Source organism: Camelus dromedarius, chromosome 14, assembly GCF_036321535.1.
Source record: "Camelus dromedarius isolate mCamDro1 chromosome 14, mCamDro1.pat, whole genome shotgun sequence".
NCBI classification, from domain to species: domain Eukaryota; kingdom Metazoa; phylum Chordata; class Mammalia; order Artiodactyla; family Camelidae; genus Camelus; species Camelus dromedarius.
In genome coordinates, this window is record NC_087449.1 from 22,355,236 (window position 1) to 22,477,131 (window position 121,896).

General features: G+C 37.4%; 1 protein-coding gene and 1 pseudogene across 2 annotated transcripts; one reads left to right on the forward strand and one right to left on the reverse strand.

The window, feature by feature from the left end:
* The first annotated feature begins 16,522 nt into the window (after positions 1-16,522).
* LOC105107138 (ferritin light chain-like) lies at positions 16,523-17,353 on the forward strand (annotated as a pseudogene).
* A 13,460-nt stretch (positions 17,354-30,813) lies between these two features.
* On the reverse strand, positions 30,814-121,473 carry LEPR (leptin receptor). Of its 2 annotated transcripts, XR_004140837.2 has the most exons (20): positions 121,014-121,473; positions 96,973-97,048; positions 92,405-92,734; positions 90,335-90,458; positions 79,665-79,873; positions 75,488-75,633; positions 73,529-73,673; positions 60,333-60,623; positions 60,057-60,174; positions 57,608-57,807; positions 55,323-55,471; positions 54,142-54,301; positions 53,940-54,022; positions 50,461-50,677; positions 48,666-48,848; positions 47,184-47,279; positions 45,860-45,962; positions 44,878-44,953; positions 38,075-38,155; positions 33,289-35,185 (listed from the first exon to the last, which is right to left on the reverse strand). XR_004140837.2 is itself a non-coding variant. In XM_031465319.2 (19 exons), exons 2-19 carry the CDS (start codon positions 97,010-97,012, stop codon positions 31,324-31,326), a joined length of 3,486 nt encoding a protein of 1,161 aa, XP_031321179.2. In that variant the 5' UTR covers positions 97,013-97,048; positions 121,014-121,473; the 3' UTR covers positions 30,814-31,323. The 2 variants fall into 2 exon arrangements, 1 of the variants encoding a protein (XP_031321179.2); XM_031465319.2 differs by lacking the exons at positions 33,289-35,185; positions 38,075-38,155 and adding an exon at positions 30,814-32,139.
* Between the last annotated feature and the right edge of the window lie 423 nt (positions 121,474-121,896).

Below are 121,896 nucleotides of genomic sequence, written 5' to 3' on the forward strand. Positions count from 1 at the left end.
CACAAGCCCAAATGAAGCACAGAGATATTTTAAAGTACTGGGGGAAAGAAACGACAACAATAACAAACAAACAAAAAGCATTAGTCTCGACTATTTCCCAGACCAAATCACCTTTTAAAAAGTGAAGGCAAAACAGTTTCTCAGAGCAATAAAAGCTGAGATACTTTTTCACCAACACATGTAGACTAGTAGAAATATGGAGTTCTGATAAAAGGAATATGACAGCAGATGGAAAGTTGTCCCTACAAAAAGACGTTAAGAGTAACAAAAAAGGTAAATAATAATGCTTTCTCCACGGACTGCCACCTACAGCAGGACCTCAGGCTTGTCACCTCTTCAGCCCTAGGACTTAACACAATGACTATTGAGTGACCAACAAAACAAACAAAGTTAAAATAGAAATTTGGATACTCTGTATGAACCTTTATTTGGAATTGTAGAACAGAAGACCATGCAACCCCCATTCCTTATCTCAGAACTAAAGAAAGCAAAATTGACATCACTTTGAAAGAGTTTTAATCAAATCTTAATGTAAGACTTTGCATTTTCACTATATCCTTTTCAGTAAAAATTTACACCCATGTTCCATGCACAGCTCAGAGGAGAACTACAGGGAAGCAATGGAACTCTGGAACTGAAAAAACAGCCTAGTGACTAGCCCGAGTCCTTGTGGGACAAACCCCCAGGGTGCTGGCCTCTGCCACTTGGAGGGGACCAGGCCCACCAGCTGTTGTCACTGTAGTTTACTGGGGTAGTACTATGCCATTTCTGAACCTGTTGTGGCCAGAGTGTTCTTTCTGTAGCGGGTTTTTATATCTCACCCAGTGTATATGTTGTGCCATTGTTGTTGGCAGTGGGAAAAGGGCAGGATGGTGGGGAAGGATGGGACGCAGACATGGAGAGAAGGAAGGTGGCCACTGGGGAGCCCAGGAGAGAGGCCCGGGACAGATCCCTCTCTCACCCTCAGAAGAGACCAATCCTGTGGTTTCAATAGCAAACAAACACTTTATTTCCTCTTCTCATTTTCATGAGAAGAGACTGAAAGCTGCTGTTTATGCAAGGGGCTGCCCTGGTCAGTTGTTTTCAGTGTTTTGGTCCTTATGCCTTTCACAGATCTGATTGAGATGGTGGATCTCTTCCTTATTAGTTTTGTAGTCTTAGACACGTACCATAATTTAGTTGAGACTTGTTTTCATTATCTGTAAATTGAGAGTTCCAGCACCTCCTTAGCATTGTGCAAAGCCCTCAAAACTGCCCTTAGCACACAGAACTATTCAGTAAATGTCAATTGCTTTGTGAATTTCTGTGCTCCCATGCTGCAGTAATTTACATCAGAGGTAATCTTTGTATCAGTTGAAAGACATTTGTTAAAGAGCACTTTGTCCCCTGCTTGTTATTGCTATCTCACAGAGCATCTAGAGGTTGTAAAGACAAGGTAGCATTCAAAATAAAAATGGACAATACAGAAGGTAATTTTAGCACATAAGTGGATTATGTGACTTAAACAGCAGCTTTGCAGCAACGTGAATATTTTAAATCAGTTATCGAGCTTCCTGGGAAACCTGCAGAGTGTTTTGCACTTTATCTTGAAGGCACCAAAATAAAGCTAAGAAGTATCACTGCAAGTCTTTCCACGCACGTGACATAAATGTCTAACCATTGCTGCTTCACTAAAGACCTAGTATTTACAGGGATTTAAGATTTCTGCCTGGGGAGAGGGGGAGGGTATAGCTCAGTGTTAGAGTGTGTGCTTAGCGTGCACGAGGTTCTGGGTTCAATCCCCAGTACCCCCATTAAAATAAACAAACAAACAAACCTAATTACCCCTTCCAAAAAAGAAAAAAACAAACAAAAAATAGTAAATTAAAAAAAAGTTCTTCCTATCAATAGCTGATGAGAGAAGTACATTTTTTAGGCATAATAAACAGCATCAATGTCCTGCAGCTGTAATGGAACAAGTTAAAACTGAGGTTGTTAAGGTGGACCCCAACTTGATACCAGTGGTATCCTTATAAAAAGGGGGAATTTAGGGACAGACACCTCTACAGGGAGAGCACCCTGGGAGCATGAAGACAGCCATCTACAAGCGAAGAAGAGAGGCCTAGAACAGATAATTTTCTCCCAGCTTTCACAAGGAACCAACCCTGCCAACACTTGACTTTGGACTTGCAGCTTCTAGAACTGTGAGCCAATGAATTTCTGTTTTTTAAGATATTCAGTTTATAGTATTTTGTTATGGCAGCCCTAGCAAACTAATAAAACCCTTATTTTTAAAATACCATAATTTTCATTTTGTTTTAATTTATCATAAACAAAAGGCTAATCTAATATCTAAAGAAGTTATAGAAACTGATAAAAGACTAACAGTTCAACCAAAAGTGAGAAACAGATGTGAACAGTTCATAGAAAAGGAAATACAAATGGTTCCTAAGAGAATGGAACAGTATGCAATCTGACTCATAGTACAACTACACTGAGAAATCACTTTTCATTCAGCTTAGGAAAATAACAAAATAGCAAAATGTGTAGCACACAATTACTGATATTTTATTTATTTATTTATTTTAACATTTTTTATTGATTTATAATCATTTTACAATGTTGTGTCAAATTCCAGTGTAGAGCACAATTTTTCAGTTATACATGAACATACATATATTCCTTGTCACATTTTTTTCTCCGTGAGCTACCAGAAGATCTTGTGTATATTCCCCTGTGCTATACAGTATAATCTTGTTTATCTATTCTACAATTTTGAAATCCCGTCTATCCATTCCCACCCCCCGACAGCTTGGCAACCAAAGGTTTCTATTCTGTCTATGAGTCTGTTTCTATTTTGTCTTTATGCTTTGGGTTTTTTTTTTTTTTTTTTTTTTTTTTACATTCCACATATGAGCGATGTCATATGGTATTTTTCTTTCTCCTTCTGGCTTACTTCACTTAGAATGACATTCTCCAGGAGCATCCATGCTGCTGCAAACGGCATTATGTTGTCGGTTTTTATGGCTGAGTAGTATTCCATTGTATAAATATACCACATCTTCTTTATCTGGTCATCTGTTGATGGACATTTAGGCTGTCTCCATGTCTTGGCTATTGTAAATAGTGCTGCTATGAACATTGGGGTGCAGGTGTCATTTTGAAGCAGGGTTCCTTCTGGATACATGCCCAGGAGTGGGATTCCTGGGTCATATGGTAAGTCTATTCCTAGTGTTCTGAGGAATCTCCATCCTGTTTTCCACAGTGGCTGCACCAAACTGCATTCCCACCAGCAGTGTAGGACGGTTCCCCTTTCTCCACAGCCTCTCCAGAATTTGTCATTTGTGGATTTTTGAATGATGGCCATTCTGACTGGTGTGAGGTGGTACCTCATTGTAGTTTTGATTTGCATTTCTCTGCTAATTAGTGATATTGAGCATTTTCTCGTGTGCTTATTGATCATTTGTATGTCTTCCTTGGAGAATTGCTTGTTTAGATCTTCTGCCCATTTTTGGATTGGGTTGTTTGGTTGTTTCTTATTAAGTTGTATGAGCTGCTTATATGTTCTGGAGATCAAGCCTTTGTCGGTTTCATTTGCAAAAATTTTCTCCCATTCCGTAGGTTGTCTTTTTGTTTTACTTATGGTTTCCTTTGCTGTGCAGAAGCTTGTAAGTTTCATTAGGTCCCATTTGTTTGTTCTTGCTTTTATTTCTATTGCTGTGTAGACTGCCCTAGGAGAGCATTTTTGAGATGTATGTGAGATAATGTTTTACCTATATTTTCTTCTAGGAGGTTTATTGTATCTTGTCTTATGTTTAAGTCTTTGATCCATTTTGAGTTTATTGTTGTGTATGGTGTAAGGGAGTGTTCCAGCTTCATTGCTTTACATGCTGCTGTCCAGTTTTCCCAACACCATTTGCTGAAGAGACTGTCTTTATTCCGTTGTATATTCTTGCCTCCTTTGTCGAAGATTAGTTGACCAAAAGTTTGTGGGTTCATTTCTGGGCTCTCTGTTCTGTTCCATTGGTCCATATGTCTGTTCTTGTACCAGTACCATGCTGTCTTGATGACTGGAGCTCCCTAGTATTGTCTGAAGTCTGGGAGAGTTATTCCTCCAGACTCTTTCTTTCTCTTCAGTAATGCTTTGGTAATTCTAGGTCTTTGATGGTTCCATATAAATTTTATGATTTGTCCTAGTTCTGTGAAATATGTCCTGGGTAATTTGATAGGGATTGCATTAAATCTGTAGATTGCCTTGGGCAGTGTGACCATTTTAACAATATTGATTCTTCCAATCCAGGAGCATGGGCTATCTTTCCATTTTTTAAAGTCTTCCTTAATTTCCTTCATCAGTGGTTTATAGTTCTCTGTGTATAATTCTTTCACCTCCTTGGTTAGATTTATTCCCAGATATTTTATTACTTTGGGTGCTATTTTAAAGGGGATTGTTTCTTTACTTTCTTTTTTGTTGATTCATCGTTAGTGTAAAGAAATGCAGCTGATTTTTGAACGTTAATCTTGTAACCTGCTACCTTGCTGAATTCTTCGATCAGCTCTAGTAGTTTTTGTGTGGACCTTTTAGGGTTTTCTATATATAGTATCATGTCATCGGCATATAGTGACACTTTTACCTCTTCTTTTCCAATTTGCATCCCTTTTATTTCTCTCTCTTGCCTGATTGCTGTGGCTAGGACTTCCAGGACTATGTTGAATAGGAGTGGTGATAGTGGGCAGCCTTGTCTTGTCCCAGATTTTAGTGGGAAGCTTTTGAGTTTTCCACCGTTGAGTACTATGCTGGGTGTAGGTTTGTCATATATAGCTTTTATTATGTTGAGATATGTTCCCTCTGTACCCACTTTGGTGAGAGTTTTTATCAATGGGTGTTGGATTTTATCAAATGTTTTTCTGCGTCTATTGAGATGATCATGTGGCTTTTGTCCTTTCTCTTGTTGATGTGATGTATTACATTGGTTGATTTGTGTATGTTGAACCAGCCTTGTGTCCCTGGGATGAACCCCACTTGGTCATGATGTATACTCTTTTTTATGTGTTGTTGGATTCTGTTTGCTGATATTTTGGTGAGGATTTTGGCATCTATGTTCATCAGTGATATTGGTCTATAATTCTCTTTTTTGGTAGTGTCTTTGCCTGATTTTGGTATCAGGGTGATGGTGGCTTCATAGAATGAAGAGTTTGAGAAGGACTGGTATGAGTTCTTCTTCGTATGTTTGGTAGATTTCCCGGTGAAGCCGTCCTGTCCTGGACTTTTATTTGTAGGGAGGTTTTTTATTGCTAATTCGATTTCATTTCTAGTGATTGGTTTGTTCAAGTGGTCAGTTTCTTCTTGATTCAGTCTTGGTGGACTGTATGTTTCCAGAAACTTGTCCATCTTCTCTAGTTTATCCAGTTTGTTTCCATATAGTTTTTCATAATATTCTTGTATGCTATTCTGTATTTCTATTTTATTTGTTGTAATTTCTCCATTTTCCTTTCTTATTTTCTTAATCTGTGCTCTTTCGTTTTTCTTCTTTGTGAGTTTGGCCAGAGGTTTTTTGATTTTATTTACTTTTTCAAAAAACCAGCTTTTGGTTTGATTAATTTTTTCTATGGTTTTTTAAATCTCTATTTTATTTATTTTCTCCCTGATCTTTATAATTTCCTTCCTTCTGCTGCCTTTTGGGTTTTTTGTTCTTCTTTTTCTAGTTCTTTTAGATGGTGGGTTAAATTGTTTATTTGAGATTGTTCTTTTTTGAGGAAGGCCTGCATCACTATAAGCTTCCCTCTTAGCACTGCCTTTGCTGTGTCCCATAAATGTTGTGTGGTTGTGCTTTCATTTTCATTTGCCTCAAGGTATTTTTTAATTTCAGCTTTGATTTCCTCATTGACCCATTTTTTTTTAAATAACATATTGTTTAATCTCCATGCTTTCCTTTTTTTCTCCTTTGTTTCTCTGTTGTTGATTTCTAGTTTCATGACATTGTGGTCGTAAAGATGCTTGAGATAATTTCTTATCTTCTTAAAATTGTTCAGGCTTCTTTTGTGCCCAAGTACATGATCAATCCTAGAAAATGTTCCATGTGCACTCGAAAAGAATGTATATCCTATTTTGGGGGGGTGTGATGCTCTGAAAATATCCACCAAACCTAATTTTTCTATTGTATTATTTAGTTTCTCTGTTGCCTTATTTATTTTCTGTCTGGAAGAGCTGTCTAGTGATGTTAATGCGGTGTTAAAATCTCCAACTATAATTGTATTCCCATCAATATCCCCCTTTATCTCTGTTAGTAATTGTTCTATGTACTTAGGTGCTCCCATTGCATTTGGTGAGTACACAAATGACAGGTGAGCAAAGTGATAGGAAATTTGGCATGGCAACACCTTCAACATTTTCATTCAACTTAAATTATTTTTGTTGTTTTTTTAAACTCCTTATTGTGGAGTTTTTCAAACATTCACAAAAACAGAGAGTATAGTATAATGAAACCTCAGGTATCCATCAACCAGCTTCAACCAACATCAGTATTTAGCCATTGTTATTACCCCCCACAATGTACACACACACACACACACACACACACACACACCACACACTATGTTTTTTTCCTTTGGCTGGATTATATTAAGGCAAATCCCAGATATTGCATCATTTGACTATAAATACCTCACTATATATGACTTTAACATCAGCACAATACCATTATATCAAATACAGTTTTTTCAAATCTTCAACGTCATGTAATTCCCAACCTGTTTGATTTTTCCTAATAATCTAAAAATTTTTTTTTATAATTGAAAGTCCACATGTTGAATTTTATTAATATGTTCCTTAGATTTTTTTTAATATGTAGAAGTTCTTCCTCCTTTGTTTTCATACCGTGTCTCTGTGGAAGAAAACAAGGCATTTGTTTTGTAGACTTGCCCACATTCTGGATTTGACTGATTGCAATTTCATGTGTTACTTGACATCTTCCTCTGTGCTCTGTAATTCTTGGTTATTTGCGGTTAAATCTAAAGCAGAAAAGTCAGCAAACTGTAGGCCAAAGCTATGGGTCAGCTGCTTGTTTTTGTAAATAACTTTTTTGGGGAACATAGCCATTCTCGTCTGTGACTGCTGTATCAGTAGAGTTAAACAGTTATGACAGAGACCGTATTGGCTGCAAAGCCAAAAATATTTACTATCTGGCCCTTTAGGAAAATGTTTGCCAATTCCTGCTCTAGAGGTTGGAATAAATTCAATGAATTCTCTGACTTCTAAACACAGTCCTTCCTCGTCTCCTACTGTGTAGGAGCAATACTAACACCTTACAATAATCGGGATCTGCCATGTCAACCAACAGAGTAATTCCTTTATTTACTGGGTGGGTTACATGCGGGGCGAGCCCAAAGCGGCCATGTGGCAGTCACAGCTTCCAATTCAGAAAACTGTGCCGAGCCACACGTCAGAAGGGGCATCGCCCACTCCCACGGGCGTCAGGACCTCTCACACAGCAGAACTTAAGGTTGCGAGATCAAAAGGCGCCAGACTCTACTTGAGTCACTGGAAGTAACAATGTCAGACTCAGTTCCATCTATGGCCTCCTGGGTCCATCTGTTCAAGCTCTTGAGGGCACAGCACCACATTAGCCACAGGTTTGTCTGGCTCCTCCTGGGTGACGGCGTATCACTTGTGAACGGTGCTATCCCAGGGTTAGTTAAGCCCTCAAAACCCTGTTGCAGTACTGTTGGGACGTCAGCTTCCTGGTGTCAGAGTAAATAGCATGACTCAGGAATTGTGTGCCTGTTGGCCCATTGTTGCACTTTCTTTTCAGTAATTTCTTCCCGTATCTGAAGCACTACCCTGTCAGATATTATGTCAGATATCATTTCAATGGGTCATGATTTCCACAAGCCCTCAGATGGCAGTGCTGACAGAGACACCACAGGCAACAAAGCCAAATGTGCCCTTACAACTGCTGTAAGGACACAGTGCTCCCTACTCCGTATTAGAAGGTATCCCATGTGAAGGCTTCACCAGGCAGATGGCTGGCCAGGGCCAGGGCAGTCACACAGAGTCCCATGTTCAGAAGGGCCCATACTTGGTTTGATGTTCTGCTGTTGCTGCCTTGACATTCTTAATAATTTCTAAACGTGAGACCCTACATTTTCATTTTTGTACTTGGCCTTGCAAATTATGTCGCCGGTTCTATGGCTGGTCTTAGAAGTCCATACAGTTGGCCCCAAGAATATCATCTATCCCTGAAAAAAAAATGGCCCAAATGTGCACGGTCCCATTGCACACACACTAATGTGGCTGAGGAGAGAAGCTGGCTTGACAGCCACAGGAGGAGTCATTCCAGCCTCCGGCTTGTCCCACGTCTCCTGGGAGTTAACACCCGCTCGGAAACCGGTCTGCCTCCTCGTCAGCACAGGGCCCTTACGCTTCTCCCGCGTGGTCTTTGCAGGAGCTACCAGCAATTCACCAAAGAGTTTCTAGTGACTTTGAAACTCAATAGGGAAGAGGTCAAATTTGTCCCCTGTGTTGCCAGAAAGCACAGTGACCTCTATTGACCTCCTCCCTGGAGACCAGTCACGTGCCTTCCGAGAGGGAGCCATGCCTAGTTTCAGACTCCTATTATTCCTTCCCTCAGAGCCATGGGTACAAGGTTGCCTGACATTTACGTAAGTGAGACTAGCCATCCACCCAAGTGACCCTTCCCAAAGCAGTATCCGCTCGTGAGGACGCCTTCCATCTACGACTCCAGGCATGTTAGAACTGGAAGCCTTTAAATGACAAGTTTTTTTTTTTTTTTTTTTTTGGCCTAAAAAAAAAAAGAGCCCTCACTTGGATGCGCTCCATTACCAGATGCCTTATGAGGGAATGATCAACTGGTTTAGGCACTTTGTACTTTATTCTAACAGTCAAATTGGAACGTAAGGATTTTAAGTAGAAGAAAAACTCTGATTAGATTTTTATTGGGGAAAAAATATTACTCTAAGTGCAACATGGAAGTTGAATTTTAACATAGTACAATTAGAAGCTGAGATACCTGTAGGAAGGTTATTGCAAGTTCTGGTAGGACTCACTAGAGCAGTGACAGAGATGATGGAAATAAATAAACTGAGTGAAGAGATTTAATCTATAAGACTTATCTGCACATAGGACAGGAGGGAGAAGCAGGGATCAAAATAGACACCCAGGTTCTCGGCTTGGAAAACTGGACAAACTCTAGTCACTCACACTAGGAGCACAGAAGGAGTCAAGGGCTGGTGGGAGAAAGGGTTGTGGATCATTTCAGTTGGGGATGCTTGGGTTTAATGCAGAACAGGCCGGCTTTCTAGCCATATTCTGGATTGAAACCGGCTCTCCCCCCATCACATTCCAGGCTGTCAAATGCTAATCAGAGAAGCAGTCAAAGAGACGTGTCCAGAGGGATAGATGGGTCTATAAACCAAGGAGAAACATCTGGGCTGGAGACCAGAATCTATGCCCCATCAAAAGACAGATAGCAACTAAGGTTATGGGAACAGACGAGCTATTCCAGGGAAAGGAGTAGATGGAAGAAATAAAAGGGCTATTCTCATAGCCCTAAAAACACCAGGATAAAGAAAGAAGAGTCTTCTTCAAAGACTGAAGAAGAGTGGTCAGAGAGCTGGGGGCTGAGGCAGGGGCGACCAGGATAGTACAACATTACAGAAGCCAAGATGATGTGATGTTTAAAGGAAAGAGAAATTATCAACAGAGCCAAATGCTGCCAAAGATGAAATAAAATAAGATCTGCAGTGAGGAGTCAGTTTCCCGCCTAAATGCCTTCAAAGATTCTCCTTTCCCTACAGAGACATAGTCATGAACAGGACCCAGCTGTTGGGGTCTGCTCGTGCTCAGGACACGAGAAGGTTTTTAAAGAGAGAGCACTTAGTACCAGGAGCTGGTCGGGTGAGTCCTGCAAGGCTGAAAGTGCAAAAGGGGAAACGGGCAATAATCCAGAGACTAGGGACTGTGGGGAGCAAACCACAGCTCCTTGGAATGGGGAACCTAAGGGAAAGTTGGTATTTCCAGAACTGGAGAGCTTGGAGAAGGAGCTCTGAGTGCCTGGAATTCAGACTTCTTGGAGGAAGCTCTGGAAAACTGGTACTCAGACCACTGAGGATGGAGAATCCACCAGAGGCTTGGGTTAATTATCAAAGAATTTTAAGGTCTATCTGGTGAAGGATCAGTGGGGTTGGTTCACTAATTGTCAAGAGGGTCACCACTCAGCTGCTATTGTCACTCGTGGGGCGTGGAAAAGCTGGAGCCAATTGCCCGCGACTCGTGAGAAACATGGACAGCGGGAAAAGTCAGCTTCCTCTTTCGCTCACTCTCCAACTCTTTCCAGTGCCTCCTGTTGGCAAAACCTAACAGGTGAGCAGCTGTTGTTCTAAACTGTTTGTAGTCATTCTAAACCTGCCATGTGTTCACGCAATTCCATGCATCTGGGTGGCTGTTGTCTCTGCCTGAAGGGCCCACTGATTCCCCAGCCCCTTTACCACCCCAAGTTGGCTGGCTAACCCCCATTCCTTATCTGTCCCCAGCCCAACACTCTCCTGCCTGGGCTCCCCGAGAGCCTTGGGCATCCCTCTGGAGCACTTCTTACACTGCCGGCTATATCTCTAACAAGACTTGGAGCTGCCGGTGGGCGTGCACTGTGTCTCACTCACGTCAGTAGCCCCAGCATCAGTTGCAGTGCCTGGAACATAACAGTCAAATTTGGCTGCTAAGTTCCAAGGAAGGAAGTAGGAGAGGACAAGCCTGGGATTGGACTGTGGAGGGACTTAGATGCCCAGCTTTGGAATTCATATTTCGTTTGGTCACTGCTAGGTACCTTGTGAATGCTTTTTGGTCACATAGTGAAACTGACCCTAGCCTTAGTCAGATGGCCTGGACAAGAGCGACTGGGAGTGTGAAGCCTCTGAGGAAGTTGGTGCTGTGGGTGAGCAGGGGAAACGGGATGGGGCAGGAGAACCACAGTGGGAAGCAGAGGCGATACAGACATCCGGGAGATGGGACTTCAGGACCGAAACCTTGTTTAGATGGGAGAGGAGGCAAAAGTAACACTAGGATTTTATGCTTAGGCTTCTGGAAGGGTGACGGCCCTGTTTTCAGAAAGGAGAGGTGGGGAAGAAAGAGTTTCTTGAGAGGAAGGAGAAGCTAAGTTTGATTTCACTCATGTGGTGTTTCAGTTGCTAATGGGGAGAGCCTAGATTTTAGCTCCTCTTGGCCCATGTTAAACTGTATACATTAATAAGCCTTAAACTTTGACATTCACAAACATCTGCAGGGTCCAAAAGTAAAGTCCTTGTGGTCCCCTCCCTCTCTCCCTTGACTTAATCCTGAATGAACAATGTCTGTCTCTCACCACTTGCTTGTAATCATTTCGCCAAGGCAGTGGAAAGAGGGGTCATGGTGAGGAAGGGACAGTTACCTGAGCAGGGAGGGCTGGGGACAGAGGAGGTGGCAGCAGATCGTGGGTGAGGCAGGAATGAAAACAAGTGGGGATGCAAGGCCGGTGCCAGGTCTCTGGACTCCAGAGCCAGCAGCGTGCCATCCAGGTCAAGCTAGCGGAGGCCTAAGAGAAGCAAAATCACTGTCCACCATCTTCAAACTGCCACTGAGCGAGCCCCAGTTGTGAAACAGAGCCACCCTGTCTTTTCTGCTTCCCCATCTCCTCCCTGGGAGACCCGCCTCCAACCAACCCACAACAAAAAAGCCCCAGGCACCCAGGTCTCTGGTTAAGAAACATTCTTGTTTTTTTAAGTTAAAAACTGTTACCTCAGTAATAAATGTTCATTGCAGGGAAAAAAAATGAGAAAATACAGTCAGGGAGAATAATAATTTCATCGCCCTCAGATGAGTACTGTTGGTATTTGGTCTTTTATCCGAAATTTTACATTTTTGTATATGTGCGAATCTATGCATTCACATATTGTTTCTTAATGTTTCTCCCAGATTTTAGGTGGGAAAAATAATGGGCAGTCTTCTAAAGTCACTAATGGATGTTGTTCAGTCCTACTGCACCACTTGGAGTCTGAATCCCCTGCTGACCTCAACAACCCACGTGGCTGAAGCCCTGGCATAACCAGGTCAGCCTCCGGCCGACTCGGTAGTGCTTCACGCACCTCAGATGAGGGCGCTCTCTCTTGCATAAGTCCGTGGGCGGATTTTTTTTAGCCAAGGCAGTCCTAAATGTCAACAAGAAGGCGCCACATGCTTGGGACTATCTCAGTGTGCTCCAAAGGGGAGGGGTGCTGGGCCCAAGCATTTCTTTGTGGGAGTGGGGAATGGGGGGGAGGCATTCTGGTGAAGAGAGAAGAAGGAAGAACTCTCATTTGGAAAATGCCCATTACACGCCAGTTAAGCACTGCTGGGTGAACCATCCATCACCCTTGTATCAAAAGTTCAGGGGACCCAGGGGAGAAGCCTCTGCCTGCATCCTGTTTGAAGGTGGGGATGTCAGGCTTTTGGGAGTGGTTCTTCACTCAGAACTTTTCAGAGATGCCTGAAAAATAGAGGCAAGTCAAGGGTCTCAAAACTAGCTCCTTGAGAACAACTGCAGGTGACGCTGCGGTCACTCTCTAGGGCTGGGCAGGTACAGGTGGCAGAGCCAGGACCATCTGAAGCTTCCGCCTGCCTTCCCAAAGATGACCAGCAGGTGGTAGCAGAGCACAGTGCAAATCAGGACCTGGGAAAGACAAGTTGGAACCCTCATACTTTTTTTGATTGATTGATCCTTTTTTTTTTTTTTCTTTTCCACTTCATGGATAACTTAATGAGTCCCACCTCAGGGGGCTAGCCCATGATTGTCTCCTAACCCTTTGGAGATTTGGAGTCTAGGGATCGTATGTCCTCACTCACCACCATTCTGGTTTTCACACTCCCAAGTTAGAACACCTTTCCCATGAGAAGCGCACTATTTGACAAGCTGGCTTCCATCTTTGTGCACCTTCAGGCCCGGACGCCTTTTCTTACTTGAACACTTACTAGTTCTGAATTGTTGGAAAAGTTACCAAGCCCCCTTTTTCTAGTGAGGATATTAACCATTATGATGAGGATTAAAATCAGCACCCAGCTTGAAATGTGGTAAGGAGCCCAGTGATGCTGAGATTGTGATTAGGCTTCTAGTAATTCAATGTGTATTTATTTGGGGAAAAAATGACAGCTGTACTTTGTTTCACGCACTGTTCTAGGCATTAGGGATATAGAGTGGAAAACAGAATTCCACGCCCTCCTGAAGCTTATAAGCTTATATTTTAGTGAAATGTACAGGCAACAAAAAGTGAGTAAAATAAATATTAATATACCTTTAGTTAGTGGTTTTATTTAAAAAAGAAAAAGAATGACTTGGGAAGTCTCTTTGTCTCGGATGGTGTCTCTGAGGTGAGGAAATCAGCTTGAGCAGAGACCTGCCTGCAGTGGGGCAATGACCCATGCACATGTTGAAGTGTTTCAAGTTGAGAGGTACTAAGCGAAATTGTCAGTGTTCTGACAGTCTGACTCTAAAATGTTTTTATCCAGGTTAATTTATCTGACCTCTTGACAAGGATTTTGGTAGGCCTTCCTTATTTGTGGGTTTTTTTTTTTCTTTTAAAGCTTCCTTCCCTTTTTAGGAAGAGCAAAAAATCCTAGTGCATCTTAACAGTTATCTATTCTGCCATGTTGGAAGAACTTCTTTTTATTTCTACAAAGACACTTAACTTTCTTTACTAAAAATCTCTCTGCCTTTCCTTGCCCACACCCCCCTCTTGTCCACACTCCTCTTTGCCCCAGGAGGCTGATCTGTGTGGACTAAGGCCTCTAAGTCGTCTCCCTCTGGTTGGGTTGGGCTCGGTGGAACTCTGGGAGGAAACTGGAGGAAGGTGAGAAGAGAGATGGTGAGGTGGTTATTCTGGGGCTCTGCCCTTGACTGGAGCTGCAAGGCCTCCAGCTTTCTGTGTCCCTCAACCAAACTGCTCCTCGCTGCTCCTCTCAAGGTAGCTGACTCTCTCTCATTATGTTCTCGGGTGGTGCTCCATCCTCTCATCTTTTGGGACCTAGGAGTGGTAACACTTTGGCTATGACTTTCTTGACATCCTTTTGAAAAGGGAGCCCAAAATCTTAGCCAAATAAGTGGGTTGGAACAGATCTAGCATGGACAACCTGTTGGGTCATCTCGTGTCACCCCTGGTGAAGAGAGGGTCCTCTGGACCTCTGAGGTCCTTCTGTGCTTAAAACAGCCTGGCAGCTTTACGTTCCCTATCAAGTTAGTAAGTGTGACACCACAGAAGAAGGAAGAGTGTTCCTCGGTTAAAGGTCTGAGGGTGAGCCCAGTCATGGTCTGGAAACTGAGAAATAGCTGAGGATTATTAGAGAAACCCACCACTTGAGTTCATTGATTTCAAGGGAGAGGTTGTGAACTTGTGGCAAGGTTCAAGGCTTACACTGTAGTGCCTATATTAATAAAAATTTTGCAAAGCAATCCTTTAATTTACAGAGAAATTTCTCCTTGTGAGTTAGTCAGCATTTGTATTATTATTTAATAAGTCGGTTTACCCACATACTTACTAATTGGTTTGCTGAAGAACACATCTTGCACGTCACTCTTTCCTTTCAGGTTCCATTTCTTTCTTACAGTATCATTATCTCTTTTGGTAAAGGTCTGTCAGCGGTAAAGTCTAGGTGCCCTGTTCCTTTCTCTCATGACTTTACAAATATTACTCTATTCTGGTTCCCACCCTTACTTTTGAGAAATCTACTTAGAGTTTAATTGTTCCTCTTTTGTCATTTTTTTCCTCTGATTTCTTTTAGTACCTTTTCTTTGTATTCGTAGTTTAGAAGTTTTATCATCTGTCTGGGAATGGATTTAGTTTTATTCACGATTTGGTTTGTGATTTCCTGGGTTTTAAGATTCACATTTTAAAAATTATTTTATTTTATTTTAGTTTTTTGTGGGGGAGGTAATTAGGCCTATTTAATTTTAGAGGAGACCCTGGGGATTGAACCCAGGTCCTTGTGCATGCTAAGCATGCGCTCTACCACTTGAACTACACCTTCCCCCTCATATTTTTTTAAAATTAATTCTGAGTCATTGTTTGTCAGACAACTCTTTGAATAGTACCTTCCTTTCATTCTCTTCACTATCTCTTCCTAGAGTCCCCATCAGACACCTTTTCTCTTCACCTCCGTGTATTTTAACCTCTCTTTCACATATTCTTTTCCTTTGCCTTTAGGGGCAGCATTCCTGGTAAATTGATGAGCTTTATCTTCTAGTTCACTAAATCTCTTTGTCTTTATTCTGCTGCTGAGTTTCCCATTACTTTTAAATTGGAATGACTATTGTTTTATTTTCTAGAAGTTACATTTTGCCCTTTTTAAAATCCACATGTCTGGTTAGCAATGATGATTTTCTATGCCACTTTCAGTTCTTTGCTTTGTCTCTATAGTTATTGTCAACGCACTGGTTTTAAACTTCTCATGTATCTAATCTGTTTTTCATTGGATCTGATGACTTATTCCCATAGCTCATGGTTTACTCTTTTGATTGTGAGCTTCTCCTTAGTGAAAGGTTATCTGCGGGAATCAAGGTAGCTCAGCTGAAGGCATGAACTTGTGGAGAGATTTAGCAATTGTTCCTTCTAAGCACCTCATTGGCAGTCATGTTTATAATCTCAATGACTATATATTTTACTTCTATAAGTTATATTTGTGTCTTTTTCAGATCTGTCTGATCTTTGTTAATATCTCTTTTGATCGTATTTTTCATTCCTTTTTCAATTAAATTACTCTTATTTATGTTAAGGTCTATCTGATAATTCCAATTTCTTACATTCTTGAGGGGTCTGATTTTGATGTTTTTCTTCTCTTTCCTGTTTATGGAACATTGCAACCTCATGTATTTCATAGTTATGGACTCTGAGTTCGTGTTTGGCTGATTTAAAGCTGTGTAATCCTGTGCAGTCTGGGCTGGAGACGTGTCCCTCTGGAGTAGTTTTGAATTTGCTTTTGGCAAAAGCTATAAGGATATTATACCACAGGACCACATTTATGGTTTCCCAAACTTGTGCCAAGACAAGACTCTGGTTATGAATTCTCAGGGAGGAGTCTCTCCTCCTCAGATCCCAGGACAAAATGGATAAGGTTGCTGCTGTTTCTTCTTGCAAACAGCAATATTTTATCTGGTATTTTCACTGGGAGTCGAGCCCTTCAAGGAATCTGATCTTAGTTCTAAATCCACGTCTCCCAAACGCCCAAGATCTCGTTTGCCCCTAGTATGCTCCTAAAACACAAGTTCCTGTGTCAGACCAGCAAACAGTGCAGAGAATCAGCAACAGATGTTCAGGTGCTTATAGCTCTAGTTTTCAGTTCCCTCTTGTTTTAAGCCCATGAAGATATGCCTTCATTTTTGTAGGATTATCTGAGCATTTAAAAATAGATTTACCATAATTAATGAGCATTTCTAGTTTTTTTAATAAGAAAAAATGTCAACTTATTTAACCCACCATATCACCGGAAGAGGAGTCCTCCTTCTGTATTATTTAGAATATAACTCTATTGCAGTGCATTCGGCGGTCCCGTGGATCTGTCTTTTGCAACAGTGTTTGGACGGAACAGACCCAGGGACGCCCCTTGCTCCAGCCTCCGACCACCCTTCAACCTTCTTTTCAGTCGCAACCTTCAGAACCAGCCACTCTGCTATCCTCAGCCTCTGGGACCAGCCAACACCATTTTGTAGCTTAACTCCTTATTACCGATCAACCATGAGCTCCCAGATTCGTCAGAATTATTCCAGCGAGGTGGAGGCCTCCGTCAGCCACCTGCTCAACATGCTTCTGCGGGCCTCCTACACTTACCTCTCTCTCTGGGCTTCTATTTCGACCGCGATGATGTGGCTCTGGAGGGCATGGGCCACTTTTTTTTCACAAATTGGCCAAGGAGAAGCCGGAGGGTGCGGAGCGTCTCTTGAAAAAGCAAAATCAGGGCGGTGGCCACGCCCTCTTCCAGGACATGCAGGGGCCCTCTCGAGATGAGTGGGGTAAAATCCAGTACGCCAAGGAAGCTGCTATTGTCCTGGAGAAGAACCTGAACCAGGCCCTTTTGGATCTGCATGCCCTGGGTTCTGCCCGCCCAGACCCACACCTCTGTGACTTCCGGGACAGCCACTTCCTGGATGAGGCGGTGAAACTCATCAAGAAGATGGCGACCACCTGACTAACCTCCGCAGGCGCTCTGGTCCCCACACTGGGCTGGGCAGGTATCTCTTCGAAAGGCTCTCCCTCAAGCACGACTAGAAGCCTCTGCAACCCAGCGGCTTTTACCAAGCCCCTCTGGTGTCAGGGCTCCTGCCTGAAGCCTCTCTGCAGTCACCAGGCAGCTTTTTAACCATCCTGGAACCCTCTCCCAAGCCTTGGACCAAATGAAACAATAAAGCTTTTTGCAACCAAAAAAAAAAAAAAAAAAAAAAAGGGTATAACTCTAATATTAACTGTATAAGCAATGGCTCTTTGAACATAGCATCTTATCACCGCCAACAAAGCATGGATCTTCTAAATGAAGTTCTGGCTCTTCAGACTTATTCTGGCCACAATCTTAAAAGACTATCGTTTTGAAACAGATTTTATTTGGAAAATCAAAGCTGAAGAGCGACTTCTTTGTCTGGGCTGTTTATACCTTCCCCATTCCCTGGACTAATGACCTTCAGTCCATGGCTTAGTTTTAATAGGAACGTGGCTGTGGATGGAATAAAGAAGTCAGGAAGTGACTGGGAAGAAAAGGTCCATCGGGCAACAGTCCACAATATACTGGCTAATAAGGCTGTCTTTTCCAGCATTTCCTTTTTAAAGTATGTTTCTCTTTCTTTCCACATTTTATTGTGAAAATTTCAAATACAGAGAAAAGTTAAAAGAATGATATAATGAACACCTGCAAGTCTACCACCTAGATTCAATATTGTTTATATTTTTCTACATTTTTAAATAATATGTATGCATAGGAGATTATATATGTATATATGTATGTGTGTATCTATATAATCATTTGAAAGTAAATTGTAGGCTTTTTGATACTTCGTCTCTAAAACAAAGAATGAAGACATTTTTCTACATAACCTAAAACTTTAAACGATAATTCCCAAATATCATTTAATCTTCAGTCCATTTGTGAATGTCCAAGTGCGTATTATAGCTTTGCCCCCACCGTTAACAGTTTTAGATAAAGAGGACACCTTTGGTTGATACTGGATGTTTTTAGCATGGCAAAGCTTTGGAAGAAGGGAATGGTTGTGTCACTGTTTGACTACAGAAGCCCTTGACAAAGAAAGACAATCTAAATTCTACATTTCCCAATATTCTGAGAGTATGGAAGTTGCAAGAGGCATTTTATCAAACTTAATGTTTCAGATCTAATATAAATCTCCCAAACTCAACAAATTTTTATACACTATAATCTTTCCTACTTGGAATTTTATTTGGTTACAACTGTGTGTAAGCTTTTTAATTTTTCAGAATTGATATTATTACATAAAATGTACTTTCCATTTAGGCTCCCCAAAACTGCCAGTGATAGCCACCTTAGGACTGAGGGCCTGGGCGCCGGGTCCGCCTCTTTGTTTCCCAGCCGTGATTCACGAGTACCCACCCAGCCAGCCAGCTCCTGGGGAATCCACACTGTGGTACCAGTGAGTTGGTCCTGAAAACTCATGCACACCCTGGCTATAATAAAGCAGACAACACAAATGCAGAAAAACTCCATCTTGGCCTGATTCAAATCAAGCCATTCAAAGGTAACTTTTAGTTCCAGCCAAAATTTTGCCATTGCTATAAAGCCAAATGGCTTCATTTTTCATTTGGTAATTTCCCTGGCGTATGCCTGTCAGTGGTTAAGATGCTAGTCTTTAACTGGTTAAGATTGCAAAAGTAATGATCATAATACATTAGGTGTTTTAAACAGGGTGAACATTATGTGGCTGCAAAGGGTTTTTATTTCAGAAAACTAATTTCCTTATATGCAATGTTTTAGAATCATATCTTTTTTCTAGGTTTAAGTGTGTATATTTCTGACAGAGTTAGGGTGATATGACTGACCTGCCTCTCTTACACGTCCAAGTACTACTTGGCATGAATCTCTGCCTTCCAGGCCTGGCTTTTCTCTCTAAATACGTCTCTCTTCTGCTATGCTATACTCCCACAGCCATAACACCCCTCTTAATCCCCTTACTCTCCAGCGGACTTGGCCTACACATCTGGCGGAGCTGTTGAATCCAACTGTAAATCTTGGCTGGGAGCAGTCTCTCAGTCTTCGTGGCCAGAGCACGCAGGGAGGTAGCCTTGTGTATCAGACAGTGCTGGGTGTGTCTTGCTGAAGTTACTGACAGAGGACTTGAGGGAGTTCAAGGCAATCAATTTGCTATAAGGACCCTAGTGGGGCAGTTGCCCTGGAGAAAATAACGAACATTTCTCCCTTCAAGTGCCCTCTACTGCAGATTGACCACCTCCTGGCTCAGAAAGAATAGCCGCCTCCTGTGTACCTCTCATCCACTTCACCAAGATTGCATTTCCTTTCAGCATTTTCCTATTTAAATGACCTCACTTGTTAGATACAGTCATCCTTTCCTCTGATGTTTTGATGATATGAAGTGTAAAAGATGTGAGTGCTATATGTAGGTGGTACAGAGAGGTTTAAAGTGACCTCAAAGTGACCTTCTACCTGAAGCTCCCTCCCATTCCTACCCCAAGGAAGAGACAGCAGGTAATTATTTCGACACTGGTACCCTATGACTGTATCAGTGAGGGGCACATGACTAAGGGCGCCATGCGTCCCAGCATAAAGGACTGCATTCTAGGAGTGCTGGAAATGAGTGAAACCAAACTATCTTCCTCTGTTACTCAGGCTGTGGACTACAGAATACAGCTTGAATCTATACATATTCAGAAAAAGAGATGCCTGAAAGGCACCTGCCTGGGAGTTGGTACAGAGATCACAAAATCAGCATCCTCTGGCGCTGCCTCGGTCGCTGGCAGACTTCCGGTTCCAGCGCCCGCTCCCGTCTTCGTGGGAAGTGGTTGGCCGGGCAGGTTGGGTGCTCGTGGATTATCACTGCGAAATAAAAGGGGCAGACTTAGAGCCTGCGTCCTCAGTTCTAACGTAACTAAGAATGTAATTTTCCAAAATTAAATCTGAAGTATTCCCATTCATTTTGTGAAATAACACCAGTTCTGCAAAGAAGAGAGATTTTACGCTCAGGAGGAGCCAACTAAAGCAGTAAGTAGGAAAGATTCTTGCACTTAAAAACTTCTTGAGATTGGGAGATTTACCTGAGGTCTGAAATGGTAAGACTGATAAAGTGATTCTTTTGCAGCTCCATTATTCCTAGAATATTGGGAGACAACATACAACACCTTAAAGTAACCAGATGGGGTCCAAGACTGAATAAAGTATTACATAAACAGAAGGTATGGATTCTGCTTTAGACAGGAGGATAGACTAGAGATTCTCAAACAGACATCCCACTGAAAAACATCTAATGCTGGACAAAAAGTTAATGGAAATCTGCAATGAAATCTTCGAGGTAAAAACATTGATCAGGGAGTTAAAATCTGAAAGGTAAGAAAATCAAAATTCAGGTACTAAATTTAGCAAATAAAAATATAGAGCGCTCAGTTCAATTTGAATTTTAGGTGAAAAAATTATTTCCTGGGACATGCTTGTACTAAAAAATTATCCATCGTTTATCCTAAATTCAAATATAGCCCAGGTGACCTGTATTTATCTGACAACCCTGTCCCAGGACCAAATGATTAATTCTTATGTGCCACTGGGCTGAGATTTCATATTTGCGAACAATGAGGACTAAACCTGAGAGCTTCACACAAAGCTAGAACCCTCTTTCTGTCCAAGGGAACCAACATGGAAAAATGTCTCTCTCTCCTACATCTCTGCATAGAGAAAAAAAATATATATCCCTAATAAGTCCAAAGGACTTAAACTATCAGGTATCAAGATTTATGGTAAAGCTACAGTCATTAAACAATATGGGCATCGGTGCAAGGGCAGACAAAGGGAATAATGGAACAGAATAGTGTCCAGAGACAGGCCCACACATAATATGTTTAGGACAAAGTGACACTATAATTCAGTGAGAGAAACCATAGTCTTATCAATAAGTGGCCCTGGATCAATCGTATCAAGGGAAGAAAGTAGATATTGTGGTAGACAGAATAATAAGATGGTCTCCCAGGCTTCCTCCCCCCTTGTATACATGCCTTTGTAAAGTTCCTTCCCCCTGAGTGCTGGCAGGACCTGTAACTTAGTGTTAATCAATAGAATATGGCAAAGGTGAAGGGATTTTTTTTTAGAGGTAATCAAGTTCTCTAATTGGTGGACTTTAAGTAAATCAAAAGTCAGATTATCCTGGGTGGGCCTCACCTAATCAAGAAAGCCCTTTACAATAGGACCTAGGGGTGAGCAACTCAAAAAAGCAAAACATCCCCTTCTCCCTTGCTGACTTTGAAGGAAAAAATGGCCATGAATTCAACAGCTGCAAGGAAATAAATGCAGCTATTGTCGGAGCTTGGAAGAGGACCTCCAACCTCAGATGAGATCCTTGCCCAGTTTACACCTTGATTGCAACTTTGTGGGACCCTGAGTGGAGGATCCTGCTAAACCATTTCAGGACTGCTGCCCCATGGAAACCATGAGATAATGTGTTGTCTTAAGCTACTATATTTATGGTGATTTGTACACAACAAAAAGAAACGAATACAGAGACCCTTAACTCATACCATACAAAACACAAAGAAACGAAACTAACTCTAAGTGGATTGTGAGAATAAGCAGAATATATCGCTACTTCTGGGTGGGTTAAAAGTTCTAGAACAGAACTCAAAGAATGGTAACTATTTAGAAAAATGACAAATCATACTATATTACAAATAGGTTTGCAAATTCACGTGACAAAGGATTAATATCCGTAATATATGAAGACACTCTACAAATCAATTGAAAAAAAATCAAACAACTAAATAGAAAAAGTAGGCAAAAGACTTAATCAAGTACTTTTAGAAACATATAAGAAAGGATGCTTAATCTAATTTCTCATCAGAAAAATACAAAACATTGGTCCATCATACTGTTATACATTCACCCCGATGCCTGAAATAGACAGGCAATTGCCATCATCTAGCGAGACATCATGGATGCCTGGACCAGAATGACGGTAGAGGGAGTTGAAAAGTGTGGATGGGTTTGGGAGATGCTCGGGAGATAGAAGCAGTAGGATGTGGTAATGAATTGGGTGTGATGAGTAAGAGATGATGGAATCCAATTCCCTGGCCAACTGCCAAACCTTTAATGTTCAAAGGCCCTGTAGCAGAGAGCTTGGACGTCTGGCCACCATGGGGATTTAAGAGACGTCTGGTGCAGTTCCACTAAAAAGTATTATCCACTGCAGATTCAAAAAATCTCCCTGAAAGCCTTCCCGTAAAGTCACAGTGCCTTGAAATATCAGGCTTTGAGGCTGTAGACAAAATATTTATTAAAGAGATTTTCATAAAGATAGGCCATCAACATTCATTTGATGTCTTGTTTTACATGTTATATATATTTTGCTTTAAAACATATACATATAAACCTCTCTCTTTCCACATATACACACACAAGCACACGTAAACCCACACACATATCCCACTGTGTTGTCAACATAGTCTGTGTAAAATTGGAAGCAGTTTCACCTGTCAATAGCGCTACCTTCATGTACATCAGGCTGTTGATGGTTCCCATCAGTTTTGTCCACATGAAACTCCTTTCCCAGAGGTTTAACTCCTTACCGTGGCTGCAGCACATTTGGTGCATGTGGTTAGACTTCAAAGCCTGTTAAGTGCAGCTGCCGGAAAGCTCTTGAAATTAAAATCAGCACAACAGAAGAACCCAGGGCGTTATGTCAAAAAGCAAAAATACAACTGGGAGTGAAAAATACCACCTGGGTCAGCATCTATTTTGCCTTTACAGTAATATTGGTAAAGAAACACAGTTTTAGAAATTTGGAATTGAAAAACACTTCTGAAATTAAGCAAAGCAAGCTTCCCATTTACAGTTAAGGAAATTGAAGCCCAGAGGCCAAAAGGATCCCGTAAGATCACAAAATAAGGTGAAGACAAAAACAGATTGCAAATCTAGTCTGTGTAGGAATTCTCCAAACAGACCCCTTTGTCACCATGGAAAGACTTCCCAGAAGACTTTCAGGGAAGTTTTTCTGGGGCACTTCAGCCAAAGAACCTCTAGTAGAATTCAATGCAACTATCTTTTTGCATTGAGTCCTATTTTGTGAGAAAAATTCTTCTTTTATCAAATGTCCTAAGATTTTCAAGGAGTTCAGTCAGTTTGGCTGGAACTTCTCGTGTAGGTTAAGTTTTCATCTGTATCTTATTTCAGGGTCAATAGCTGCTCATTTGTCCTCAGGTCACTGCTTGAGGCATGGTGTGCTGCTGTCAGGAATTCCTAACTGTGTGAGTGGCACCCATTATTTCTAAAAGAAGAAAATATATGTACAAAATATTCTTCTGTCTTTTGGGATTAAGGACGCGTGTCATCTTGAAGACCGTGAGTTTCCTTCAACCTGAGAATTGGTCTTTCTTTCTTCAGTGGGGCTGGTTCTGCCAGCTCTCTGATACCAGACAGAGAATAACCATCCATCCTGTTTCTGTTAATCGGTCAGGAGGCGTTGCTACTTCTGTGATCACAGTCACCCCACTCCCAAGTCAATTTCTTTTTCTCTATATCAACTGAGATGTTTTCAGCACTGAGTGGAATACCAATTAAAATGGCTTAAACCAGAGATGGGGGGAAAACTCTCCTCTCCGAGGCGTTCAGAAGCAGGCAGCTGCAGGACCGGTTCAGTGGCTGCATACTGTGTCGAAGGGCCAGTCTGTTTCCATTTTCCCCTCTGACTACTCAGCATGTTGGCTTGGTTTTTGGTCTTTGTGGTTCTAATACTGTCATCTCTTGTTCTAGTTAACTCTCTTTTGGATGGGGCCTGTGTCCTTGTGTCAGTGGTTTATCAATGACTGTGTATTCCTAGGAACTTTAAGGTCTTCTGGGTCTAGGCTGAAGGCAGATTTCCCCAGGGACTGTTTGCATTTGCTTCTGTGATGTACCTTGAAGGCTCAATTAATCTGTGACTCTTAAAGCTAAATATTCTGCTTATGTTTTTTTTAAGTCCACACAAGTAGTATGAATTCTGGGTCCAAATTCATGTGAATGAAAAATCTGAGGACAGAAATCTGAGGGGCTGGAAACTCGAGGTAGGAATTCTCAGAGCAGCTTTTTTTTTTTTCCTTTTATTTTTTTCAACTCAGTCCTGAGCAGTGGCTGAGACAAGAACATAAGCCCCACCATTTTTCTCTGCTGAGCACAGTTTCAACCTGTTCACTTCTGAGTGAACCTTAACTTATGACAAGGTCTCCCCACTCTTTTTCTCCCTATATGTTGTCCTCTCAGAATTAGGTTCCAGGTCATGGAGATCATTGGCTCCAACGTTAGCGCACTCCTCTGGAATTCCCTTACTTGCCTTCAGTGTAACCATACATGAAAATGATTTTTTAATCTAGCATTTTTTTAAGCTATGCTATTTTGAGAGAGATTTCTCTGAACATCTAGTTTACCATATGGATGACTAGTTAGAACTTTTATGTTACTTTTGAGAAGCAGATACACATATAGAAATGATATTATTTTCTACTAGACAGTTGTTTCCAGGCGATACAATAAGAGAATTTAAAGCAATAGCTTATTGTCCTTTAAAATGTCCCATGATTTCTAGACGTTCTACACCTGAACAAATACGAAAGCCACTAAGATAAAAGAGCTATAAGCAACAGTAACAATTATTGTCAGCAAGTCTAGTCCTTTACAGGAGGAGCATATACTTTGTGGTTGAAACTGAGACACTTATAAGATTGAAAGAGGTCATATATGTGCATAAAGGGGACGAGGTCAGACAGAGTGTGGTGGATAATCACCCTATTTATATCCCTACATCTAAAGCATAAGTTTAGAGCACCTACCCCATTTTTATTTTCTAGTATCAAAGGTGAATTCTGGGAAGAATTTAAGATTACAGATATGAATTGTTTGTCTTATTATTTAGGAAAATAAAAGTATTATTTTCCTCCCAAAGTTTTAAAGTTGACAGATAATCTTGGGCAACTAAATACTGTAATGATGACATTTTCCAATATTTTTATCTTAGCTCCAAATGAAATACCAAAAGAATTTTTTATAGAAATTTAGTTGAACTACAACTGGTCTAGAAAGAATATCAATGAGGTATAATGAGCAGGGTTGAGGAATCTAGTCTTTCAGATATTAAAAGATTGAGTAGCTGGTAATAATAAGCAGTACTGGAGGAAAATAGATTGAAAAATCAATAAAAAAGAATAGAGAGCCCAGAAATACAGGTGTACTTGAGAATTAGTAAGAGATAAATGTGAAATTTTGTGTGAGTGAAAAGTAAAGGTTTTTTCCTCAGAAACAAATTGTGTTGGGACAACTGATTAGCCACTTGGAAAACATAAAAGCTAGATCATTATTCCACTTCTTATACCAAAATTAATTTCAAATAAATTAAAAATGTCAATCCCCAAATAACAGCGTAAATACAAGAAAAATTATTAGTTAAGTATTAGAAATTGGAATACTTTTCTAAGTGTGATGCAAAACCCAGAAGGAATGAAGGAAAAGTTGAAAAATGTAATAATGTAAGAAAGAAAAATGCCTGAATGGCATTAATACTCTAAAGTCAAAATATAAATAAAAAACTGCAATAAATATTCCAAAATATGAGAAAAAAGTAAAAAAATTTATAAAAAAATAGAATTATTGCATAGTCTTAGTAGCCACAGCAGACACTTCTTATCTATAAAAAAGAATCAAAAGAACAAGAACTAATTGGGAAGGTTTGACTACAAACTGTTCATAGAAATGACATAATTAGTGACCTCAGAGACAGATCAAGGGAACTCTAATTTGAAAAGACACATGCACCCAAATGTTCATAGCAACACTGTTTACAATAGCCAAGACATGGAAACAACCTAAATGTCCATCAATAGATGATTGCATAAAGAAATTGTGGTATGTGTATATGTGTCTGTGTGTGTGTGTGTGTGTATATATATATATATAAAATGGACTACTCTGCCATTTGCAGCAACATGGATGGACATATATGAAAAAGAATTACAAGAAAGCAATAAAATTATAATAAAGCAACAGAAAATTAAGCAATGAATTTGAAGGTAGAGAAAAACAAATGGCTTATAAACATGAGAATAGCTCAACCTCATTCATCAAGTTAAAATTAAAATACCAAAAAGACACTTCAGACAATTTCATTTGATTTCTTACACTTGTAACCAAGAGTCCTGACTAGCAGATTTGCAAAAGTACACCAAGACACAAAGACACAAAGACACAATTATGTATGAGAATGCTCACTTCAGTACTGTCCATAATAACAAAAATTAGAAACCACCTAAATGTTCACCAGTGGTGAACTGTTTACATAAATCATTGTACTTTGATATAATAGAATATTAATAAGCAACCATTAAAATAACGAAGTAGGTATGTCTGAGTTTATATGGAAATATCACCAAGATACATTAAGGGAAAAGGGTAATTTTATAATGGCAAGTAGAATACAATCCCAACTATATAAAATTTTAAAAGGTATGTAGTATAATAACAATTTATTTTGGGGATTAGGAACTAAAGGTTGGGAGTGGAGGGAGACATTTTTGTTTTATATTTCCCTGTACTGTTTGACTTTTTGTGTGTGATTGTTTTATTTACATTTTAAAATTAATCAAGAAAAAAATTTAAAAAGTAAAATTAAGCAAGAAATGAACATATCTGAACACTAGCCCAAATGTTAGCCCCAAAACTCACATTGCTAGAAACCTAAATGACAAAATAAATATTCACAAATTACTGTAAAGCAAGATTTAAGAAACTAAAGAATCAAAATAAGAGCTCTTGATGTTTAAAATGAGTGCTTTTTCACCGCAAGTGGCTGTAATGCCAGCAAGAATTTGGTGTGGGGTGACGTACTTAGAACACAGACAGAGTAACAGTGAGGAGAGATACTTGGATCTAAAATGTTTTCATATCCTTCCAAAGGCAAGGTATTATGTTTGTAAGAATTTTAAAAACGCAAATACTAACATGGGTAAAAATACTCTATTAACTGTTTACATAAACTACAAGGATTACTTATTTATATTTTCAAATCTTTGCTGAAAGTAGTAATCACACGATAAAGTACTCCTAAAATAACTTAAATTCATAATAATTCTATTTGGATCTTCCATTTCTCATATTTGATCTCATATCAATTCCAACGTTGCTTTTGATTCATAACAATAAGAAATTCAGTCATAATTTACACTTCTTTCCTTACGACGTTAGGAACATAAAGGAGAAGTAGGATAAATAAATTTTATAGAAGAATTAGGGATGCATATCTCAGCACTGTGTTTGTAACATTTATTAACATACCAATTGTGACTAAAGAGGAAGTGTTAACTGCATGCCAAATACTTAATGACAAGTTTTAAAGGTACAACATCTACAATATAGGTATTTGACTACAAAATTAAATATCTTCCATATTATTTCTCAGTTTCAGGCTTTTTGAATGAACATGTTATTTAAAATTTCCCATCAAAGATCCTCACAAAATTGAATTTAATGCTGTACATTTTAAGCATAATTAATTTTGAGAAATAGACATCAGTAGCTTTTTACAATAAATACTGATTGATAAACTTCGTATAAAAATAATTCATTCCATATTAAAACCCATAGAAACCATTTCTTGATGCTCATACAAAGACATGTCACAGTATTTCGGTTCTAATACAGTCTTTCCTGTTCTAAGCTGCTCACCCAGCGTCTGGCTTACCTAGTTTCATTTTATGAACAATTCTTCACATTTTTGGGGTAACTATGTTTAAAATTTGTTCTCAAAGGCAGCTTAATTTAATCATCATAGAGTGGACAGTTGTTAAATTTTGTGTTTTGAAATTTGAGATATGTGTTTTCTCAATAATAAATACTTTAGAAGAGTTTGTTAACTATCAAAATGACCCTCGAAAGAGGAAACATAGAACACATTTCTTTTAAAAACTGCAGGAAATAATTTGGAGAGAAGCGTTTTTTGTTTGTTTTTTTTCATCCCCGTCTAGGTGACATGCAGTTGCAGTATGTCCTGATGCCTTTGGCGTGTTGTCCACGCCCACGCGAGCCCCGTGGGCACCACTCTTACAGCCTTATCCTTATACTGTGCCAGCCAAAGTAGCTTTGGAATCTGGTATCAGACTGTGGAGGAAGTTTATCTTCCCTCAGCTTTTGCACGGTTAAAACGGATATTCCTAAAGGAATATCACCATATGTTTGATATTTGGAAAGATGGAGTTGGTTTTATTGGAAAGGGATGAGAGGAGGTAGAGGAAAGTCATGCTTAGGGTCATAAAACCTTATTCTTGGTGCAGGATCACTCACTGGTTTGGGAATTTCATCTGTTTCTTTCCTCTTGTTAATATGCAGGTCATCTCTAAATGGGAACATAGGGCGGCAATAGGAGGCCCCTTTTTTTTTTTACTGGTAAGTGCACCTCGATTTTTCTCTTCTTCTCTGTTCTTGGGATATTAACTTAGGAAATCTATAATCTCATTAACCGTGATAAATGGCATTATCATCAAACAATCTGTTTAAATTTGAAGCCATAGCTCAAATGATTAATTTTTGAGTTTCTCTTCATGAAGTTTAGATTTAGAGCAACTGATTAGCAACTGGTGTTGCAATGTAAGGCCTTTAAACAAAATACTCAAAACTCCAGATTTATCCTAAGTTTAGAAGTCCAAACTTGTATTTCAGCTCCTCTCTCCTTTAAAAACCTTTTTTACAGAATCTGGGCAAAGAAATGGAGCATATCTGACCATAGTGAAGTATAAAACATTCTAAACTCTAACCTAAATAGCAGATAACTTTCTTAATGACCCAGTAATATATAGTAACTTAAAGAGTGAAATGAACTTTTGAAAGTGAAAATCATAGCCCTAGCACACTGACAATAAACATACTTTAAATCTATATATATACCAACAGGCCAAACTGGACCACTTCAGCCCTCTCTATGAAGGGAAGTCCCTGGGAATTTCAATTTCTGAAACGTTTTTGTTTGTTTTGGGAACTGAATCTGCACCAGAATGGTATCAATGACCTCACATTAATGTGCCGTCACTAAATTCCTTTAACTCAGACATGCAACATGAGAGTGGTCCTGGGACTTTTGAATTCATTACAGCATGTACATAGTGTGGCAAAACCCTGGGCTGACTGGAACATTTATCAGTTTCTTTTCTTTGTTGTTCTGGGTCCCAGACCTCAGGAGAATGGGAGAATGTTGTCCCAGAGGACTTGCTCAGTGTTTCATCTCTGTAATTATATGCAGAATGGGGCAAAATGTAATTTTCTGTCTATGTATTTTCAATGAGCAGTATTAAAAATAATGGTCAGTTTTACCAAAATGTCCATACATGTGATGACTCATTCCATTTCTGAACCTATAAACCACTTAAAAATCATTCAAAAATTGTTTTCTCTGTAGAACTAATTATTCAATGGGTTGATATGGGCCTTCTTACCTTTCTCTTGTAAGAGGGTCATCCAGTTGAGTATGTGAGATCCTGAGATGTCTCAACAGGACTTATGGTAAGAAACAGCTTTACTGATTTCTCATTGGCAAATGATCATAAAATGTGGAGAAATATCTGAGATCTTTGTCACTGTTTAGAGCCACTCATGTCATAAGGCTACAACTGGAATACAGATGGGGTGTAGGATCTTATTTATGGTAATAGTAAATCAGCAGAAGCCTCTCTCAGTCTATGTATGAAACTAGTGATGTTTAACAACTCACAGGAATATTTTTCAGGACAATAATATTTTGATCATACTGGTAATCTTGAAATGCTTACTGATTGCCATTGAACAACTCTCTCTGAAGTTTTCTTAGTTTGTTGTTCAATATGCAATCGTTGGATTTTCTTGCCATACTAAGAACTGAACTGAAATAAACAATGAAGTCTTTAAAGGCAAAGACATCTATGTAATTGTCACTTAATTTTCATCTAGCACTATATTTCTACTTAATACATTTTACTTGATTACAAGTCAGGTTTTTTAATGGATGTGAGTATAAGGTATAGGTTAAAAACACAATCACTTAAGCATTAAAAAGATCTGGATTTAAATCTGGATTCCACTGACTTTGTGACCTTGGGCAAATCAATCTAATTTTAAAAAAGAATATAATAGAAGTATATGTCTCATACAATTATTTCAATAATTAATTGAGCTAAACTGTGGGAAATATTAGCACAGTGGTTGGTTATAGATAGAATGTTCAGTAAGTGAGAAAAAAATAGTGTCCATGAAAGTGGGGGTGGGGAAGACAGTGACTCCAGAGTGGAGCACAGTGACAGCTGGCAACCTCACTGTATCAGAGATTGAGCATTTCAGCGTGTTTTATATTGAAGCATTAATGCAGACATTACATTTCCATAAGGGCTTGTGTCGTCATCAAAATACTTGTTTTGGGTATTGTCATTCCAATGGGTGGTTTCATTCTGTGGGACGGATCTTAGATTTGATACATAAAGATTGGTTTCTTGTATATCTTCACAAGGATATCCCCTAGTGGAGCGCCTGCCACAGAGTAAGTGCTCCAAAGAGGTCTGTTAAATTGAAACATCTCCAAATCACAGTCTCGTAGCACAAAACACAGATACGTCACATTGTTTAAGAATGCACAAAGATGCCTATTAGGTATAACTGTGTGTCGGGGCGTGTGTAAATTAGTGCAAAACAAAGACAACTCAAGGTAGAACCACCACACCCTTGGAAATACAGGTGTATTTATTTCACAAGTGTTAGTTTGAAGGCTTCTTTCAGATGTGGGTGCAATTCAGATGACGAGCTCTCTTACACGGGTTAAATGTTCAAAAAGATAGTATTGCTGGGCTTACCCGGAGCTGGACGCAAGCCATGGGAGACCTTCCCACTGTAACTGTTCACAGAAGCATTAGCAGAGTCGGTCTACATCACTAGACTCTTCAAGGTTTTCTCACATTGTTTTGTTTACTTCACTGAGTGAAGCCACACAGATACCATTACTTTTGGAACAATCATTCTCAAATTTGACTGTTTCCTTTTCTGCCCCCTATCCAACACTGTAGTGGAATATATTACCCTCCATATGACTCATTACATCACAAATCTGAGATGTTTCTGGAATGAAATTAGACAGTTAGGTCACACATCTTGTTTTCCATTATTTTCTGAGTCTGAGTGGAACAAGTCTGGAATTGAGGCATGTAAGACACAAAACTCTTCTGACCAGAAGTTCCTAAGCTGAAGTTATTTTCTACAAGGTGTGAGCAACTGTCCTGGAGGATCCTGACGTCCGTGAATAAACAGTGGGCCGGGAATGGGTACAGCCCTCTCGACTCATCCGTCAAAAACACACCACTCTGTCTCTTTTTGACTGAGGTGACCCCTAAGTAGTAGACAGACCTTTCGTCATTATTTTCCTCAGGGAAATTTCCCTCGAGTTTCAGAAGTTCATTCAGTCCCTCTGAGAATGGAAGGTGTGGTGAGATTACATTGGGATGCTGATCTGATAATATAAAAAATGCCTCCCATGAACTATTAGAGAACGAATCTTTCGGCAGAGAGTCGTTGCTAGGAAGGCACTTGCTGACTGAGCTACTTACGAGCCCTTGCTCCTCCTCCGTCTCACTGGACTTGGGGTTGCTGAGCACGGTGGCGTATTTCACCGAGGGCTGTCCCCTGCTGCCGTCCTCCCAGGTTATCTCCGCGCTCGTGGACTCAGAGAGGTGAGCGCCGCTGCGCTGGTCGCTGACACAGAGAGAACCCCTCTCGAGATCCCGAGTCGTCAAAAGTAGAGAGACTGTGGTTGCTGGCACCATCCCATCTTTGCTTTTCCATGATGTATCCACGCTGATATCTTCTGAGATGGTTTCAGGCTCCAAAAGAAGAGGACCCAATGTCACTGATTCTGTATGCTTGATAAAAAGATGCTCAAATGTTTCTGGCTAAAAGAAAAGACACATTTTAACGCTCAATAGCATTAAATTTTTTTTTTTTTTTTGGCTTCATGATGACATCATTGAAGAAGTGGAAGTGTGAAAGGTTATTACCAATGGACATACGTCAACCACAAATTAACTGGTTTTGGACTGAAACAGACCAAAAATCATAAGGGAGAGGCAGGGTAAACAGCGTTTACATGTGGGACGAGCTAGATTTAAGTTTGAGTCCTTCTATTTTTATGACCAGGGACAAGTAAATTCACCTCTTTGCCCTTCAGTTTCTTCATCTGTAAAATTGTGTTCAATATTTACTGCATGGTATTGTGGCAAGGAATAAACTGGACAGTGTCGGAAAGTGCTTAGCTCTCAGTAAAGATTGGTTATTGTAATCAGAAAGTGCCATCTTCAGGAGAATTCCTAATATTGTATAGCAAATTACATTTCTACAAACTGAAAATTTAGATCTCAAATTAAAAGAGTAAATTGATATAAAATTGAGTGAGCAAAACAACTTGTCCAGAGATAGTTAAAACAGCTACTCCATGACATAAAATATAACAGGAAGTAAGCTATATGTGACTGACTGTTAAGAACTTACCTGCCTTACATCAGACTGAGAAGCTGTTTAAGACTATCAGAAAATACCAACTAAGAATACCTGTTTTTTTAAAACAATGAAGGGGAGTGAGATGATCAGACTTTTAAATTACTATTCCTTATAAATAACTCCATATAAAAATACAAACTATAGGACATATGGAATGAAGACAAAGACACAAAACAAATGCACATCATAATTTTTATAAGAATAGTGGTTACATCACAACAAAAAATCCTGCCAAGCAGCTACAAAGCAAAAATCTGTGCAAAAAGCTCAGCTCATACAATGTAAACATATTGAAAAAATAAATGCAAAATAAAGAATACTGTGGACACATCACATTGAAAAATTAACACAACTAAAATGAAGTGCTATAGAAAATGTGTTCCATTAGTGTATTTTACATTAATTAAACTTTTGAATTTTACAATTCTTAAACTAGTAGAATTGAATTCAGATTTATTGCCTGAAACAACAATATAACCAACTATTCTTCATAAAGGCAAATATATTCCATATAAAAACACAATTCATTTAATATAGTTTTGAACTTTTAAATGAAATCTAGTGGTGATTATAACCATAAAGGAATAAGTATAACAGACACTAAATATAATAATGGAATAGACATACAGATGTTAAAATGCTGCATAATGACAGATCCTGTATTAATACAAGCTTTTCTGTTATCCTACAAACATAACACGTGAGAGAAAACTGTTCCTGTGCCTATTTTCTTTCTGACAGAAACCTATAATTAGATTTATAATTTCCTGAAACTATTTTCTTGCTTATTTTGTTTTCTCTTAAGGTTTTGTTTTTTTTTTTACCATAAATGTATTGAATTTCTTATAGTTTAAATGAAACTAAGAAATTAAGCTCTCCAAATAAAGGAATTGCATGGTATCAACATGAAAACAAAAAATACACACAAACAGCCCACAGCATGCAGCCAAACTCACAAATCTTCCAATGACACGTCTGGCATATTTCATGCCCTCTCAAACTTCATAGTTGGCAATTAATTATTGACACTAAATAATTTACATGTCCTCAAATACAACTGATGAAATTTCACTAATAATGAAAAAGAAATCACATGTCCATCTAGTATTAAAGTATATTTTATCAGTGGGTCACAAAAAGTATGTTAATTAAAAAATCATTTCAATCATTATATATATCTAATTTTTCAAGATTTTAGAACAGTCTGGGAGTACATTAAATATGTATTCAGCTGGCAAGAATTAAAGAATAGCCTTTCATATTTTCACACTTAGATTTCACATTCCAATGACATCTATTACAAGTCAACAAAGGGGGAAAAGGACACGTTCTTTCTGATCTTTACGGTCTTTTTTAACATTAAAAATCAAACTAGGAATGAAATTTAAATGTACGTAATCCATATGTAGCCTAAATTTTAATATTATTTGGGTTCGTCAAATAGAGGCTTTGGTTTATTCTGAATGTGAGCAACACAGCACACAAGGCAACTTCAGAGAAATAGCAGGTAGCCTTTTTTTTTCAGGGAGAAAAGCCCTGAGTTTGCCATGAACAATTTCTAAAAGCTCCAGACAGTCTCCCTTTTTGCATCACTGCCCACTTCCCTGCCTGCCAGAAGCTTTGGGTGGTTCAGTGTAAATAAATTACATTTAGTCAAGAATCTCACAAGGAGGCTGAATTGGAGGCTGATGTGTTTTCTGATCTGGTCACTCTGACCAGGTCATCCTGATATGAACTGTAACTTCTACTGGCCTTTGACCAGCACAAATGGTAACTTCTGGCTTTCTCTGAGCTGAAATGGAAGTTAGGACTTAAGTCATTTTCAAGGCTACTGAAAATGAAAATTCCCATATTGACCAAGGTTAGATATACATAAAAGCCACAAGACATTCAAAAGAACACCCAAATGGGTCAGTTTACAGGCTGATCTATAGAATATAAAATGGAAAAATTTGGACATAAAATTTAATACTTTTACTGCATTCTATATTCAGAGCCATTGTATTTGCAAAGCTACGTGTCAGAAGTTGCCATTTTCACCTGATGACAGCATGTCTACTGTATATTTGATGATATCTAATAGATATGTGGTAAGAGCGGTAGTCAATTTTTTAATGTTTTATGACCAAATGACAAATCTAAAAAGTCAGATATCACAAATATGACTTTATAAAGTTTAGATGACCCAAAAAGTAATCATACATAAAGACTGAATTGGACTAAGACCTATATAGCTTGATCCCAAATTTAACCATCTAGCATAAGTTCTAAATCAACATAATCCACCATATTTTAGTTCTCAACAGTTCAACCAAATTTTTTTTAGATTGTCTCCCCTTCTTCAAAATGTAAAACTCTTCTAATATGCTACAGGATGTTGGGAAGTTGGTACATTGGGTTCATCGTAGTGACCATGCTTAGGCTTCAAAGAATATCCATTCTCTGTTTAGATAAAAATAAAACAAAATGAGAAACCAAAATAAAAATCACTCAGAAAGCAAAAGATAAAAGATTTCAAAAACAAGTTCTGTCAGGCATGGGTTCTGGATTATAAATTCTTGTGTTACATTACAGTAAGTGCATCTTTTAGGGAAAAGAGAAAATTTTGAACTAAGGTGGCCTCTTCCATTTTCTTAATGCATGCCTTAATATCACACTGTACAGACAGTCTTAAATATCTTAGAAAAGGAAAAACTACAGAGAAATAACAGAATAAGTAGAAGGAGAGAACAAAGAGCTGGAAAAGTAAAAAGGAAGTGGAGGAACAACAGCAATATTATAGAGTTTGGAGCAAGGAAGTGTAAAAGTAGTACTCTGAAAACAAAAATCTAAAAATCAAAAGAAAGAAGAGCTGAAACAGTGAAGAACAGAATCACAGAATCATTATCGCAATTATTTTTTAATCTAGAAAAAATCTAAGAAATCATCTGGTCCACGCCTCTCCCCTTTTTATAGACAAAGCAATTGAGGCTTAAAGTTGTACTGCTAATTATAGCAGAGGGAGGACTCTGACTTTTTTCTAGGCCAATAATCTTTCTATAACACAGTGGAAGATGAAAAGATATTTCTAACACAAGCAGGCAGGAGAACATGTTCTTTGTTTTGCTTTTTCTCCTTCTTGTGATAGATTTGAGCTGATTAATCCATCTTCTCTTCTGGTCCCTAATAACCCAAGGGCACATATATAGACATTAAGAAGAACAAGAAATTAGAGAAAACTGAAGCCTTATTTAGGGGAGTAGAATATACACTTCTAAGCCCAGCCATGTGCACTTCTCAATAGACCTCCTGACTCGAAGCTGCACCAGCTCTTCCAATATTCTGCGAGGCTGCTGTAGCAGTTTCAGGAACGCTCTGCCTCAGATCCATGAAGATGGTGTTCTGGGAGTTTGTGGGCTGATGAGCTTCTCTGGAGAACTAGAGCAGGCTGAGGAACCCAGGATAGGCTTTGAATCATAAGAAAAAATCCATTTGGTTCCAGATTTAACACTCCTAAAGGAGGTTGTTAAGTGGAGGATGTGCTTGTGGAAACTGACATAAATATAGACAAAGGAGGAGCAGGTTAGACCCCCACCCCCACCCCACTATAGATGGTTAGGATTTAGAAGAAGAAAATAATAGATTAGGCAAAAATGCTGAATAAAGAGGTTAAAAAAAAAACAAAACACCAAATTGGCTACAGTCATTTGAACACTGAAATTTGAATCAGAAGAAAAGCAAAGCTATTGAGTCACTGCAATACATCTTCCTACAAGAATTCAACCTTTGTTTAGAAGTTTTATTTTTATCCTATTAAGTATGTTTTTAAAGATTCTGATTTTTAAAGTATCAAGAGAAATGGTAGAGAGGAGTGTTCCGGTTCAGGATGGCAGACTGAGCATAAAGGCTTCTCTCTCGTCTCTGTAGAGACTCTGTCAGAATGAAAGCACATGAATAAATCAAATATATACCACAACCCAGGAGATAAGCAAAGAAGGTTAACAGGGGATGAGATTTTAAATTCATTTCTAAAAGACAGAAAACAACTGGAAGAGTGTAGACCCAAGGAGATGAGCAAAGGGAGCTGCAGACCAGAGCATCTCCAGAGTGAGCTGGAGCCGGAGAGAAAGACAGCCTGTCCCGCTGCGCACACCGGAGATGGGGCGTGAAGAACGGCCGGTAAAAACCCAGGAAGACGTGAGACCTCAGGCTGAACGCCCGGAACTCTGCCACGGCATGCGCTCTTCTACCCTCTGCTGCACACAGAAGACCCTTCGTATTAGAACTACTCTCCACACCCTAACTCAGGTTTTGTTCTCAAAAGGAAGGAAATTTCTGGGGAGAAATCTAGCATTGGTGGGGTACTGGTGTCTGTCTATGAGTATATCCTTCCTTATCTAGCCAGAGCCCCCTCTACCCACCCAGAGCAACGATCCCTGCCTACATGCACTGGGCTCCGAGTCAGCCTGTCAACTGTTTCATTCTTAAACATGAAAGAAAAACAAAGGATTACCAGATATTGGGGGAAAGTGAGATAAAAAAAGAAAGGCCAAGATAAACAGGAGGAAAACATGATCCTAGCAGAAATAGAGAACTCAGGGAACATAAGAAAAGGGAATTTTTAAAACAAGAAATGATCCTCTAATTGGTATTTCTAGTAAGGTTTAAGAAAATATTGCACACGTAAAACCAGAGCAGAATATTCTAAAAAAGAATACTTGGAAATTCACAAATGTAGTATGTATGTATATATTAAACGTAGTAACATATATAAAATAGATAAACAACAAGTTTATACTGTATAGTACAAAAAAAACTATATTCAATATCTTGTAGTAACTTAGGGTGAAAAAGAATATGAAAATGAATATATTTGTGTTCATATATGACAAGCATTGTGCTGTACACCAGGAAATGACACAAAACTGTAAACTGACTATACTTCAATTAAAAAAACTAAATGTAGTAGCAAATAAAAGTTCAACAGAAGCACTGAAAGAACAGGGTATATAGCAAGGTCTCAAATGTAAAACAAAAAGACAAAGAAACGGAACATATTAGAGAAGAGATAAGAAATATGGAAGATCTGTGCAGAGGGTCTAACATTCATCAGATACAGATTTTAGAAAGAGCACCAAAGAAACAAGAGGAGAGGAAATTATCAAAGAATATAATTTCTTATTATTAACAGGAAACATGGAATTGAGAGTGTCTTCAAATGAGGGCCAACTTAAATGAAAAAGGATCTCCTTGGATCTATCACTAAAATTTTAGAGCATCAAAAATGGGGAGAATATTTTAGAAACGAGAAAGCTACAACTAACCAATAAGGAGTAAAAATCAGAATGGTACCTGACTTCTCAGAAGCGACAACGGATGCCAGATGACAACGCCGGAATTGTTTCAAAGTTTTACTGGAAAGTCCTGTTCAGCCTAGAAATTGATATTCCACCAAACTTTCAATCAAGGAAGACACAGTAAAAAGAATTTCAGGCATGCAGAGGCTCTGATTTATCACACAGCATTTCCTAACAGGTCACATAAGAGTGCAGTTAATCAAGAAAGAAGAAGAAAAATCTAGAAATCAGTATTCACTAGACACTAGTTAAGGGAAAATTCATAGTGATGACTTTCAGCAATTTTAGAAGAAGACCTAACCCAGAATGCAGTAGAACAGAGGGTTTCCTGGACAGAGAGTCCTGGGAACAGGTCTCCAGTGAGCTGCACACTGAAGGTTAAAAATTTTTTTCCTAAAGAAGCAGTTAGAAAAAAGCAAAACAAAAACTAACACAAAGCAAAACATAAAAACTAAAAATGGAGCCACTAGAATTTGGCATAGTTTAGATCAACAGGTGACATGCTTCTAGTATTTTTTTAAAAAATATTCCCCTGTAACATTAGAACCACCAGGAGGTGTAATCACTTTATATTGCTTGGTTCTGCAAGGAATAACATTTACATACCCATAAAACGTAAATGCAGTTCACTGGGTTTTTAATTTTTTTAAATGAACCCATAGGCAAATTATAGCATGTTATCAACCCTGACTTAACGAACAGTGTGAAGTTATAGTTGACAGAGGCTGGAAATGGAGGGGAGGGTAGGAGTGTTGATGTCTTTATTTTATTTTAAAAAACAAGGGGAAGAAGAGCCCCAAGAAACAGTCACTATTTCACGGAACAAGAAATGGAGTTTAAGATTCTTCTAAGACTGCGGAGAGATTACTGAAGGAATTGAAGAATGAGTATGTGGTAGGAGCATGGGGAATGAAGGGGAGAAAAAGTACGTGGATGAGTAACAGCCAGAAATTAGTAAACAATGTCTACATTTTGTAGTGGCATAGCATATTATTTTTAGAAATATAAAAGTGACCTGTCAGAAAAATTAAAAGCAAACCAGTTCAAAGTAATGGCAATTGGAGAGCAAGCCAGTGGATACAGAAGGGTGGAGGAGGCTGCCCTTTCCAATAAATGTTCTTCCATACTGTTTCACTATTAAACCGTACACACTGGTCACCGAGTAATGCAAATGATTTTTTAAATAATGAGAGATATCAAGGCATATATCCCTAGAGAACAGAGAGACATATACAACCATGTTTCCTGTAGCATTGCTTGTAATAAATAGAAAGGAGTTTTCAAACACCTTAAATACATCAGTAGGGGAATGGATATATGAATCATGGTAGATAGTCATAGGATGGAATGCCATGGACCAATCCAAATGATTAAATGAGCTATATCAACATGGAGCTACCTCAAAAACAATGCTGAGAAAACATAATTTTTGAATATGATATATTAACATTAACAATAACCAAGTGTATTACGGTTCCTTGGTAATAGCTACATACATGCAGGTGTAGGAAAGTATAAAAGTACAAACTAGACGACCGACTATGTACTATATTCCTGAAGGTGGGGGCCCTGAGGAAGAGGAGGAGAGACCAAAACTAGTAACGGCAATACACAGGACAACTTTATCTGTAATTTTTATTAATTAAAATATATGAGGCAAATAGAAAATTTTAAGCTATTGTGTTAGTACATAGGTGTTCTTATATTATTCCATTTTATGTGTTTATATTGTCTTAAAAATAATTTTAAGGGGTAAAGGGAAGTGAATTTACAAAAGGGAGAAAATCAAGGGGAAATTACATGAAAGAATTAATTTTAATCACAATGGTATCATCCTATTCTGACAAATCATAGTTTTAAACAAATGTTTTCTTTTGCTTTTTTTGGAAATATCTCAAAATACTGCCTTTTATCACCTTTGCTTTGCGTATTTACAGGTTTAGAATGGATTTAGATTTACAATAAACTAAAGGGAAGGAGAATGATAGCTTAAAAAGTAAAATAAATTAATTTTAGGGAACATTTTAGAAATCAGGTTGGATGTCTAGAAATTATAGCTATAGATTATTTTCATAAAAATCAATATTCAAAATAATCTGAATCTGAAGAACAAATTAAGGGAAAGACTTCATGCAAAAAATTATCTCCTTTTAAACAACATTGTATTTGAATTGTTTTTGAAAACAGTGGGCTCCCATTGTCCATTTGCTTTGCAATACATTGTGAGGTTTTGGTTTATTTGTTTCCTTTTGTTTTAGAATTGAAAATGCCACATTTTGCTTATCCATTCATCATTTGATGGCTATTTGGGTTGTTTCCATGTTTTGACACTAATGAACACTGCTGCTGTGAACCTTCATGTGCAAGGTTCTGTGTGGATATATATTGGATAGACACCAGGCGGGGGAACTGTTGTGTCATATGATAATTCTATGCCTAACTGTTGGAGAATGATCAGACTATTTTCCAAAAGGGCTGCACCATCGTTAACATTCCCATCAGTAGTGTGTGCGAGTTCCAATTTCCCCACATTTTCACCAGCCCTTATCATCTGCCATTTTTATTACAGCCATCCCAGCGTAAAGTGCTGTCTTGTGTTTTGGGTTTGCATTTTGCTAATTGCTAATGATGTGGAGCATATACGCATCTGGGCTTATTGGCCATTTGTACGTCTTCTTTGCAGAAACGTCTATTCAGGCCCTTCGCCAATTTTTTTGTGTTAAAATATACGTAACATAAAATTTACCATTTCAACTATTTTTAAGTGTACAATTTAGTGGCATTAAATACATTAAGCAATACACTGTTAATATGGAATTGATGGCAAGGGTATCAATGTGAATCTGATGGACCTGAGTTTAACCAAGGTTTTTACACCTATAGGCTGGATGATCAAGACAAGCTGTGAACCACTCTGAGACTCAGTTTTGTCATCGAAAAATATAAGGCTTTTCAGCTTATGAGAGAATTACATAAAATAATATGAATATGAAAGTATGGAGTAGATACATTTGCCTTGTGCTCTTTAGAAATATAATGTGAATTATACTATATTATTTTTCCCTAAAAAAGTATATTTTAGTTATTTGGAGGATTAAAGTTAGATATTAAGAAGTTACTGAATTTTAGAAGATTAGATTTTTATCATTAGTAAAACCTCTGAAATTATATTCTTCTTTACTCTTCAACTATTTCTGCTATATTCCAAAAACTGATTTATTCCTAATAGTGTACCTGTTAAGCCTTGGTAATAAACTAAGCATCCTGAGAGCTAGTTATGCTTAAAGAATATCTAACAAGATCATAAAGTTGAATATTTGCAAAGGTAAAAAAAAAGTCAGTCTTAGGAATAAAGACATTCACATCCTTCTCTTAAAAAAGTCTTCACAATCCTTTAGTTTACCAGAGCATGGGAAAATGTGGAGATGCTTCCGTCTGCTGTATCTGTCAGATGACCTGCTGGGGCCCACGCCCCTCTGCAGGGAGCTACGGGAGGCAGCGGGGAAGCACGCATCCTACAAACAGTCACTGACTCAACCTGCATCCACCAAGTGGTTCCTTTGTGTCCGGCATTTTCTGGAAAAGGGAAATCCATTTGGTGCAGGTTCAACCTGCCTTTTGCTGAGGTGGGCTTGGTCTTTTCCCTGTCCTGGTGACTCGTACACACCATTTCCACAGTGGTTCATAGGGGAGATTTCAGAGTTTAACATCCTTAGCTTCTCTTAAAGAGACGCTAAGATGGTTATCCCCTGCATTAATATATACCTACACAGCAAAGGTTTTAAAATTTTATTTGGATAGGTACTTAGATTTTTTTTGACAAAGCAACTGTGATATTAAAAAGAAGAAAACTCCTAATATTTAAGAAAAATAATCTCCTTACTCTTTGTCTTCTAATCTCCCTATTTTCAGTTTGTGGATGTGCTACGGGCCTTCCTACCAGGGCTTTGTACTTGCAGGGGGCCTTGCCTGGGCTCCACCCCTCCACCACAGCACTTCGGCAACAACTGCTCACCTTCCCCATCTTAGCTCCACTGTCAGCTGTCGCTGTCCTGTCTTCACCCATTCGCCCCCACCCCACAACTGAGCTCAGCACACTGGGTCTCCTTCTTTCACAACACGTAGTTTACCATTATTAGTTTTTTAATATTATTTGTTATTTCGGTTATAAATTGATGAATGCTTATCTCCCCCACTAGACTGTACACTCCAGGAGTTTCTGTTTTTCTGACCATTTTAACCCCAGAGGCTACTAGCTAGCATGGTGACTGGCATAGGATAGCTAGTCAATGACAGCCCTTGAATGAATGAATGGAATGAGTTAATAATTGAATTTTTTTTAATGAGTAAACCATTTTGGAGACAGAAACGAAGACAAATTATTTCTATTCTGCTTTTAACCCAGTCACCCCTCTATGACCTCACTGTCTATTATTACCTAGATGGTAAGGAGAATCTCTTAAAAATTTGTCTTCCCAGAGCCTAGCAACATCCTAGGACTTACATATAAGTACTCATTATGTGTTTGCTGAACGAATGCATGACAAGTAAATACATGTGGCTGAAATATCGCTATCACTACAGTAAATGTTACTGTAAGAATTCATCATAGAAGAGAAGTAAGAGGAATAAACATTTGACTAATTAAAAAATCATCAGCTCTGTTTTAATGAAAGGAGACTCTGGCTTATAGTGCGTAACGGCATAGTTGAGAAGTGTATGGGTGTGGTGCTGGTTAGATTTAGGCAAAGAGAAGTTTCTACAGAGGGAATGGTCACATGTAAAACTACACTGCTACCTGGTCTGAAGATAAGGCAGGATTTCTTCTGCTAAAAGATTACAGTTTCTGGTGTACAGTATAATGCTTCAGTCATATATGAACTGACTATACTTCAATAAATATTTATATATATACATATATATAAAATTATAATTTAATTGTTTGCATTGTTTTGCCCACAATAGCAGATATTTGTTTACTCATTATTCATTGGTAAGCTGCAGAGCAGTGTTTCCCTAACTACAAATCATATCCATTATTACATGAAATCAATTTAGAGGGCTGTAACCAGTATTTTTTAATGAAATAAAATTTTGAAAACAGAGGGTGCTACAAATCGTAAAACTGTTTTAAGCATCTTTTGTGGCAGTTTTGCATATTATCTACAATTGCATTTACCACGTTGCAAGGCAAAGTCCATTTCTCACTGTGCTTCATGGTCAAAAAATAATTTTTGAAAGCCACTATTAGCGAGAACAGTTACTAACAGAACAGGATCCAAAGTCAGACAAATTGGTAAGCTAAACAAGTGACCTAACCGCTATAAGCTTTGGGGTTTTTTTCTATAAAATGGAGATAATAATACTTATCTTACAGGGTCACTGGAAGAATAGTAACATAAAACACGTAAACATGTAAAATAATGGTAGCTAGTATTTATTGAGACTTCACCATGTTACAAGTACCATCTTCTTTAATCCTGAGAACAATGCAATTAGGAAAGCTCTATTAAACCTCATTTTACAAGGGGAGGAAACTGAGATACGGAGAATTGAAGTCAAAGTCTTAAGGAATCTAAGAACATGTACCTCAGTGATTTGCACATAAATAAATGGACATTATTATGAAATATCAGCAACTCTTTAATGAATCCTGACTTTAGGACTTGCAGGAGGAGTTCAGCAATATTTGTGATGGGTGAAATACAGCCCTTGAACTGAGAGCACTCTGCACAATAAAGTGCTCCAGGAACTTGGAGGGGGGAGTTCTTCTGAACTATATTTGCTCATGGAAGGCTTGGGGAAAGAAGAGCCTAGAGCAAGGTTTTCTTTGATGAGGAGGACTCTGTAGAGGGGACGGGAATAGTGTAGGCATGACCAAGGCCCAGGGACAGAAAGAATGGGACCTACAGGGTGATAACAGATTGTGGGGAGAAGTCACTGAATACAGGCTCAAAGGGACTGGACTTCATCGTGTAGCTAAAAGGAAACCACTGAAGACCCGCAACAGTCACTAATGATACAATCGTTGAGGCTGCCTCATAACCTCTGTAAGATTATTGTTTAAAACATTGTGTAGATACTCTGACATGAAAACTGAATTCTGTTTTCCCAATTTTATAGTGGAAAACCAACCTTGTTTCAAGGGAAATTAATGAGAATTAATAACACATTTGCTAAACTCTAGAGTTTTCTGAGAAATTATATCATAGACATAAGTACTTCTATTAAGTAATTATTTTACTAGAGTTGACTAATTGATAAAGTAGCTTGAAAGGAATTATCTTCATAAAATCTAAGCTTTATTATAATACTTGTATTTTTCAGATTGCAGTGTTTGACTAAAGAATTACTTATATAGTTTTTAATTGATTAAACTAATCATGGAGATGATTATAAGGATTTAAAAAATTGATTCCAGTCTTTTTCTAAGGACAATTTATACCAAAGAAGTATATACAAATATTTGTTGTCCATCAGATTTGACCCTAATATTCTAATATTTATTTTATTATATACTGTGACATAGAATAAATATATATATGTATGTTGTTAACTAACATGATAAACTACTTATTGAATTTTGTTTCTTCCTGGTCTCAAATCCCTGCATCTTGCTATTCTTGAAAATATATAACAGATTAAACAGACTCATATTAAAATAGATTGAATAAAGTAAGATCCAAATCTTATCCTTAAAATATTTTAAACCCTAAAAACGTTTGAAGCTCCAAAAGGCATGTAGCATCTAAAATGCAATCTTATCTATTTTGGGTTAAAAAAAATTGAAAAATGGACCTTCTGAAAATTAAGTCCTTGTGCCCAGGAACAGTTCTTGGGGTTTGGAACATCTTCCCAAAACAGCTTTTTCATCCTACAAAGGAGAAATAAGATACCAATTTAGAGAAAATCATTCACATTGACAGTGTTAACAGTCAATGAATGCACAAACTAGAAATTAATCTACCAGACTAGAATGCCTCAGTGGGAGCAGATTCACTTCCACATGCAATCCCATGAAGATTTCCACCAACTTTCCATCTAGACCAAAGTTAATGATCACTATAATAATAAAAATAACCAACACTTATTGAAAACTGTGTGCCAGGCACTGTGCTAAAGATTTTGCATAGGTTTTTCTCAGAAGAAATTAAATATTAGAAATGGCCATCAAGTGAGTTTCAGAAAAAATTCCACTGGATATGGCCCCATCAGCTCACCTGACTGAGAGAGAAATTCAGATTCTAAAAGTCTCTTTTCTCTCTTTATTGCTCGAAGACAAGTTTCTGTAGAGATTTGGCATGTGTGAAATAACCTCAATGGTCTGGAATGATGGGGCACCCAAAGAACCAACCAAGCAATTCAAGGCCATTTGCCAAAGCAGTCACACAGTGCTGATGTTTAAAAAGCAGAGTGCCTACTGATCATACATGAACTGACTGCTCCAGATAAATCTTCACCACAAAAAGTCTTCAACCTTAACCGTACAACTCTGAAAGCCACTCTTGCCACCTCTAACGACATATTGCCTAGGATTTCCTGTTATAAGCTTGTCACTTCCTGAATGTATATACATTAAAAAAAAACTAATTTCTTCCCTGAGGCTTATGTTGTACTAGCAAAACACAATGTTGCTTCCTGAAATAAGGCCTTTCTTCTTATGCCATCTTATTGTACACTGAATGTACATAAAAATATTTAGAATTGCTTTAGTGTTTCTGATTGGGATTTTAAATCAAAGTTTAAATCTGCTCAAGACTTTTAACATCCAGTACAATACCTTTGGTGTGATATTAACAATGTTCCAAGCAACAAGATGGAAGAGGAAATAATTATTGGCACAATTACATATAGACCTGCATCATTCTGGTGTTTTTCGTCACCTAAAAAAGAAAAACAATTCACACAACTCAGAAGCTTGAGGAAATAAAACATCTTCCTGCATCAAAAATTATAATAGACTTTTTCTGATTTTACCATAAATCTGAGTTACCTTTAAAGATATAAAAACAGAGAAGGAAAATAATAGTTATGATTACATAACTAAAATAATTTTTATTCGGAATTATTCTTGTTATAACTTAGCAAAGTACCAGTGAAAACTGTTATGACTCTCTTTCAGCATTTGCTTCTGGAGAAGGCAACCTACAACACCTGCCAACCTCTGTCTTGTTCACTCCAGACACACTGATCTCCTTGCTATTTCCTGAATCACCACCCACGCTCACTCTTCAGGGCCTTTGCCTGAAATGCTCTTTTCCTTTGTCCCTGCAGGACTTTGCTCAAAATATCACCTTTGTAGAGAAAAAAGTCATTGCTGGCCATCCTAACTAAAGTCCCACACTTCAACTCTATCCCCTCTTCATTTTCCTTTTATTTTGCTTCCTGCACTTGTTTCTATCTGATGTGTTTACTGCCTGTCACTCCTATTAGGGGACTGGAGTTTAAGTTCCACTAGGGCAGAAACTGATGTTTACTGTCCAATCCCAAGTGCTTAGATTTCATAATTATTTTCCTTCTAAAATCATGTAAAATGTTTCTCTCTTGAAACTTCATTATTGGGTTGCTTGGATTTGAAAAGTTAATAGCAAAATCAAAATGTTCAGTAAGATGAATGAGAAATATGACACCTGGTAACTTATTTCTATGACTACATCTCCAGTTTTATCTTTAGAAAGAAAATTTCCTTTAGAAGATGATTAAAACTTGAAGACTCATAAATATGAATCAAAACATACTGTTTGGGGTAGGTGCATTTATACGAATTGTACAGAAAATTAATGTGTCCAATTCATCTTTGTGGTGAAATATTCTCCTATATAGCTGTGTATTTCCTTTTATTTTGTTTCCATCAACTTTTTGCCCAATTTGAGACTGAAATGTCACTTACCAATACAAGATTACAATACCACGCCTGATTATTCTTCTTACTACCACAGTGGAGCCACATACCCTTACTGTAGTCACCCATGACACATCTACATAAGACTCTGGACTCTTCCAAAATTCCATCAGAAAGAGAATAATCAGATGGCAGCATTATTGCTGACTAAGTAGGAAACCACACATCTGTGTAAAAAGAAACTGAAAATAAAAAATTTTACCTTGGGTAAAACTATTAATTATCTTCGGTTTCCCCACTCCTTCCATAAATACTGGGTAAAGACTAAACTGATACTTCTCAATGGGGATAAAGTGATCTGAGGAGAAAAATATATTAAAGGGTCATTCCTACTGAGTTAATGTTAATGAGTGGAATCCATGTAAAAAAAAGTTTAAGTGACCGTCCCATATTTCCATGGATGTCAATGATTTATGAATTGAAATTGATGATTAGGGAATTTCAAAGACAACCTAAGCACTCCAAATTCTCCTAGTAATGACAATAATTTTCCAAATAATGTTCCAAATAATGTTACCCAGGAATAGAAGATCACGATTTTTCAAAGGCATGTTCCAGTTTGTTCAAGTTCAGGGTATATGAGTTGTTTTATTTCCCTTTCCAGGACAATATGCTCTACCTCCTCTCCCATATCCCCAAAGCCAACAATATTCCTTTCTCATAAGAATTTAGTTCATTTAGTTTCCCCATTCAAGGCCGCTGGGAGACTAAAGTCTTAGGAAACCCTATGCAGAGAAGATGGAGGTGGACCAGGAGTCCCCTTGCATATCTAGGGGTCTAGATCCACAGGGGACAACCATCTCTACAGCAAAGCTTAAAGCAGATCCATCAATGATCTACCATTTTTACAAATGCTAATAATGTATAAATACTGTTCCACGAGAGAACAATCTCTTTGAAGCACAGAGAGTAACCACCTAGACAACAATAGTAATGAACTGGATTTAGTTTTCTATCAATAACGTGTTTCTATTTACCCTGATGCTAAATTCCAGGGTCTTCAGAATTTAAATGAAAGTATGAGCCTCTGGGATGATATTGTGTAATAAGAGCATGGCAATTCTTAGCTTCTCTGCTTAAACCTTACTCAGACTTGGAGATTCTATATTGTGCACTTACACTTTGTACTTAAATCACCTTCTGGGGTAACTGGTCTACTGTGGAGTTTATGCTGGCTTATATCACAAAGTCCTAGGTCCTCAGACCTTCAGCCTCCTGCTCACTGGTAGTAGCATTAGAAGTTGGAACACAATTTGGGAAAACTATTTGGTAGCAGATACCAAAAATAATTTAAAATAGTTTTATTTAAAAAGGTTGAGCTGGAAGCAACATAAATGTTCTCAAATAAATGGTTTACATAGATTGGAATAAAATGCTATATAATAATTTTTTAAGAAGTTAAAGGATTGGGGACAAAATAGAAACATGCCTTTGATATATCAAAGAAACAAATCAGAAAAGTGGTAAATGATATACTATGATTACGACTATGTAAAATATTTAAGTAAAAAATGGTCAAATGAAATGGAATTAAGTGTCTGTGATAAAGGAACAGAATTATAGGTAGTAAGCTCTATCATCTATGTTTTTGAAGCTTTCATTAACTGACTATATGATTTGAATTAATAATCTGTGCTGTCACAGTAATCGATAGGAGAAACTTATTAAAACACACTTAGCTTACCATGGATATAATACTTCTTAACAGAGGAAGGGATTCTAAGCCACTTAATTTCATTGTCTTCATTAAGAATTGTCCACTCGAGAATAAAATACGTCAGATTGTAATCACTGGGTGACAGCATCCAGGAAAGAATCACACAACTGCTGTTTAAAGGATAAGCACTGAGTGACTGCACGATATTTACTAAGAGGAAGAGAAAGAAAATTATTTTTAAATTCAAAATTAATGAAAATACCCTAATTGCCTTTAAGAACATATATCCTATTAGAAAAAGGGAGAAAGAAAAGAAAGTCGACATTTGCACAAATAAATATAATACATGGCAATTGTTTTTGTATCATGAGTCATGTAAGCAGAGAGATGTGGGAATATATTGAGGAGAAATAGGATTCTACCTAAAATCCAAAACAGGGATTTGGGGATATAGTCAGAAAGGTGTTCTCTCCCGCAATATTGCAAAGGCCTGTCAATTAACCCCTCCAAGTCCCTCCAACCTTCTTTCCTGCTGATGGAGTCATGCTTTCAAAGCACAAGTCTGATCATTTGAACACCCTCTGAAAGGCTTTCAGCAGACTTCCATGTAAGAGGATAAAATTCCTATCACGCCTACAAGGCTGTGAGGGCCAGCACACCTGCTGGCCTTTCTTGATTTTTCTGCACCAGACCTAATCTGGTCTTCCTGCATGTCCTCTCCTGGGCCACAAGGACTTTTGGTCAGATTGCTCCTCTCTCAAGGGAGCTCTCCCCACGACCTCTGGGTAAAGTTTAATTCCTATACTGCTTCCTCAAGAAAGCTTCCTGGACCCTCAACACCAGGTTAGGTTCCAATTTTCTTTTCTTTTATAAAATTAGGTTCCTTTCCTTAGAACACTCACCTTAGTTTGTAAACAGGCACTAACCTGTATGATTATTTGGTTAATGTCTATCTCATCTCCTGGACTCTGTGAATGCTGAGGCCACTACAGTTTTTCACACGTTGGAATTCCCACCACCTAACATAGTAAATATGTCTAGAACATACTAATTTAAAAATACTTTTAGTATAAAACTTCATGCAGGTGCTGTGGAATTTACATGAAGCTTACAGTATACATCACAAGCAATCATAATACAAGGTGGGGTATAAAATACTTTAAGAAAAGCAGAAAGCACTCTGAGTTTAAAGAAAGGACAGGACATATCTAATTGAAGCAATAAGCAAACACTTCATGAAGGAGATTGGCAGAGGTACAGGAAGTTTGAATTTTCAATTAAAAATTATACTTGGAATTTATCATCTACATTAGAAATCCCTATTGAAAGTGGTTCTCAAGAGAGGGTTCATCACTCATATCAAATGAAATATAGGTTATTTTTAAGTCTAAGCAATAACCTGCATCCATATAATATGTCATACTATTACATACATATACGTAATATATATTACATACACATACATGTACTTATTTTACATACACACACACACACACACACACATATATATAAAAAGAAAGAGATTGATTTACCTATAACCTCCACTGGTCCAAAAAAGTTTAAGTATTAGATTTACTACAATATTCTCATTTTTATACAATTTCAACAATGTTCTACCACATGAAAACTCAAGGACCATATTACATAATTAGGATACAGTCTGTGTTATTATTTCTTGGACAAAGAAGAGATAAAAGGTAAAGGAGAGACTTTCCGACTCAGAGAATTGCGGGCTTCTTGGAAGATCCTTCAGAACGAGAGAAGTTTGCAAAGATTAGACATTAAAAGGGTCACAGGTTTACTACCCTGTACCTTTTCTTACCTTTACTCATCGACAATGAGAATGTTAAGTTAAAATTTGCAGAAGAAGCACCAATTGAATTGATGGCCAGAACTGTAACAGAATGCGTTTGCTCTGTCCATGGGAAAGTGAATTTAGTGTGATTCCCCACGTCTTCTGACCACGTTCCGATGCGGGAAGTATAATGTTTCACCACATATCTTCTCACACTGCACAATGAGTCAGTTTTCATCAGGGGCTGAAGTAAACATAAAAATGGATTAGTTTAAGAGCTACAGTGCTTTTTTTTTTTTTAAATTGAAGTGTAGTCAGTTTATAATGTGTCAATTTCTGGTGTACAGCATACTGTTTTAGTCATACGTATACATACATATATTCCTTTTCATAATCTTTTTCATTATAGGTACTATAAGATATTGAATGTAGTTCCCAGTGCTATACAGTAGAAACTTGTTTATCTTTTTCATATATAGTAGTTAATATCTGCAAATCTCCAATTCCCAATTTATCCCTTCCCACCCCGTCTTCCCCCGGTAACCAAAAGTTTGTTTTCTATGTCTGCTTTTTATATCAACCAAGCTCATGGAACTCTTATTATACATTCCCCATTGGCAGGCGGGAGTCAGGCAGGAGCAAGCACCACTGAATTCAAGGCTGAGGTATGAGCTGCTCTGACCACAGTCTCCAAGAAGGTGCCTGGGTGGGTATGGAGCCTGGGAAACTTAATCCCACCCCCCCTTTTTTTTTTTCTTATGACACAGAGAATACCTCCTTTGAAGATAATGAAGTATGGATGCAAATAGGACATTTTTCTACCAGAAGTTTCACTCTAATTCTAGAGAAAAGAAATACTGGCATGGAGTTGAAAGTTTCATCATCTAAAAAGCAAAAAATGAATAACCCTCTGTTTCTGTAAAGCAACAACAAGAGCGAGCTGAAAAGATATTAATCATCACTTACACTAATCCTAGTAAATTTGTCACTCATTTTCCCTTCCTGGATACGCTGCCACATCAAGTAAGAGAGGCCATCAGGACAGTGTGTATGGCACCATAGAATTTCTGTCCTATAGTTTGAAATGTCATACCAGGTCACTGACGATTCCAGCGTAAAATACATAATTAGTCTAATTCTATTCTTCCCTTCTACAGAGTATAACAATACACCCTTCCTCGCCCATCACCTTCACCTGTTTCAGATAAGATTTTAAATGCTACCAATCCCTTGTAAGCCTATAGAAAGCTTGACTCTACAAGAGTGCTGCTCAATTTTTCTGCCTTGAGATTCTGCTAAGTCAAAAATTGAGAAAAATAAATACGAACACATATAAATGTATCCCTGCAGGGCTTGGAATAATCTGGGTAGGTGGGGAGTAAGATTTTAGCAGCCACGGCAAGCAGGAAATGTCTGAAAAATCATGCAAATTTTGCATGCTGTTTTTTAAAAAATCCATGTCAGTTTTCATATACAAATAATTTAGTTTTGTAACCATCAAGTAAAGGTGATGATAAACTTCCTGACTTTCTAGTACAAGTTACTCTAGGTTCATCTGGTATATTTCCTGCCCCAGCCCTATAACCAGGCATTTTTTTTTTCATGAAGCTCTAGTTCCTATTATTGGAGAACAGTATTAGACACAAATTTGGGAATGCTCCTTACTACAAGAGGATGGCCCTCTCAGCTTACAAACCAAGAAAATACATGTGTGTATGCTAAACCCTGTATATATACATATCTACACAAGTTTCTAAATAATTCCATCTGTGTTCATATTAAGCTAAACATGAGCTCATAGTGACGTCTCCAACTCTCATCTATTACCACATGGATCACTCTAGTCTTCTCCTCGCTTGTCTGTATATATAACCAGTTCAACAGTTAGAAACCCGGACCCTTCCTACCATCCATCATCCAATTACTTAATTGTAAAATTCCAGTCTGCATGTCTAACGACACTGGAATTCTAAACCCATATCTTGTGAGAGAAATAACTTTATCAACTAGAACCACGGTTATATAGTTTCTTTTGCCTTGAGTCTAAAGAATCTACTCATTAACCAAGTTACCTAACTTAGGTACGTACCTTTTTCTGCCACCTCCTTTAGTGAGGCTGTTTCATACACTCGTCATACAGTTAGAGTCTCTTGTCGCTGCCTGGGTTCCACTCCAGGACCCTCCAACCTCCTAGAGGTGGATCTTTAATTTGCATGCATTAAGGTTTGCTCTTTGTGCTACGAAGAGTTACAGGCTTTGGCAAATGCATAGCGCTACGTGCTCACCGGGACAACATTACACTGCATAGTTTCACCACCACAAAAAAATCCCCCATGCTTCACCGAGTCAAACCTTTCCCTGTCAGTCAAACCCTGGAAACTACTGATCTTTTTTATCACCTCTATAATTACGCCTTTTTCAGAATGCCATATAAGGGGAATCATAATGTAGCCCTTTCAGGCAGGCTGCTAGAGCTTAGCAACATTTATTTAAGATTCACCCATGTCTGTTTGTAGCTTTATAGCAGTTTCTATCTCTGAATAATATCCCATTGCATGGAAGTATCATGGTTTATTTATCCACTCATCTATAGAAGGATATCTTGGTTGCTTCTAGTTTTTGGTGATTATGAATAAAGCTGATATGAGCATTCTTGTGCAAGTTTTAATGTGGACACAAGTCTCCAAAACAGTTAAGTAAATATCTAAGAGTGCAGTGCTGGATCATATGGTAAGACTATGTTTAACTGTGTAAGAAACTACCAAACCGTCTTCCCAAGTGCCTGTACCATTCTGCACTCCCACCCGCAAAGAATAAAAGTCCCTGTTGCTTCGCCAGCAATTTATTATCACTTTTTGAATTTTAACTATTCTCATAAGTGTGTAGTAACATTGCATTGCTTTTTTAATTTGCATTTCCCTAATGACAAATGATGTTTGCAGTGGACTGAATGTTAATGTCTCCCCAAAAAATCTGATCCTAAAATAATCTATTCACTTGGGATACAAATCAGCTCATTCGGGAGAGAATGCTTTGAAAATTGCTAAGCTGTATACCTGTTGTTTTTGGAAATATCCACTGTGTATTTTCCATCATACAAAAAGAATAACCTGTTGTTTTAATGCCCTTGAGGTATGTGGGCATTAAAAATCCTTTGTTTAGGATTAAATGTAAATAGAATTTTTGGACTTGAAGGAACACTAGACATTATCTAGTCCAATCTTACATTGACCCAGATTAGGAAATGGAGGCTGAAGAGTCTAAGTGACTTTGCCAAACTAGTACTGACATAACTACAATGTGCTAAGCTGATAACAAAATTAAAGTCTCCTAACTGCAGGCCAGTGCTTCTTCCACCTGTACATCTTGGCTCTCTGAAATCACATCTCCAAAATGAAATAAACGTGGGATTGCAGAATCCAAACACGACAGGATTATGAACAATGAAGTAAATCTTTTAAGAGGATAAAAGTAAAATTTAAGAATAACATAAAAATTAGGAATACCTTCCAAAACAAAGTGACATTTCTCTCTTTTTTAGTGATGTCTTCATTAATTATTCTCCAAAATTCCGGTCCTCTGAGAGGAACTGCAAAATGACAAGGAGCCCAAGTGATACGTGTGTTCTTGGAAGGATTATTTTTTCAGTCACATTTGAAGCACACACGTATGCATTTAAAAAGACACATTCACCAACTCCCTGCAGACCTTGTATATCTGTAACAGCGGTGTAGGCCGTAGTGCTCCAATCACTCCAATACCCCAGTCCATCCAGCCTCTGACAGCGCACCTGGACAGCATAGATGGCACACACGTCTGGCACGGGGAGACTGGCGGATTTTAATTTTGCATCATACACCTCATACATCTGTAAAGTAAGTCAAAGCATTAGACTGATCATTATTAACACATATGTAGCTCAAAAGCCCTGAAGTGCATTTTATTTTAAATTCTAACACTATTCCAAAATTGAGAGAAAATTGGCTTTGTGTTTTCTGGCTTTAGAAATACTCTTACTAGGCTTGAATGATGAGCTCCAAGTTAAGGATTGTCTTAGTCATCTCGTTTATTTCCATCTCGACGACAAGATTTAGATCGGCTCACTTACAAACTTGCTTCCCAATTACTCTTACCCTATTACCCATCTGTCCACTAATCCTCTATCCACAGAGGCTTTTGAGAATGTTAGCCTAGTGGTTAGCTAGGGCTTGCTGTAGAGAATCTCTGATGTTCAGTCTCCTCAATAAGCAGATAAACTGTCACATTCATTTCAGTAGCAGTCACTATGATCTAATGACATCATTAGGGTTCCTGCTATTTCTAGGTCTTTGCAGGCTGCTGTCAGAAAACTGACACAGCAAGTCATCATATGTACACTTGCCCCCATGGGTATGATTCTGGTTGTTTGACAAAAGCAGCTTCTTCCAAAACGCATCCCACTGATCATGCATGTACTAAAGATGCATTCATGTTAGAGGAAAAGGGTTCGTTAGTAAAGTGAGTTTGAGAAACATAAAATGAAACAAAGTCACAAATGTTTCTTTAACACAGGACTTTTCCAAACCTATACTATGTAATATACGGTGACTCTACACTAGGGACATGCAGTGATTCAAGGTTTCCTAAACTTATTTAGTCATGTGATTTTTTTTCAAGGAACATGTTATGGGATCAATGCTCTGCAAAACTCATTCTGGGAAATAATAAATTGCAGGAAATTTCAACCCAAAAGGGATAGAATTAGATCAATCTATTTAACAAAAATAGCTACAGAATACAGGAGAGTGTACTTTTATGCCAACAAAATAAATCTTATGCAATGAAATTCTTAAACAGTTATAAAAAACATTTGGTGAGGCAAGCTGAAAAAATTTCCATGTAAAAGGTACCTTCCATTGTACTTCTTTTCCACTTAAACCATAGCGAATCTGAAACTGAAGATTATTCTCTGGAAAGACTGGCTTTTCCCAAGATATTTTCAATAATCCAATTTTTACAGTAATTTCTGCTGTCACACTGGATGGAGGCAGTGGTTTCACTAGAAATTTTTTTAAAAGTATTATGTAACAGTAATTGAAACAGTAATACTGTTTTAAAAACATTGTGTTACAATCTTTCATACCTTCTATTTATAAAGCAAAGTCTTTCTCAAAACTTTCTCATTCATTATCTTACTTGACTCCCCACAACTTTATGTGATACATAAGAAAGGAAATCTATTTCGCAAATAAAGAGGTTGACTGAAAAAAGATCAATACATTGCCCATGTCACTCGGCACGTTAGCAGTAAGACCTGATTAGAAATTGAGCCATGGGCTCTACATGCAAAAGATACCATACTGAGCACATGATGAATAGCAATAGCAAACTCTGTTCTAATTAGAGCTTTAATTAAAGGCAAAAAACATGCACTGCATCCATTTTCACATGTGTGAGTTTCTAACTCTTCTATCGTCTTAAGTATTTCTAGGTCACGGTCAGAGGTGGTCTTGCAGAGTGAAGCTTTGGTTCTCCATAATCTAAGGAAAATGGGCTTTTTAAAGGGCAAAAATGAAGGCAAAGATGACTATAATGGCAAGAGCTTTTAAAAAAGAGTAAAAGACAATATGTAAACTCAACATATTTGGGAACTAACTTCATCAACAATAATTCTTTAGACTGTTAATTACCAAAACACCTAAATATTTTTATTACTATAGAGTTTCTCATGCTCATATGCCAAGAAGGCATTCTTCACCAACCAATAAGATGACATACATTTCGTCCCTTAAAAAGATGTCTCCTCCTCAGGAAAGGAAGTATGAGTGTTCAAGGGACCCTAAGCCATTAAATCTGTGATTGCATTTGACTGAATCACACAGATGTCACAAGGATACATTCCAGGAATATCTAGTTTGCAGAAGGGACACTCATGTAACAATAGTTACGTGATTCCCACAGTACCCACACTGGGGAGGTGCGAGCAGCTTTCTGCATTTTATGATTGATAAAACAGTAACAGTGCTCGTGTGACCAGGCCAAGTTTACAAAGCGCGTAACAGGTGGAGCTGGCATTTGGATCCTCAAGCTGAATTTCCACATTGTTTTCTAGTACTCTGTAGGCAATATAAGCCCAATTTTAAAACTCCTTATTTCAGTACTGAAAAGAGTAACATCAAAGGTTGTCAGATAGAGAACCGAATCCATGCTGCAGTTGTCATCCGTTACATGTGACGGTGAATCTGTGCCTGTTTTGGGGGGCGGTAGGAAGGTTCTTTGCTATCCCAGGGTATTAAGTACCAGAGAAGTACTGCTTATGGTAAAATCCCTTAAAATGGAACCAAACTAAATAGTGCAGGGATGGTGAGGTGTTGGATCAATTAATCGGGACTTTATATTGAAAAAAAAATCTTTTAATTATGACTTTATTCTATATTTAACAAAATGTAGGTTTGAATTCAGATGTGTACTAACTATTTGAAAAAACAATAAATCAAATATTAATTTTTGGTATCATTTCCCAACAAAATAGTAAATAGCATCAAAGAAACTTTTACCTCTGCTGCTGTACAATAACAATTGGGTCATTTGTCAAAGATTTCACAGTGACACTAGAGGGATATGCCAAAATTTTGAAAGGCTCTATTAATCCTCTGAAATCAAAATATCTTTTAAAAAGATGTCTAAAATATTATGGTTGGTGTCATCATTCTTATCTATTTTCTCTTCATTTCACTTTAGTTGTTTTGAATACTTTTGCTTCCTACGTAGCTTTACAAGTTAAAGCCTTGGGTAATGAGTACTCAGATTACAAAAGCTGTCAGAGTACCTAAATTAAACCTTTAGATTAAAACCATCAAACTGTTTCATAAGTATATTTGGAGAAAAACGTAAAATAGTTCATTATTTAGAATACTACTACTAAGTTTCATTCCCAGTGACTAATATAGTTCATCAAATTGTATGCTGAAAATATCCTTATTACTAAAAAATTGTGCTGTAAATAACTTAAAATAAAATCAAAACTGTAACACTTTCTAAGGCTGATTGTCTTTTCTATTCCACTACAAACAGGAAAAAAAAAATCTTTTAATATAATGTGATCAGAAAATGGTAAAACTCAAGAGTTACCCTGAATCAATCTGAATCCAAATCTGCTAATAAAAATGAAGACATACAACATAGTCTGACATACCCACGGAATCAGGAACGACACACGTCGGTGGCGAGTCAAGTGAACCCAACGGGTGATTAATTCTAATCCACATTGTATAGCCGGATAACAGAAAGATTGGCTGAAATATGCATTCATAAAAACCATCTCTCTGCAAGTGGCAGTCTTTGGGTTCAGATATGGGATGAATAGATGGAACATCAGAACAGTAAAGGCTGCTCCTTAAAAGATACAAAAACAGTAAATTAATACACAAATTGATGAAAGCAATAAGATATTTGAGAATTCTGCTTTGCTGTTTAAAAGAGACAGTTTTTGCTCCAACTGAAAAAAAGATGTTCTTATTGGAAAGGCATTTCTGAATTTCCAGCTATATCACAATCTTTCCATAAAAATAGATAATAACCCTTATTAAATACTTCATTAGACACTAAGTAGAGATGCAAATGAAATAAATGACATAGTTCTAATACAGAGATAAGGATCCAACTAGAGATAGAACTTATAACACTTTGAAAGCTAACCTAACATTAAACCTAAGTGATAGAATTTTAAAAGTATAGATCATAGATAGTAATGGGGCATTCCTGAGATGGAAAGAAAGGGTAAATTCCTTACACTTTAAATAGGGATTAAATGACACAACAAATTGAAAGCATAATTGATAGTTAAATTACAGCATAACTGACATTGTTCTAATATTTTCTAGTTCAAAGTAACATAATTAAAAGAATATCAATTCTTGATTTGCATATGAATCATATAATCAGGTATATCACCTATCTTCTCAGAGAAGAAAATTAAGAAAGCATTTTTTCATCACTGCATCTCAATCAACACTACACCTCAGAGCACACAAAGCATTTCTCCTTTCTCCTTTTCTCTCAAATAGCCCTTCTGCCATTATTTGCTTTAAACATGGTATTTCAGTGGTCAAAGTAGCAGTTACTGTTTACACAGGAACAAGAGTAAGGAGGTTACAAGAAAATGGAAAATCTATATTCTTCTGTCCCTCATTTTCCATTTTTGTGATATCTTTTTCTTCCTGTTTTCTTAAACTTACAATTGAATGTATGTGTGTGTGTGTGTGTGTGTGTGAATGAGTGTGGTGAGTGAAGTTAAATGAGAAAGAGAGATAAGGGTTCTCTGCATAAAAAATGAGAACCATGACCTTATACAGAAGCACAGTAATAATGCACTTGGAATCCAAAGCACCATTATCATCACAACAGCAATAACCATTTACTGAATGTTTACCAGGAGAAATCACACCACTTACTATAATTAAATAAAATATGTCCTTAATTCTTGCAGAAACCCTGTAAGTCCTACTATTTACTCCACTTTACAGACAAGGAAATTGAAGCTTAGAGAGATTAAAAAGTTCGACCAAATATATGCAGCTAGATTCATGGTTCTTCTGTAAATACTAGTAAGATTAAAATAAGTCAAAGCGCTTTTGGAATAGTCATCCACAAATAACCATTTTTAATGTAAAAATACCATGGAAAGAGTACACACAGATTACAAAAGTGAAATGATACACCATGAACATTCTATTGATTTAAAAATAATCTTATCCAGTAAGATGAAGACAGCTATTATTCCAACATGAAAAATGAAGAAATTGCCCCACTTTTTCTAATACTGTGTAAGAACAGACTGGTAGCGTTAGGAATAGAATTCAGAACATAGTATTTGAGGAAAGGGATCTGATTTTCAAGTAGAAATTTTAGATTTTAAGAATAAATGAGCACAAGAAATACAAACTAAAAGTCCAAATACAACTTGAGACTGGGCGTTTAAGAGCACTACACATCCTTGAAAACTACTGAGAGTATTATAAAAATTAAAACGTATCCATCTTCTCCTAACCAAGAATGTTATTATTTCAGATAAAAAGTCTTTGCAGAGAAGAATACTACAGGAAGACAATGACTTGAATTCTTTTTAAAACAGGGAGGAATTAAGAAAACAAGCATAAATTAGTCTTTATTAGAACATTTCACTCCTTATTGTTTCTTTCTTAAATAATCTTACCTACTTCTAAAGGCCATTCATATTATCTCCTACAATCTCTGTGCCACAACCTCCAACTTTTTTCTTAACCATTAACCTTCAGCAAATGATACAAGGCTAGACATTCTCCTCTAGTCAATTCTCCAGGTCAAATTAAAATGCATAGAGATTAAAATTTGGGGGATTTCATTCAATAGTTAAAATGCAATTGTGGAGAATTAACTTAATCACCAGGAAAAATAATCTGAAGTAAAAACAAACTACAATCTTGTGTGTGTGAATTTTTTTCAAGAATCAACGATTTATTTAATTCCTCAAAAATTCCTTAAGTATATTCTACCTTCCTCTTTGAGGAATAAATCTACAAAACTACTGGTAGAGTGATATATTTACAGGAAATGTTTATGTCACCATACCCACAGAAAAATAAAACAGCAAAAATGGTACATACCTATGATACCTCAGCTGCAAAGCACTTCCCACAAGTGATTGGATTGCATTAGTTGACCATCTGCAAGTCATTTTAGTTAAGTACCCATCAGTTTCACATGATATATTGATATTGACATCTATTTAAAACACATTAAAATATTAATATAAAGCAAAAACACCAAAACATTTTTAATGAAAATAAAATTTCCTTACATCTTCAAAGGGGCTCTAACATAGAGTCCGTAATAGAAGTGTATCTGGTGGAACAAAAGGAAGAAAAGCTCGGGGTTCTTACCAATCACATATAATTCAGCATAGCGATGGTGGCACTCGTGCTCATTGCAGCAGTACACTGCGTCATAGGTGAACTTCCCTCGAGGTCTGGTTGCATTCAGATTGGGAAAAGTAACTTTGCTAACATGGTCACCCACAACATCATACTGGCTTTGAGGAATTTTCTCAGCTAAATTCATCCACCAAACAATCTTTTTTGAGGAAACAATCTTGTTTTCATTTTTATAGACGCAGTGAAAAGAAACGTTAGACCCAACACTTGTCAGAATTTTAGGTGGGAAGTATATGACATCTGTAACGGGGGAAGGAAGGCAGGATATCAGAGGAAGACAGAAAACATCGTATAAGCAATTGATATCATTTAAAAAAAAAAAAGATTCACAAGGCATTCAGGATTACAAAACTAAAATGAGTGTGCCCAGAGACTTGAAGAACTGTGGCTGCCTGCTCGTGTACAATTAGTAAGTTCCCCAAGCACTCACATTCCCAAGTGACTTGAGCTTCCATAAAGGTCTTCAGTATTTTCTAAACACAGAGGCTTACTCATTATAAAATATGTTTTAGTGAGCAGTTGTCACTTGCTGATAGGCAGAAAATTAATGAAAATGAAATATAGTAATTCCACAATGATATGTCTTCCATCAGACTCTGCTGGAATCAGTTAACCTTAGGGCAAGTTCTTAAACAAATCCCTGTAAAACAATCCCTGTAAAACAAATCCTGAAGAATAAATAGTGATTGCCATTGTCTTGTTCGGATACATGAAAATTTCAAATAAGCAAGTAAAGTAGAGACATAAGCTTTACATAGGAAATCTAGTTAGGAAATGTGAAATTAATGACACAGTGATAAGCAAAGCAGGCAAAACTGTAAATATTGTTCGGTAATATCATTTTTTTTTTCTAATGGAGGTACTGGGGATTGATCATAGGACCTCGTGCATGCTAAGCATATGCTCTACCACTGAGCTACACCCACCCTCTGTAATATCATTTTAAGTTATTTAATGCCAGTATCCTGTGGTTGAGGACAAGGGGAATCAATATTTTTCTAAAATACTATTTTTAAATGCTTATACACTACTCCTTACTACTCTTTCAGTCGCCTATATTTCTTATTAGAAACAGAATAAAAGTAAATGAATGTTTACATAGGAAGAAAGAATTTCTGCCACAGTACATTACAAGAACAGTGTATTTCAGTTGGACAATTCAAGGTAGGCTATTTTCTCCTGATAGAATATGAGTATCTGTATTCATACATGTCATTTGGCTTCCCTTTGAAACAAAACCACAAATACTTCATTAGTTTTTACTATTTAAGTTTTCTCTTTTCTGTAACAGCCTGCTAAACTCCACTGTCTTTACACTTAAAATCCACATAAGACATTTTCATTTTGTATGTCTACAGTGGAGCATAAATAGGAAAAAACCTCACAGCAGGAAATTACTGGAGAGAAGCCAGTCCATTAGATTTATAACCCTGGCCCAGGGCAGCCCTCAGGCCTCACTGGTGCATTACTCGCTGCACACAGGCACCTAGCGCTGACCCGAGAGATCGTTAACCTTCCTTCAGCATGCTCACAGCTCCTTAGTGAGCTGCCTCAAAAGTCTCAGAATAATTCCACTTTTTAAAAAAGAGTATACATGAGGTTTCAAAAAATTAAGCTGAAGCTTTTAATTTGAAAGATAATTTAAAAACTCAAAGCATTTCACTTCAAAATTACATGCCTAAGTAAGATTTAATTGAGAAACAGAATTAAAGTTACAGTGCATTGGCACAATTGTATGCTAAAATAGCTTAAAAAGAAAACAAATTATTAGAAGTTCAATGATTTATAGAATTTACATTGAACAAATATACTGAAACAGATATGAGGTAAATTTTGAATATTTAATTTTCAAAATTATATAAATATATCTTTTTTTTAACATTTTTTATTGATTTATAATCATTTTACAATGTTGTGTCAAATTCCAGTGTTCAGCACAATTTTTCAGTTATTCATGGACATATACACACTCATTGTCACATTTTTTTCTCTGTGAGTTATCATAACATTTTGTGTATATTTCCCTGTGCTATACAGTGTAGTCTATTCTACAATTTTGAAATCCCAGTCTATCCCTTCCCACCCTCCACCCCCCTGGTAACCACAAGTCTGTATTCTCTGTCTGTGAGTCTATTTCTGTCCTTTATTTACGCTTTGTTTTTGTTTGTTTGTTTTTGTTTTTTAGATTCCACATATGAGCGATCTCATATGGTATTTTTCTTTCTCTTTCTGGCTTACTTCACTTAGAATGACATTCTCCAGGAGCATCCATGTTGCTGCAAATGGCATTATGTTGTCGGTTTTTATGGCTGAGTAGTATTCCATTGTATAAATATACCACCTCTTCTTTATCCAGTCACCTGTTGATGGACATTTAGGCTGTTTCCATGTCTTGGCTATTGTAAATAGTGCTGCTATGAACATTGGGGTGCAGGTGTCATCCTGAAGTAGATTTCCTTCTGGATACAAACCCAGGAGTGGGATTCCTGGGTCATATGGTAAGTCTATTCCTAGTCTTTTGAGGAATCTCCACACTGTTTTCCATAGTGGCTGCACCAAACTGCATTCCCACCAGCAGTGTAGGAGGGTTCCCCTTTCTCCACAGCCTCTCCAGAATTTGTCATTTGTGGATTTTTGAATGACGGCCATTCTGACTGGTGTGAGGTGATACCTCATTGTAGTTTTGATTTGCATTTCTCTGATAATTAGTGATATTGAGCATTTTCTCGTGTGCTTATTGATCATTTGTATGTCTTCCTTGGAGAATTGCTTGTTTAGGTCTTCTGCCCATTTTTGGATTGGGTTGTTTATTTTTTGCTTATTGAGTCGTATGAGCTGCTTATATATTCTGGAGATCAAGCCTTTGTCGGTTTCACTTGCAAAAATTTTCTCCCATTCCGTAGGTTTTCTTCTTGTTTTATTTCTGGTTTCCTTTGCTGTGCAGAAGCTTGTAAGTTTCATTAGGTCCCATTTGTTTATTCTTGCTTTTATTTCTTCTAGGAGAAAATTTTTTAAATGTATGTCAGATAATGTTTTGCCTATGTTTTCCTCTAGGAGGTTTATTGTATCTTGTCTTATGTTTGTCTTTAATCCATTTTGAGTTGATTTTTGTATATGGTGTAAGGGAGTGTTCTAGCTTCATTGTTTTACATGCTGCTGTCCAGTTTTCCCAACACCATTTGCTGAAGAGACTGTCTTTATTCCAATGTATATTCTTGCCTCCTTTGTCGAAGATGAGTTGACCAAAAGTTTGTGGGTTCATTTCTGGGCTCTCTGTTCTGTTCCATTGGTCCATATGTCTGTTTTTGTACCAATACCATGCTGTCTTGATGACTGTAGCTCTATAGTATTGTCTGAAGTCTGGGAGAGTTATTCCTCCAGCCTCTTTTTTTCTCTTCAGTAATGCTTTGGCAATTCTAGGTCTTTGATGGTTCCATATGAATTTTATTATGATTTTTTCCAGTTCTGTGAAATATGTCCTGGGTAATTTGATAGGGATTGCATTAAATCTGTAGATTGCCTTGGGCAGTGTGACCATTTTAACAATACTGATTTTTCCAATCCAAGAGCATGGAATATCTTTCCATTTTTTAAAGTCTTCTTTAATTTCTTTCATCAATGGTTTATAGTTTTCTGTGTATAATTCTTTCACCTCCTTGGTTAGATTTATTCCCAGATATTTTATTACTTTGGGTGCTATTTTAAAGGGGATTGTTTCTTTACTTTCTTCTTCTGTTGATTTATCGTTAGTGTAAAGAAATGCAACTGATTTTTGAACGTTAATTTTGTAACCTGCTACCTTGCTGAATTCTTCAATCAGCTCTAGTAGCTTTTGTGTGGACCTTTTAGGGTTTTCTATACATGGTAACATGTCATCAGCATATAATGACACTTTTACCTCTTCTTTTCCAATTTGGATCCCTTTTATTTCTTTCTCTTGCCTGACTGCTGTGGCTAGGACTTCCAGGACTATGTTGAATAGGAGTGGTGATAGTGGGCATCCTTGTCTTGTCCCAGATTTTAGTGGGAAGCTTTTGAGTTTTTCACCGTTGAGTACTATGCTGGCTGTAGGTCTGTCATATATAGCTTTTATTATGTTGAGATATGTTCCCTCTATACCCACTTTGGCAAGTTTTTATCATAAATGGGTGTTGAATTTTATCAAATGCTTTTTCTGCATCGATTGAGATGATCATGTGGTTTTTGTCCTTTCTCTTGTTGATGTGATGTATTACATTGATTGATTTGCATATGTTGAACCAGCCTTGTGTCCCTGGGATGAACCCACTTGGTCATGATGTATAATCTTTTTTTATGTGTTGTTGGATTCTATTTGCTAAAATTTTGGTGAGGAATTTGGCATCTATGTTCATCAGTGATATTGGCCTATAATTCTCTTTTTTTGTAGTGTCTTTGCCTGGTTTTGGTATCAGGGTGATGGTGGCTTCATAGAATGAGTTTGGGAGTATTCCCTCCTTTTCAATCGTCTGGAATAGTTTGAGAAGGACTGGTATGAGTTCTTCTTTGTATATTTGGTAGAATTCCCCGGTGAAGCCGTCCGGTCCTGGACTTTTATTTGTAGGGAGGTTTTTAATTGCTATTTCTATTTCCTTTCTAGTGATCGGATTGTTCAAGTGTTCAGATTCTTCTTGATTCAGTTTTGGTGGACAATATGTTTCCAGAAACTTGTCCATCTCCTCTAGGTTATCCAGTTTGGTTCCATATAGTTTTTCATAATATTCTCGTATGATATTCTGTATTTCTATTTTGTTTGTTGTAGTTTCTCCATTTTCCTTTCTTATTTTGCTAATTTGTGCTCTCTCTTTTTTCTTCTTTGTGAGTTTGGCCAGAGGTTTTGTCGATTTTATTTACTTTTTCAAAAAACCAGCTTTTGGTTTGGTTGATTTTTTCTATGGTCTTGTTAATCTCTATTGTATTTAATTCCTCTCTGATCTTTATTATTTCCTTCCTTCTGCTGCTTTTTGGGGCTTTTTGTTCTTCTTTTTCTAATTCATTCAGGTGGTGGGTTAAATTGTTTATTTGAGATTGTTCTTCTTTTTTGAGGAAGGCCTGTATCGCTATAAACTTCCCTCTTAGCACTGCCTTTGCTGTGTCCCATAGGTTTTGAGTGGTTGTGCTTTCATTATCATTTGTCTCAAGGTATTTTTTAATTTCAGCTTTGATTTCCTCATTGATCCATTGTTTTTTCAATAACATATTGTTTAATCTCCATGCTTTCCTTTTTTTCTCCTTTGTTTCTCTGTTGTTGATTTCCAGTTTCATGGCATTGTGGTCAGTAAAGATGCTTGAGATAATTTCTATCTTCTTAAAATTGTTGAGGTTTCTTTTGTGCCCAAGTACATGATCGATCCTGGAAAATGTTCCATGTGCACTTGAAAAGAATGTATATCCTATTTTTGGGGGGTGTAATGCTCTGAAAATATCCACCAAATCTAGTTTTTCTATTGTAGTATTTAATTTCTCTGTTCCCTTGTTTATTTTCTGTCTGGAAGATCTGTCTAGTGATGTTAATGCAGTGTTAAAATCTCCAACTATGATTGTATTCCCATCAATATCCCCCTTTATCTCTGTTAGTAATTCTTGTATGTACTTAGGTGCTCCTATATTGGGTGCATATATATTAACGAGTGTAATATCCTCATCATGTATCACTCCTTTAATCATTATAAAATGTCCTTCTTTATCTTTCTTTATGGCCTTTGTTTTAAAGTCTATTTTGTCTGAAATCAGTACTGCAACACCTGATTTTTTGGCTTTTCCATTTGCATGGAATATCCTTTTCCATCCTTTCACTCTCAATCTATATGTGTCCTTCTCCCTAAAGTGGGTCTCTTGTATGCAGCATATTGAAGGTTCTTGCTTTATTATCCAGTCTGCCACTCTGTGTCTTTTGACTGGAGCATTTAGTCCATTAACATTTACAGTAATTAATGATAGATGTGTGTTTATTGCCATTTTGAACTTATCTTTGCAGTTGAATTGGTATATCCTCTTTGTTCCCTTCTTCTTCCTTTTGTGGTTTGGTAATTTTCCTTTGTATTATCATGGATTTTATTTAATTTTTGTGACTCCTTTGTAAATTTTTGGCTTGTGGTTACCCTTTTTTGTAAATCTATCAACCCATTACTATAACTGTTTTTATTGAACTGATAGTAACATGATCTCAAACCTATCCTACTGTTAAAAAAATTTAAAAAAGAAAGAAAAAATACTCTATATTTCCCTGCCTCCCTCTCCCACTCTCAGTGATTTGTATGTCTTCTTTTATAATTTCATGTTTACTTTATTTGTAATTCATGAGTTATCACCTTTCCAGTTGTGTGTTTCTCATTTCTGTAGCATCCTGCTGCTTTTCTATTTAGAATAGCCCTTTCAATATTTCTTTTAGCATGGGTTTAGTGTTGCTAAACTCCTGCAGCTTTTTTTTGTCTGTGAAACTCTTTATTTCTCCTTCTATCCTCAAGGATAGCCTTGCTGGATAAAGGATCCTAGGCTGCATCTTTTTTTCATTCAGGGCTTTGAATATATCTTGCCACTCCCTTCTGGCCTGTAGTGTTTGTGTAGAGAAATCAGCTGAGAGCCTTATGGGGGTTCCCTTGTAACTTACTCTTTGCATTTCTCTTGCTGCCTTTAGAATCATTTCTTTATCCTTGACTCTGGACATCTTGATTATGATATGTCTTGGTGTGGGTCTATTTGGGTTCTTCCTGTTTGGGACCCTCTGAGCTTCCTGTACTTGGATATCTGATTCCTTCTTTAAGTTTGGGAAGTTTTTGGTCATGATTTCTTCAAAAACCTTTTCAATCCCCTTTGATCTTTCTTCTCCTTCTGGGACCCCTATTATGCGAAGATTGGGACGCTTTATATTATCCCATAGGTCCCTTATGCTATTTTCATTATTTTTTATTTGCTTATCTTGTAGTTCTTCTGAATGGGTGCTTTCTATTGCCCTGTCTTCTAGATCACTAATCCGTTCCTCTGCATTATCTAGTCGGCTTTGCACAGCTATTAGATCATTCCTCATCTCTGTCAATGAGTTTACCCATTCTACTTGGCTCTTCTTTATAGCTTCAAATTTCATTTTTGACATATTTTATATCTCTAAACACTATCTCTTTTAATTCCTTCAGCAATTCGATCACTCCTTTTTTGAAATCTTGATCTAGTAGGCTATCGATGTCTATTTCGTTGATCTTTCTTTCAGGGGATTTCTCTTGTTCTTTTAATTGGGAAAGGTTTTTCTGCTTCTTCATCTTGCTCATACCTCTTTGGCACTGTGGTTTATGGAGTATCAGTTGTTTATTTTGGTCCTTAAGGATTTTATCTATCTGATGCCTATTTAGGAATAGAACTTAGGAAAAAAAGAAAAAAAAATAAGAGAGAGAGAGAAAGAATTTTAAAAGAAGGGAGAAAGAGGGTTTGAAAACAGTGTATAATGAATAATAGAAGAGTGAGTTGAAGCAGAGTATTAATCGGGTTGAGACGTCCTTTTAAAAACTTTACAAAAAAAGGGGGGGGGATGAATAGATGTATTTGAAACCTGTGTCTAATCAATAGCAGGACATCAAAACCCAAGAGAAATAGAAATGAATTAAGAAGTAAAGATTAAGAGAGTAATAGAAAATAGAACAGGTAAAAACAGATTAAAAAAAAAAGGGGGGGGGATTTGTCGGTGTTCTCCTGGAGTCTGTGTGCTTTTAATGTGAAGTCTTTCTGTCTTCGTCCTGTTTTGGAAGCTCAGCTTGCTGTTTTCAGAGGCCCTCCGTTGGCGCCCTCTTCTGTGCTGCTCCCAGCACCTGTCGGCAAGCAGATCGCGCCTCCTCCTAACACTGGGTCAGGTGCAGCTCTCTGCTGTGGGTGGGCGGGTCGCTGCCCCGCCGGATGCCGCAGTCAGATGTTGCAGACTGGCCGGGGAGGAGGGCGGGTCGTGCCCCCCTCCCAGCACCTCGGTCAGGGGCTGTGTTCCTGCCCGAAAGGTGGGGGGGGGGGGCCGCTCTCCCTCTACCTGCGCCGCCGGTAGTTCCTCTCTCTGTGCGGCTGCGCACTCCGCCCTGGTCGGCGCTCTGCAGGTGGGCTCGGGGAAGACCGAGGGACAGCCCTGTCCCTGCTCCGAGCCAGAACCCAGCTCCTTGTTTGTCTTTGTGGAGCAAGTTCTCTGAGGGACCAGGATGGAAGGATCCTATCTGCCCCGGGCTGCAGGCCAGTCTCAGTCTGGCCTTTGAGGCTGCTAAGCCCTTCGGTGCAGATGCAGGTTTCGCCCCCACCCCCGCCTGAGTGCTCAGCGCGGAGGATATGGCAGCTGTGCCTGAGCCCCGCCTCTCTTCCCCCGAAAACTTTCCGCGGGTTTTCAGAGATGGGGGTGTGCACCCTTCCCCCGAGAGCACATCAACCTTGCTTTTTATGGAGGGTCCAGGTTGTTCTGCCCTGTGCACCCACAGCCACGGCACGCAGCCCCTTGCGTTCCCCCGGGGCTGCCTCCGTGCAGCCACTTCCGTCCTCCGCCCGGCTTGTGCAGCCTGGCCCTGCCCGCCGCTGCCGGCCCGCGTCTCAGGCTGGGTGTCGGGGGGACGCTCTGTGCCCGTTTAACTTAGTTCTGTTAGTGAAGGGCTGCTCTGTACAGGTCCGAGCCTCGGAGGCTCCCCCTCCGTCCCGCTGGCCTCTCAGTTGGAGAGGGGAGACCCAGAGAGCGAGCGCCAGTCCTCCTTTGCCACTCCCTCCCCGCGGGACCCGTCCCGCGCTGCTTTGCCTTCTGTTCTTTCTTTTTTCCTTTTCTCCTACCAGATTTTTGGTGTCTTTATCTTTTGAAGAGGGTGATGTTCTGTCAGAGTTCCACAGGTGCTCTGGTCGGCTGAGTGGGTCTGTAGATGTGGGTCTTGGTGTATTTGTGGGAGAGGGTGACCTGCGAGCGTCCTTCTACTCCGCCATCTTCTCCGTCCGAGTTTGCAGTCTTGACCTAAATATATCTTTTATTCTGAGATACTACACAATATTTAATTTGTAAAATAAGAAGACAATGATTTTCTTCTCATGACCAAGTATCAATACCGTTACAAGATCTATATTAATGAATTTTATTTAAAAGGGAAATTCTATTGATAAATATTAGTGAATTACTCAAAAGAACATAAATCACAAATCAAAACACTTTAGATAAAGTTATTTTATCTAAAATTTTAAATATGTTTCTTTATTACAGCTCCAGAAAATATATTTTTTTTAATTCTTGAAGCAGACTACCGATTTTTCTTTAAGAAAAAAATATTTTCTCTAACTTGGTAAAAGAGCTGTATAAGAAATGTAAAAATTATCTAATATCTGTTTCTCCTCTTTCCCAGCAACACGAATGCAGGTAATTAAGGTAGTACAAGAATTCAGCACTTCTAAAGTTGTTTTCACTGTGTAGCATAACCTAATTGCAATATTCTTGCACATCATAAATTCTGGCAAGGTCCTGGGTTTTCCTCTAGAAGTCCTGGATATCCCAACGGCTACAGAGAAGGAACATATTCAATTCATTTCAAAAGAATCCATAAGAATTCCTGGACTAGGAATAGTCAATGCTCCACTAATTGTACATTTGGTAGGTTACAGCTTTATTATATTAATGAAGAAAAAGCAGTAGTTACAAAGGTACTGAGAATTAGCATTCTGTCTGCAGCAATATATCGGTAACCTCTTTTTAAAAAAACAAACAAACAAAAAACAGGGAGGAAGGAAACAGTTCAGTGGTAGAGCACATGCTTAGCTTAGTTCAATCCCCAGTACCTCAATTAAAAAAAAAAAATCATTGCAATCAGGAGATCTATCAAACTCTTCAAAATCTATCCAGGAAAAAAAAAAAGCATGTAAAATAAAAATTAAAACAAAACAAAAAACCCCAAGTGTTTGAAATGATAAGGCAGATATGCTAATTCATTCTAAATGAATTAATGCCTCAGTCTTACAGAATGTTTCTCTTTGGTGGATGCCTTTACAGCACCTAGAAGGGAACCCAATAACATTAAGTAACTAGATTTAAGGGAGAAGGAGTTAAATTTCTTTACACAAGAATAGGAATTTCCTGTGTCTGGAGACACTTTGGTGTTGCACACCTTTCAGGGAATAAGCCTCAAGTATGGTAAGCACTGTAAAATGTGTAAGTTCCCGCAAACGACATCAGCAAATCTAAACCTAAAAATAAAAAATCTAAGCAACACTGAAACATCATTTACCAGAAATCATAAAGGAAATGAGGTGTTCCACTAAAATGCTCTATGTAATTAAGCTGACTACTTACTAGCTTTGAGTACCAATTTTTAGTGCCACCAGAAAGAAACCTTGCATAATTATACATTTATGTACTTAACTGCCTTATTAGTGGTTACAAACATGAACTTTGGAATCAGGCTACTTTCTAATTGTGTCAACTTTTACAAGTTACTTAAGCCTATCTAATTCTCCACTTCTTTGTCTATTAAAGAGGAACAGCAGTACCTATTTCACTGGGTTTTTGAAAGGATAAAATGATAATATATGCAAAGCACTTAGAACAGTGTCTGAAACACAGGAAGCACCCAATAATTGTCATTATTATTATTATTACTCAACAGGGAATGATCAACCTACTTATACCTTTTATCTGTGATTCAGTACACATTACACCATCACAGCAGACAATACTGTAATAGAGAAACGTGCCTGGGAGATACTGAAGGGTGTAAGCTTTCCTCCCACTCTTGGTGTCCTAGTCTACTTTCTATTTGGCAAGTTTCTGTCTTTCCCTTACTAATCACTTAGTACCACTCAGCAGCACCTAAGCTATCCAAGCTTGCTAAATTACTAAGCTTAACTTTACACACATTGCTAAATGAACAAACTCTGCCCTTTGGGGCAGCTATTTACTCACTGTCTGGATTTACTTTTCACTTATTTTCAGATTTTCCTGTTTGGGATGTCTCAAGTCACTAGAGAGACACACCTGTGTCAAACAAGTAAAAGGCTAACTGTTAATGGTAACGTTGTTGGATATTGTACAAGTAAATAAGTTGGCAAAGCTTTTTCAACAAAACATGCCTGTATTAAAACTTTGTGTACACAAAACAATAAATATTTGCCTATGGATGGGCATATACATGTCTATATGTACTTTATCAGATATATTAATAAGTCTGATTATATTTTACATGAAAGCATAAAACTTTTGTGTAACATATTAAGAAGCCAAGCAAATTTAATCCTACAGATATTGACATGAACTAGGAAAGTAATAGAAGTATGAAAGGATTTGCATAAAGTAGAATAGAGCTAAAAATATGTCCATCCAAAGGTCTAAAAACCTAAGTTGAACAAACCAAAACAAAATTTTATGTGAACTATATAACACAAGTAGCTATTATATTATACTGGATCAAATTTTCATCTTAATCCAATGAATATATAACATTACTAAGAATCACATTCTAGAACGGTATAAATGTATAACCTGAACGTCAGCAAACTTAAAAACAACGATTCCTTTAGAATTTCCTTTTTCTTCAGAGAGGGTAGGGCCTCAGATCTAATTAAGAACTAAAACAGTAAAGGATAAAGCCATTTTTGTGTGGAAGAGAAACATTTCACCAGATGGTTAAATAAATGTGCAAAGCACAGGCCACTCAGACGGGGAGCAGGGGCTGTTGCCTCTCCTCCCTTTGTCAAACTTCCCTCCTCTGCCACCCATTTCACCCCATCCCACTATGTAAAAACCTTCACAGGACATTCACTGAAATTTTATGCTGTTAATTCATTCCTCTCTATCTACTTCACAGCTGGTCATTAACACTTATTAATCAATGATCTATAATTGAAGATAGAACAAAATTTGAATTTTCAGCATCATACGACACATATCATGATACTCTAATTATTTGAGGACTAGAGATGACAAATTCCTGTCTTCTAAGTCTGCTTACACAAGGTCCCTGACTTTGCCAGTGAGCATTAATTCTTTCTGGTGCTTAGCCCTTAGTTCAGCTCTTCTCACCACCTTACTTGTGCTAAGCAATTATTTACGTACCTTGTCAATCTCTCGCCTTCATTAGACTTTGAGATTTTTAATATTGAAATTGTGGATTTATAAACTATGATAGTTATAAACTATGATCTACTATTTCCTGAGTGCGTACTAAGGGTCAGGCACTGCAGTAAGCCCTTTATGTGCATTATTTCATTCTACCCATATTAAAAAGCCCCTGTTTTACAGATGAGGAAATTGAGGCATAGAAAGATTAAGACAACTTTCCAAATGGTGCCAGGATCCCTGTAAACTTCTGGGACTCCAAAGTCCATGCTCTTAAACCACTCTACTACTTACTTTTTAATAATCAATGCTTTTTAAATAGTAAGTAATCAACAAGTAAATTTATTTCATTCAATGTGTTGCATATCTGCTTAGTGTTTTACATGGTACTTGCTATCTCCATACATCCAAAATCAACCTGAGTGTGTCTGCCCATTTGACAGAGCAGAGTAATTCTGCCCATTTGACAGATCGGACAACTAGTCAAAGGATCATGAGGTGTCTTCTTACAGTCCCTCCCTAGCTTGTGCCAGGGATGGGACTGCTGGACTCCTGGGCCTCTATATAAAACCCTGCGCCTCAGCTCACAAGGAAGTTGTGAATAGACTGCAGTTTTTCTGATATTTAAAGATAACTTTAAAAATATGAGAACTGAAAGTGAAAACTCTCAAGAGCAAGCAACTGGAGTGAAAAGAATTGTTTAATTATATAATACGTAATATTCAAATAAATTTTAATAGTTAAAATCTATGCCAAATAAATATATCTGATTTTCAAGTACAAATTCAGGAAACATCCATCAATAAAAGTAGTGTCCTGAATTTGTAAATTTGGAACTTTTATACTAACTCTATCTTTTGGGTAAGAAAGAATAATTCAGCGTGATACCCCCACGGATGCACACAGACGTGGGCGCTCTTACACAGGCTGCCACCAACAGGTTAACGTTTTCAGACTTTCACTTAAAAAGTAATATGGTGTTGCTCCTTTTGGTTTACTGCCACAAAATTTAAGATGCTTATAATGTGCCAAAGGCAAATTCAGGAACCATATTCTGCTGTCAACAGAAGTGACTTACAAAACCTACCTTGTGTGGTAAAGGTAAGCGGTGTACTCCAGTCACTCCAGATTCCTGGGCCATCCAGTCTCTTGCCCCTCACCTGAACCTCATAGGAAGACCCAGGGAGCGCACTGTCTACTAGCAGAGAAGTAGCTGAGACAGTCTCATCAGCCTGTTAAATACCATTTGAAAGCATCAGCACATCAGATCAATGTGAAACCTTAACCAAAATTGATCGCAAGCAGGTCTCAACTAATTACAAAGAATTAAAATCTTACAGAGTAGCCAGCTGGCCCATCGTGGAATTACACAGAGCTCAATAACCCAACGACAAATGTTTGATTGACATCAGTCAATAAAAGTTTAAATTGCCTGTGAGTCCAAGGAAAAAAGTCACAATGATAATCAACAAATATTTTTAACTGAATGATAACGAATATTGACGTTTCAGGATCTGAGAGGGACAGCAACGTCAGTGGGAAGCTTCAAGCCACTGCTGACAGCTATCACACACACGGTAGAATGTGCAGAGAACCATAAACGTTCCTGGAGGAAAGCATCACGAAGCAGGGCATGAATAATTTTAAGGACCCAAGTCTGATGATAAACTACAGTGAATCAAAATACAGTTTATAAGCTAGAGGGAAGATATCTGAGAGACCTATCTGCGTAAAACAAGCAGTGATGTGCCCCGAAGCTATTGAACTTCCTGGCCCATTGACTGTGGGGCGCTATAGGCTAGAAGCAGTGAAAAGCATTAGGAATGCATTATACACTATCAGGTCACCTAGATTTCAAATCCTCCTATCTCCATTTACCAATGAGAAAGCTGAAGCCCAGAGAAGCCTTAACAGCTTATTCCACACATGACACCGGATTCCCATTCTGCTCTTTACGAATATAAAGTCTTCAAAAATTAGCCCAGATCCAAAAGAACAGGTTATTTTTTTTCCCCACTTAAATTACATAACAGTTAGTTTCACAAGTTAAAGTGCCAAAGTTTTTCATGGCCCACAGGGCTCTTTGTGAGCGCCTCCTTCCCCCGCCCCTCTCTGACCAACCGCTCACTGCCCTGGCCTCCAGCTGCTCACCCAGCTTAAGGCCTCTGAATCACTGTTTTCTCTACTAACAACCCAATTCCCCCAGATATCTACATCACCACCTCCTTCAAATCCTTGCTCAGATGTCACCTTCTCCATGAGCTCTTCCCCGGCCTCCATTTAATATTATATTCCACCATCTCCCACTCGCATTCCCGGACCCCCTTATCCTGTTCTACTATCCCAATATATCCTGAGTTCTTGGCACCCAGTAGGTGCTCAGCACTTACTGAAAGAATGAAAAAAGGATTTGACACACTATACAGTACAAATGCATGCACTTGCATGTAAACAAATATATTGAGTAGTAAGAAAAAAGTAAGGATGGCACGTAAAATCAGAAACCAGAGAAGGTCTTTATGTGAAAACTTTATAATGATCAATTCCACAATTCTGTGTCTGGACTTCCAGTAGCCATTTAGGGGTGTGTGTGTGTGTGTGTGTGTGTGTGTCTGAAAGTGAGAGGGGAAGAGAAAGGAGAGAGGGAGGGAGGCAGAAAGAGAGAAAGAGAGAGAGAGTTTAACCTAATATACATAAACTTTGGAAGAGGAACTTTTCCTGGCACTAACTTCTGGGAGGAATTTGTCATGCTCCTCAACATATAACATGGATCCACATTTAAGAGACAGTGAGTAATATCAGACAATTTTTCTAAAATCATTTTACAGAAGATCCAGAAATGCTATATTATGCTCATTTCCTATGCTGATCTTAAATGAAAGCCAGTGGTATAATATTAAATTATGACTGATTCAGCACTAGAAGTAGCAGGAACACTTGATGTCCCCAGGGCATTTTCTATGGGACCTGGGGTGGGGGGTGGGGGTCCTCACTTTCCCTTTAATTGCTTCTCAACTTTTCATTTTATTTATCAAAGTATACTTACTTTTCTCATATTTGTTGTAGAATTCTCTGAATATTTCACTTGATACCGAAGTTGAAATGGTACTGATATTGGGCTGGACCAAGAAATCTTTAAATCACCAGTGTCCGTGATTTCCATATGCAAACCTGATGGTGGATCAGGCTTCACTTAAGAAAAAAAGAGAACACTTTTAAGTCAAGTGATTTTCATGATAGCCTTTATTTATTGTCTGCTTTTTCATTTTTGTTTTGTGGAGAAGTAGTTAGGTTTATTTATTGACTTATTTCAATAGAAGTACTGGGGATTGAACCCAGGACCTCCTGCATGCTAACCATGCACTCTACCACTGAGCTATACCATCCTCCCCCTTCCATGATAGTCTAAATAAAGTCAAAATGAATTTTTAGCATATCCTATTCTTTCAACTGCCTAAAAAGTGTCCTTATTCAAAGGCTGATTACAGAAGCAAAATACTGGTTCCACTCCTGTACTTTACCATAGGAATCATTACCACCTTCTCCCCACGTGGTAAAAACTAGAAATCAGTAAATGATGTTATTTCGATAAATATGAATTCCTGCTATAAAAAAGACAGCTTAACTTTATTCAACCTAGCATTTCCCAGACTTATTTGAAGCCCACCCACTGTTTTCATGAGTACCAAGCAGAAAAAGTATTTTGCAGAGAACTACTTGGAAAATGCATACAGATTTTGTATGCAAAAATCAATGACATATGCATGGAACTTTATGTAAATGTGCATGCAAATTCAGTAAATTTATTAATTTTGAAATAGAACAATCCAGACACATCCACATAGCATGCATGGTTTACATGCAGTGAACATAGCATCAGCAGGCCCTGGCTTGTCACCCAAAAGGGGTGGGGATGGAGTGTCTTATTTTAATGGGGCATTTAGCTCAGTATATAATTTCTGAGTTCATATGTATATGTGTGTTTTTATGCACGCATATGCATTTGTGTGTATAAATATGCGGAGATGTGTATGCCTGTGGTTTTAAATATACAACATAACTTTTAAATTATTTGTAGAAACAATGTAAACATCTTACAATAAAGAATTGATTGAATAAATAATGGTTCATCCCTTTAAGGGAAATCTGTACAACTATTAAAAAATCATATTGGAGAAGAATATTGAACATGCTTAATATGGTTAATTTTAAAAGTTTATTAAACATCTATCCTTGGATTCCTGATTTATTAAAATAAACAAATGAAAGGATATGTGTAAATGTGTATTAAAATAGAAAAAAGCCAAAATAGTCAAAAATAAATGATGTATTTTTCTTCTTTGTCCATCTCTACATTTTCAAGATTTTTGCAATTAACAGGAACTACTCGTGTACATGGAAATCATCATTACACTGAAATATTTATTGATTTGTATTCCATTTTCAAGAAATAAAATGGCACATTCATATTTTTTACATCCCATATTTTCAAGAATTTGGACACAGTTTTTCTTTTCCTTGAGTCAAAATTAATGAAGGTTTTACTTTATGTGGCATAAGACAAATTTTAGCTACTTTACGGCAGGGATAGCTAAACACTAAAGTCCAGAAACTACAGGTGAAATTCACTGAGTTCTTATAATCAAGAGGATAGAACACAAAACAAAGACACCAAACAAAAGTGAAATCATAAAATTATAAACTATTTCACATTTCCTATTTCCATACATATATGCCTTGATATCAGAAATCTAAAAATAACTCTTTCCCTGGACCCACTATGTATCCAGTCCCAGATCCCATCTACCTACTGCTTTCAGAGCAAAATTCCTCCTGGTGAGCTGGCACTGCTCACCTTCTCCACTTTGCATCCCGTTTTCCTAACCAACCTATTCTGAGCAGGTCTTCCTTCTTGCCAGTTCACTGAAACTACTCTTACCAACGTCACTACCCTTTGCCAAAACCAATGTCAATGGCCTGATTCACTTTACTCCAACTCTCAGCAGCACTCTGCACAGCTGCTCATTCTGTGAGTAGCTGAACTACTTTTCCCACTTGGCTTCCAGGTCACCACGCTTTTAACTCCTCTTTTCTCTCTGATCGTCTCTCACTCTTTCTCTCACTGAACTCCAAATGTGTGATTTCATACAATCCCATAACATCTATATACTAGAGACTCCCAAACATGTCTCCCCTGACTTCTAGGCTCATATATCCAACTCAGTATCTCTTGGGTTTCTAATAAGCATCTCAAACGTAATGTGTCACACACCTATTCCTCTCCAATTTCCCCTTCTCAGGATCTGGTGCCACTATTCTGGTACCACTTAGGTCCAAGCCTAAGTGGTATCCTTGATTCCTCTCTGCCCTTCACACTCCACACCCAGATCATTAGAACATTCAGCCAGTACCATCTCCCAGATAGATCCCACGTCTGATTACTTCTTCACTTCTCCACTGCAATGACCCTAAGCCAACTGGACAACTCCAACAGCCTCTTACTGATTCCGCTGCTTCCACTCTTGCAACTATCCTTCCTCCCTTCCCCATCAATTTCCTTCTTCACATGCAGCACCAATTTTAAATATGCATGCGTGCACACACACACACACCTGATCATATCACTCTCCTGGTTTAAAAGCTTCCATTGCAATTAGAATAAAATCCAAACTCTGTAACCCTGGCCCATGGTTTGACCTGGACCCAGATAACTGTCTAACCACATCTCCGAATATGCACCTACCTCATTCACTCCAACCACAAGGGCCTTCTCTTTGGTTCTTTCAACTTCCAAGCTCATTCCATCCCAGGAATTTTGTGAGCACTATTCTTCCTGCCTGGGGCACCTTCTGCTCTGGATTTTTGCATAGTTATCTCTTTTCTATTCAGCTTAAATGGACCACCATAGCTGAAATAATAGCCCCTACACCTAACACTCTCCATCACACAACCTGTCATTTCTTTTCATGACACATACAATTTTTAGACATTATCATATATGACCAAATACAGGGAAATCCTTTTCCCTATGATTATCCCTGAAATAAGACAAAATTCCTTTTAAGGTTCTTATAAAAGTCTATCATAGCACCTTCTCTTAACTTTATTTTTAAAAACAATTCAATTCAATGCTGGCTCTAAATGCTTCTAAAAACCACCTTTTGGACTGGTTTTAAAAAGAGAAGATGATGCTATTTTATAGATCTTGTAATTCTTCTCTGTGGTATAATGTCATGACTGACTTGCTTGGATATCATTGTAGTTATACTATGGAGGTCACAAATATATCCCCAGAAGACAAGTTATTTAAAAGTCCTAATGTTAAATATAACGTCATATACAGATTCAAAAAGTGCTATACCCCCAGGAACTTAGAAAGAACTGAAGGTGAAGTGGTGTGGGAAACCGTGTCAGACACGTGAAAAGGGGCTCTAGTGATGTCAAAAACTGTGAGGCAAAGATGCATGAAAAGAGTTTGCATATAACCATTTCAAGAAATGTAAATGTAAAATATTAACGCTGTGAAATTACACATCATGTGTAATGTATAATTTAAACATGCATACACAAAACTGAGTTAATAAATTACATCCTTTAATTTAACATTCTCCTAGATTGTTCACATTTGTAATTATATATTTGAGTTGATCCAAGAAACTTTTGGCAAATCTTTGCATTAAAAATATGGGCCTTACCAATTCTTGGAACTCTTCTCCTAATATAGATCTGTACAGCACCTTGTTCATTTACTTTTTTACTGTTTCCCTCTCCCTGCTCCTGTCTGTCCCTGCTCCGTGACGCAGGTCCTTTGTCTCATTCACCATTGTTTCCCAAGCTCTTAGATGGGTGGCTGACTCACATGAGCCTCTAAGAAATATTTATTAGGGGCATAAATTCAGGTAAAAACCAGATTTTAATTATTTTCATAAATAGTTATCTGAGATATGAAAAAGTAATAACCAAGCAGTACATATCCCATTAGACCAATCCAGGATTTAAAGAAATCAAACTGCTTTCAAAAAGAATTTAAGTTATAATTGCAGAGATCTACTTACTGCTGTTTAATCATTTCAGAAGATAACTTAATATCCTCTAGAACTACACTTACCATGTTTACAGTGTTGGTCAAAGAGAGATAAGCTAGTGAAAAATTTTGTAAGCAATTTTCAACCTGTTCGTAAGACTGGTGTTTGGATCGATTATCTTCCTTATGCAGAACTTACCGACATTTATGGGCTGAACTGACATTGGAGGTGAGTGAAAAGTTACTCCACCAGATGTGATCTTCAAATACATAAGAAGGGTGTAATTGAGTTTGGCTGTTGGCACAGGCACATGGCATTCACAACATTCGTGAACACTGCAGTTGCACTGAACAATCTGAAAACTGTCTTTCTGGGAGGGCCGAGGTGACTCTTCCAACACTTCAAGCCTATGTGAAAAAAGAAGAGCTAAATGTTAACACAGATGTGAACGTACTGGATATACTTAAAATGTAGAACACAAAATCCAAATAAAGGTAAGCTACTCTGGACACCTAGCTTAAGGAGCATCTAGAAAAAAATGATACATTATATCAGGGATACAAAGATAAGGGTTAAAGCAAGTTCGCCATCAGAAATAATATGATCAAGACGATAGTGAGGCAACAGAGGAGTACTGAAAGGAAAGGAAAATTGTAGTCCTAACCCCTATACCCAGTAAAAATATCTTTCAAAATAAATGTGCAATAAAGGCTTTTTTCAGACACACTGAAATGGAAAGAATTCATCACCATCAGATCTGCATTATAAAAAATGCTAAAGGAAGTCCTTCAGGCAAAAAGAAAAGACGGTAGATTGAAATCTGGTTCCACACAAGGAAATGAAGTTTAACTAAAAGGGTAAATATTTATTGGCTGATTAGAGTAAAAATAATCATCATGTAGTGTGAGGTTTATAACATTGGTAGAAATAAAATGTGTGACACTAGCACCAATTTGGGGAAGTGGGAGATTTGTAAGGATACAGTTGTAATATTCGTCTACTACATGTGAAATGGTGATTTGTCAGTTAGAGGTATAATATCAGTTCTATTATAATACATTAAAGACCTATATTCTAAATCCTAAAGCCACCACAAAAATAATAAAAGAAGTTACAGCTAATCAGCTACAATAATCAAGCCAATAGAGTATTAGTGAAAAGATAGAAAAATAGACTAATGGAACAGAAGACATCAACACGCATATGGACAACCAATTTTTCACAAAGGTACAAAAACAGTTCTGTGGAGAAAGAGTAATCTTTCCAGTAAGCTGTGCTGGAACAATGTGATATCGATATGCCCCCCTCCCTCAAAAAGCAACTTTAATCCATACCTCACATGATTCAAAAGTCAATTCAAAATGAATCATCAGTCCAGATTCCAACCTCAAGCTACGAAACTTTCAGAAGAGAACATGGAAAAAAAATTTTTGTGGCACTGGGTTTGGTAAGAATTTCTTAGATGCACCACCAAAAGCATGATCTATAAAAGAACAAACTGATAAATCTGACTTTTATCAAGATTGAAAATGTCTATTCTTCAAATGAAAGATAAAAAGATAACAATGAAAGATAAAAGATAACAAAAGACAAGCCATAGACTGAGAGAGTATATTTGCCAATCATCCAGCTGATAAAGGACTCTCAAAATTCAATAATAGTATTTTAAAAATCCAATTAAAAATGGGCCAAAATTTCAATAGTCACTTCTCCATAGAACTTCTTATAGAAGACATATGAATGAAAAGAAGCTCAACATCATTAGTCATTCAGGATGTAAATTAAAACCGCAATGAGATACTAATATCCACATATTAGAGTGGTCAAAATTGAAAAGACTCATTATATCAAGTATTGAATTCAAAGAAATGGAAAGATATCCAATGCGCTTGGATTGGAAGAATTAATATTGTTAAAATGGCCATACTACCCAAAGCAATCTACAGATTTAACACAATCCCTATCAAATTACCCATGACATTTTTCAGAGAACTAGAACAAATAATCCTAAAATTTACACAGAACTACAAACGCAATCCTGAGGAAAAAGAACAAAGCTGCAGACATAATCCTCCCAGACTTCAGACAGTACTACAAAGCCACAGTAATCAAAACAGCATGGTATTGACACAGAAGCAGACATGTGGATCAATGGAACAGAATAGAGAGCCCAGAAATAAACTTACACACTATGGTCAATTAATCTTCTACAAAGGAGGCAAGAATATACAATGGAGAAAAGACAATCTCTTCAGCAAGTGGTGTTGGGAAAGCTGGACAGCCACATGTAAATCAATGAAGTTAGAACACTCCCTCAAACCATATACAAAAATAAACTCAAAATGGCTTAAAGCATAAATGTAAGCTGTAACACCATAAAATTCCTAGAAGAGAACATAGGTAAAATGCTCTATGACACAAATCATAGTTATTTTCTTAGGTCAGTCTCCCAAGGCAATAGAAAATAAAAGCAAAAATAAACAAATGGGACCTAATCAAACTTATGAGCTTTTGCACAACAAAGGAAATCATAAACAAAATGAAAAGACAACCTAGAAAATATGTGCAAATGATGCAGCCAACAAGGGCTTAATTTCCAAAATATACAAACAGCTCATAGAACTCAGTAGCTAAAAAACAAACAATCCAATCGAAAAATGGGCAGAAGATCTAAACAGACATTTCTCCAAAGAAGATACTCAGATAGCCAATAGGTGCATAAAAAGCTGTTCAACATTGTTAATCATTAGAGAAATGCAAATCAAAACTACTATGAGGTATCAACTCACACCAGTCAGAATGGCCATGATCAAAATCCTACAAATAATAAATGCTGGAGAGGGTGTGGAGAAAAGGGAACCCTCCTGTACTGTTGGTGGGAATGTAAATTGGTTCAGCCACTATATAAAACAGTAAGGAGGTTACTTAAAAAACTAAAAATAGAGTTAACATATGACCCAGCAATCCCACTCCTGGGCATACATCCAGAAAAGATGAAAATACTATTTTTATTTTAGAAAATATATATGCACCCCAATGTTTATAGCAGCACTATTCATAACAGCCAAGACATGGATGCAACCTCAGTGTCCATCAATAGATTAATGGATAAACAAGATGAGATATATTCATAGATAAATATATATATATTTGGAATATTACTCAGCCATAAAAAGAATGAAATAATGACATTTGCAGCAACATGGATGGACCTAGAGATTATTATATTAAGTGAAGTAAGTCAGATAAAGACAAATATTAATGATATCACTTATATGTGGAATCTTTAACAATGATACAAATGAACTTATTTACAAAACAGAAACAGACTCACAGACATAGAAAACAATCTTATGATTACCAAAGGGGGAGGGGGGAGGAGGGAGGGATAAACTAGAAGCTTGGGATTAACACACACTACTATACATAAAATGGATAAACAATAAGGATCTACTGTATAGCACAAGGAACTATATTCAACATCTTATAATAGCCTGTAATGGAAAAGAATCTGAAAAAGAATATATATGTGTGTGTGTATAACTGAATCACTTTGCTGTATGACTGAAACTAACACAGCATTGTAAATCAACTATATATCAACAAAAAATTTTAAATATCATATACTGAAGATATTTGGAGTAACTGGAACTCTAATGCACTGCTGGTAGGAATGTAAAAAAGATACAACTTTGGAAAACAGTTTGGCAATTTCTTAAGTTATTAAGCATACATCTATTATATGATTTACACATTCCAATTCCAGGTTTTCATTCAGGAGAAATGAAAGCATATATTCTCACAAAGATCTGTACAGAAACAAGTAAAGAGACTTGTAACAGCTTTCTTTGGAAGAGCCAAAAAACTGTAATCAATTAATATGTCTACCAACAGATGAATGGCTAAAAAAAAAAGTGTGGTGTATCCATATAATGGAATGCTACTCAGCAATGAAAAGGAATGGACTATCAGGTCTGTGGGGTTTTACCTAATGAAGTGAACCCCAATAAGATTCCCAAGAAGCTGTGTGGTCTTGTAAGAGAATTATAGTAGGAGAAACACTGCTAGCTTAGACTGAAAGTACAAAACAAAACAAAGCCACTGGACTCACAACATTCGTGCTGAATGGAAACATGCTGAAAACACTACTCAGCTGCACAGATGTGCAACCTTTCATGAAAAAGGGAGGGTGACTCAGAGGGCAGAACCAAGTGCCCAGAGGGCAGGGCCAAGACCCATAGAGATTTTACTCCTGAGTTTGAAGTGATAGGGGGAATAAGCCCACAATGAGGGGGAGGGGAAGAGATGGTCAAAGAGTGGGATCCTTGAGCCTGAGATCATAGAAAGAGTAAGATTATCAGTAATGACAAGGCCTAGAGTATGTCCATGAGAATGGGTGAACTAGGTGGGGTGAAAAAAACAATAAGAATGAAAGAAAATGCTGTGGTGTAATAAATACAGGGACAAGTGGAAACACATACCAAAAAAATTTGCCTAGATTACGAGGGAGAGAGAAGAATGGGCCAGATAGAGTGAACAGCGTTTGCAAAGGCCCAGAGTCACATGTAGACATCTGAGGACTTGAAAGTTATGTGTGGTTGGGTTGGGAAGCCGGGGAATGATGGGAAATCAATGTGGATGAATAAGGTAAGGCTCCTTCAGGGAATCTGCACTTTTGTAAGTGCTAACACCTGGTTTATTTAGTCTCTTCACTATTATTCCTGCCAGCATCCTTGCTAATTTCAGTATCCACCTGGATGTTTTTCAATTTCTAGAAAGCTTTACTTTCACGCTTCTGGTAATCTATACAAACATTACCCCAAAAAAAAAAACTACTTTACTAATCCCAAATGATTTTAATTCCAGGTAGTATCCCAGACTAGTCTCATCATAAGAACAACCTGGAGCCTGGTTAAAATTAGATTCCTAGACCTTCCATGGAGAATTCAGCAGTAAAGCTTTCAAGAAATTGAAAATCATCCAGGACACTGAAATTAGCAAGGATGTATTTTCTTTTCTTAAAAAATTTTATTGAAGTATAGTTGACTTACAATGTTGTGTTAGTTACAGGTGTACAGCAAAGTGATCCAGATATATATATTCTTTTTCAGATTCTTTTCCATTATGGGCTATTACAAGATATTGAATATAGTTCCCTGTGCTATATAATAGTTCCTTGTTGTTTATTTTTATATATAGTAATGTGTATCTGTTAATCCCAAATTTCCAATTTATCCCTCCCCACTCTTTCCCCTTTGGTAACCATAGTTTGCTTTCTATGTCTGTGAGTCTATTTCTGGTAGCATATTTGTACATTCTCTCTCCTTCGGAGTCTCTGACAAACATTAGCATCTGAGCTCAAACAATGCTTTCCCTTAAGGGACATATTTACAGGGTTTTAAATCCCTTAAAACATTAGAGTTTAGTTTCTTTTTAAAATGTACTTATTTTCACATGGAAGTATTTGAAATATTCCTCTTGTGAATTCTCTAATGTCTAGAGGAGGTGATTTGGATTAAAAACTTTTCTTTAGTAACCACCATTATGGATTTTTCTCTTCCACAGAGGTTTCATTTTTTTTATATTGGCCAGGTCTTCCTCCTGATCTGAAAAGTCTTATTTAAACTGTTTGGCGCTATACTGTCCAAAGATGCACGTAAAAATAGAATTCAAGGCGGCAATGGTATGTGACAATTGGTAAAATAAACAGTAACCAAATCATACAATGGAGAGAACAATTAAAGTGGTAAGAAAAAACAAGAAAATGTTTCTCAAATTGCATGCAATTATGACAGGTTTTCCCGTGTTAATATTTTTAGAAACCTGAGTTCAAAATAAAAGCAAGTCAAAAGAATCTGCTAAGTTCATCACAGGAGCAAGTTGAAAAATCTATTTAGTTGATCATAATTTTCTCATTTTTCTGTTCTATCATTTAGGTGAACAGACCAATGACTACTTAGCTGACTAAAGTTAAGTTCAAATTCTTAGCTGTAGCTAATTTACTATGCAATTTCATAATGCTCTGTTATATTCACATATGTCTTTTTCAGAAAATGCAGACCTCCAAACATAACTATGACCTATACATAATAAATCCTTACACATGGTCACCGAGCTTTAAAACTGAGCACGTTGCCTTAGCCTGATGATAATATTTGAAACTCTCAGAATAGGTACCCAGTGAGATTTTGATCACCACCCAAAGAATGCACTACATTGCACAGGAATTCTCTTCTCTGAGTTAAATCTACTTTGCTTAATAAAGCAGGAAATTTTCTGTGCAGACCTCAAACAGAGCCTCATCCACCATGGTGCTTCCTGTCTTCTCTCAGTACTCGGAAGTTGAGTCCTCAGTCCCTGTCATATATCTTCAGTGGGTCCCCTTCTACCATCGCTTCCACTCTTCTCTCCCTGCTGGGTCATTTTCTATAGGCTAGAAACAAGCTCCTTCCTTCCCATCCTTTAAATGCACACCTTCGGCTGTACATTGCCCGCTATTCCCTTACCTTCCCCACTCTACCTCCATAGCTAGGCTTCTCGGGCCTCTAGAGACTTAACACCCAGTCATTCCTGTTGTGAACATTTACCTCCCTGGCTGCCCAGCACTTGCTTGCAAAACTACTCTTCGGTTAGGCTGAAACACCGGCAGCTCAGGCACATTCTCGCCAGTCAGATACTCACATTCAGGACACTGGCCCTAATGAGAACTGCACTCATTAAAGAAGCAGGGCTCACAGGGGCGTCTAGACCCATCAATGGCAGCATCTAGTGACCGGTATTAGAGGTAGAAATTACGACCACAGAGACACTCAGTGTCCGGGTGTGACAGCAGAGGCACCCGATCTGCTACTCCATGGGGTGACTTTAAGAATTAGTCCAGTAATCTAACGTAAGCTATAAATGTTAACTACAGCCTCATAAACAGTACAAAAATGATGGCGGCAGCTTGTATATTTTCTTCCTTCTAGTGTTACTGTGTATGTGTGTGTATATTTCTATATATCAACTAATTTCTTTTCAATCTCCCCCTTCCCCTTATTATTTTACATAAGGACCCTTGGTGGTGGTTAACTCTACAATTTAGTATTTAGTTTACAGAATATTCATTCAGGTGGGACTGTGACTGAACATGAGGAGCAATTAATATTGCCCAGAGATCAGTACTGTAAACGTTGCTCAGAAATGGATACGATGACAATTAGAACACAGCATCTCCCCTTTTGGGGGAGAGGGTAAGAGTATCTCCTTTTGTTCAAAGTGTAGTAGCATCTTATTTAGTGAAAGTATGAAGTTATAGGAAGTTTTGCTTCAAGTATGTGTAGGAAAGTGTTTGTGGGCGCTAAGTAGCCAATAGGGTGAATTATGTTGATCATTAAATTCTAGTCTCTCAGCTTCAAACCCACCCTTCTATACTCTTGTTTTCTCATGCTGGAGCTGGAATTCTGCAAACCTCCAGGATTCTTGTTAAATTCTACCTATAGGGGGTGCTAGAAGATTAGAAGATGAATAAAAAAGGGTGTTGATAACATCCTGGGTTTGTTTTGTTTTGTTTTTTTAATTGAAGTATAGTTGATTTACAATATTACATTAGTTTCAGGTGTACAGCAAAGTGATTCAATATTTTATAGATTATACTCAATTTAAAGTTATTGCAAAATAATGGCTATATCTCCCTGTGCTGCACCATATATCCTTGTTGCTTATTTATTTTACACATAGTTGTTTGTGTCTCTTAATCCCATACCTCTACCTGGTTCCTTCCTCCCTCCCTCTCCCCATTCATAACCACTAGTTTGTTTTCTATATCTGTGAGTCTGTTTCTGTTTTGTTATGTACATTCGTTTTATTTTTTAGATTCCACATATGAGTGATAACATAGATTATTTGTCTTTCTCTGTCTGACTTATTTCACTAAGCATAATGTTCTCTAGGGCCATCCATGTTGTTGCAAATGGCAAGATTTCATTCTTTCTTATGGCTGAGTAATACTCCACTGTATGTATGTGTATGTGTGTATATATATATATATATACTTTATCTACTCATCTGGTTGTTTCCTTATCTTGGTTTTTATAAATAATGCTGCTATGAACATTGGGGTGCAGGGATCTTTTCGAATTAGTGTCTTCATTTTCTTTGGATTATACGCAGGATTGAAACTGCTGGATCATATGGTAGTTCTATTTTTAGTTTTCCACAATGGCTACACCAATTTATAATCCCACCAACAGTGTACTAGGGTTCTCTTTTCTTGATATCCTGGCCAGCATTTGTTATTTGTAGATTTTCTGATGACAGCCATTTTGACAGATATGAGGTGTTACATCATTGTGGTCTTGATTTGTATTTCTCTGATGATTAGTGACGCTGAGCATTTTTTCATGTGACCATTGACCATTTGTATGTCTTCTTTAGAGAAATATCTGTTCGGGTCTTCTGCTTACTTTCAGTTGGGTTCTTTGTTTTTTGACATTGTTGTATAAGCTGTTTATAAATTTTGGATATTATCCCCTTATTGGTCATATCATTTGCAAATATTCTCTCCCATTCAGTAGGCTGTCTTTTCATTTTGTCGATAGTTTCTTTTGCTGTGCAAAAGCTTCAAAGTTTAATTAAGTCCCATTTATTTTTATTTTTATTTCTTTTGCCTTAGGAGACAGATCAAAAGAAATATTGCTATGATTTATGTCAAAGTGTCCTGCCTATGTTCTCTTCTAAACATTTTACGGTTTCCACTCTTACATTTAGGTCTTTAATCCACTCTGAGTTTATTTTTGTATATGGTGTGAGGAAATGTTCTAATCTCATTCTTCTACATGTAGCTGTCCAGTTTTCCCAGCACCCCTTATTGAAGAAACTGCCTTTTCTCCACTGTATATTCTTGCCTCCTTTGTCATAGAGATCCTACCTGTTTTGCTTCCCATTTATGAAAGCATCACCTCAACAAAGGCTCTTCATCTGAGTTATTGCAGCTGATTCCAGTAACCAGGTTTTCTTTTCTTCCCCACATTCTCAGAACCTACCACAGTATGCCTCTTCAGAGACCCCTCAACACCAGCCTTCTGGCATCCCTTCCTCAGATGTATGCATTCCAGCTCTATAGGGTCCCTCTGTCAAGTGCCTGAGGAACCAGTCGCAACTCCTAGGGGTCGGCTCTTCAAAGTCCTTCCTCCAAGTGTCCCTTTGTTGGGGCTACTTCCCTTTCCACTCCCCAAAACCATCCTGGCTAAAATTCCCATTGCTTCCACGTTGCCCAATCAACAGGTATCATTCAGACCTTATCATACCTTTCTGTTATATCTGACACAGCTGACTGCTCACTAGCCCCACCTTAGACAATATCATTTCTTTATCAATAACTTTTGGCCTCATTACTACATTTCTGGAGGGTTAACTGGCAACATATTTTAGAAAACATTTTAGCAATATTCATTCAAAAAGTAATTTTTAAGCATTTACGTGAGTAGGTCCAGTGAGTTAATTTCTAGTTAGCAGTGCTGTTAAGCATAGGAAGTACTATGTGTACACATTTAGTAAGAGGTAGAGCCAGGTGGTCTAACTCTAAAATTTGTCTTATTTACTTTACATTAGAAATTTTCAAACTCTAGCTTCATCAGAATCACCTAAAGGGCTTGCTAAAACATAAGACTGAGGAACCCCACCCATAGAATTTCTGATTTTAGTTCTGGGACGGAGATATCAAATTTAAATTTCTAAAAAGTTTCCAGGTGATACTGATATGCTTTTCAATACTACCTGCCCACATATTTTTGGTATCAGCTCTTATACGTCCCTGGAGACTCAACTTAGTTGCATCTAAGGCTCTTATACCAATCTTGTGCTCCCTCGCCTTTGTGTGCCTATTAAATACACATCAGTAACCACGAAAACTGAAACCCTACTTTTATACATATGTGTACATACCTGTCCCAACCACTAGCTTGTGAGTGCCTCAAGGGCAGAGATCATAACTATTCTTTTTTTTTAACATCTTTAAATTTCTTTAATTTTTTAATTGTGGTAAAATGTACATAAAATTTACCATTTCAAATGTACAGTTCAGTGACATTAAGTACATCCACACTGTTGGGTAATCGTCCCCACCATCCAACCTCAGAACTTTTTTCATCTTTCCAAACTGAAATTTTGCACACATGTAAAACAGGAACTCCCCACTACCCGTGCCCCTAGTCCTTGGTAACCATCATTCTACTCTCTGTCTCTGGTCTTCTTTATATGGACCGTCCCTAGCACATTACCCTTTAACTGTATGACCTGAACAACTGCAGCACTGAAGAAAGTGAGTCACATTCTCTTCAAGCATCGTATGAAAGAACAAAAGAGAAAGAATTTTAAAGAGTTAAAATTCACATAGAAATGGTATATAGTCTCACTGGAATTATTAGAATACTTGAGTGACATATTAGCTGTCAGAATTATGCGTGTGGCTGCTTGAAACCACCATTATGGCTCACTACCTAACACAAATAAATACTAAGAACTTATATTTTTAAGATAATAAAAATATCAAATATGAGGGGAAAATCCACCTGAAAAAAAAATATGTTTTTCCCCTCTTCCACTCAAATATCTAAGACCCCTGAATTGAGTTCACACTTCTTTCAGAATATATGCCCATGTATGTCCACTGTGTCTTGCTGCCTGAATCAACAAGACAGGAAAAGAGGAAACCTAATGGAGAAGAAAGTTGTACAAAACGTATGTACACTGCCCCCCTAAAAAAGTACACAGATATGAGAGGAAATGGGGTAGGAGAGCTTTCATAATCCATCTCTGTACATGGAAGCCCTTACATTTCAAAAGAATCATGTCATGGAAATGTCTAAATTTATTTATTTGGTACTTACAGAACATATAAAAGATGGACCTTAAGGTCATAATTCTTTAAAGGATTCTTAAATAATGGCTCCATATAACAGATCAATAATTTCAAGTCCTCTTTCATCCAGCACTGTATGTTCCAGTTTGCACCTGAATTAAAAATAAATTAAATTAAATCTGAAAAAACATTCTGAACAACTCAATGGAAGAGAAGAGCAAAATTAAATTTACCAGTGTTCTGATACAACTTTCACTGCCCATTCTGAGAGAAAAAGAACAGGCTCTAACCAGTAGTATGTGTTTGCCCAAGTCATTTAGTCCCTTCGGCCTCCAGTTTCCTTTTTCATAAAGTAAAAGAATTAAATTCAGTTATTGTTTCTCAAATTTTTTTAACCCTGAACCACTTGAGTAGGACAAAAGACCCCAAAACTCACCCAGCTCAGTTCATCCTCACTTTCCAAGAGACAAGAGAACATGAAATATCAAGGTACAAGCAAATTGAGGGCAGTATTTACGTGCCTGCTCTAGTAATAAAGGCAGGCGATTCACAGTAGAACAAAGATGCACGTCTTATATTCTTGTTACTGTAATATCATGGGTCCCACATACAACTGATGCAAGAAAATTTCAGTGCACCCTGAAAACCTCATCTGATAATGATAAACTGTTGGTAATCTGTAATTAAGAAAGCAAGGAAAGCAACAGTTGAAAATCAAGACTAACCTAAGACAACACTAAAACTATCTTTCAGCAACACTAACACTTCCCTCCATTTGAGGGATTTGCAGCTAGTAGGGACTTTTGCATAAGCTGAGCCCTGTGAAGTAAAGAGCCCACATGGCAGAATATTAAATGGAAATCCTCAGTGACCATGGCTTAATCTAGTAATTTTAGATACAAAAATTTAAACTCACTTAGAAGTACTAGTTATTAGTCTTCATGTATAAAATTAAAATCTGCAGCATAATCATAATCATTCAACTTGATAACTGAAGAAAGTGCTAACATTCTGGTTCATTTCAAGGCTCACCACAAGGACCCTAATAACTTAATTCTTAAAATACTTAATAATCACTGGAATAGCTAAGTTCCCTTACAAACTAAAAAAGTGCTTCATTTAAAATTAAATTAAATGCCTACACACTCAGCTGGAAACAGTGGGAGTCATTACTGCTAATTTGTCTTAAAACTCTGATTTTATCGCACATTTATACTTTATCCTTACTCCTAAACTGTTTTTTCAACAAACTGAGTGTTTCTTTCTTTTAATCAGTGGTGCTCAACCATGGGAGATTTGGCCCTCCAAGGGATAGTCTGGCAATGTCTGGAGATAACGTTCCGATTGTTACAGATGGGGAGCGAGTGTTATAGGAATCGAGTGGGTAGAAGCCAGGGATGCTTCTAAACATCCTACAATGCACAGAACAGTCCCCATAACCAAGAATTATCTGGCCCAAAATGTCAATAGTTTTGAGGTTGAGAAATTCTAATTAACCCTCCACAGGAGAGTCATATTATGTACACTGTTATTTTATACTATAAGTCTCTTTATAGTGCTAAGTCAATTGTCTCTACTCTATTTAGCTTTTCCAGAAGGCTTGGAAATAATTTTGTTGTTTGGATTTCCAGATGCAGAATAATTAACTACACAAGCTGCATTCAGTATGTATTATACCTAAACAATAAAAAAAAAAACCCTTGATTTAAAATATATATGTATTGGTTACTTAGAGATTCCTTGCTTGCACTAAAGTGTAACTAATTCAACAGGATTATTTGCCATTTGATATCTTATCTATTTAACAAAAATAAGGTACTACATTTTCTATTTTTAAGCAAATTTAGACGACTACAAGAAATGTATTATAAAGTTAAAACGTTCTCTCATCACATTAGTATTTTATTTTTATGGGATATAAAATAATTTAGGACTTGGTTTGGCCACATGATGTTTCCTAATTTTATTGCTAATATAAAAAGATGATGTGTGCTCAGAATCACATCTATAAAACACCTATTTCACACAGGTTTCAGAGAATGAAAACATTTGAATACAGTTATGTAACAGCTAATGCTTGGAACATTAAAATACTTACCTATTTGTTGAAAAACTAAAGAATTTGCTGTTGAAACAAATGCTTTCCCTTCAACGTCGTCTGCACATACAGAGCAGTTTTTATCTTCCTCGCTCCAAAAGCAACAGTGAAAAGTTGTTTTGGATGGTAAGTTAGATAAGTAGGTACCACTTGAATTAAGTTTAGTTTCAACAACTGCCTCATAATGTCCATTCAAATTTGAAGTGTTCTTTGAGAGTCCAGCAGGCAAGAGGAAGTCATATGTTGTATTCGGTGGCATGCAAGACAACTTAAATTTCCAGGGACTAATTGGATATGCCAAGTTAAATGCAGTTATCCCATAAATAAACTCTGTTAGGACATTTAAAGGACACAGAGAAAAGCAATTAATCATTTTGACTACAACAGAAGTAGGAAGTATCTAAGATTAAATCACGTAGTGCTTAACTTTCTAAACACTCAATCAGTGCCCAATGCATAGCTCTGTGCTTCCATTGTACAGTGTTATAGTTAAGAGGGTGCATTTATTTGTAGAGATAACTTCACTCTTTAGCACTCCTTTTTTGGAAATTCACACTCCATTTTCCCCATTAATCTAACAGTCTCATATTCACATTTTAATGAAAGGAAATTATAGCTAAATACTTTAACTTCCTTTTCTAAAAAATAAATTATTCTACCTAACTTCCAGCATAAATGATAACTGTCTGGATGTGCAATTATATAAACAAATATTAAAGCGATGTTTTAATATTTTTTAATAAGAATAATACCAAAATGTTAACACTACTTTCACTGAGTGGTTTTAGAAAGGGTTTGTCCTCAATATCAGGTCAGCTGGATGAACTCCTGAATCTGCCCAGGATCCTCCAGATATATGACATCATATAAGACATGTCCTTAACGCATTCTCCAAGAATTCATGTACAGTGACCAATTTCTTCCTGGAAACTTTCACTACTGATTAAAGATAATTATCACTTTTTAGACAAGTAAAATTATGAACAACTTTATAATCCTGTAGCTCTCCCAAAATCCTCAAAAGTGATACTTGTTTTTTAATAAGTAATTGTTTGAAAATAAAATAATAATTAACTCTCCATATTTCTTTCTTTTACAAGTTATCCTAATAATCCAACAACTGTATTGCCTTACATACAAAGTAATGCAGAGGAGAATTCTGAGAATTTTGTATGGATTAGTATGGAATGAGACTTTTGAAGAATTAAGATAAATGTAAAAATGTAAGAAAACAGAAATTTTTAAAAATCAATTTATAAAATTATTATTCTAAATTATAAAAGTAATACATGTGAAAATATTCAAATATATAATGACTGTTAACTTGGTTTCTAGAACTTTCTACAAATATTAATAAATATAGATATGTATCAGACATAAAAATTAAGGCAAAAACGATTAACATGACTAATATTATTTTTCCCACACTGATAACAGTTAGGTATCATAACATCACCAAAAGTGAATCCTCATTGCAACTGTGTTCCTTTGGACTTCGATCCTTCTAACGTGTTTCTGAAATCAGAACATCTCACTAAAAAGAGAATAGGGTATTTCTTTCATTTTACAAAACCATGAATATGTACTGGTACTAATTAAAAGCATTATATTTTCTAGCTGTATATGGAAGATTCAGTTGGCTGAACTGAAATTAACCTAAATCCTCAAAGAAGTATTTGAAATTTAAAATGTAATAATGAGTGTCATAGACATAGTAACTATTGAATAGTTTAATTAAAAGCGAATTGTATTTTGTTGACCTTTCCCTCCAAATGAACTCTAAACAGCAAGAAGTCCAGAATTTTCATCTAAAGACATATGTTATCATGTTATCATATGATATCTGTTATTATCCTATCATATGTTATATATCAAGGTCCCAGATCTCTTATGATTCACAAAATTTGACCAAATCACAAACCTTTTGGAAAGCCAATGGAAACATTAGCATGGAGCCTAATAAAAATTAGAGAATGTAAGAGAGACTGTTAGTACTCTGATAGTCCCTTGTGACATGGTTTTTCTGAAATCTGTAACAGCAGAATTATCCTGAACATTTTCTGTAAATATAAAGATGGCTACAATGACAAAGAACAGTATGCACAACAATGAAGAGTCATAGGAAAGCTCCCAAGAGCACCTTTAAAGATTAGAGTAGCCAAAGAGATGCTCAGAATTAGTTGAACACACAGGTATGGTTGCTAGGGAAAACAGACTATGTTAAATAACTTGACTTTAGTTTCAAAAGCTTGGAACACAACCTAAATTAGGTGATTTGAGTTTTTTTTTTTTTTAAATCAGAATATCTCTAGAATACTGTAAGAAACAAGTGAGAATAATACAATATGGGGGTTAAGGGCACTGACTCTCTAAGCAGTGGAAAATCTGCGTATAATTTATAGTTGGCCCTCCCTACATCCCTTCCTCTGCATCTGCAGATTCAACCAACCTTGTGCAGTCCTATAGTATTTACCACTGAAAAAAATCTGAGTATAGGTGAACCTGTGCAACCCCAAGCTCTTCAAGGGTCTACTACATACTTAAAGATCAACAGCATTGCATGACTGCTTTCAAACAGATGCCTGCTATGCTTCACAGAAATTAAAAGCACAAGATTTTAAAAGAATGTAAGTTTTCTCTTGAAGATATTCCTGCGATAGGCAGGAGTAAGACTAGTACACGCTTAATTTTCAAAAGCCTTCTTCTGATGGTACTCAAGGTGGGACCTTCTAAGATATACACCATCCCTTGATAATATCCCCTTATAACATTATGCTCATCATTGTTTACCAGAGTCATAATGGGCAACATCATTTAAATGACATTTTCCTTCCATTTGAGAATAAATCTGTTATTCTGTACCATAGCCATTTATTTTAAAATACTGTCACCAAGTAAACTGTTCCTTGACACAGAGAATTAAAGTTTTGAATATCATCTGCTATATATATTTGGAATTTAATAATGCTACATTGTTAAATAAAATTAAAATATTTAAATGCCATTATATCTCATTTTTATGTATAAGGGTATTAATGTGTATATATAAATTTTCTGTACCATAAAAGACAACAAAGTTAAAAAGCAAATTATGGGCAAGGAGAAAAAAATTTGCAAAACAGAGCAAATTTTTAGGGCTTGTGATGGTTAATGTTATGTGTCAACCTCACTGGGACCACAGGGTGCTCAGACATTTGGTCAAACATTATTCTAGGTGTGTCTGTGAGGCTGTCCCTGGATGAGATTAACACTGGAACCAGTAGACTGAGCAAAGCAGATTCCCCTCCATGATGTGGCGATAGGGACAGGGGTGGGGGGGACCCCATACAATCAATTGAAACCCTAAATAGAACAAAAAGGCTGAGTAAGAGGGAACCCTTGCTGTTTGATCAGCTCGAACTGGGGCATCTGTCTTTTTCTTCCTTGGACTCAAACTGAAACTTCACTCTTCTTGGGTCTCAAACCTGCCAGTGTTGAGATAGGAATTTACACCATCAGCTCTCCTGGTCTTTGGTGTACCAGCTGCAAATCTTGGGACTTCTCAGCCTCCATAATCAAGGAGCCAATTCCTTATAATAAAACTCATTCTAGATATATATAAATACTATTGGTTCTGTTTCTCTGGAGAACCCTGACTAATACAGAGCTAAATATCTACATTTTAGAAATTTCTGAATATCAACTAAGACCAATAAAGTCCAACAATAAAATGGTCAAAGTATATGAATCAGAAAATCACACAAAAATAGAAATGATCAATAAATAGTGCTCAACCTCACAAATAATCAAATAAATAAATTGAAATGAGATACCATATTTTGCTTATCTAATGGCAAAAAAGGTAAAAGAATGATAATATACATCTTTAGCAGGAATGCAATGGAATACCACTCATATACTCATGTTGGGACTGAAAACTGCAAAGAGCTTTGTGGAGAAGATTTCATAGTATCTATCAAATTAAAAAATGTGCTTACTACTCAATATAGAAATTCCTCTTGGAATTAATCTATAGAAATACTCTCCCAAATACACAAAGAAATACGTATATGAATTTCAATGCAGCATTATTTGTCACAGAAAAAAGAAGTATCTATCAACGAGGAATTGGCCAAATAAATTAATAATTTAAGATATATTCATACAGTTCATTGCCATGCAACCATTAAATAAGTACACTGGTAAATACTGACAAGTTGTGATGATAGATTGAAAAGCTGTTAAGTGGAAAAAAGAAAAGCACAGAGCAATAGGTATAGATCAATTCTATTTTTGCAACTAGAGATATGAATGTGTATGTGTCTATGTGTGCGTGTCTTATGGTTCGGGAGGGATACACATCAGGTTGTTGCCAGGAGGTTGGAAATGGCTTTCTTTCTCACATTGTTTCCAAAGGGTTAGAAAGAGTTTTCATTTTCACACTTACATGTTTGCTCTGTTTGCATTTTTAATCATGAGCATAAAAATTCCTAACTGGAAATGGGACAGTCAGTTAGGCATTAAAGGAAACAGCATCTCTAGAGCAAAATGTCCCCTACATATGGGCAGTTAAAAAGCAAATAACTTACCCCAATGTAACAAAGCCACATAGAATTTTTGACAGATCATCTTACTTCAGAGACGTACACCTGAAAAACAGTAAATCTAAAACAAATACACACATACATCAAAAACGGATATACATACAAGCTGCCTGTGGAAAATATAAAAGAAAGAGGATCATAAATAAGAATTCTTTAAATTTTAATCCTCTATAATACTTTGGATCAATATTGGTGCCTCAAATGAACCTAAAACTGTAAGTTATACATTAATTCCTATACACATGCTATTTTACCTAGTTAAATATAAGCCACATGTTCATATATTCATATATGGCTTAATCAAAAAAAGTCAACGTTCTTTTATGATATGAAAACCCAGGAGAGGTGTGATAGGATAAGATTGAATTTTTAACTAAACAGAAGTGCTCAGAATGTTAATTAAGCATGTACAGTTGATTTAACATTATTTGTATTGCAGTTTTCTTTTTTTTGTACTCAGTTCTTAAATTTCTCTTATTTCCTAAAGCCTTTATCTTTTTATCTTACTATAAAGCCAAATGATTATAGCATAGGATATGACTGCATATCTATTTAAGAAAGAGGAGAAAATTTTCCAGTACACTTTTGGAAATCCCTTGTTCATTTGCAAATGAGGTAATATTCACATTGAAAAGTTAACAGTAATTGAGGGAAAGTCTGATGGCTTCATATATGCAAATGATGGGGATGACTTCAGAGATAAGCTTTCCCATGAATTCTACTCAATTTGAAATATATCATGAATAAGATTATTTATACTACTATGTCATAAAATCAAATGGTAGTATAATTTTAATATATTGGTCTTAAAATTGTAATGAAACACTAAAGGCTTTCGACATTCTGGTCGTTTTTATTATCTCATATTAGGGATTCAGTTCTGCATGAAAATTAATCTGAGGCAAAAAGCCCTGAACTGGATGTCAGGAGTCTTGCGTGCCCATCGAGACTTTGACTAACCAGCTGTAGGACTTGGGACGTCAGCTCTCTCGGCCTCAGGTTCCTCACCTACCAATCACCCTGATGGACGAGATGACCTCTACAATCCCTTTCAGAGCTGCCTTTGATGCTGAGAGACTTTAGTATAAAACAGAAATCACAGCTTGACCACAAAGAATATTATAAAATATTAAGTGATAAACATGTCTCGTAAGTCATACCTGAGAATTTTTAGCACAAGATGAGTAAATAAAAATATGTGTTTGTTTAGTTCACAACTTACATGACACCTAGAAAGAAAATGGATGGGTATGACCATTTTGTAGTCTGGTAAATTTGTCTGTCAAACTATGAGTTTTTCCAGCAGGATTTTATTTCCTCGCACACCTGACATCACAATGGTTCTTTAGGATTTCTAGAAATCAGTTCCGTTTGGAATCTTCATTATCTTATGGTACTTAAATGTGTGCAAATTCTAGGTAGCTTTTTATGCTACCTGCTTCTGATACAACATTTTCTCATAAAATAAACCCAAGGGCAATTTCATAATCAGGATGTGTCATAGATACAGCATATCCAAGTGTTTCGACTGAACCGACTAGTGACTAATAATTCAGTCAAACAATTGATTTGACTCACTTTTAACCCAACTGATCCTCTGAGTTAAGTTACCAAATAAATCATATTGTTTTTCCTTACATAAGACAACCATTCTTTTATTTAATGTTCTATGAAAAACACAAACTATTCTTATGGTATGAAATCTTGCAATCAGGTTTCACTCTTATGTAACAGAGAAACAATCTCAAGTGTGAAGAGGGCATAGATATAACACTGAAGAGACTTTGAAAGGTGATACCTTATTGAGACACAAAGAAAGAAATATTTATATGCTCCCTAAATTGTACCAGAAAGGAATATAAGGAGGTTTACAAAAACACAAGCAATACAGAAAATGACAGAAATTTTAAACCATGAGAAAAAAAAAAAAAGCAAGCAAAGGGAAAGTTAATGGTAAGGTGACCAAAATAAATGTAATATACAAAATGTCATTAATTTGAATTCATTTCCTAAAGATGAGCTATTAATTTGTTTTAAGCTTTTTTATGGCCAAACTGTTCAATTATAAATTCAGAGTCCTTAAAATAAAATGAAACCAACAGCTTAGGGAGAAAGTAGGAGTAATCTTATCACTAAGAATAGAAAGTTTTGCCTGAGTGACTTCACGGGATAACAATATCCTCATAAACATCTTAACGGTACCAGAGTCTCATGGGAATTTCAAAATGCAATCAATCATATCTCACCCCTTCCACCGCCAGCACCATTATCTCTTCAGAAGAACCTTCTAACTGGTCCTCCTGTTGCAGCCCTGGCTCCCCAATTCAGTCTGTTCTCAACGCAGCAGCCAGAGCAGTCTTGGTAACGTATGAGTCAGATCATGTCTCTCTTTTCCAAAACACTGCAGGGCTCACCTTTTCACTCAGAGTAAAAGTCCAAGTCCTGTGCAAAATTCCAAGGTCCTGGGTCTCTATTGCCTCTCTGACGTCATCAATGGCTGCTCACCCCATTGCTCAAGTCACCTCAGAAAAGCCTTCCCTGACCAGCCCACCTAAAATTCCAACACCTTCCCCACCTCGCCATGTCATATCTGCTGTTGTTTAATTTTTTCTCCTCATTACTTACGACTATCTAACATGAATATGATTTATTTTTCTTGTTCATTTTCTAACTCTTGTTAGAATGCAAACTCCACTAGACCAAAGGATTTTTTGACTGTTTCCTTTTCATCATGATATATCCTTCCCACACAGAAGCCTGCCTCTCATACAGAAGGTGCCCATATATATTAACTGAATAAGTGGGTAAATGAATGAGCAAATAAGTGGCAAGATATGACTCTTGAAATATTCTTCAAAATTGGCTTGTGGCATCACAGCAAGACAAAATTGAACAAAAGCAGTCTTTAAAAGAGGCATTTTAATATCATTCAGATACAGTTCTTTGAGAATCTGTCTTGATGCCAGAGAGAACTTCAGAATGGTGATTCTTAACTATTTTTGGATCACACACCTTGTTGAGAATTTGGTGAGAGTCACGTCCCAATTGATAGGAACAGGCACACACACCTAAAATTAGGGCTATAATTTCAAGGAGTTACTAAACTCTCTGAAATTTATCCAAGGCACTCAGAATAAGAATTCCTAGTGTAGATTAATGGAGTGCACATTCCTCTATAATTGTAGCTCCATGAATTGAGTCACTTACAGACAACAAGCTCTGAGGAGCTTGAGATAATACAGCCTAGTGTTTCTCCTGGAATGTAATTATCCCATGTTGATAGTCACAAGGAGTAATGTGTCTTATCTGAAATATCTGAAGAAATCTTTAATAAAGTATACAAAGGTTCACTCATAGTCGGATCTAAATGACACACCCATGATATCTGGATGTACAGGCACTAATTCAATTTGCATAATACACCAAACACAGTAAGTATATTAAAAATGCCAATAATACTTCAGCTGTTACTAAACTTTAAATGAAAGGAAAAATCAAAATCCATATTCTACAGAATTATCATGTTATCAGATTGTTTAACATCTATTGTAGAGAATTTTCTGAGTTACTTTTATGGATCAAATTCTACTTATATACAGACATAAGAGTTTCAATTAGTGTTTGAATCAGTGGTTGCGCAGAAAAAAAATTAATTACAACTTGCTCCAATAATCTCAGAAAGTCTCCAGATCTGTGGAAAAGTTTACGAGTAAGAAAAGCAATTCTGACAATTCTATTGCTTTGATGAACAAACTCAGTGAGCTCCATCTGCCACTAATTTTTGCTTTTACTTTCTGCTAGAGAAGCAGCCATGTATCTTTCACTTAGACAAAAACATTTAAGTATTTTATTTAAATATAAATGAAAAACACTATTTCTTAAAGTGTCAAAATTTAACAAATATAGCCTGGTCTACTTCTAGTAACCTCACCATTTTCAGTATGTTTACTTTTACTTCTTCACTTAGGATGGAAATTGGTCATATTATTTCCATCAAATAGCTGTTATAGCCTTAAATTATTTTTTAATTAAAAAATAAACTTCTATCATCCTGGTATAAGCATTTGTCCCTTTGAAAAGATCATTTCAAGTACTTTAATTCCTGATATGACTCGAATTGTGTGTTCTTGCTGTAAATCAATTCCTTGAAATTAGAGTAATAAGCTATGATTTATAGACCATGTTACCAAAGTCAACACAGTTGAATCAGAATAGGCATCTTACTGACATACCAAGTAACTTAAAATCTGTACATAAATCAGCTCATTTAAATATTAATTGAATATTTGGTAAAATGTAAGTTACTACACAGGGTGCTATAAATATAAAAAATTAAGAGGAAATCATCATTTACTTTAAGAAATAACATTATTTTATGATTTTTTTAAAATGTCAAAGTACTATAATACCTGAATGAATAAAAGTGCCATGGGACTTCAGATTCAAGATGGCAAACTGAACAAACTGACCTTCTCTTCCACCTGATATGCCTTTAGAATTATAGTAAAGTCAAACAAGTTAGAACAGAGAGAATGAGGGGACCCACAGCAAAAAAGAGATTTGCACAAATTTCTGGAAGATGAAGCAAAGACTAACAAGGTAGAATGAAGGAAGTAACTACCTAGGGTATTTGGGTAAGATGCAGTCATCAATGAGGAAACAAACTTACTTGGGGAACCCCTGGATGTTGGGTGGTTGGTCTGTATATGTAATATTTGACTTCTTTATCCCCTCATAAACAATTCATGGCAGCCAAATCTATCTCCCTGTAACTGTCAGGGTTGTGGTTTACAAACAACCAAAACCAACTCTGGCTAGTTTAAGTAGGAAATGAATTTATTAAAAATTAATCAGAATATATTAAAGATGATTGGGTACCTCACAGAACCTCCATGAGGACCAGAGAATCGAGCCAATACAGCACAAAGCTAAGAACCACACCCAAAATCCAATGTAGAATTGCTCTAGAAAAGACAGCCCTACATAGTGCCAGAACAAATAATCCTAAAATGTATATGAAACCACAGAAGACCCAGAATTGTCAAAGCAATCTTGAGGAAAAAGAACTAAGCTGGAGGAATAATGCTCCCAGAATTCAAGCAATACTACAGAGCTATAGTAATCAAAACAGCATGATACTGGCACAAAAACAGACATACAGATCAACGGAACAGAACAGAGTCCAGAAATAAACCCACACGCCTAGAGTCAAATAATCTTCGATAAGGGAAGCAAGAATATACAATGTAGAAAAGACCACCTCTTCAGCAAGTGGTGCTGGGCAAACTGGACAGCCGCATGTCAATCAACAGAGTTAGAGCACTCCCTCACTCTGTACATAAAAATAAACTCAAAATGGCTTAAAGACTTAAATATAAAGACATGACACCATAAAACTCCTAGAACATAGGTGAAACATTCTCTGACATAAATTGTAGCAATGTTTTCTTAAGTCAGTCTCCCAAGGCAAAAGAAAGAAAGCAAAAATGAACAAATAGGACTTAATCAAACATAAGCTTTTGCACAGCAAAGGAAACTATAAACAAAATAAAAAGACAACATACAGAATGAGAGAAAAGATTTACAAATGATGTGAACAACAAGGCTTTAATTTCCAGAATATACAAACAACTCATACAATTCAATAACAAACAAACAAACAAACAACCCAATCAGAAAATGGGCAGAAGGCCTAAACAGACATTTCTCCAAAAAAGACATCCAGATGGCCAACAGGCATGTGAAAAGATGCTCAGCATTGCTAATTATTAGAGAAATGCAAATCAAAACTACAATGAAGTATCAACTCACACCAGTCAGAATGGCCATCATCCAACAGTCTACAAATAATAAATACTGGAGAGGGTGTGGAGAAAAGGGAACTCTCTTAACTGTTGGTGGGAATGTAAATTGGTGCAGCCACTATAGAGAACACTATGAAGGTTCCTTAAAAAAACTAAAAACTGACTTTCCATATAGTCCAACAATCCCACTCCTGGGCATATATCTGGAAAAGATGAAAGCTCTAATTCAAAAAGATGCATGCACCCCAATGATCACAGCAGCACTGCTTTCAATAGCCAAGACCTGGAAGCAAACTAAGTGTCCATCAACAGATGACTGGATAAAGAAGAGGTGGGATATATACAATGGGATACTACTCAGACATTAAAAAAGAACGAAATAATGCCATTTGCAGGAACATGCATGAAGCTAGAGATTGCCATACCAAGTGAAGTAAGTCAGACAGAGAAAGACAAATATGTGGAATCAAAAAAAATAATACAAGTGAATTTATTTACAAAACAAAAACAGACCCACAGACATAGAAAACAAACTTATGATTACCAAAGGGGAAGAGTTGTGGACGGATAAATTAGGAGTATGGGATTAACAGATAAGCACTACTACATACAAAATAGATAAACAACAAAGATTTACTGTAGAGAATAGGGAACTATATTCAATATCTTGTGACAAACTATAATGGAAAAGAATTTTTAAAAGAATATAGATATATACATATTTACATGTATAATCAAATCACTTTGCTAGATACTTGAAACTAACACCATATTGTAAACCAACTATATTTCAATTAAAAAAAAAAAAAGACAGCCCTGACGGCACACCAGGACACTGTACTGTTATAACTGAAACCACAGTGCCTACCATCTCCGAGTTCCTCTAAACTCTTCTACTCGTTCATGTCCCACACTTCTGATCTAAAATCTGGCATGAATGCCTCAAAGTGGTAAAACCTAGTTCACAGTCTACATGCAGACAAGCCAGGAAACTTGGGAAAATATGGATTTATAATGTGGGGAATTTCCCAAACACAAGCAAAGTATTCAAAGGTGTCAAATGGCCAAAGAGAATTAAACATTTTCCTTTATACTCCTGTATGATAAAGGGGTTAGAGGAAATAGAAGTTATTCGAGGAGAACTCGGGCTTCTAGCATAGGCTTGGCACCACCATGGTAGAGCCCTTACACATCCTGACACTTAAGGGCATAGGCCTTCAGCATAAATGGCAGCTCCTTATTCAAATGCCTACAGTGAAGCACTTCCCGTGACAGACAATGCCCACATACAAAGAATTCGCATTCTCCCTATTTTTCTCTTAATAGCCACATTGAATGGAGACAAGAGCTAAGACATGAAGAAAGCCTTCAGCATAATGGAAAATTTTTGTAAACGGAAAGATTTAAAGAAAAAAAAGAAAGCCTTTCACAGAGGACACAGAGATAAATCAGAGGAAAAAAAATAACTTTAACAAATGTTAATGAGTATTTTCAGAGACTGGTCAGAAGACTTTGCAACCACAAATTCAAAGACTGTTCTAACAAAGGAATATCAGAGGAAGAAAAAGCTTTGGAAAATTTAAACACATAGTTACAAAAAAAAAAAAGTTTCAATGGAAAGGTTAGAAAACATATTTGCATAATTTATTCCTCCCCAAAGTGTGTTTGTGGGGGAGGGCAAGGTCAAGTAATTCTTACCCAACCAATAGCATTTCCAGAAAAAAAAAAAGAATAAAGAGAAAAATGATCAGTGAAATAATACAAAAAATTTTTCCAGAGCTCGTAAGAGACCCAAGTCTCTAAACTGAAAAAAAGCCAAATTCCAAGGAGGAGGAATGGAAAAAAAAATCGATCCCTAATCATTAAGAAATTACAGAAAACTGAAGAAGAGAACGAGGTAGGAAGTTTCCAGAGAAGAAGAAACATCATTTAGGTAATGAAAAACAGAATTAAAACAAATGTTTCATCTAAAACACTGAATTCTAGAAAACAATCCTGTAATGACAGATGGAAAATCATTTACAGTTTAAACTTCTATTAGCCAATCAAGCAAGTATCAGAGCAAAACAAACACATTTTCAATAATGCAGTGACTTAGAAAATTTATATCCTTTGAATCTCTTTCTCAGAACTAACTTTACAACAGATTCCAGCAAAATGAGGAGTAAGCCAAGGAAGAGGTATTCAGGGATCAGGATCCAGGGAAGCTTGACTGCAACCCAGTTGATGGCTCCACAGACTTGAGAAAGATCTGTCCAGAGAGCAGATGGAGTACAGATGACCCCTGAACGGAAATGGCCAGGAGGAAGGTGAGGGTGGAAGGCAACTACATATTTATCATGCATAACAAGATTCTGAAGCTGCAAAAACTTGAAAACAAAACAAACCAAAAACAGAATAACACAAGGGAAAAAAGAAGTCTTGGTTCAAAATTGAAGCCAGTAGTCCAAATAAGAATATGAGTTCAATGGACTTCAAAAAGAATAATGAAATGGATTCCTAAATAAATAAATAAATAAAATGATTAAAAAACTGAAATTAAGGATATAATAAAGGCCCACATACCTTCTCCAAATAAGAAAAAATAAAGTTAACTGGAAAAAGCTTTATGGAAAGTCCTGATCTAAATATGAGCTGAAATAACATATGGCATAATCTTGAGCAAATGCTGGAATTAAAGAATCTATTTGAAAAAAGGAATAATTAACCTTAACCTTGATTTCTAGGAACATTCCCCTTTGGGTGGCTGAGGAGTCATCCTGAATGAAGTAATCCTACAACCCTTCTTGGTTCTGCAGTGAGTAATATTTACAAAGTCATAATAACATTAATGCTACTATTTATCGACTTCAAATTTTTGGCCTAACCAATAGACAAAAATGAAAGATTTGATTACAAATACCAAACATAAAATATTATCAATTTTCTTACTGTACAGTTGTCAAAATTTGGGTGGTGTAATTATATAAGGAGAGATGGTAGGAAGGTAAAGGGTGAAATAACACAACCTCATGAAGCAGAGAGTCAAGAGAAACGGTCTGTAGTGAATGGAACAAGAAATGGTGGTGGAATTACAAAAGCAACCAAAAAAAGAGGTCGGAAAATTGATACAATTATACGTGGAGGAGGGAGAGAGAAAGAAGGTGAAATTAGTAAGCTAAACTATTTCCTACCATGGTACCTGTTCAAAGTGGTTAATGAAAAGAAAAAGAGGAAAAAAGTCAGAATAAGCTTCTTTAGCCCTACAGAGTAGACGATAGAAGAACTAAAACCAGAGATGGCTTAAGTGAGTTGTTCTCAGGATCAAGAATAAAAGAGAAGGGAGTAAGGCAAGGGACTATTTGTTTCATTACAGTAGGTTTTTGTAACCATGTGCGTGGATTATTTTCTTGCAAAAGTATTATATAATCCTTCTAATTAAATTAAGTGTTATGGGATTTCAAAAAATTAGATACTAACAAAGTCGTGGGAGCCAATTAAAGGTTCACAGAAGTAAAATTTTAGTTGAACTTCAAGAAATACAAAGGGAGAGAGTAATGTATGTCTTCTATTTTAAGATTCACAGTATTTTAACACCTCTGACACCAAGATCTTTGTTAAAATCGATGTCATCTTACAGTTACTGATGGCCTTGTAGCAGCTGTGACTTAGCTGTCATTAACTGCATATGTACAAGTAAGGGCGCTTTCCTAATGACAGACTGGATAATTTTAAGCCATCAATATTTCGGTCAACAAACTGTTTAAAGACTATTTAAGGAAGAAATATGAGCCCTGAATGTTGTCTGAAAAATCTTCTGTGGACATCTTTTGCTAAGATCAATATAGAGCATAAATTTTGCAAAATGGACCAACTTAAAAGAAAATCTCGGAAATGACAGTGAACCATTCTTTTATCAAGTGCTATATCACAAATATTCTTGATAGCACAGAGTATGATATGGTTTGGGAAAATACTGCCATCAACAGTGCTAAGTTGAAAAGTGATTCAGGAAAACCAGATTCTGGATATGAAAAGAATTCCTTAATAGATTTCTCTGAGTTTTACTTTCCTTATGAGAGTGATATGATTTAAACAAAAATCCTTATCTAAATAATTCTAAAGCAGCACTTGAAAGAGGTAGGTAAATAAAACAAAAATTCTAAATGATGAGAAAGCACTGTAAAATAGTTAAATATGCAGAGTTTTTTTTCTTTTTTAGCAGTACAAAAATGGTGGTGTATCTGAAAAATCCACGATGTCTTACATTTAAAGGACTACAACTTACTGGAAAGAGTAATTAGTTACCTCTAATTTGGATAAATCATAACAGATTCGGTAAAGGAGTGAGCATTTAACTGCCCCTTGAAGAAGGGGGTGGAATATGAAGCATCTCATAAATATAAAAAAAGATTTTCCTGCAAAACCTATGATCAGTTAAAACAAAGATCAGTCAAGGGGTATCAATAAAAGACAACAGGACCTCCTCTGTAAGAATTGATTTGCAAGTTCAGAACAGTATTAGTCAAAAGACCAGGAAGCCACTTGCCAGATGACTGCTTTTTATAGAAAGGATATTTTTACATCCTGTTTGTTCTGTGCGAAAACCTTTTCCTTTCCCAAATCAGACCTGTGACCAGCAGTGTTATAGTAAGACATCCATATCACTAAGAGAAATAGTAGGGTACCTGCTGGGTAGGTCCAGTATGATAAGTATGTCATAATTCTAAGAGATAACAGCTTAATAATATAACAGCAGCTACAATTACTAGATGCTTATTATGTATGTGCCAGCATGTCTTCCCTCCCTGTTTATGCATATGCACATATATGCATACACACACACACGCACACGTGTGTGTGTGTGATTTATTTTCTCTTTCATCTCCTACACTGACCAGGTTGATTCAGAAAATCTGTTGGTGCATACAGAAATCTAATTGTTTGATTATCTCATAGGTTTAGACACCCAGATAACAGCTGCTAGTTAAAGCAAAATGAGAAAATATAATTCTGAGAAAAACTAAGTTGTCCCACGCCTTCACTAAACAGCTATTTGGTAACAGCTGTTCTTAAACATGAGTTCACATTTTTAAAGCCTATTATAATACCATTATAGAAGCTCCTGAGAATCTCTACTTGGCTCAAATCTTGAGCTATTATCTAGTATGAACAGATAAAACACTTCTACGTTCCCATAAACTTTATAGAAATTTCTGGTCCAAGAGTAGTTTCTCCCTCTCTCTCTCTCTCTCTCCCCTCTTTGCCTCCATTCCCGCCCTTCCTCCTTCTCTCCTTGTCTTTCTCATTCACTATTATAGACAGATAGATAGACAGACAGACAGACAGACAGACAAGCAGGCAGACAGAGATCTGTAAGTCTGTACTGTTTCTGGAATTTCCCCTTTAATTGGTAAACACTTTAAAATTTGACATTCATGCTACAATTAATACCCCTTTAGAGTGTCTTCAGTTGGGTCATTTTTATTTGCTAGTCCATAGTACTCTAGTTTGATTTAAAGAGGTCCATAGGAATATGAAAACGAATATATGTATGTATATGCATGACTGGGACATTGTGCTGTACAGGAGAAATTGATCTATTGTAACTGATTGTACTTTAATTTAAATAAATAGATAGATAGATAAACAAACAAATAAATAAAAATAAAGGGTACCACAAAGCTTTGTTAAAACAGTTCTCAAATGCCTGACTCTCTCCTTGAAGACCACCCACAGTCCACAGACAACGGATCCCGCAGCTCTATTCTCTCCTCTGCAAGTCTCCATGTTACACTAAGCAGAGCCACAGCTATAACTCAGCCAGCTGGATCATCAAAGATGCCCAGGCCAGGCAAACACTCTTCCACACAAACTGAAGATGGACTGCATTCACTGTGGGGGACATGTTACTGGTATCACAAAGTTATGTAAGTGGGAAGAATCTAGCCTACCAATTTTACAGAAGAATAAGTGGCTTGCTGACTTTCCTTCGGCGAGAATCAATATCCACAAAAACTTCACATAGCCTACCTTAAACATATTGAGTGTTCACATTCTGGAAAGGATTTTAAACTTCCAAGTTGATGGCACTTGAATTAGACGGTGATTTTTACTACATAGCCAGAATTTTTGTGTCTGTTTTTCTTATAAACATTTACTAAAACTCACTTAAACACATTACAGTGGCATTAATCACATCTTTAAGCTCAGCATGTCGGCAATGTATATTCAAGGATTACAAGAGTGGATATTTTTGGTTTTCATGTTGAAGCCAATAGGAAGCATGAGGATAATCATGAGTTGGAACTATTGAAAAAGGTTGCTAAACATATAAATATGTATTTTTAAATATCCCCTTAATAAAGCCCTATGGAAACAGAAATATAACTCAAGAGAATCACTCCAAATTGATGACCATTCAGCAGGAATATATAATAATTTTAAATGTGTACATATATTATAGTACAACCTCAAAATAACATATGCTTATTATAATGTAGCTTCAAAATATATAAGGTGAAAGTTCAGAGCAATACAACAAAAAAGCAGAAATCCACATACACAGTAGAAAATTTTAATATACTCTCCTAAAGAATGAATAGAACAGCAGAAACAAAATACATGAAGATATATGAGGTTGAAACAACACTAACAAATGACACTGGAACAAAAACATTAACAAGTTTGACATACATTGAACTCAGCTCTCCCAAACTGTAGATTTCATGTTCCTTTTGAGCATTAATAGGGCATTTACAAAAACCTGACCACATACAAAGACATAACGTGAACAATTTGAAAAAGGATTACACCCAATCTTATACATGAATATAGACTTTTTAAAATCCTTAGCAAAATATTAGTGAATGGAAATCTGCAATGGATAAAAAGCTCATATAGCATGAGTAGGACTGTCACAGTGAAGGTAGTGAGGGAGGGGACTACTATGATCTAATATTTTAAAAATCAATTAATATAATTCACTCACTAATAAATTGAAGGAGAAAAAGCATTTGATTATATAAGCAAATATTAAAAAGCATTTGATAAGTCAAAAACCATTCATGACAAAAACCTGTTTGCAAGCTAGAAATGGAAGGAAAGTATTAAATCTGAAAAGGGGTATCTACCAAAACCCAAAGCAAACATCATTCTTAATATAAAATGATTTCCCCTGTCAGCACTTCAAATCAACATATTTAAGGTCCTAATCAAGGTAGGAAGGGAAGTGGGAAAAGTTTAAGGATTATAAAAGAAGAAAAAAACTGTCGAATTTCATAAATTACAAGAAAGGTGGAAAATCCCAAAGGATCTGTATGTAGGTTATTTAACTGAATTACAAAATTCAGCAAGGTGGCTGATGAAAAGTTTAACTATATGAAACCAAGTATTTTAAATACTTCCCAACCTAGTCTATGAGGCCAGTATTACTCTGATACCAAAACCAAAGACATCACAATAAAAGGAAACTACTGGCCAACATCCCTTATGAATATAGGTGCAAAAACAATAGGAAGCCAAATCCAGCAATGTATGCACTGTGACCAGTAAGATTTATCTCAGGAATGCAGGCTTGGTTTAAATATGAAAATCAATGTATCTATCAATTGTAATAACAGAATAAAAGACATGATTATCTCAACAGAAAAAGCATTTGACAAACCCCAATGCCATTTCATGACAAAAACATTCAACTAGGAATAGAAGAGAACTTCTCCAACTTGATAACAGCTACATATGAAAACCCATAGCTAACATCATACTTAATGGTCAAAGACTGGATGCTTCCCTGCTAAAGAATAAGACAAAGTTATTTGCTTGCACTTTCTATTCAACTGGAGGTTTTAACCAGGGCAACTGGGCAAGAAAAAGAAATAGAAGGCATCCATATTAGAAAGAGAGAAGTAAAACAATCTCTATTCTCAGATGACATGATCTTGTACATAGAAAATGCTAAGGAATTCACAAAAAATACATTACACCTAATAAATAAGTTCAGCAAGGTTGCAAAATACAAGAATAATGTAAAAATCATTTATATTTCTATACATTAGCAATGAACAATCTGAAATAAAATTAAAAGATAATTCCATTTCCAATAACATCAGAAAGAATAAAACACTTAGGAACATTTTCAACAAAAGAAGTACAACTATTTGTATGCTGAACACTATAAAACATCACTGAAAGGAATTAAAGAATACCTAAATAAATGGAAAAACATCCCATGTTAATGAATTGAAAGACTTAATTTTGTTGAGATGATAATACTTCTTAAATTAATCTCACATTCAATGCAAACCCTTCAAAATTCTAGCTACATTTTGTGCAGAAATTGACAAGCTGATTCTAAAATTTATATGGATATGCAAGGGAATAGATAAAACAATACTGAAAAAGAACTAAGTTGGGGTAGTCACTTCTGATTTTCAAAACTTGCTTCAGTGGAAGAAGCAAGATGGCGGAGTAGAAGGCTGCTCATAGCTCACCCTCTCCCACAAATACACCAAAACTCACATCTACGGACCTACTCAGCCAACCAGAGCACCTGCCAAACTCCGACAGAACATCGCCCTCTTCGAAAGACACAGACGCCAAAAATCTGGTAGGAGAAAAGGAAAAAAGAAAGAAGAAAAAGCAAAACAGCGCAGGACCGATCCCGTGGGGAGGGAGGGGCAAAGGAGGACTAGCGCTCGTTTGCTGGGTCTCCCCTCTCCAACAGAGAGGCCAGCAGGACGGAGGGGGAGCCTCTGAGGCTCAGATCTGCCTTGAGCATCCCTTGACTGACAGAACTTAAATGGGCACAGAGGGTCCCCGCGACACCCAGCCCGAGACGTGAGCCGGCAGCAGAGGGCCAGGACAGGCCGCCCAAGCCGGGCGGAGGACTGGGGCGGCTGCACTGAGGCAGCCCTGGGGGACTGCAGGGGGCTGTGCGCTGTGGCTGGGAGGGGATACGGAGCAGAACAACCTCAGTCCCCTGCAAACTGCGATAAAAGCAAAGCAACATGGCTGGTGTGCCCTGGGGGGAGGGGCGCCATAGGCTTTGTCTCCTCAGACATGCGCCACCATTACTGGTGCTTCTCTCGAGAAGAGAGGCAGGGCGCAGCCACAGCTGCCATCTCCTCCTGTGCGCAGCGCCCGGATGGCGGGTGGGCCAGAGACCTGAATCCACACCCAGGGGCTCCACAACCTTCTGGGCAGGACTGAGACTTATTTACAACCTGACGCAGATAGAATCTTTCTGCCCTGGCACCTCAGAGAACTCGCACTGCCAAGACAAACAAGGAGCTGAGATTTGGCACGGAGCAGGGGCGGGGCCATTCCTTGGTCTTCCCGGAGCCCACCTTCAGAGCGCCGAACCGAGGCAGAGCCGGCAGCTGCACAGAGCAGCAGAGTGACCAGCGCTGGGAGAGGGTGGGTGGCCAACCGTCTTCCTGGCAGGAACGCAGCACCTGACCACAGTGCTGGGAGGGGATGTGATCCACCCACCTGCCTCACCTGGAGTGCAGCATCTGACTGCAGCATCAGGAGGGTGAGCGACCCACCCGCCCACCAGGTAAGAGCTCAGCACCTGACCCAGCGATGGGAGGGGGCACGATCTGCTAGCCAACAGCCACTGGGAGCAGCACAGACGAGGGTGCCAACAAAGGGCCTCTGGAAACAGCAAGCTGAGTTCATGAAACAGGGCGAAGACACAAAGACCTCTCAATAAAATCAGTAAGAGCACAGCATCTCCAGGAGAACTAGATAACTGATACTCCTTAAGCCACAGTGCCAGAGCGATATGAGTAATATGAAGAAGCAGAGGAACCACTCCCAATTAAAAGATCAAGAGAAATCCCCTGAAACCATGATCAAGGAAATAGACATTGATGGCCTACTAGATCAAGATTTCAAAAAAAGACTGATCAAAGTACTGAAGGAACTAAAAGAAATAGTGTTTAGAGATACAAAATATGTCAAAAATGAAATAGAAGCTATAAAGAAGAACCAAGTAGAATTAGTAAACTCATTTGCTGAGATAAGAGCTGACCTAAAGGCTGTACAAAGCAAGCCAGATAATGCAGAGGAACGAATAAGTGACCTAGAAGACAGGACCACAGAAAGCACCCAATCAGAACAGCTGAAAGAAAACCAAATAAAAAACAATGAAAACAATATAAGGGACCTATGGGATAATATAAAGTGTGCCAATCTACGCATAATAGGGGTTCCAGAAGGGGAAGAAAGAACAAAGGGAATTGAAAAGGTATTTGAAGAAATCATGACTGAAAACTTCCCAAACCTAAAGGAATCATATATCCAAGTACAGGAGGCTTAGAGGGTCCCAAACAGGAAGAACCCAAACAGACCCACACCAAGACATATCATAATCAAGATGGCCAGAGACAAGGATAAAGAAATGATTCTAAAGGCAGCAAGAGAAAAACGAAGAGTGAGTTACAAGGGAACCCCCATAAAGCTCTCAGCTGATTTCTGTACACAAACACTACAGGCCAGAAGGGAGTGGCAAGATATATTCAAAGTCCTGAATGAAAAAAAGATGCAGCCTAGGATACTCTATCCAGCAAGGCTATCCTTTAGAATAGAAGGAGAGATAAAGAACTTCACAGACAAGCAAAAACTAAAAGAGTTTAGCAACACTAAACTCATGCTAAAAGAAATATTGACAGGTCTAGTCTAAATAGAAAAGAAGCAGGATGCTACAAAAATGAGAAACTCATAACTGGAAAGGAGGTAACTGCCATGAATTACAAAAAGAATAAACACAAAATTGTAAGAGAAGACATCTAAATCATTAAGAGTGGGAGAGGGAAGCAAGGAAAGCCACTGTGGAAAACAGTATAGAGATTCCTCAAAAGACTAGGAATAGACTTACCATATGACCCAGGAATCCTGCTCCTGGGCATCTATCCAGAAGGAACCCTACTTCAAAATGACACCTGCACCCCAATGTTCATAGCAGCACTATTTACAATAGCCAAGACATGGAAACAGCCTAAATGTCCATCAACAGATGACTGGATAAAGAAGCTGTGGTATATTTATATGATGGAATACTATTCAGCCACAAAAACCGACAACATAATGCCATATGCAGCAACATGGATGTTCCTGGAGAATGTCACTCTAAGTGAAGTAAGCCAGTAAGAGAAAGAAAAATACCATATGAGATCACTCATATGCGGAATCTAAAAAAAAAAAAACAAAAACAAAAACATAAACACAAAATAGAAACAGACTCAAAGACATAGAATACAAACTTGTGGTTGCCAAGGGGGAAGGGGGTGGGAAGGGACAGACTGGGATTTTAAAATGCAGAATAGATAAAAAAGATTATAGCACAGGGAAATATATACAAGATCTTGGTAGCTCATACTGAAAAAAAAAATGTGACAATGAATGTGTATATGTTCATGTATGACTGAAAAATTGTGCTCTACACTAGAATTTGACACAACATTGTACAATTGACTATTGTAATTGACTATTACTCAATAAAAAAGTGTAAAAAAGGAAAAAAACTTGCTTCAAAGCTCCAGTAATCAAGACAGTGTGGCACCTTATATAAGGATAGAATTATAGATCAATGGAGTAGAATTGAGATTCCAGAAATAAACCCTTACATATTTAGCAAATTGATTTTTGACAAGACATATAGACATGAGGAAAGAATGGCCTTTTCAACAAATGGTGCTAGGACAAGCAGATAATCACATGCAAAAGAGTGAAGTTGGCTTTAAAAGACCCAGAATTGCCAAAGCAATCCTGAGGGAAACGGATGACCCTCCCAAACTTCAAACAATACCACGAAGCTACAGTAATCAAAACACTGTGATACTGGCACAAAAACATACATATGGATCAATGGCAAAGAACAGAGAGCCCAGAAATAAACCCACCCACTTACAGGCAATTAATCAAAGGAGGCAAGAATATGCAATGGAGAAAAGACAGTCTCCTCAGCAAGTGGTGCTGGGAAAACTGGACAGCTGCCTGTAAATCAGTGAAGTTAGAACACTCCCTCACACCATAAGCAAAAATAAACTCAAAATGGCTTAAAGAGTGAAACATAAGACAAGACACTATAAACCTTCTAGAAGAAAACATAGGCAAAACATTCTCTGACGTACATCTCAGCAATGGTCTCCTAGGGCAGTCTACCCAGGCATTAGAAATAAAAGCAAAAACAAACAAATAGGACCTAATTAAAATTATAAGCTTTTGCACAGCAAAGGAAACCATAAACAAAACAAACAGACAATCTATGGAATGGGAGAAAATATTTGCAAATGATGAGACTGACAAGGGCTTAATTTCCAGAATATACAAATAGTTCATACAATTTAATAACAAACAACCCAATACAAAACTGGGCAGAAGACCTAAACAAGCAATTCAATGAAGACATACAAATGGCCAATATGCACATGAAAAAATGCTCAATATTGCTAATTATCAGAGAAATGCACCAAAACTACAATGAAGTAAAAAAAAAAAGCATAAATACAAAACAGAAACAGACTCATAGACATAGAATACAATGTTATTGTTGCCAAGGGGGTGGGAGGTGCGAAGGGATAGACGGGATTTCAAAATTGTATTAAAGATAAACAAGATTATACTGTATAGCACAGGGAAATATACACAAGATCTTATGGTAGCACACAGAGAAATAAATGTGACAATGAATATATATGTTCATGTATAACTGAAAAATCGTTCTCTACACTGGAATTTGACACATTGTAAAATGATTATAAATCAATAAAAAATGTTATATTCTTAAAAAAAAAAACTACAATGAAGTATCACCTCACATCAGTCAGAATGGCTATCATTAAAAAGACCACAAATGATAAATGCTGGAGAGGGTATGGAGAAAGGGGAACTCTCCTACACTGTTGGTGGGAATGTAGTTTGGTGCAGCCATTATGGAAAACAGTATGAAGATTCCTCAAAAAACTAAAAATAGACTTACTCTATGATCCAGCAATCCCCTGAGCATATATCCAGAGAAAACTCTAATTTGAAAAGATACATGCACCCCAATGTTCATAGAAGCACTATTTACAGCAGCCAACACATGGAAACAACCTAAATGTCCATCAACAGATGATTGGATAAAGCAAATATACATATATATATACACACATATACACACATATATACACAATGGAATACTACTCAGCCATTAAAAAACAATAAAATGATGCTGTTGGCATCAACATGGATGGACCTGAAAATCATCATTCTAAGTGAAGTAAGCCAGAAAGAGAAGGAAAAATACCGTATGCTATCACTTACATGTGGAATCTTAAAAAAAAGACACAAATGAACTTATTTACAAAACAAAAACAGACACACAGACATAGAAAACAAATTTATACTGACTGGAGGGAAAGGGGATGGGAAAGGATAAATTGGGAGTTCATGATTTGCAGATACTAACTACTATATATAAAATAGGTAAGTGTAAACTGTATAGCACAGGGAACACTATACAATATCTGCAGTAACCTATAATGAAAACTAATATGAAAAGGAATATAATGTATGCATACATATAACTGAAACATTATGCTGTATAAGAGAAATTTACATAACATTGTAAACTGACTATAATAATTTTTTTAAATATGCAGCTCCTGTGAATAAATCTATCAAGAAGATGTTCAAGAACTCCTAAGAGAAAATTTAGACTATGCTTACATTTATTATATTAGAGATGATGTAAATATATTAAGAGACAGTCATAGATTCTAGGATTGAATATTTAAAAGATATCAATTTCCTTATAATTGTTTATAGACTCAAAACAATCCCAATACAATCTCCATTAAATTCCTAACGGATTTTTTAGAACTTGAAAAGTTGATTCAAAAAATATATATGGAAAAATGCAAAAGGCCAAGGAATGCTATAGTATGGCTGAAAAAACTGCACAAAGGAGGATTCCTCCCCCTACTTACCAGACAGCAAGACTTAATTTGAATCTGTAGTAATTACAGACAGAGACTAAAGGAACAAATGCAGTGCCTAGAAACAGACTCACACATATATCAACTCTTGATACTTGAAAATAGTAAGTATTTGTTGTTTTAAGCCACTAAATTTGGAAGTAATTTGTTACACAGCAATAGATGACTAATACACTGCTGCTCACCAGTATTCCCAGATGCATTTCTTTTTTCAGCACAGAGAAAGATTAACCTTCCCCATCTCCTTGAAGTTAGGTATATCACATGACTTCTTTTGCTTCTAAAGTGTAAATCATTCATGTTGCTTCCAGATGGAGGCATTTAAAGCTATTTCATGATTATCCACACTTTCTTTTCCCATATTACACCAACTGGGAAAGTCCTGTGCTCCAGATTGTACAACAGAATGATGGGGGTTCCTTGAATTTAGACCTTTAAATTTCTGAGAATAGCTGCCCTGAACAGTTGCCTTAATCCATAGGAAACTGTGTGAATGAAAAATAAGCCTTTATTGCCTTAAGTCAATGAGACTTGGGGATTATTTGTTATCACAGCATAACCTAGCCTATTCTACAGATACTAAGCTCAATCTCACCAGTAATTAAATAAACTGCAATGAAATAATACATATCCACCAGCTGCACAAAAATTAAAAGTTCTGATAATACTAAATTTTGGCAGAGATGTACAGTCATCCAAATGGAAATGCTGAATAGGCAGCTGGATATAGAGGTACGAAGTTCAAAGGGAGAAGTCAATCACTGAGCTATCATTTTCAAGTCATCAGTGTACAATTTCAGAGATTGCATGAACTCCCCAAAGAGTATAGAGAAAAAAGAGCTCTCAAGGGCTAACACTTAAGGCATTTAGGTTAAAAATTCTGAGAGAAGAGAGATTAGCAAGGGAAACAGAAAGCAACGGCTAGTGAAGAAGGAGGAAAGTCCAGAGTACATGGTGTCCGGGAAGTCAACAAAGAAATATTACAAAGAGCAGAGAGTGATAACTGTGACACTGCTACCAACTGGTGAAGTCAGATCAAATGTGAGTGACAACTGACAACTGGATTTAGGAAAGGTGGTGTCACCGGTGACTGTGACAGGAATAGTTTTGACAGAGTACTGAAAACAAATGAGTGGTAGAAATGGGTTTAAGAGAACATATGTGGAATATAAAAACGAATATATGTATGTTCCTATATGACTGAAGCATTGTGCTGTACACCAGAAATTGACACAACATTGTAAACTGACTATACTTCAATAAAAATATATGTAAAAAAGAGAAAATGTGAAGAAATGAATTGATAGTAGGGATATAGACAACTCTTTTTAAAATTTTATGTTTGAAAATGGAGCAGAAATGGCTTAGTCTCACAAACATAACGTTAAGCAAAAGAATTTATGAAAGAATGCTTCCTATAGTCATATATATTTTTTTAAAGCAAAATGAAATGTGATTAGGAAGGAACAGGCAAGAAGTTTCTTGGTATTGGCATGTTCTCTTTCTTGCATGGTGAATAATGGGGTATTAGCCTTAAAATTATCTGTTCTAATGATTAGCTGTATCATTTGTCAACCAGTACATCTGTGTTATGTACCTCTTCTCCCTATATATGTCATAGTTTAAAGTGTTAAAAAAATGTTTACGATTAATAAGATCATGTGTGTGAAAAGACAACAGGTGACAGGACTATGGCATTGTAAAAGTTTTAAAAAGCATTTGAGAAGGCATATTTCAAACTATCAGTAGACTTAATTTGAACTGAAACTCCAAAAGGTTATATGTGTACTAGGTCTGGTCAGTAGGTGAACATCTGTGCCTCTCTGATTTAATTAAAACTGGAATTTGTAAATCGCATAAAATCTTAAGAATTAGAGCAGACCGTAAGCCCCTTTCTTCATTTTTAACTCCACAGGGCATTTTTTTTCAGTATGCGTTTGGCTCTCAGTGTGAAAAATGCAGCACAATATCTGCCAAGGAAATTCTTTTCTTTTTCTGGATATTTTTTAAGTTTTATTTCCAAGATCCCCTTGGATATTGCACTTCACAAACACAAACCATTTAGTTACATAATAGTGATCTAACTGTGAAGACAAGATTGTTTTTTCTTAGTAAATTCATTACCAAAGAGGAATAGAGCTTCTGCCAACCATGATGACTCTCCCAAGTCATGAATGAGTTGGCCCAGGAGTAGTCAGAGCCATCCACTGTTTTCAGTTGTTTTCCAACAAGTGAGTAGAAGCCAGGGTATCTGAGTTCTACTACTCTCTGTTCATTCAACAACCAATTTCCTTAACTCTTTGAGCATCTCTTTCAAAGGAAATGATCACCTGCTTCACCAGAGATTATAAGGGGAGACAAATGCCTGAATGACTGATGACACTTCCAGTACAAAGGTGGAAAAACAATGAAAATAAATTTAAATGTGTCCATAAAAGAATACTTCAGATCTATTCCATTCTCCCAGACAGAATACAAAGCACATGCTGGGTGGGGACACATTCTTTTATTTTAGATCAAAGCCGCCAAAAAGAGCCAGAGACACTTCTAAAAGCTATCCTAACTACTGATGACTAAGTCTCAAATAATTCTGGATTACAAGGAACAACAGAAGCTATTCTAACATTCTCTGCTCAAATACAAACCAACAGTTGTTTGTTGTTTGTTTTTTATCAAGAGGAAATAAAAGGTTCACTGACACTTTATAGTACACACTTCTTGTACAACATTGTGTGTGTGTGTCAATTCCTAATTTCTGATTTATCTGTTTAGTTAACCTCTGCTATTTTCTGGGACTTATTCCAAAATAACTAAAATGCAATACTAAAATTGGCATCTCTGCTATTAAGCTTAATTTCAGAGAGGTTCTAAAGTGGTCTGAAACCACTTTTTTAATATTCTGCACACAACTTCATGCTAAAAAGTAACAAACACTGTTCACGAGCAGTAATTGATGGGAAAGGTGCAATTTCTGTTTCCTCCAAATATAAAATACAGAAAGAGAATAAGTACTATGCTAAAGCCACATGTTTTTGCTTCAGTGGTACAAATACTAACTTCAAGTTGAACACTATTCTTTAAGCTAGACTGAGAGATGATCTAAATATTTACCTACAAGCTATATATTTCTGAGCTCTTTTAAGTGTTTTTCTCTTTAATTTTTGGTTGGAAAACCCTAAAAGCATAAGTCATAAATACATATAAACAGATGCCAAGATCTCAAAATAGGTTTTTTTTTTTAATTTCATGAAAGTATGAACCTAGCAATGTTTGCAACATGTTAAACAGTTAAAGAATTATAAATTTTTAAGTTGGGAAACATCTTGGATATTATCAAAAGGCCCTCAGAATTTTAATCCAACCCTCTAACTTGACAGATGAGGAAACTGAGGCCCAGCGAGGTTAAGCTAACCACAGCTGCCACAGTAAATCGCAAATCATATCAAAATCCAGATATTCTGACTCCAGAATAAATCCAGAGCTCTGAAAGAGCATTTGTTTTTAATATACTTTAATACTTAAGGAAATGAATGTTAACAGAGGACCGTCCAAGCAGCCCCTCAATATATGGAACTCCCTCAGGCTTACAAGAGCCAGTCTTGTCTTCCACTTGCAAACCCAAGTCCTAGAAATAGCACCCAAAATTACCACTTTCTCAGATGGCCTCATCCTACCTGGGGTTTCCAAAGTGATTCCTGGTTGGGTCACTTTTTCTCATCTCTACAAGCCCCTTACAATAAGTGCTTTGACTGGGATTGGGTTTTGTTGTTTTATTAATTTGGTTGGGGAGGGCAGGATAAGCAGCTCAGGGCTAAACCACCCCTACAGTACAATTTTTTTTTCTTTTGTCATCCAAAGCAACAAATCCTTACTCTGGACCCCAGGGCTTACTGGTTTCTGTCGCAGTGCCTTCAGTCTTCAAAGTAGGAAGGAGACCTGGAGGAGTTGGAGGGGTGGCATGACCTTTGGGGGCGCCCGCAGGTGCGCGCCCAGGTTGGGCGGTCGGCTCTCCGCCGCGCGCCGGGATCCTCCTCGCCCCGAGGGCCTCCCGAGCGCCTGCCCCGGGGGAGCGAGGGCCCCGCCGCCCGCCAGGCGCGTGCCCGTCGGGTGGCACCGCGGGATCGGCCCCGGCCTCCCGGTCCCCCAGGTGGCCCGCGGGCTCCGGAGGGCCACGCGCGTCCCAGCGCCCGGCTCCTCGAGCGGCCGGGAGCCGGAAGAGACTGCAGAACGGGTTTAAGGAAAGAGAGTTGGGTCCCACCTCGAGGCTGGGGTCCAACCCAGGCGGAGGCAGAGATGGCGGCGGCGCGGGGGCTCCGGCACCTGCGTCGCTCGCGCTGGGCCGGTCGTGGGCTCTGCGGTGGGGCGGCTCCAAACTCGTCGCCGAAGGTACCGGGCAACTCTCCGGAGCGAGGAGGCAGCGGGGTGTGGGAGGAGGGGCTGAGGGGGAGCGCGGGGGAGAGGAGGGAGAGGAGGGGGTGCCGGGGAGAGAAGGGAGGGGAGAGGCCGCTGCCCGCCCGCGCGCCCCGCGCCCTCCGCCGCCGCTCGGGGAGGGGAGAAGAGGCCCCCCGAGCCGCCGGGGGCGGCCGCGCAGGTGACTTGGGCGGCCGTGAGAATGCGACTGCGCGTGGCCGCGGCCTCGGGGAGGAAAAGTGAGGAGTTTGGGAAGAAGGGCCCCCCTGCCCGCAGAGAGGCCGAGAGTCCAGGCGAAGCCAGCGGAAGGTGGCGCCGCTACTTCACGCAGGTGTCGGCTCCCGCGCGCCCACCCTGAGCCGGTGGGTCTCAGACCCTGGGCTGGGCGCTGGGGCTCCTCTGCCCCTCCCACTTCCAGACTTCCCAGCCTCCGCTGCATCAGGTGTGCGAAATGCTGCAATAAAGACGCCAGTAACCAGGACGAGCGGGAAAGGAGAGCGAAATGGAAAAGACCAGAAGCAGTGAGGTATTGAGTTTCCTGTCACCAAGACTGTTTCGGCTGAACATAGTTATGCTTGTCAGGAAGCCTAAAGAGTGCACACATGCTTCTAGTGAGGGGTTGAACTACATGACCACTTCTCTTTCAATCTTGGGATTCAATAGAATTTGACATAGTAAGGAAAAAAAAAAAATCCGTCCTTAAACAGTCTGATTCCAACCCCAAAGTAATA

What these genes read in the sequence shown, in the direction of transcription:
- LEPR (XM_031465319.2), bottom strand. Translation starts at nt 97,012, where the DNA reads ATGATCTGTCAAAAATTCTATGTGGCTTTGTTACATTGGG. An exon ending in GCTTACCTTTACCACACAAG is followed by an intron (nt 60,624 to 73,528) that starts GTAGGTTTTGTA and finishes CCCCCGTTACAG; the next exon opens with ATGTCATATACTTCCCACCT. An exon ending in ATGTCACTTTGTTTTGGAAG is followed by an intron (nt 50,678 to 53,939) that starts GTATTCCTAATT and finishes TGTTTACTTCAG; the next exon opens with CCCCTGATGAAAACTGACTC.